We start from the raw sequence: 121896 nt of genomic DNA on the forward strand, positions 1-121896 counted from the left end.
GTTAGTGACGTCACGTCCGTCGCACAAAAAAAAATTTCTGCACATGATTAAAATGAGAGGATTTCGTAAACAAATACGTGTCATGTTTTTTTTTCTTTTTTGAAAAGTTACATTGATACGAAAAATTCCCTCTCCGTCTGCGACGCACCGAGTGCCGCCATTCTTTTCTGAAGACGCAATGCATTATGGTCTATCGGGACTCGGCGAATGACCATCGGGTTGCTCACTAGTTTGCTTTGTGGGAAAGTTTTCGTGCACTGAATTTGATGACTAAGCCTTCGGACGCCACTAGAAAATGGCGTAACCACTACATAGTGGTTAGTGGGTTATTTTGGACACAGCAGACAAAGGTTATATTATTTTTAAGCTTTTTGAAAAGGCAGCTAGCTAGCTCGATTGTATTTCTTCATGGGGTTTGTACAATCATTTACACATGTATTACAAAACAAATCAGTTAATTATCAACTGAGTGAAATGCTTCTCATTTGTCTAAGCTTTTATTGCCGGAAGTGACTTAAAATTAGGCAGAGGCAGCCACCTCCAAATATTCTATGCAGGAAAAACCCTGTAAGAAGAACAAAAACGGAATTAATGGTTGAAGTTAAGAATCATTACAAACTACTTGAATTGACAATCTGTTTTTATTAAGTTTCAGTGAACATCATGAATCCAAACTATTTACAAAACTACCCATCCATTTTCTATAGCGAGCATCCTCAGAGTCGCTCGTGAGCTCGGGCTTACCCCCGCTCACCGTGGGCCACGAGTTCCACCACTGGACCGGTTGCCGGCCTATCGCAGGTCACATACAGACAAACAGCACATTCATATCTATGGACAACTTAAGAGTCTTCAATAAACCCGACATGCATATTTTTTGAATGTAAGAAGGCAGAGTACCAAGTACGCAAGAACTCCAGAGGTGAGAGTCGAAATTTGAATCACTGAAGTGTGACGCAATGTGTTCCCAACGTCTTTGTTGACTTGACTTGCTGCCCGTCAGTAATTGTGGTCCAGCATCACTGTGAAAAACGGTCTAGTGGTTGTCTGAACTGGTGATTGCACACTTGTTAATTGACTTGAAGGTGATAAAAGTGATATTGCATATCAGTTGCTATCAGCATACACATTTTCCCAAATCAACAGATCACTTGGTCTGTCTGTGTTTAGTGCCACCACCGGACTTTTTTACAGTCTTTGTCTTTAAAGAGTTCTTATAAAGAAGGAGTCTCTCTGTGGTGTGAGGCGGGATGCGGTTCCGTTTAGCTCGTATGATACAGGCTGCTATCGGACAGAGCCTATCGAAGCCCCCCGAGGTGGCGGGTACTGCCAGCAGCTTCTTGGCGATGCCCTGCAGCTTTGGGAAGCGACTGGCAGATTTCCAGTAGAGCAAACCGGAGCCGTTTCCCCACAGCGGCTCTGACAGGTACACGTCCAGTTCTGACGTCACGGTCTTTGAGAGAAGCTGGGGGACGTTGTCATCTGCCTTGCGCTTGACGCCAACGCAACTGACGACGTCGCAGTTGTCGTCTGAGCTGCGCCCAGAGACCTCCGTCGGGTTAGCGGTCGGTGTTTCCTCTCCGCCATCCAGCGGCTGACTACTCTCCTGTTTTTTCTGGTGGTCCTCCTCCATCGCTGCTGGATTAGCCGAGCCTGCTTGGCTCCCCAGTGCTGCTTGCACAGCGGTGCGAGCCTCACACTTTGTGGGAGGTGTTAGGAAACCCGTCTGGTCTTCAAGGTGCCCATCAGAGAACATCTGATTGAAGTAAGAATTCAAATTGAGTGTACACTCAGAATAGGGCTCCGTTTCCACCAAGCACAACAGTTTGATTTAGTTTAGTACTATATGCAACCACATGTATTCTTTCATGATTCCACTGTCAAAGGTTCCTGTAAGGGCTGTTAACGCATTCATTTGTGAATAATCCTTCAAGTACAACGGGCAGAGTGGAGGAGGATAAAGTCTGTCAATAACACACAACAGTTTGAGCATCAGCGACTCCAGACGATGATCCAGATCGCCTCAGTTTACCTTTCATATTGTATTAGTAAGTACTATCACAAGAATTCACAAACTAGCCAAGGATTCTCCCTTTTGAGTGCGTTGCTGCAGGAGAGGGCATACTTTTGTGCTCAAGGACCAAATTAGATGGGGTTTTTTTCAAAAAGGCCAAGTCATTCGTAGATTAGCTTAAAAAAATAGTTCATGTATCCATGTAAAATATGCAGCTATTTATTTTATTATTGATCATTGGTTTAATTATAATTAACTAATAATTGAATAAAATGTTAAATGTAACATTGTTTAAAATGTACACATTTCAAAAAGGATTTAAAATAGCTCAATTAAAGAATTTAATTAACTAAGTGAATACCAACTTAATTTTAATTCAGCAATTTTAGGAAAATAACATCTTCATTTATGCAACAAATATCACAGGATTCCTGATAATGAAGATGCTCGGTGGGTTGGATTAAAGAATGCAGTGGGCTTTACTTTGCCCCACCCTAGGTAAACGCCATCCTCACAATTCCAGAAAAAGCAGCAGGTCCCAACCTTTTTTGTGCCATGGACGGGTTTCACATGAATCAATATTTTGGACGGACCAGCATAGACGCATATAAAAACAAATGATTAAAATTCACCAGTTGTTGGAATCAGTTGAGCATTGGGCTTGTTTGTCTTCAATGAACCAGTCCCATCTTGGAGTCATTTTTTTTTCTTGCAAAAACCTCCTTCCATGTGCCGAAGCAGTTTTGATGGCCTATTTATCTGCCCCGTTTGCGAGCCTGTCACCACATATTAGGCGGGTTTGGTGCTCCTCACACTTTTGTTTTTTATTCAGTTTTTTGCTAGCTTGTGAGCATTATTATTATTTTTTTTTAATCATAACACGTGACCGAGACGAGCGTTTTAAAAAGAGGCGCAGGTGGATGCGCCTGATTTAAAAAATTCAACGTCCTTTCGACTCAATGGACTAAATGGTGGTTGGGGACCCCCCTGCTATAAAGTACAAACCTTCAGTTTGTTCCTGGGGTCAAGCACGGCAGCCACAATCAGGTCCTTTTGGTGAATCAGGGACTGGAAGTGAGTACGGAGGCCCGTGCGTAGGGCTTTTTTGAAGTGAGTGTAACTGGTGCTACAGCCCTCCAACGTCTTATCGAGGCCAACGAGAGACGTTATAACGTACGAGATGGCCACTGCGTTTCCTAACAAGACCTACAGGTGACAGCAAGCAAAGAAGAGATACTCACACATTCCCTTCTACCAAATAGTTAACTGTTAAAAGACAACGAGGCGGGCCTTTTTCAATGACGTACCTGCAAGGCTTCCTGGAACGGTTCCAGGAGAGCCAGGATGTCGAGCACTTGCTCCCTCTTGACCATGATCAGAGGCGGGGCGCTGGCCGTGTCGCTGGCCTCGCTGCGAGCCTGCGACAGGACGGTGAGGACGCCGTTCCAAGCAGACTCCTGCACCATTCGGCGTAACGACACCATCATGGAGTTCCAGCGACAGTGGCTGGAGGGCGGACACAGAGACACGCCGCACTCCTTCGACAAAACCTTCACAAGGACACAGTAGACGGCACGATCAGGTTTGGACCTCTGAAACATGGGGAACTTAGGCAAATGACAATTAACGTCAAGTATGAGACCTATAGTAGTGTGTGTTTTGATTTTGGCTTTATCCATTGGATTTTATTTGTCCCACAATGAAGAATTTAGCAATTTTTGCAACTTTGCATTTTTTCTGGGGTTATTATGCCAACTCAGTTGGGTACTTGTGACTAAGACACAAAAATATTATATGAAGTATGAAAGCGGAATGTCTGTCCTTGCTTCTCAGCATAATATGGGTAAAGTAAGTAAGTCCATTAGTTATGCATTTACTTTGTGATATGTGTTATACAGCTTTTTTTCTACATTTGTGCCGTGGCCCAACGGTTAAGATCAGCCACCGTGGGGGACCTAGGTTCAAGACCCCGACCGGACCATCCGCCGACATCCCCCGGACTCACGGCTGCGGTGTCCTTGAGCGAGACACCGATCCCCCGAAATGCTCCCCGGGCGCTTCGGCTGCCCCCTGCTCCGGTGTGCTCCGCTAACATGTGTATGTGTTCACTGCAGAGAACAAATTTCGTGTGCATGTATGCATGTTCATGACAATAGAAAGGTGATTCTGTACAATTCTGATTCAAAACTGACATATTTCCAGGTCCAATTCCAAAACACGCGCCTACGTGGCGGGCATGTTACGATGGTTCTATCTATTGTCTATCATACCTAGAGCTCTGGCAGAGAGAGCGGCATGTCTCTGAGGAATACAAAACAGTCTTTGGAGTCTGGAATATACCATTTTTGGTACCGTAACAGTTTTTTTTTGTCAAGCTGTTCGCCTTCGGCAATGGATTTTGAACTAGGAAGCACGCCAATTCCCAGAGCTGCCAACCTATAAAAATTCACTTCCAGAACATTTTTCAAAATGTTGTCAAGAACATCGTGCGACAGTCAATCATAACTGTTAATAAATTATGGCTTCAATATTTGTCATTTTAATGTCTTTATGACATCAACCTTGTAACGGTGGACGCAGTTGCAGCCTGAATCAAAGTCCCACTGTATGAGATTTCAACGTTCCATCATCAAAAATATCTGTCTATGGATTAATTCACCTGGACTATGGACAACAGTTTTGGTTTGTATTTTGTACCATGTACTTCTTGTACACATACAAGTAAATGTAAGAAGAAGAAATGTAATTAGGTCTTCCCTGGCATACTTATTACATATTTATATTTCCTGTAACCAGAGTTGCTGTTGAAACGATGCAAATTTCCCCATTGTGGGACTAATAAAGGTCATCTTAGATTGCAAATATTTATTAATATAATAAGATACTTTTAACATGCAAAAATTCGGAAGTGATGTCTGTCAACAATGTCACCATGACCAAGCAAACCGGCGTGGTAAATTTTGATAAAATGTAAAATTTGTAAACATTTAAAAATTTTTTTTTTTTTTTTTTAAACAATAACTTTGTACTGTACTGGGCCTTTTAGCCCACGAAAAAAAATAAAAATAACATTTGTCCTGTACAGTAACATGGGTGTCTATGGCCTCCCCCCAAAAAAATACTAAAACTTTTTTCGTGAGTTTATTTGTTGTGGAGGAATTTAGAGGCATTTGAAGTGTTAGAAAATTCTACAAAGATGGCAGCCACTTGTCACTAGGCATGGGCCGGTATGAGATCCCGATTGCTTGATAACCTTAAGCAAAAAAGTATCGCAGTATCACGGTATTGCAATTACAGGCCTGGATGCAGCAATCCATCATAAAAAATTCAACACAGGTGTGTCCTACTTAGAACTTAAGTTTAAATAATATTTATAAAAATACAAACATATACATATATTTAAACTTAAACATACCGTCCTACTAGTAACCACGTTGCTAGTAAGCCTCAAGTGAAGCGCAATTCCACCATGACAAGACATACAGACGGAAGGCATAGAGTAGTAGCTGTAAGGGAATTGTTAGTAAAAACAGATAGCAATATGATTTCAGAGCATTTGCATGCATTTTCCGTACCTCGCTCCAATACGTACTGCCCCTGAAGAAAGCCACGACGTTGTGCACGTGCGAGAGGAGGTTTTCAACCACCCTGGAGTTCTTCAGTGCCTCGCTGATCACTAGCTGTAGTGTTTTTGCAACGCAAGCGATTCTGGTCCCGATCTTGAGCTCTGAAAACGGGGACTCGGATTCAGACATCTGGTCTGACAGAAAGGCCACTATCTCATCTCCGTCTGGCTCCCCTCTGTTCGACGGGCACATGATCTTGTAGTCACAGAACAGACTGTTCGCAACCAGGACTTCTTTGGCGTGGTTGACGAGGACATAGCCGATGCTCCGCGGGAAGATGCCGTAGCTGAGCAGCACGCCCTCCAACTCCTGCGCCACGGCGCCGCTCAGGTCTTTGTGGCTCACGTGACGGAAGGCCACGGTGGGCCTGCGAATCTGCCACGAATCACTGATAAAGTGGAGCTGCACAATGACGACGGCCTCCTCCACTGGATTGGACTGCCCACCCGCCCAGAGGTCAAAGGTTACATGAATTTCACCCTCTCCATCTTTGGATTTGCACAGGCAGAGCTTCAAGTCCCTGATGAGCTGAGGTTTGATGTTTCTCTCCACGTCGTCATAAAGCTGCAAGCTGACGGCACGCTGGGACAGCTTGTGGTATTCGGGACCGATGGCGCCCACGAAGGACCGGAAACCTGCTCCTTCGACAAAACTGTGTGGAAGAAGCAGGAAAATGCATTGACGCACATGTTCAAACACGTGATCGGAACTTGAAAACGACAACAGGTTTCGTGTTTCATGACGGAGGCCCATGGTCTGAGCAACCCAGGCAGCAAAACTCAGCTCTGAGCTAAACTTCGTCACATTCAAATACACCAGACAACTGAAGAAATAGACAAAATAAAAAAATGCAGGGTGTGATATAAAATACAATATACACTTCTTCACAACTTAGGCTTTGCAGTTTTTGTAAGCATATTATTCCCTTCCCACTCTAAGGCCACTAATTCATGTTGCGCGATACTGACCCAAACAGCAATCCTCCATTGTGTAGCGACTAAATCAATAGTGTCCAACCTTTTATGCACCAAGGACCAGTTCAATAACAAGCCATCTCGCGGGAGATGCCTTATGGTGCTCAGCGGTGAGCACCATTCCAAATTTACCTAAGTGGCAGCATGTCCTCAGCAATCATCCTCAATGCAGCGTCGAGGAACTTTTTCTGATCCACCGCCTCTGCTGCTGGTGCTGGGGCGGTGACAACACTAGAGCTGGGTTGACTAGGCAAGGGGGCATTGTTTGGAGTCAAGGTCCCTTTTGATGTCATGGTGTGTGGGGGTGTGGTGGCATTCTTCTGGACGATTTTGCACTGCTCTTTCTTAACTGTGACCTACAAGAGGGCAAAGAGGAGAAGTCATGCATGGCGGAAAAAGAATTATTCCCTTAAGTCACGCATTTAAAACCACCTTTTCGGAATCAAATACACTAAACTCAAAAAGAAGCTTACCACTTCAGGTGTTACTGCTGAGGTGTCTAATAAAATGTCACACTTGAAGTTCACCTGCAAAAAAATGATATAATGCGAGTCTATCATAATGTCCTAACATAGGAAATGGTCATGTTTGGTTGCGAAAGAATCCTGACTAACAACAAGATGCACACACTAGCATTTCAAAAAAGATGCATCTTTTAAGATGTGTTCGTACCCTTCCTTCCACAAACTGCTGAATGTCAACGGATATGTTGTCTGCATCATTTTTGAGCTGACCCAATTCAGCTTCAAATCTGAGCGTGGAGTTCCAGTGACTCCTCACTGCGTGCTCTGTCCTACAGATGGGAACCACACACAAACACCATACGCATCTTTGTAGGATCCAGGAAATTCCAGAGCAGATCTGAAAAATTTTAACTTCACCAGCAATTTTGCCTGGCACACAATACGGGATGAGAATCCTAGAGCAAATGTGCACGTGATAATCGATATTAGAAGAAACATATCTGTGACAAAAAAAAAAAAAAAAAAAAAAAAGATTTCATAAGCTGCACAAAAGAATACTGACGTCACCAACAACGTATTCGTGATGTTAAGTATTTTTATCTTTTGCTGTCGAACTCCCAAATGCAGGGGAAATTGTGTCGCAAAGTTTCATCGGAGAGGGCGGAGCACGGACGCCCAGAGACGGTCCCCTCAATAATGAGGAAAACACTTTAACATCCATAAAATCCAAAACATCAGAGCGATTGTTCTGCTATTTTCAGAGGTTAAAGTGGGCATTAGTAGAGATGGCAACATCAATTTTGCTGACGATTGAAAGCAGTTTTGTTTCGCAATGTTAACTTTGTTAGCTTCAATAACTCCACATTTAGTTTAACTTCAAAACGCACTTCTATTTTGCCATTGCCTCGTTTGCGAACACTTCAACAAGTCACTTCCAAGCCACAAAGACTCCACATGGGCATTTTAGGAGTAGCACTGCCCCCTAGCGGTGTGGCATGTAAAGGTTATTAGTTTCTTCATTCATTCATTCATTCATCTTCCGTTCCGCTTATCCTCACTAGGGTCGCGGGCCTATCCCAGCCATCTTCGGGCGACAGGCGTGGTACACCAACCGCGGGGCACATATAAACGAGCAACCAATCGCACTCACGTTCAGTTTTTTCAATATAATGAGCAGAGAGCGAGGACAAGGCTCAACGTCAAAATTGAAATTATTGGTGGGATCGTCGTAGATACAGTGGGTACGGAAAGTTTTCAGACCCCCTTAAACTTTTCACTCTTTGTTATATTGCAGCTATTTGTTAAAATCATTTTAGTTCATTTTTTTCCTCATTAATGTAAACACAGCACCCCATATTGACAGAAAAAAACGTGATTGTTGACATTTTTGCTGATTTATTAAAAAAGAAAAAGTGAAATATCACACAGCCACAAGTATTCAGACCCTTTGCTGTGACACTCAAATACTGAACATGGGTGCAGTTCATTTCTTCTGAGGACCATCCTTGAGATGGTTCTCCACCTTCATTGGAGTCCAGCTGTGTTTGAGGATACTGATGGGACTTGATTAGGAAAGCCACACCCCTGTCTATATAAGACCTTACAGCTCACAGTGCATGTCAGAGCAAATGAGAATCACGAAGGTCAAAGGAACTGCCTGAAGAGAATTGTGGCAAGGCACAGATCTGGCCAAGGTTACAAAAACATTTCTGCTGCACTTAAGGTCCCTAAGAGCACAGAGGTCTCCATAATCCTGAAATGGAAGACGTTTGGGACGACCATAACCCTTCGTAGAGCTGGCCATCTGGCCAAACTGAGCAATCAGGAGAAGAGCCTTGGTGAGAGAGGTCAAGAAGAACCCAAAGATCATTGCGGCTGAGCTCCAGAGAAGCAGTCGGGAGATGGGAGAAAGTTCTAGAAAGTCAACCATCACGGCAGCCCTCCACCAGTCGGGGCTTTATGGCAGAGTGGCCCGACGGAAGCCTCTCCTCGGTGCGAGACACATGAAAGCCCGCGTGGAGTTTGCTCAAAAACACCTGAAGGACTCCGAGATGGTGAGAAATAAGATTCTCGGGTCTGATGAGAGCATGATAGAACTTTTTAGCCTCAATTCTAAGCGGCATGTGTGGAGAAAACCGGTCACTGCTCATCACCTGTCCAACACAGTCCCAACAGTGAAGCACGGTGGTGGCAGCATCACGCTGCGGGGGTGTTTTTCAGCTGCAGGGACAGGACGACTGGATGCAATCGAAGAAAAGATGAATACGGCCAAGTACAGGGATATCCTGGACCAAAACCTTCTCCGGAGTGCTCAGAACCGAAGACTGGGCCGGAGGTTGACATTCAAAAAAGACAATGACCCTAAGCACACAGCTAAAATAACGAAGGAGTGGCTTCAGAACAACTCCGTGACTGTTCTTGAATGGCCCGGCCAGAGCCCTGACTTCAACCCAATTGAGCATCTCTGGAAAGACCTGAAAATGGCTGCCCACCAACATTCACCATCCAACCTGACAGAACTGGAGAGGATCTGCGAGGAGGAATGGCAGAGGATCCCCCAATCCAGGTGGGAAAAACGGCATCATTCCCAAAAAGACTCATGGCTGTATTAGCTCAAAAGGGTGCTTTGACTAAATACTGAGCAAAGGGTCTGAATACTCATGGCTGTGTGATTTTACAGTTTTTCTTTTTTAATAAATCTGAAAAAATGTCAACAATTCCGTTTTTTTCTGTCAAATTGGGGTGCTGTGTGTACATTAATGTGGAAAAAATGATTTTAGCAAATGGCTGCAATATTAAAAAAAAAAGAGTGAAAAATGTAAGGGGGTCTGAATACTTTCCGTACCCACTGTATGTCCACATTAATTTTGGTGACGACTGAATGCAGTTTTGTGACATCAAGATTTGTTCAGCATCTTCTCTACAGTGAGTGTATCTCCAAAGGGTCTCAGGTGAAATCGATTTCACCGCGACTCCTTGGCTATATGGCTAGTCTCCAGGAGAGGTCTGCGCAACCAGCCGAGACTTCAGTCGCCATTAGGTTGCCAACTTGTCTCCAGGCTAGTGAGATAGGCCCGTAAAGCATCCTACCTTCCAGGAAGCAGCTTGGCAATCTCAGACCAGCGGTTCCCAAAGACGCCTTGAGCTTTGTAAATGATGAGATCCTCCTCGTGGGTCCAGTTGGACTTCTTCAACAGGGGCTCCAAGTGGGTGAGCCAACGATCACGACACTGATTCTCCTCCCGCCCCTGCAGGTGCTTGCAAATCAAACTCCAGCGATTTTTGCCAAACCTACTGACCAACTCTATGATCTGCTCAAGGAAACAAAGAAACAAAAAAAGCACCAGCATTTCTTATGAAAAGCTTGTCTGAAATCCAATTAAACTGACATTCCACCAGAATCCTTAAGAGTTTCTAGTGTGTTAGGTTCAAATTCTTCACCTTTTGGTCTTCCTCTTTGGACCAGCAGTCTGTGACCACATTATCTTGCAAATGTTTCCAGCGGTGCATACACTGTAATTCTGTCTTTCCCTGTGACGTAACAGGACAAAACACTTTTTCAACCTAGTTCTCAGTGAATGTGTGTTTTGTCTCTTTGATTCTAAGACATGTCCCTATATTCTTTTAAAACTTTTGGGAGAGAAAATCATTGAAAAGTTCTGAACTCCAGTTTCAATACCAGTGTCATGTTGATCTTACTAATGCTGCCCCAGGGAGACGTGCAATAGTGGAAGTCTGTGTGGATGCAGGTAAACTTCCCATAGCGAAAGTCATGTTGTAACCTTATTCAGACAGCAAACTAGCTAAGACGGAACCCATGGCACCTCTGCTGTTTTTTTATATATATATTTTTTTTTGAACCAATTATTGAATTCTTATTCCCACCCCTACTAACGAGATGGAGGAGCTGTCGCATAAAATTGCTCACATCCTCAAAAACTATAGCACGGTGTTATTCATTCTAACAAATTCTTACCGGTAACAAAGTGGCGACAGTATTCCAGTTGCGTTCTCCAAAATTTTGGACGAGGATTTTCAGGTTTTCATCCTGCACAGAAGAGAAAATGAACATGAGGTGCAATGGTTTGTTCTTAAGGGCCAATCCCAATTCTACCCCCCAGCCCTTCCTCTTCGTCTTACCCCTTTCCCTTAGCCCGCTGCTTGTGTCAAATGAATGGTATTATTAGAAATTGTACATGAGCAAAGTTCTGTCGGAGGTGGGAGTCGAAACTACTTCTGACGGGGGATTCCGCCAGACGTTCCCAGCAGACCGTCACAACGTACGTTGTGACGGTCGCCTGTACGTTGGGGTGAACCCCAACGTACAGGCGCTGACCCGGGGGGGCAATAAGTACACCCACACCTGCTCGGCGCCTCTCACCGTGGGCAACTCCAGAGTGAAAGAGAGTCCAACCCCTCTCGAGAGGACTGGTACCAGAGCCCGAGCTGTGCGTGGAAGCGAGCCCGACTATATCTAGTCGGAACTTCTCCACCTCACACACCAGCTCGGGCTCTTTCCCTGCTAGAGACGTGACATTCCACGTACCCTAGAGCCAGCTCCTGTAGCCGGGGGTCGGATCGCCAAGGTCCCCGCCTTCGGCCACCGCCCAGCTCGCACTGCACCCGACCCCTATGGCGCCTCACAGGTAGTGAGCCCATGGGAAGGGGGACCCACGTTACCCTTTCGGGCCCCATGGGTGCAGGCCCGGCCACCAGCCCCTCGCCTTCGGGCCCCACTTCCAGGCCTGGCTCCAGAGGGGGGCCCCGGTGACCCGCGTCCGGTCAAGGGAAAACTGAGTCCGTAGTTTGTCGTCATCATAAGGGGGGGTCTTTGAGCCGTGCTTTGTCTGGTCCCTCACCTAAGATCTGTTTGTCATGGGTGAGCCTGCCAGGGGCATAAAGCCCCAAACAACTTGGCTCCTAGACAATATGAAAGTATTTTCCTTATACCCATGTATAATACCTTCTATCGACTTTTGACTAATTTTTCAGGGGGGGAAATGTGTATTATACAAGAGAAATTACGGTGAGTCATTAAATAAATAAATTTCTGTTTCCACTAACCTCTTCCAGAGTCCATCTTACTTTGGTATTATCCTTATCCACAGAGCCCGAGTCTGCGTCAATGCCGACAACAACAACAGCCTGTTCTGCCATACTGCAAACACACATCGACAATGAGATGACATATTGGGAATAAAATGCACATTTCAGCATCAACAATGCAAACAAATACCACATGCCAACTGCTTAGAAGGAGCGGGCGAAAGATGGTTTTTAGATTATCTCCATTCCATCTTTAAACTAGAACTACCTAGGGCAGGGTGATATCGCCTTAAAATAAAATCTCCCTTCTTTATTTTTTTTAAGTTCCAATTTTAAAATGTTACCCCTTCCCTTTTTCTGCTCTTTGTTTTTTTCCCCCCTTTTATTTATTTCTCCTGACATTCATTTATGAAATTTTATTTCCAGCAACGTTTTCCCCAATCATCAACTTGCACGATGACTTCCACAGATAAAATAGGAATAAACATTGAAATGATCAACAATTTATCAGTAAAACGAGCTGTCAAATTCATGACTCGGCTTGTCTCTGATATTTGTTCAGGTGAGGTAACCTGCCTCTGCAAAAACATTTGCAGAAACACATTGTGTTTTTGTAAATTGTTCTCTGTTTGCAGCCATGTTGTTAGTGAAAGCAGTGCATGTCAGCGTGGAGGCTCTTTTGACTACGGAAGCTGAACATTTTTTTTTTAGCGATGAATCACCCAGCCCGAGAACAAACGGGAACCTGTTCAATTCCACCGAACATCAACTTTATGCAACATTACAACAACTAATAAGATGGAAAAAGTAGAGCCCAGAATGACGAGCACGTGCATGGCATGCACTGTACTTGCATGTCTGCTGTATCTGTCACGTATTTGAGACAGAAGGTACAATAGACATTCATATCACATAGTTAGTCATGCCAGCTGTGTTCAATGAAACAGAGTAAATACATTTGTGAGTACATTGAAACGTGATCAGTATTTCAGTAGTCCTACTTTTTGAGACATTTTTGTTCAGTTGTGCGCTGTGAGATTATTTAATGTATGATAAGGGTCGTAAACTGGTCTCGGGTTCCAATTTTGGATAATTAGATCACATGTTGTAGCTCTATGACCAGGCAAGCACCATTGTTATTATTAATCAGTTTATTTGAAAGGGGACAATGCAATTTCATAAAACACATGAAATACACAGAAGTTGTTCGCACATTACCAGAAAGAATAGTACGAATTGTCCTACTATCCACCGATTAGGATACAAACTAAATAATTATTACTCTGTGATCAGAAAGAAAGAAGCTCAAAACATTTGAATGCAGTTTAATAAACAATCGTACCGCTAACGTTAGCTTACTGTCCGTGAGCTGAGATAGTAGCAAATAGCAGACGCATAGCAAACGAAGTACGTCAAATCAAACGAGGCGCATTAAACTAATGTAGACCATTCATATCTTGTGAGTGTGTGTGTGTGTGTGTGGGGGGGGGGGGGGGGGTCGCTCACGTTATTTGTCCAAATCTGTTCATAAAAATTTAAAATAAAACTCCACCTTGGTGCTAATTAGCGAGCTAGCATCGTCCCACGAGCACACTGACTCTGCGGCTAAATGCTAATTGTTAAATTCACGCGAAAGTATAGCGCCATCTGTGGCCGGAACCGCAAATGTAACACGCGCGGCCGCCATCGAGACACATGAGAAAGTTTCGGATCGTTTCGATTCGTGTTTAAGCGAAATCGCAACACGACCTGCTCGGAAGTACGTCAATAAGCAAAGAATACACGTTGAATTAACATCTCACCATTTCGAAACGTCACGTGGAGGCCGAACAGAACTCCTCGAAGTCTCTCGAACTTGTACAAAGTCGAGTTCTGGATCTATTGCAGCGAAGAGTTCGCGTTTCCGGTCGCCATTTTTCTTCTCTTGCGGTTGACAACAGTTGCTATGTGAAACGCAGTCGTGTGCGATACTGCAAAAGTCGATGTCGATCCGATACCAAGCAAATTCATCACTACTGCCAAGTATGGTTGATATTGATACCGATACTTTTTGAAAATCATTCAGGTTGATGCATCATGATCAAATTGCTAAAACTGAATGAATTTTGTCAATTTTTGCTTCTTTTTATTATTATTATTATTATTTTTACTATGGAATCTTAATTGGTTAAAAACCATGAGAAGATAAAGGCAATGTTTATAAGTAAAGACAACATACTTATTATCATAATACAAGTTTTGGTTCACTTGCAATAGTGTAAATATATATAATGTGTATATATAAACCTTCATGACGGGGCCTGCTTAATTTTGTGTTCAGATGAAATTAAAACTCCAACAAGGTTAAATTTGAATAGTAGCATGCTGTGCTCAGAGTCAAAGAAGTCAAACTAATCATGACAATAGCAACAACAATAATAATAATAATACAAATAATAATAATCATGACGATGATCATGGAAAATTTATTTGTTCCTCCCTGCTAACACGAAGCACCACTAATCATGACAAGTGACATGAATATTTTTTGACAGAAAGTAATTAGCACTACTGCAAAGCTGCCAAACATGCATTATTGCGCACATCACTAAGCTGGATCAATAAACGATATTCATAAACCTTCACAATACAGTATACCTTTTAACCCATTCACATGGCACAATACAGAAGCAAACAGTGAGACAGTACACAAATGACAAATGCTATATAAATGCGTTGTTTTGTTCATGTAATTGTTTTCAAGCCCCCTTAACAAATCCCAATGTTCTTCTCATTATGGCTTGAAAAATACATTTTAGGCACATTTTTATAGATCTGAGTCCACACTGCAAGCCAGTTCGCATAAGAACATCGCCGCGCAAGACATTCACCATATGGATTCAATCCAGTGTGAAAAATGGGACGTTACACAGAGCTGCTAAAAAAAAATAAAATAACAGTCTTTAAAGCCGGTAAGGAATATACAATACGGACGAACGCATTGAGACGTGCCTCTTCATTTCAAACACGAATTCATCGGAGGTTGGACTCAAACCATTCGTTGCCCCTGAATGTTGATTCATCATCTTTACAAGACAACTGTACGCTCGCAACAACTATAATCTTTGGGGAAGGCCTCTTTTTTTGTTGTTGTTGTTCACAGGTGCACAAACCCGGGCCAAAAGGGCACGCTCGGATGAGTTTGGTGCGGAAGAACCGGTCCATTAAACACGCATACCGTCGAACTTTCGGTTTTCATCCTTGCACTTGTTCGCTAAGCAGCAGACAAACAATAACAGAATGATCACATCGTTGACATTCGCCACCTCCTCCTCGCTGTACTTCAGAAGATAAAACTGGACCGGATAAAATGCGGCTCTTCCCGCCCCAGTCGTTCCGTTACCAGTCGGGCCGCGATATCGAAACCTCACATCGAGCAACTTCTCCCGGTGTCGTCGTCTACGTCAACGCACGAGACTAAGGGCCACATTTCATGTTCTCCGTTAGCCCTCCGCGCGTTGTGTTCGCTCACAAAAAGCTGTCCTCGCTGGCCGCGTAGGAGAAGCCGTTGAAGGCGCTGCCGGAGCTCGTGCTGGCGTTGAACTCCGGCGTCCGACTCACCGAATTCGGAACCATTTCTCGGGTGAACTCGGGGTCGATGTGCTGAGTGTCGGCCGGGCCCCTCTAAACAACGTGGGAAAGCGACGGATGAGGCAGGCGGGTGAGGCAGGAGGGTTGTTCTTCTGACTAATCATTCGAATTCATGGTCATCCGAGAGGGTCAAATGCTCGATCTTCTATTCATAAATATACAATGTCAATTCAAAGGAGTCATGAATTCCGGCTCCCACCCTGTACATCGTAACCATGACAAATGGGATTTGATGTTGAATTAAGATCGCTTCCAAACGTGTAATCTGGACTGGATGCAAAGACTGGAATCATTTCTTTGACAGTAAAGCTTCTGACCGTGCACAGACAGCACATTTCGTTGACTGTGGAATTTTTGAAGAGAAGGCGAATGAATATATTTTAAAGTCACCCGCACAAAAGCATATTGTAAAATAGGTCACTATTTGTTAACATGTAGCCAAATGTCAATGATGAGCAACCTGAAAAAAATGGATTCTGCTTGAAAATATAACAAGCCAATGTATGTAAGATTGCAAGCATCCATTTTCTCGAACGCTTGTCCTCTTGTGAACCCTAATGAGCGTACGCGCTACAGAAAGCGGATAGTATGTGAAATATACTCTCACGATACTTTGGTATGAAATTACACCGATACAATACTTTGAAATGCGGATAGTTTACTGTCACGATTCCCGCATAAACCTTCACCAATGAAAAACAGTGCATTCACTTCTTGGACGGCGCTAAGGCATCTGTGAGTATCGATGTCAAAGTCTTGACGATTCACATAAAATGAGTCAGCCTCGTCCGCAAGGCAAACGAACGCCAAAGCGATGTTGTTATTGTAGAGCGGACTCACAGCCGCTAAGTTCCCTTTTAAAAAGACATTAGCGGCCTGACTGACACTCACCACATTTGGGTTGTAGGGAGGAGTGATTCTCTTGTGGTAAATGTCATCCCAGTTGATCGGCGAGAAAAAGGTGTGGTTCTTGATTTCTAACTGGAGAACGCAACACGTAAATGTCACGGAATCGCGAGAACTATTTAAGTGTCGGGATATCGATTCCCCCTTACTAATTTCAAGGTACGTACAAAGTCGGCGATGGCCCCGAAGCGTCGGTGCCGGTCCTTCTGCAGGAGACCTTCCAGCAGGGAGCACACGGCCTCGGACTTCCCCGGTGGGAGGAGCAGAGGCTGATGGAGAATCCCGTCGTACATTTCTCCGACGTCACGGCTGTAGAAAGGAGGCTGCAATGAAGGGAGCGGGCGGACGTTATCACCTGCACGCACCCACGCACACGTATATACAAAGACAGAAAGCACACAACCAACACACACTGACCAGACTGTATATCATCTCATAGAGCACAGCTCCAAGACACCACCAGTCAACTGTCCTGTCATAAGGTTCCCTGCGAAGAACCTCTGGCGCTAAGTACTTCATTGGCAAACGTGCAAATCGAGAACCGAAAACAGACAAAAAAAAGAAGCACTTCAATTACTTTGCAAAATCAACTCTTTTAATCTTGTTATTTGGGTCACACATTCTGAACATAATCATATCATCATCATAATAATAATAATAATGTTGTAATCATGTTCATCCATGAATGCGTTTTCTATATCAGTTGTTGTCTTCTGTCAAATCTTGTAGCATCTAAAGGATCTCAATTTTTCGGTGCAATTGCTCTGTGGAGGCAAACCAAGTTTGACGTGGATCTGATCCAGACGGGACAATTGGAACCAGTTAGAATGTGAATTTTACATGGAAATCCAGAGTAACACGTTCAGATGGATTGATATCACTGTCAAAAAAAGGATCTTAGGACATGTTTGTTTCCAGTTCTTGGTCTGGACAACTCGTATGATCCACGTAATATCGATCACGAAGATTCTTCAACTCACTTCCGGTGTTCCACAGAAAGTCGAAGTGGTTCCCTCTGGCGCCACGCCTTCTTTGCACAAGCCAAAATCTGTCAGCACCACGTGGCCCTGCACACGGCAAACACAAGCGGGGGCTTGTATACGTCTACATAGCTAGCTGTACAAAAGCAACTATCGTTCGTGGACGCGAGGAGACCTCGTGCTGATTCGTGAATGATTCATGATTCACCTGAGAATCTAAGAGGATATTCTCTGGCTTCAGATCTCTGCGAGAAACACACACACACAGATGATCACATTTCAGATGGATGCGTGGAAGGATGGAGCTAGGTAGCGAGCAAGCTTGGTGGCTAGCAATCTTGTTAGCTGTAGACCAAGGTAGCTAGCCAGCTAGCAAGGTTTTTCCCAGATATGCACTGCTTGGTGTCCCACCGTTCACAAAACAAGTGTAAGTGTCGTCTGACCTGTAGACAATGTTGAGGGAGTGAAGGTAACCGATAGCGCTCGCGACCTCCGCGGTGTAGAATCTCGCTCTGGGCTCCGAGAAACACCTCTCACGCTGCAGGTGGAAGAAGAGCTGCGCAAATGGAGAACGGGCACAGAAGAACTAAGAAGGCACCGTTCAACTCTTGAATCCGAGCTCATTTGTTTGTTTCGATTCGTCACGCATACTTCTCCTCCGTTCACATAATCGAGGACGAAGTAAAGCTTCTCTGCGGTCTGGAAGGAGTAGTGTAGCCGAACCAGAAAGGGGTGTTTCAGGCTTTTTAGCAGCACGTTTCGCTCTGCCATGATGTTTTTTTGCTGCAAAATTAGACAGGGGGAGATCAAAAGTGGACAAAGAGTGCAACAACAAACACGTTGTCGTCGTTCGGGTGCACTGAACGCTGCATGAACACAAGCATTTACAAATGAGTCCAAATCACCAGTAGGACACTTCTCCATTTCACCCCCAAAAAAGTTTGGATCTTCCGTTGAATTTATATTCCTTGTATGAAGTAGAACTGTATAATTGGTAAGATCCCACCCTTTTTTTTTTTTTTTTTTTTTAAATACATTAACTGCAAGCAGACAACGCTCATGAAAAGCAGCAAAATATGCAAACTCGATGACAGGGTGGACATTTTTGGCTAACGTTAGCATTTCTCAATATGTTACTGAATTAGGATCACATCCAAATAAAACGTGACCGCTATTGTCCATCCATTTTCGACACCGCTTATCCTGGTTAGGGTCACGGGGCGCCGGAGCCTATCCCAGCCGACTTGGGGCGAAAGGCGGACGACACCCCGAACTGGTCGCCAGTCGGTCGCGGGGCACATATAGAAGCGGACAACAATTCGCACCCACATTCACAGCATCACTGAGTGGGAACTGAACCCACGCTACCTGCTCCAAAGTCAGGCGAGTGGACCGCTACACCATCGGTGACACTGTTATTTTATCCATCCATCCATCCATTTTCTGAGCCGCTCCTCCACGCTAGGGTGGCGGGCGTGCCGCAGCCCATCCCAGCTATCGTCGGGCAGGAGGCGGGGTACACCCTGAACCGGTCGCCAGCCAATCGCAGAGCACATACAAACAAACAACCATTCACACCTACGGGCAATTTAGAGTCTCCAATTCATGCATGTTTTTGGGACGCGGGAGGAAAGCGGAGTGCCCGGAGAAAAGCCACGCAGGCGCGGGGACAACGTGCGAACGCCACACAGGCGGGGCCCCGCGGGGATTGAACCCCGGTCCTCAGATCTGTGAGGCGGACGCCATAACCAGTCTAACCAGTGCCGCCACTGTTATTTTACAAAACAAATATAGTAAAACTACACACTGTGTGTGTGTGTGTGTGTGTGTGTGTGTGTGTGTGTGTGATGAAGTCTCAGTTTTGTGCGAGTCGTCAAAAGTGTCCTTTGTGGTATAAAAACAATTAGTGCATCTGACTTGAAATGTAGGGAGATGTAATGTATTTTCAGTCCCTTTTTGTGTCGAAAGTATTCCTATGAGGGTATACTGGGCCCAAATGTTGTATGTTCTCATTGTACCACATGCCACGTGTACAACTCTCACCTCCTTTTTCTTCAAGATGACTTTCTTCTGCAGCACTTTGACAGCGTAGAACTGCTTGGTGGCTTTGAGCTTGGCGAGCAGGACCTGCACGCGAGGTCGGTTTGTTAATGATTTGTTTAGTGAGCTCGGTCGTCCCCTGCGAACTGCGCAAACGCACGACACTGACAGAAATGGAGTCACGTTTAGCCAGGATGACAAGAAGACATGCTATCATCTTGACTTAGTTTATTGCTGACCAACGACCGAATGAGTTCGCTTTCGAGCGTGATTTTAAAACAGCCCGGTGGGCCTTATTGCGTAAACTTCAGCTCTACAGGTGCCAGCTCTGCTCGGAAATCAGTGTGTCTTGTGGTATTAGGTCCAGTTAACTTAATTTATTTATGAGCTAACATGCATGTGGGAGGCAGCCTGAGGCAGCCTAGAATGTTATTCTATAATGTTATTTAATGTTATAGAATAACATTAAAATGCCACACCGGAGGCCTGGAGCCACGGTTCGAACCGCAAACCGCAGAACAACAGACGGGCTAAGCGCTAGTGAATAAAGAAATCAATGAATGACTTCATGCTTGAGGGACCAGTGAAGGATACGTTATCTTTCAACACGTGTCTGCTAACGTTTCATGTTACTTTGCCGCCACTGATAATCAGACGACCTGAGGCGACGGCAGTGTTAATGATTCACGAAAACAATATGTGCACAATGTCAACCGTGACTCTCCTTCTCTCGTAGGTCACACCGAGGTACTGTACAACAACATGGCCCGATCGCTGCATCAGCGCAACCGTCTACAATGACTCATTGCAAAACAGAGACATGCTACCTGAAGCAACGGTAATTGCGAACTGAAAATGCGCTCGAACCGCGTGATTTGTCATGAACAGTCAGCGACAAAAGGTCATCATCATAAAACGACTTGATTAAAATGGGGGGAGACGGTCTGCTGGTTTCAGAATAGGACGAATTCGACGATAAAAGTGTGAAAAGTTACCGAACGCTCGATACAGTATAAAAGCAGAGGAAAAAAGAATGCTGTTTGTCCTAGGAGTTCATCGAATGGACTTGTAAAGTTTACAGTGGGTTCATTTGGACATGAGGCGAATAAGTGATTGTTTCACCTTTCCGAAGGTCCCTTTGCCAATGACAGCCAAGAAGTCAAAGTCAGTAGGCTTGGCGCTGCAACGGCAAAGACAGTTATCTATTAAAGGCGTTCAAAGCTGTGCAGTAACGGCGGGTTCCAAAATGAAATCAAGAGTCGATAGGCCATAAATATTCGATTGGGAATATTGGACCATCGCAAAATACTGAATTATAGCAGATCCTGTTTTTATGAGGATTAAGTAGCAATTTGTGCACAGTTCACGGCAAAACAGCTTTTATGTATTGGGGGACTTGTAAAAGCTGCGTTTATTTCCACAAACGAATGTTATGAAAAATGGTAGGAAATAAGAAAAGGCATGTTAGTGAAGGTTTGCGGGCTTGAAAGCACAACAAATGTCCAAAAGTTTCACCCAATGTGGGACTAAATGTTATTGGGTTAGGGGTTCTCAAACGTTTTAGGTCAAGGGACGAGGGGACAGATTTTTCACCAATTAAACAGAGCTACCACGTGAACCATTCAACAGAATTATAATTTCAATATTCATCGACTGTCACTGCACTGTTTCCGCTAACAATACGACTGCAAAAAAAGAGGAGCTGGTTTACAACAGCGTTCATTTTTGCCAACTTTGTGATTGGATCTATCTATTTAGGGAAGTTTTTAATTTTGGGGGGGACACGACATAATAATTCGTCGCAAACGATTTCGCCGACAACTTAAAGGAGAGGGACCACGTGATCCGTAGGAGCGGAGCCACTTACTGAGGGTTCGCTGAAGGGCCCAGGTTGACGTCATCGTGGGGCGAGGAGGCGGGCGAGCGTAGCTACAAGACAACAACAGGGGCAAAAATCCTAAAGAAATGCGCTTTTGGTTTTTCTGTACAAAATCCCGCGTGAAAGCAAGCAGCTTCTCTGTAAAATTCTGCGCGGGTGTATTTTGAAGTACCATATGCGTCATTTTAATTGAAGTGCAGGAGTAAGGCGGGGCGCAGCTTCCTATATTTTCATGGAATTCATATTTGATATTTTTATTAATTATGATATTTGTCATGTCCCAGCAAACGCCCTCGAGTGGAACTTAAGCAGCTCGTCGGACGGACGACTTGGAATTCGACTTGACATTTTCAAGGAGCTGAACAAGAACGCAGTACCCAAACGAATCCCATTGAAATTCTAATTGTATACGTCATCTCTGCCGCATTGAAACAATTCTTAACTTCATGCCATAACAACACCCGGGTCAGTGAAATAACTGCATCAAGTAAAAAAAAAAAAAAAAAAGTTGAAGTCGCCGAGTAAAACGCACACTCACATTACAGTGGGCCATGGTTCTGATCCATTCCACTCCCGGCGGGCACCCAGCATCCGTTCGATAGACCTGACACGAGAGACGACAAATGTTGACTTCAAACTCTAGCTCTAATTCAAGGACTTCTCATTAGGGGTAATTACCCAATTTCACTGCATTGGCCGAAAATGTACTACGGATAATGTATTTCTGTCATCTATCTACGCCAGCGACTTTTAGCGACATCCACAACAATTAAATGCGTTGCCACTAGGTGGCAGAAGGTACAATTAACCTGCGTTTGCACCTGCCAGCATTCATACAACAGAATCAAATTTGTGAGTAAGGAGCTCATTATTATTTCACTCCGCAAACTTTTTGTGCCATTTTTGTTGCGCGGCCAACCGTGAGATTGAAACACTGCGCTTATCTTCCAGTGTGTTGGCCAATGAAGCGCTGAGTGCAGATGTGCCCGGAGCAGGTCCATCTGGTTTGATGCTGGCCCAGCAGAAAAACAAACAAAAAAAAAAAAAACTCAAGGGCATTTCGCGTGTGTGTGTGTGTTGACATGCTAAATATTGAGTCATTCTTTGCGCTGCCACAACATTCTGGAACATAAGCATGCACGCACGCACACACACAAGACATACAATGTTAAGCCGCAATCATCTTCCCATGAGGAAAAGTCTTTGTGTACTTTAAGCATTGGATACATCATAATACAAAAATACACTTTGAGCTCATCTTACCATTAAAATAAGGTCTTGTCGAAAGCAAAGATGGTGGACGATTACTGTTTTTTGAAACAACTAAATATTACAAAGACACACACACACAAATTGGTGAATGGCAGATCAAATAAATCTAAGGACGTCTAGTTTTAACACATAAATAAAAACAATTAAGTTTGTTCAATCTCCATGAAGCATAAATATCAGCATGGACTATCGGAAAAGTTTAACTCGAGCCAGCTCCGTTTGAAAAACTACTGCATTAAAAAAATATAGATCCTTAAAAAAAAAAATCCCGCAATCATTATTAGGAAGAAGAAGAAGAAGAAGAAGAAAAAAAAGATCTCCACTCCTCATTCAACAGCTTGAAAACACCAGCAAACCCACTTGAATAACAACGTACTATGAATTAACAGCAAAGTGATGTTTCAAAGAAGACAGAAATAGGGGGAAAAAAAGCCCATATATCTACACACACAAAGGTATTTTGTAATCAGTATGTGTAGAGTGAATGCAGCATGCTCACCTGTGAGTGCAAGTAGACAACCAGGTTTTGACCAAACCGTGTGCAGCAGCAGCAGCCGCTTGCCCTCCGCTGACTGATCTCAGGTCAGTTGTGCACCTCAAGAGAGTGAATGATTGATGGAAGTTGTTCAACAACATTGGGCGAGGTGACTTGTGTGTGTCTGGTTTCGTGGAGGCGTTCCAGTATCTTGGTTGGACTGTTCTTGTTTTCCAAAGGACAGTATAGTGCTCGAGTGGGTTTTCTGCTGGTACCCCGGCTTCCTCCCTCATTGCAAACACATGCTAAGTTAGGCTCATTGAGGACTAAATTGTCCATAGGTGTGACTTTGAGTCTAAACGGTTGGTTTGGATCGGGTCCAGCTCACCAGCGACCCTAATAAGGGTCAGCGCTAAAGAAAATGGATGGATGGATTTTGATGGAATATCGAATCTGCTCTTGCACCGGCGGCGTAGTGTGGTATATTGCTTCAGCGATACCCAGCCGCGGTCAGTCCCAAGCTTGGACTTATAAAATTAAAATAAAAAAATGCGCGGGTTGCATCGGGAAGGTCATCCCGCATGAAAACTGTGCCTAACAAATCATGCGAGTCGAATACAAGCAGTAAAATAACACACATGCTGATGTTTTCCTCGTCCCGTGTCAGGTCTCTCACATGGAAACCACATTCACTGCCATTGACGGCTTTAGAAGTCAAATGTCCGTGTTAACCGGGAAGCCTGGCAGCGAATGAGTTTTTAAAAAATCGCTTAAGATGTCCAAAATCGGAATGTGTGTGCTGGCATAATATCACTCATGCCCACAAGAATACTGTACACTCGAGAAGCACGTTGCTCCCCTCTTATAACAGCATTAGGTGCGACCTCACTTTTCCTTGGCCAAAAAGAAGTGAGAAGATTTATGGTCAAGAGAAGAAAAAGCTGATACATAAAATCTATTTCGATTATTTCCGATTTGAAAACTTGCTCGAGAGTTCATACGGTCTCCCGTCGGCCGGTGTCCCAGAAAAGATCATGTTCGACCTAAGAAAGCGAAGACAACTAACTGTCTGTATATCGCATGCTTCCTTCCACGTGGCAGTGAAGGGCAAAATCGTGAGAAGAGAAGCACCACCACGTCCGTGTGTTGATGACAATATGGTCAATAGGGGGATATGCTCAAAGCAAAGTGCGTTTATAGTCAATAGTGCAACACACCGCGGTACATTTCACTCCATATGTGGGTGTACATAATTGTGAGGGCTCCCAAAAAAAAAACCAAAAAGTCAACTTCGCACATTTATTGAAATGACAATTTGTGATTCAACATTGTCTTAACACACGCTCACCAGAGAGACACAAAGCCGAGAGCCCTTAAGACATTCCAGTGACATAACACACAAAATCCAATAATGACATTGAAGTGTAAACTTGTTTATAGTGATTTCAACACTCTAATCCCATTTGGGGTTCACAGTTGTGCTCAAATGCCAATGCATCCACAAAAAAATGAATAAATAAATTGTATTGAAAAAATGCAATAAAAGTTCTGTCATTGAGATTCCCTGTATTGTTTTTTTTGTTTGTTTGTTTGTTTGTTTTTGAAGCGGGAACTCAAAGTGGGACACATTTTGAGGCAGAAAAGACAAACAAGAAGGCGAATACTAAAGAAATCCTGAAAATACATCAGTTACAAACTTAAAACTTAAATTCTTTTTTTTCCAATTCTCGTACAGAAATAGCTCTTTATTATTATTATTATTATTGCACCCAAAAAAAGCTTCAAAGAGCTTCACTGGCCGGCCTTGTCTACTGCATTACGTATTTTACTCACTGACCGCGCTCTTCATTTTTACACTGCATTTAAACTTTCCCGTGTTGTTTTCAACCAGAATTGCAACTCACGATTAAAATCGATCGCATTTACTTACCCTGGCGTGTTCATTTGGGTTGCAGCCGTATTCATTTTCCCAACAACTCCTTTGTACGGAGCCCCAGACATGACGTGTAAAAAAAAATAATAATAATAATAAATTCCCCCCTCATGTCATGTCTGGGGTTCCGTACCTTTGCACTGTTAATCAGCAGAAATGTCACGAACAACGTAAGTCAGTGGCGTCTCAAAGTGGCGTACAGGGACACCTGGGAAAATAAAACTGAACTCGGCGCCGTTTTGAAAAAGGGTCGCTCGAGCGGCCAGAAAAGTCGCTAAATACGTCGAGCAAATCGCTACGTTGGCAACACCGACTGTGCTTTTGTAAATGGGCGAACGCCCGACTTTTTGGGGGGTTGGCAAATGGGAATCCTCCAGCTGGAAATCACACAGGAAAGCGACCAAAAAAAAATAAACATAAGAATATGACAATTTCAATTTCCCCTTGAGGGATCATCATGAGTATGATAATAATAAAATCTGTTTTTAATTGCTATTTTCATCGTTTATTTTACATTTGGACAAAAAGGCACATGCAATGTTTTCAATGTTTAGTTGATTGGAATGCTCTTGTTATTTCAGCAGGAGGGTGTTTCTACACGTAACAAGGTAAAGCCAACAAATTCAATGTCAGCGAGTATAAGCGCTCGAGAAAAAGGATGGATGTGTATTTTCCATTTGGTCACACAACCTTTTATCGACTTTTGCCACTTCCAGCCAAAGGGTCACCAAATAAGACATTAGCGTTGGCAACAAGAACTCCATTTTTGGGAAAGTTGCCCGCAATGAGGCAACTGCTTCTTCGACTAAAATGCGATGATGTTCCCTCGCTCACCCCGGTATCCATTTTGTGTCTGTCACGCTCTTCCTTAAATTGTCCTTTACTTCTGCTGCTTCTACACCTCCCCATACCATCTGATGGGCACAGGACACGAAACACACGAAAAACGAAAAGGGCTCAGGCGAGGGGTCTCGGCCTCGCACGACCAATTTGGCACGAGACGACCGCGCCCACGCCCGAAGCCCGAGAGAGGAGACGGATTCATTTGAGCGCCTCGTCTGTGCTCTTGAACATGAGGATGGCGTTGGAGATCTTGAGGGCGGGGCCGAGCTTGATGCTCATGATCTTCACGATGTCGGCCTGAGTCAGCAGCAGGAAGGCCTCGCCGTCAATCATCTGCCGCGAAGCGTTCAACCGCAGGTGAGTGTAAACATCATCAGAATTTGGAAAATTGGATACTTTTCATTTATCTTGAGCACTGTGCACGATATTTATATGACACCAACTGTTGTTTTTCCACCTCTTCACCTATTCTTTGGTGGGAACATGTTGACGTTTTGGGAGTTCATAAACGTACATAAGCGCTCATCGCGGGGTTCTTTTGTTTTCGAACTGCAAGTTACTTTTAAAGCACTGCGGTCGGAAGCTTAAGTAGTCAAGGCAAATACCACGAAACACGAACGGAAGCTATCCGTGAAACCTTCCCTGATCATTTGAGTGTGTTTTTGAAAAGCACTGCGCACAACTCCGGTGGCCCGGCCGCTCCAGTAACATTACACACCGCTAAAGTCTCGAGACGCCCCGGCGACAATCTAGACACCGTATTACAGCGTCCAAACGATTTCACAGCCGTTACTTGACGCAAACATCTATCGCTACAGCTACAAGAGGTACTTCTTGAACTACTGCCCGCCACAAATATTTTTGCATCGTTTGTGAAATTCCAGGCAAACGTACCGCGGGGGACCCTCGAACGCGACCTGTTTTGAGACCCGAGTCGACTTCCAATTTCATCGGATTCGGAAACAATTCGCCTCTCGGGAATAACGTAAATGGTTCAGTTCGTACTTCTACGAACAGGCGACATTTTAAGATTCTTTACTGTTACGCAAGTGGAAACATTTGTTAGCCCCCCTCCCTGTTTATTTCAAAATGAATGAACAAAATATGCGTCTTAACTTTGATCACCGTGACTTTGGCCTTATGTGTTAGCATTAAGCTGGCGGACTTCTGTCGAAATGACATGGTTTGGCTGAACATTAATGATACAACGTTTCGGTTTGACAGTCAACTTCAACTGGGAGTGACAAATTAACAGTTCAAAGCAAGCCTGCTTTGCCTCTTTTTTGGAGAACGGCGCGGGTGAGCGTCAGAATGGATGCTATGGAATACTTTAAAAAAAGCAACCGACTTTTTTTTTTTGATAGGCTTTACATGAATTCTCGATAGGGCGGATTTCACACATTGCGGGTTGAGTCTGGAATGAATACGAGATGGGCGGCATTGCCGTTTCGAGGTTCCGCCGCATTGCGACGGGCATCCTACCTCTTCTTTAAAAAGACGAGCCTGATCCTCACAGCCGATTAGATCACGCACAAAGCTGAAGACCTGGGGTAGAAAAGACCGGAAATCGCCATAGTTAGCCGAAAGACTCAAAGACTTCCTCAAGACAAGAAATGAAAACTCACCTCGTCCACACTCCAAGCCGCCACTTGACTGGCGGGAATGCCCAGGACGCCGGGCAGCAGTTTACAGTGTTGCTCCCAGCACAGCGACAGAGCGCGGTCTGACTGAGCGCTCAGAGCCGACACGAACGACGGCGGATAGACGCGCTCTTGACGACCGCAACCCGGAATCACAATCATTCCGCAAATGGACAATACACACTGGCACATTACATAACTCGCGTACATTCGGATTTTAGGTGAATACCACTACGACTAATAATAAGGATGATCATGATTATTCTAGTAATAATTCAAATACATTTTAATGTGGGCGCCTTTCACTTCACTTCACGAAAAGTAAGAAGTACAAAAACGAAAAATAAAATAACGCACATGTATAAAACACAGGAACCAAAATAATACAAATAAAACAAGTAATACCAATTATAAGCTTGTTATGAAGTGTCAAAAATGATTCAGAAGACTTGGACTAATACACACTACTGTACATAAATTATGAGCTATAAACTCACTCTGATAGTCTCTCGGCTGGTTCTTCCTGTATTTAGGGGGACGTCCAATCCTGGGGAAAAAAGATGAAGAAAATTCAAAATCAAAATAAAAGTGAATGTTCGCACAGACTCTCTCTCTCTCTCTCACGCGCACGCACACGCACCTTTACCTGCCACGATAATGTGTCTTCTTGGTCCTCTGGCCAAAACACAGACTCCTCTTGCTCTCCGAGTCCGACAGCTCCACCTTGAGCCTGCCTTGGTTGCGCTCGGCTAACGGGCAGCCCGAAACACAGTGATGCGCCGTGAAGCGGCCGGTCACGTGGCCTGAACCGTCGCAACCCGGAGTCGGACACTTCCTGTTTCGAAGGACGACGTTCGTTTTGCGAAATGGGTTGCTTTGGACGCGGGAACCTGCACATTTCGAATGCCCGCATCTTTCAAAAGGACGGCAGAGGCCTAGCTCACCTGTTGTGGAAGCTGTACTTGCTGGTTCTGGTGTGGCCGATGGGCTTGCAGGGAACAGATGGCGGGTAAGTGGACTGGGCCAGAGTGGGAGGCTCCCTTGGACCTGAGCACAAAGATATGGATGACCGTATACAGACATACACAAGGAGGCCTTTCATCCCCACGTTAAATATTTCAGGTCACTAAAATCTGACGTTTTGAATAACTTTCCAAAACGTAGTTTTCATTTTTTGCGTCTCGTCTTTACACGTTTTGACACAATTGTGTCCCGTCGTCATGTTTTTAGAAGACTCCTTAAAAGAGAAAAACTAATGTCAGCGCTCAAATGTACGTGACAATTCTATTCCCATATTCCGATTCCTGCGAAGTATAAACAAGCACTATAAGCCTTTAATTCATTTCTTCCAACTACCGTGTGTCTGCTTCGTTTTGGTGTCCTGCGGGGGGGGTTTGAGCGGGTGACCCGTGGCCTCGCACCAGCCCGCCGGGTGGATGTCAGGATGATCCGAGTCCATCCACTCGTCATAGATGTGACTCCAGCCATCGTAGTGGATCTGCGGGAAGGACAAACACGGCGGGCTACTAGAAAACACACACGCGCGCGCGCGCACACAAAATACCTTGATGCGGTGAGTCTCGACTTCCTCCACCGTTGCCACTCGGATGAGACCGGGACTCCTCTTGTCCACAGCCTCCAGTTTCATCTGAGGCTGGAAGCTGCGGGCTGGACGCTACAAGTTTAAAGAAAGACAACACTGTCGAGCACCTGGTTCACTCTCAGAGTCGTTTCTGACTACACCAGGGGCCTCAATGTACAAGGACTTGCGTGGATTTCCTCCCGAAACATGGCGTACGCTGAAATCCAGAAAAATATCCAGATGTATCAACGCACGAATCCCAGCGCATTTCCGTCGTACATCCCGATCAACGCGGAAGCGAGCGCACATGCGGGAGTGACCGACTCCTCCCTGTCCACGGCCACATTTAAATATGCAAATCACATTTAAATGAACCCTGCACCTGAGATCCCGGACAATGAGCAAGGTAATGAAGAAAAATACATTTTCTCAATGAAGCGGAGGTGCGCGAGAAAATCCTCTTTGGCACGCTGTCCTCCGGCGCCAAAGAGGAGCGAATGGGACAACGCGTGTGCGGCTGTCAATGCTGTGAGGTCACGACAGTGCGCGCACTTTCAACTAAAAAAGAAGTGGTCAGACATTAAGGTGGATGTGAAGCGGAGGGCGGCTGCCCAGCGCCAAAGTGTGGCCAAAAAAAAGACGGAAGGACCGGCGCGGAGGGCGGAGGATCCCCTGAGAGGACGCTGCTCTCTCAGGGGATCACCCCACAAGGTTTAATACCATGTCTTTGTAGAACTCGCAACAAATGCGTTCATACAGTAACCCACACTCGGCCCCGTGAGATAAAGCTTCATGCGGAAATGTTCTATCTGCGGTATTTGTAATCAATCTTTTCGATTCAAATAGAAGCACATCAGCATATCAAAGAGGATATCCAAAAATGGAGTCCGTTTTTATGACTCCGTTTATTATTTTAATACACAGGAGAGGACACGGGCACTGAAATTATTATTATTTTTTTTTAATTTTCTTAGGGGTGATGTCATTTCAACACATTTGAATCACGTGCAACCGATGTACAAGTTCAAATGAAGGAAATTCAAAGGACTCTTTTATGTGCAGTCGCAGCCACGCGCCGCGCTACACGTTCGGGGATTCGTCCACCGTCCCCGTCGTCTCCTCCGGCATCCGACGCGATGACGCTCCAACAACCGGCTGCTGCTGCACCCGTGCAGACTGGTAAAGAGAGTCCTTTGAATGTACTTCATTTGAACGTACATCGGTCGCACGTGATTCAAATGTGTTCAAATGACATCATTTACTCCTCTTCCCCTTAAAAAAAAACTTCATTTGAATACATTTTAATCATGTGCAACCAATGTACATGTTCAAATGAAGTACATTCAAAGGACTCTTTTTTTGTGATTTTTTTTTCAGTGCCTGTGCTGCAGTCACGAAGCGATTGTGAGGGCAGTAGGCGGCATAAATGATCGCCTTGAACACTTAATAGGTGTCCTCGCAAATATCAGCGGTTCATTAAATACACTGGTTAGCAAATGAATTCTGAGTCCTTGCCTCAATTACATTGTTGAAATCAAGTGTTGCCGGGCATGAATTGTTCATGTGTCTCTGATGTGCAGAATTGAGGATACCAGTTTCCCAGCATCGCCTCGAAGTGTCGCCGAAGCACCAAAAGCTGGAGAAACGTGCGCACGCACGCCAGTCATGCAGTTGGCGCGAGGCACCTCGCATTTCCACGGTCCTTTCACTCTTGATACGTCGGACCGCCCCCGTGAAAAATAACCTACGCCACTTTTTGTACATGAGGCCCCAGGACATGGAAAAAAAACTCGAAAGCGAGCTGACTTTTCTTTTCTTTTCTGTGTGTATGTAAAAAAACATGAGGAGAGAGGGCATTCCACATTCAGAAAGTGAAAATTGAAGAAAATATGGACTTTTGACACCCTTTTGCAGCTACAAAGGCTTCCACTCTTCTCAGACGACGTTCTACTAGTGGACTGCGCCTGGGAGAACGTTCGAGAGATACTCTGTAGTCTCTGCTCCGATATCCTTTTTTATAAATTAACATTTTTGGATCTATGAAGACACCACATCTATAGTAAATACAGTTTAAAAAACAGAGCTTGTGTTGCGGGAGGACGAGGTAACCTATTACATTATCAAGACAACCAACTCTCTTACATACAATAATAATATATCCTTCTCTCCGTCCATTTTCTATACCGCTTGTTCTTTTCAGGGTCGCATGTGATTTTGTGCCTAGGACTGGTCACCCACCAGTCATTCATAGAGCAATATTAATACAACAAAATAAAATACAACCCCAATTCCAATGAAGTTGGGACGTTGTGTTAAACATAAATAAGAACAGAATACAATGATTTGCAAATCATGTTCAACCTATATTTCGTTGAATACCCCACAAAGACAAGATATTTCAGGTTCAAACTGATCAACTCGATTGTTTTTAGCAAATAATCATTGGCTCCAACACGTTCCCCAAAAGCTGGGACGGGGTCGTGTTTACCACTGTGTCACGTCACCTTTTCTTTGAACAACATTCAATAAACGTTTGGGAACTGAGGACACGAATCGTTGAAGCTTTGGAGGTGGAATTCTTTCCCATTCTTGCTCGATGTACAGCTTCAGCCGTTCCAACAGTCCGGGAGTCTCCGTTGTCGTATTTTACGCTTCATAACGCGCCGCACATTTTCAACGGGAGACGGGTCCGGACCGTAGGCGGGCCAGTCTAGTACCCGCACTCTTTTACTACAAAGCCACGCCGTTGTAACACATGCAGACTCTGGTTTGGCATTGTCTTGCTGAAACAAGCAGGGCGTTCGTGAAAAAGACGCTGCTTGGATGGCAGCATGTGTTTCTCCAAAACCTGTATGTACCTGTCAGCATGAACGGTGCCTTCACAGATGTGTAAGTGACCCATGCCATTGGCACCAACACAGCCCCATACCATCACAGATGCCGGCTTTTGAACTTTGCGTCCATAACGGTCCGGATGGTTCTTTTCCTCTTTGGCCCGTAGGACACGACGTCCACAATTTCCAAAAACAATTTCAAATGTGGACTCGTCGGCCCACAGAACACTTTTCCACTTTGCGTCAGTCTATCTTAGATGAGCTCGGGCCCAGAGAAGCCGGCGGCGTTTCTGGGTGTTGTTGATAAATGGCTTTTGCTTTGCATAGTAGAGTTTCAAGTCCCACTTACAGATGTAGCTGTAGAACTGTATTTACTGACATTGGTTTTCTGATGTTTTCCTGAGCCCATGTGGCGATATCCTTTACACATCAATGTCGGTTTTTGATGCAGCGCCGCCCGAGGGATCGAAGGTCACGGGCGTTCAATGTTGGTTTTCGGCCTTGCCGCTTACGTGCAAGTGATTTCTCCGGATTCCCTGAACCTTTTGACGATATTACAGGACCGGAAGATGATGAAATCCCTCAATTCCTTGCAATTGTGCGTTGAGGAACATTGTCCTTCAACTGTTGGACTATTTTCTCCCGCACTTGTTCGCAAAGAGGTGAACCTCGCCCCATCTTTGCTTGTGAATGACTGAGCAATTGAAGGAAGCTCCTTTTCTACCCAATCACGGCACCCACCTGTTCCCAATGAGCCTGTTCACCTGTGGGATGTTCCAAACACGGGTTTGATGAGCATTCCTCAATTTTCTCAGTCTTTTCTTCCACCTGTCCCAGCTTTTTTGGAATGTGTTGCAGCCATAAAATTCTAAGTTGGTGATTATTTGCTAAAACAATAAAGTTGATCAGTTCGAACCTGAAATATCTTGTCTTTGTATCATTGCATTCTGTTTTGAATGTGAGTGTGAATGGTTGTTTGTTTATGTGTGCCCTGCGATTGGCTGGCAACCGGTTCCGGGCGTACCCCGCCTCCTGCCCGACGACAGCTGGGATGGGCTCCGGCACGCCCGCGCCCCTTGTGAGGAGAAGCGGCTCGGAAAATGGATGGATGGATGTATTCTGCTTTTATTTATGTTTAACACAAGGTCCCAACTTCATTGGAATTGGGGTTGTAATACTAAAACGAAGAGGGGTGCGTAAAGCCAATAATCCGTGCGCGATCTGAAAGGTGAGTTTTGAGGGATATCACACGTTCTCACCATTTTAAATGAGTCAGCTGCCACTGCCTTGGAACAAGTCTCATGCAGGTAGTGGGACCAGGAGAACGCTCCCTGGTCAGGATAATCTGGAGCAAAACAAACAAACAAACAAACAAACAAACGTTCCCATTAATATCACAGAAAAAATCTCTTCAGTGCTGTGTGTGTGTGTGTGTGTGTGTGTCTACTTTAACTGCACGTCTCACTAGACAAGTGTAGTGCTAATGTAATATACTCAAGTGCATGTTGATTGTATTATGTAGATGTAAATTGCATGTCACATTGTTTGACTGCTTTCAGAAGAAAACATCATAGCACAGACACGGAATATGAAGGAAAGTATGACTTGTCGAACATGAATATTGACGTTTAAAAAACGTAAGAGCAGAAACAATGAAATTCTCACCTTGGGGTGGTGTTAAGGGCAGATTTCTCTCCTGGCACCAACCAATAGGATGGATGTAGGGACTGGTGGCATCACACCTGCATATGTAACAATATATTCAACAACCAGTGTGACAAAGTTTGCATTGAAAGGCAAACACGCAGTTTAATGCGATGAATGTCTGAGCCTCGGAGAGTTCCGCAGTCCCCGCGCGCTATTGTTAACGTCTCGCTTCAGTATCTACTCACGTCCTGCTGTGAATAAGCATCTCATCGCGGCTCACCAGTAGTCGTACGTGTCGTCCCAATTGTCAAAGTGCACCAGGAAGCGGTTGTCCACCACGTCGGTGATGGTCGCGACGCAGATGAGGGAGGGGTTCATGCGATCGACGGCCTCGAGTTTCATCGCAATCTCGAAGTCACACTTGGTGTCGATCTATTAAATGGCAGACACAACTGAATATCAAGAAACAACTTCTGAATGTGTTTTGTAATTCTTGTGCTGTAGACAAATTCCTACGTGAAGTTGAGGCAGAAGAGATTTGATCATTAAAGCACTTGTAAACATTTATTTGAGTAAAAAGTGATTTTGTATTACAATTGTACAAGATGTGTTCAAACAAGTTCAAATCATAATAACCTGGCAGGTTCTTTTAATGCAGCCTCCAGTGTCAGCAAGTGGAACGAAGTGAGTTTCCCTACTTCAGTAAAATTTGTGACACTACCCTCTTAGAGTCAGGTTAAGTTCTTCCACACCAAACTCATGCGAGCGCACCTTTACGTACGTTGCTTTATGCACAGGTACAGTCGTACTGGAACTTACAGTAAATGGGCCTTCTCCGAACTGCACCCACAAAGATGTAAGCATACAATTTAAAAAACCCAAATGATTGACAAATGAAGTGATTAAAAGTTGGATTCTGACAGTAAATCAATCAGTTTATCCACGTCACCATATGAGCATGTAATCATGTTATGAGTTGGTAGGCGTTACCCTTCCAGGACTGGCAAACAGTTCTTTGGGGGCCACTTGTGCTTTTGTCATTCTTAGGTAGTTGGTCCACGTAAACTCTTCTTCTTTACAACCTGGAGGGCAGCGGCGATGACGCGGACGTCAACGTTGGTTATCGAATAAAAGCGGGCGACATTCTGTTTTTCTCTGTGATCACCTCTGACCTTTGGGAGTGTGCAGTTTGTGTCCTGTGCTCTCACACCAGCCAACAGGGTGCACGTCAGGCGAGTTGGCGTTCACCCAGAAGTCGTGGCAGTCAGAATAGCCGTCAAAATGGAGGCGCAGACGATAGCCGCACACCTGCGTGACGACATGAGTCAAAAAGCCCCACCGCCACCGAGCGCGACGGTGCAGTTGGCCGGGGTTTCACAATGTACTCCGGTGAACCTGACTAAAATGCCGGCCGGAAAATGAGCGTCGGCCATGAACATCCGTGTCGATGTCAAAATTCACAGCGCGCGCGTCTTACCTCGGCCACAGTCAGAACAAAGTACATGGACGGGTGCTGCGGGTCGATACCCTCCAGCTTCATCCCCTGTTTGAAGCCGTTCTTCACTGCGGGCGCCCTCTGAGTCTGGACAAAAGAGAAGAGCTTTATGAGTCACATTTGCATTTATGGATGCATTTAATCCGTCTCGCGACCGGGGACCCAATCCAGATCTTGTGTCATTACACTGACTGTAAATGAACAGCAGGAAAGTGGAAACACCATACTGGCATAGGGAGAACATTCAGTCCCCCTCTGAAAGACGCCAACGTCAGGCATTAGGAGCTGTTCAATTATTGCCGGGAGGCAGAAACTCTAAAAACTACTCTTCCACCATGCCGCCAGCGATCCAGTCCTACTTCCGTCAGATTAGACCACAGAACAAGGACGTTTGCAAGAACGTTCTTCCTGCGTCATACTGATTTTGCAAAATTCCAATGTATTTTCCAAAGGCACTTGCTAGCAAACTTCACGATTGAAAAAAAAATCCTATCTTTCGAGCAGATGCGGCATCGTAGATCAACAGAATTGTTCGGATTCTTTTTCCAGCCAATATCACGTTCATTGGGCTCAATCACAGGAAAGCCGGAGTTGCAGCGGGTTCAGAACAGCCTTTTACAAACTGATTGCAATTGGACAGTCGAAAGCAGCTCTCCCCAAACTTAAGGTCAGGACCCAGATCCGTTTTTATTGGTTCGACGATCGAGTAATAGGTTGTGTTTTTGTATCATTAGTTGACAGTAAGTCACCGTGTCACTCATGTTTACAGTACCGGGATGTAATTGTCACGTTAATTGTCATACATTGGAGTAAGATTGGTCCTAATGAGGAACCACGTTGTGATCAGGGTCTTCAGTTAAAATTGAGGATGAGGCTAATAGAGACCTTCGAATGGATTAAGCAGCTATCAAGTTAAAGTCGAACGTTGTTTAAGGCCAGGTGTGAATATCAACGTGAAAAAGTACCTCTTGGAAAAGCTTGTCGGGAGCAGCGATAGTTTTGGATTCTTCCAGATACTGAGTCCACGTCCACAGCTCCGCCTTCGTGTCTCCACCTTCAACCCAAACGTGGCCAAATTATGGGATGTTCATTGCAACAGGACACCACGAGAACTAACGCTCCAATGAGTTATGTCGTCAAAGGGTTGAGTTAGCGCAATTTTGTGTTACGTGAACTCCAAATCTCATCGGATGTTCGGGCTAAATGCGGCATCCTTGCCAAGTGAATATTATGCAGCAATAAACGTGGTGACCTCAGTGCTAGTTTTGAAGCACAGTCTTTTTCTACTTTTAGCACAAGACCATGCCAGATGAAGACAGATGTCTAAATATGGTCGTCTTCTCTCTGCTCAGCACGCAATCCGGTCCGGGTACAGTCAGCTTCAGAAGTTGATGACGACCCCCCCCACCCCCCCCTCACCTCGCTGATCAGACCGCTCGCGTGAAGAATGATCATACGAATTCATATTCATTTCTGACATTCTGAACATGTTAAGTGGGATTTGAATTCATCGGAGCACATTTGTCAGCTATGTAATCGGTAATTCATTTTGAATATTATAAAAACAGAATCCATAACACAGAAGGGCCTGAGCTGAGACTCAAACCAGCAACCTCTCGGATGTGAGGCAGACGCTCTAACTACTACAGCTATAGCTCAATAAATTACAATATGGTACAAAAGTTCATTTATTTCAGTACTCATACATGATAAGGATTCAAACACTACATACTGTTGTTGTTTGTTATTTCATATTCTAGTTTCTAGATGGTGAATATGCGGTTTTCGTTTGCTGTAATGTATATTAAAAAACATGAAATATTTCACTCTCTGTGTGTGTAGCGCATCTCTAACACGAGTTTCACTTTCTGAATCGAACTATCTAACTTAATTAAGCTTTTCACACCATTCTAATTGATCGAGAGGCACCTGTACATCGCTGTGCTGCCCTATTGATGAACAGTTGCACACAAACTAATTAAAAAAAAAAGAGCAAAGCCAAAGAAACGAAACCTCTCTGGCGGAGGCAACGACGGCGTTGTTCTGATCCAGCGGGATCAAGTACAGTAAACAAAAAGCAAACAAATCACATAATAAAAAGCATAAAATGGTAAGCATCCCTACCTGCCCTGATGTATCTGCCATCTGCTTTCAGATCTTCCATTTTGTCGTCCTTAGAAAAAAGATGAGATACATTTGCAAAGCTGTTCCAACACTGTTCTGAAAATGAAAAATGTGTCTCCGCCCTTCAAGTTGCCAAAGGGCACGTTAACGCATGTGTGCAAATGTCAGCCATGTTTTTTTTTAGGTTTCGTCCTTTCTTCCTCATGTCAACTCCTTACCAATTTTACCAACGAGAGAAATAACAATGTTTGGTTTAAACATCGGCGGCACGGCGGGCAACTGGTTAGCACATTTGCCTCCCAGTTCTGAGGACCGGGGTTCAATCCCCGGCCCCGCCTTTGTGGAGTTCGCATGTTCTCCCCGCGCCTGCGTCGGTTTGCTGGGGGGCACTCCGGTTTCCTCCCGCATCCCAAAATCACGCATGCTTGAGGACTCTAAATTGCCCGTAGGTGTGAATGTGAGTGCGAATGGTTGTTTGTTTGTATGTGCCCCGCGATGGGCTGGCAACCGGTTCGGGGCGTACCCCGCCTCCTGCCCGATGACAGCTGGGATGGGCTCCGGCACGCCCGCGAGCCCGCGTGAGGAGAAGCGGCTCGGAAAATGGATGCATGGATGGAAAATGGGGTGGATGGTTTCAACATTCTTATATCTAGTCCAATTATATTAAGGAAAGGATAACATCCACGTACGATGAGTCTTTTCCTCATGCTCCATTATAAAAATACCGCACTGGTCTCAGTACCACGGATAATGTAACAAATGTGACACATTTATTTTCCTATATTTTCATTTATTTTATGTTTTATCTTCTTATTATAAGGTGTGCTTGAGTGTCTTGAAAGGCGGAAAATGTATTATCATCATTATGGTATTACGATTGGATGTCGCTTTTGCATGCATTTGGGGGCGGAGTGAGCAGCGGTTCAGTTGCGTGAGACGGGACCGCCCCGTCAAAAGAGACTAATTTCTGCAAGGTTAGAAAAAGAAGGTAAAAAGTACCTTAAGTACCGTACCGTAAAAAGTATGCTGTAATTATTGACGTACGCCACAGACATGCTTTTTGCAGAATATTGTATGTCTCTTTTAAGTTTGGCCAAAGAAGGGTTAAAGAGTGCCATAGTCATGCAGCACGAATCCAAGAATGGGAACAATCCCCAAAATGTTACACGTGAGTGATGTCAAAATAAAAAATCCCACCACGCCCTCCATGTCAGAGTCTTCGTCAGAGGGACCCAGGTATTCCTTCCTCTTCCTCTTCCTCATGGGCTTCAGCTGATCAGCATTCAAAGAGGTGACCCTTGCACCTGCTGGGACCTTCTCCACTCCAACAATCCTCCTGAGGGACCACGGAAGGAGTCGAACAGCATGTGCCTCCCAAAAGTGACTGAGTGAGTGAGGGAGGGAGTAGGAAGTGCATCAACGTACTTGTCCACCAGGGGCTCTCTGCGTAGTTCCTCTGTGTAAATCCTCTGAGCTCTGGGATCATAGGTGCGCTGGCCCGGTCCCATCTGGACCTCAGATTTGACCTGCAGTAACCTTTCTGGCTCCACACCTGCGCCGCTCACTGAGACCACAGGAGCCGACGCATCTGAATAATAACACAAATGAACAAAACCGGTGACAAACTGCAGACTTCGGGGGGGTGTTCAAAATATTTACATGCGTCACACTTTCCAAGTACCTCCAAATCTGAATGAAAAATGCAATAGCATCTGACTGACCGATATTCAAATTAATAAAAAAGAAAATCCTGACGCTCGCCTGGACAAAAATGATGGTATCCTTAACTTATTTTGTTGCACCTTTTGAGGCCATCACTTCAATTAAATGAGTTAAGTAACTCTCAATGAGACTTGCGCACCTGTCGACAGGTACAGTGTTTTGGCTTTCCATCATCCATCCATCCATTTTCTTCAACACTTCTCCTATCCCGGCTATCTTCAGGCAGGAGGCGGGGTACACCCTGAACTGGTCGCCAGCCAATCGCAGGGCACATAGAAACAAACAACCATTCGCGCTCACATTCACACCTACGGGCAATTTAGAGTCTCCAATTCATGCGTGTTTTTGGGATGCGGGAGGAAAGCGGAGTGCTCGGAGCGAACCCACGCGGGCACGGGGAGAACATGCAAACTCCACACAGGCGGGGCCGGGATTTGAACCCCCGGTCCGCAGAACTGTGAGGCAGATGTGCTAACCAGTCGTCCGCCGTGCCGTGCCGTGCCGGCGGCTTTAAATCAATCTATTGAAAATCAATTCATCTTTTTGTTCTCTCCATGTGTATAGGAACACAGCCTACAACAATTTTGACGCAGCGTTCCATGATGCAGGTGTACCTAATGAAGTGACTGGTGCGTGTTGCAGCTAGCACGCTGTCAGTGTCACATGAGAGACAGCAGCTCTGTCAATGTCAATATGTGCTGACATAATGGCAGGTTGCCACATATCGAGGAGAGCGTGGAACACAAAGACAACAAATGCTTTGGTCATAGTGTGAACTTGAAATCAAAAAGAAACTATTCATGAATTCGGTATACTGTAAATGCACTTGACCTTTTACTTCACTGTATGACGCACTTTATGCAGAAAGTCCTATAATGCGGTCAAGCCTGCCGGATGTATTTATTATGGTACTGTGAAGTACACTGGTTAAATGATCACGCAATCAATGACGTGAGCTAGTTTGCCAGCTCCCGGCGGCAAGATATGATCATTCCAATATTTTTCTGCTCTGACTGCTCAACACGAGTGTGTAGATTCTTAGTCATCCAGGACAACAGGACTGTTTTTGTCTGTTGCTTCTTTCTTCTTTGTAAAATGTGAAGTGCGGAGTCCTTCTATGCCCGAGTGGGTTTGTTCCGTGCATATTAATCAGCCGTTCACTCATCTCTTTCGGGCCGCTCTTCCTGTTGAATGAGGCGCTCTTTGGGGGGAGAGATGTCAGGACATAATTATAGGCAGACGATAGATGATGCCTCAAACCTTCTCCTTTGTTTTCTACTCCGACGCAGATGGCTTCTTTTATCGAGAATTTGGCCGTTGTTGCCCTCGAATGAATGTCAAAGGAACCGGTGATTCTGGACACAAAGAAGCCACCCGCCGACGTTGCGCCATGTGTCTGTGCAGTGGCTGCTTAGTCTATCCAATGTAGCGGCCCATTGCGCACGTAGCCAATATTGCCGAGTTAGCTTCTCGGGATTTTGTCCTTGGGGTCGACCAACTTTTGTCTGAGGAGGTTTGAGCCATCCCCTGTTGTCTGCCTAGAACAATTTCCTGATATCTCTCCCCCAAAAGAGCGCCTCATTCAACGGGATGAGTTTCCCTAGCGAGCCGTTTTGCCACAAGACAAGCGAACAACTGATCGGTATACGGGACGGTCGTTTGGCTAAACACACCGAACAACAACAACGTCGTTTTGTTGACCACTCCCGTCGGACACATAAATGGAGGGAGTCCACACCGAAAACGTGCAAGTGAAGAAGCTTTTTGCGTTTAAGATGAAACCTATTCAACCGACAAAAACCGTCCACTTCCCTTGATTCAAGCTTTGCGGAAGTTAAATCTACATTGCTCAACTTAGGGAAAAGACATACCGTACATGACTGCAAACAATTACAGATCGTGGCCTCTCACCATTTGTATTTCTTTTGAATACTGGCACATTGTATACTTAATACAGATCAATGCTTCAGTTAGAAAATTTGCATCAGAGCAATGTTGTTGCTCCGCCATGCTACTAATATCTGCTCAATAGCTAAAAATCTATTTCAGCTGTTGAATTTCATAATCGACTCACTGTATTTTGACTGTGGGGATGTATAAGGTGGTGGTCGGACACGAAATGAGAATGAATTGCCCCACCAATTAATCCTTTTTTTTTTTGTCGTCGCGGGTTAAGACTCCTAACATTTGATTTCTAGATATACTCAAAAGCGCAAAGAGCAAAACTGTTGTGTCTTTGTAATGGCTTGCCTGGCTTGTCCAGCGGGGAGCTTTCTGCATTGATCGATCTGGCAGAAGTCCCTGCTGCAGGTTCATTGGTGGTGCCGGGGGTCCCTGGAGTGATCAATGTACTCAAGGCTCCTACATCACTGACACAGAACTACACAATTGCAGAAACAAAGACACATGCGCACTATTATCCATGTTGTTTCGTTTTTTTGTAGTAGTTTAATTTGATGAGGAATAATCTTCGATCGACATTTATTCCTCGCGTAGTTGTTTGCTAATGCAATGTCCGGCACCTGACTGCTTTATTACGTCTGGTCTGTATTTATTTGTTATTTGTTATTTGTTGAATGAATGAAAATTGTTGCCGTTTGCTGGCATTTTAATGATGTTCAACTCGCTTAAACGAGGAGTCACTCCAGAGTTCTGCAACAACTCACATATATGAAGCTGTGACAAATGAAGAAGATGAGTTCTCGTAGTTCACCTTGAGGTTACTCCCGGGCAGGATGGCCATCCCTTCCTTCCATTCGAGGACATGGACGATGCTACAAGCCCCCGCCACCTGCGCCGTCAAAGTGGGTTTGACAGCTTTACTCGGGTCTGTCACTGCCACAGTCGGCGCCAGCTCCACTTTTTGATGGGCCGGGGCCGGAGCTGTAAAGGGGTACGAACGTGCATTAGGGGCAAGTAGGAAGCCCACCAGCTCCAGAAGATGCATTCATAGATACAAAAATATAGACTGTAAATCAATTGTGGATTTATGTCTCAAAATCCTCGCGGCACTATTTTAGGAGTCTGTGTCTGTCCTGCTCAAGCCGACTTTCCTTTTTCATTTCCTTGCGGTGCGGTGTATCGATCAAAGCCCTTTGGCCGTGTTGCTATGGAAACAGTAAGGTGAGCAAGTGGAGTCGTAACAATTTTTGTACTGCATAGTGGCACAAAATATACTGACCCACAAATTCTGCCAAGCAACAACTGGCCACTTCGAAAGATGCTTTCGGTTCAATTGGCTTGAAGTCCTCGAAGCGCTTTATTCAACCGATGCAACGTGAACATGTCCCTTTTCCACCGCACTACTCAGCTCTGTTAGTAAATATGAAAATGTTTTACTGTCTGTAGAACGTCGGCAGGTTTGGTTTTTGGTTTGGTATGTGGCGGTTGTCAGAAGCTAACTCTGAGAGGTTTATTAGCTAACGCTAATCTGCGTAACAGCACTGCGGCTCTCCGTGTCGTCCGGCTTTCACTTCTAAGCAAATGAAATGACAGATCTTTGCTTGGCCCGAACTGCCAAGTCATGAGTGGAGAAAGTCAGTGTGTGGGCACATTTATGCACATTTTTCTTAATTATTATAAACCGCTTTCTGGAAATAATCAGCTAACCAAAGACTTATATGCTCGTATAATTTCACATTTTGTAGGTAGGCAGGCATTCAATGCAGCCCTAAGGGGGGCACAAGCCAGTGCAAAGCGTAGGCCGGTCCCAAGCCCGGATAAACGCAGAGGGTTGCGTCAGGAAGGGCGTCCGCCTTCAAACTTTGCCAAACAAATATGAGCGTTCATCCAAAGAATTCCATACCGGATCGGTCGTGGCCCGGGTTAACGACTGACAGATGAAGTTAGACTGGAATCCCCGTGGACCATGATGTTCTGCAGTGAAAGCATGGAGCAGGTGGAGGAACAGGTAGAAAGATGGAGGCATGCACTGGAAAGCAGAGGAATGAAGATTAGCCGAAGTAAAACAGAATATATGTGCATTAGTGAGAGGGGTGGTGGGGGAAGAGTGAGGCTGCAGGGAGAAGAGATAGCGAGGGTGGAGGACTTTAGATACTTCAACCATCCAGAGCAATGGTGAGTGTGGTCAGGAAGTGAAGAAACGGGTCCGAGCGGGTCGGAACGGGCGGAGGGAGGCGTCGGGTGTGTTACGTGACAGAAGAGTGAGCTCATCGGAGGGACGGCCGAGGTTCGATGTTTTGGAGACAAAGTTCGAGAGAGCAGATTGGATGGTTTGGACAAGTCCAGAGGAGAAATAGTGAGTATGTCGGTAGAAGGATGATGAGGATGGAGTTGCCAGGCAAGAGAGCGAGAGGAAGACCAAAGAGAAGGTTGATGGATGTCGTGAGGGAAGACATGAGGGCAGTTGGTGTTGGAGAGGAGGATGCAGGAGATAGGCTGACATGGAAAAGGATGAGGCGCTGTGGCGACCCTTAACGGGACGAGCCCAAAGGAAAAGAAGAAAGACAGGCAGGCAGGCAGGCATTCAAGAGACCCAAACTATTTGTATACAAGCAACAAAAAAAAGTACATTTTCCATGGTACAGGATGTCTCTTTTGAGCCTTTTACGAGCCCAATTGCGAGTGGGGCTACTCATTTTTGAATCAGGGACAATTTGAAGTTTGGTCAGGTGTTGCCGGCTATTAACTGGTTTCGTGAGAGTTTGAATCGAACCTTGTATGCGGACTTTAGGTTGTGCAATGACGTTGTCACAGTGTCGTCACCTGGTAAGAGCAGAGCTGCGGTGGTGTGCGTCTGAGGCCGAGGTTTCTTAGCCACGCTCTCCGCCCCGCAGAGGAGGATGCCCTCGCCGGGCGAAGAGGCGGGCGGGGCCACGGGGCCACGGTCGGGCTCTTTGGGCGGACACTCCGTGTTGACTTTGGCACTCATTACGGCGGCCCTGTGCTTTACTTTGGAGTGCTGAAACCCAAAAAGCACAAGGACTTTACATTACCTTTCTTTGCGGATTAAGGGGGAACCAGCTCTCCTTGCGTATGAAGCATGTGACGTCCACTTTAACTCACGTTTAAATTGACCAAACACGCTTGCTTGCCCAATAAAGGACTACTTTACTAGTCTTCAAGGTTGCGCACGATATCTCACAGATCGAAATACAAGAGCTCAAAACAAAAATGTTCACTTTTGATGGATAACAGCTTTGACTTGCACCTGTCACAAAGCCAAATACAGTGAAACCTCCAACATCTTACTTTCCTAAAGCCATACAACTGTAAATTTTTCATTAAAAAATGAGCTGCAACATAACATAAACCCTTTCCTGTGGGGGGAAAAAGATTTTCTAAACATGAACAAATCTGAGGTTGACCAGCATTCAAGAACAGATTGTGTTGGACATTTGAGATTGTACGCCATTGAAAATTACCCAAGACCCAGAATGCATGAAATTGTTTGGGGGGGGGCGGGGGGTCCTCTTGAAAGGCTCACAGCCCTCTTCGAAGGTGAAACTGAAGCGCCACTACATTTTCAACTTCAGGTTATTTTTGGCTAAATCTGCAGATGATTACAGGTTACTTAGTTTTGATTGACACTGTAACCACTTTTGAATGACAAAAATGTGTGTTTGTCATCGGAATTACAGTTTGCAGGCATTCCTGTTATGAAATTAAGAGCGAGGATAATAATGAACTGAAGTCATTCATGCGTCATAATCAATGTCACTATATCAGTCAAAAAATAGCCGAAATTCAACTCTCCATATGTAAAGTCGCTACAGTATTGACGTGTTTTATTTAGTACGATGACGGGACACAATGTGAATGTCTGACTTTAAAACAGCCATTACTTACTTATTCAAATAAAAGACTTACAATAGTCACACATCACCGCATGTAGCAAGATGACAATTCTACAAATTTCATGTAAAATGGCGAATGTGAAAAGCTTAATGTTAAATACCAGTCCCGAATATCTCAAAATAAACGATGGGACCCATTATTCCGGTTATTAAAAATGATTTAACATCGTAATAACGTTAAGGGTTTGTGTGTACAGCGGAAACAAAGCGGTGTGCACTATTTCCAACTAATTAAATCAATTACGACAATTAAACCGGTGCCATTTTCTTCAATTTATGCTAAACGCTGAGTGGGTGATGGTGCCCTTAATGAAGCTAAAACGACTCACCGCTTCAGAAACGCACAAAACGGGAAATACGTTTATACGAGATCAAATGTTGTCACAATAGCACGTTACGCCTACACGGGACACCACTAAATGTTGAGCTAATTCGCGGCTGCGGGTCAATTTTGTGAGTGAAAATTTGGGCTTACCAGCTCTGCTCTCCTGCGGCCCCCGGGCTCTCACTGCGCATGCGCCGAGGCATCAACCAGTCGGCGCTCCAAGGGAGCCGCACCGCTTTGTGACGGTCTAGACCGGATTCGGTCGACTTCATCAACACTCGGCGATCGGGAGACTTTTTTTTTTTTAAACCCAGCATCCGCCATTTAATCGCAATCGCTTATCAAGCGCCACTAGTGAGAGCTCGCTTATATTAGGCACTTAACAGGATGTGGGTGATGGCGACACAGTATTAAACGCTTCACAGACCAATGCGTGAGTTTTAAGACCTTTAATTAAACACACAACCCTTTTATATTAAAAAAAATAATAATAATTTGAGTTGCTAGTATGAAAGGGAGAAAAAAAAAACACAAGGAGAATAAGTCAACAGGTATACATTCCCAACTCAGCTGTATTTAAGTTCAAAGGTAACAACATTCTGCCACCTTTGTGGTGAATTTATATAATAAAAAAAAAAAAAAAAAAAAAAAAAAAGCATTTCTCTTAACAGTTCTATGTGGAAAGGAAGTTAAGGAAAGAAAAATCACACACAAGCTCCTGAAATGTCTTAAGTACTGTTTTCTGGCGAGACCGCGATGTACATCAGCTTTGTCAACGGTGCATTAAAGTTCTAAGGAAACCTGACCCATTCTCCACAAGGATTAAAGATTGGATTTTGTTGGGGGTGGGGGGGGGGGGGGGGGGGGGCAATGCATACAACAAGCACAACCCTGGAAAAATCAAAATTACTTTATTTGAACATCTATTTGGAAACCAGTCGGCTGTGTAGCCTGTCTTACTGCAGCGAGAAGAAAGATTTAAAGACCGATGTGGACAATCCGGGAAGCAGAAACCAGCATGTCCACACTGCTCGCGTTGTACAGCCAAGGACTGGGACTCGATGTGAAGTTCTGTACTAATCCTGAGAAGCCGATCTAGACCGCGAACGAGATCTCGAACGGGAGGCCGAGCGCCTCTCTCCGGAAGGGGACCGGCGGTCGTCCTCGCGCGGGGAAGGGGAGCGCGATGCGGATTTGGGCTCGCGGTCGTCGTTACCATTCTCTACGGGGGAGGCCGAGCGACTGCGGGACTTCTCGTCAACCTTCTCCTTGGATCGGGAACGGGAATCCCGCTCAGACTTCACTTTGGAGCGGCTCTTCGAGCGGGACTTCGATTTGCGCTCGGGGGATCGGGATTTGGACTTCGATCTCGAATGGGATTTGCGGTTGCGAGAACGCGACTTGCTCTCGCCTGACTTGGAGCGAGACTTCCTCGCAGATCTCTTGTTGCTGCGCGAACCGGACCTGCAAGTGTCAAGAATCAACAGATGAACTTTCCAATATTCACTCTCTTTTCTTCAGTCCGTAAAATTTCAATGCGGTGGAACTTGAAAGCCACAAAAGTTGTACATCTGGAAATGTATGCATGTTAAAAATGACACGCGCCATCATGTCGACCTGGTGTGTCAGTAGTGCACTCCGTATATCTCTCGAGCTTATTTACGCTATACGTTTGCTTTTTCTGTAACACATTTTTACAAAGAACAATCAGTCTTAACCAGGCAGCGGTGCCAAGATAAGAAAACAAATCTCAAATGAAAGTTCCCAAAGTAACCAGAATTGCTTTCAAAGCAATAACGGCACAGTAGTTTAAATGTAATATTACAGTTTCTTGAACTACGACCGTACAACAGTACAGATGGTATTTTGGAATTATTCTCAGTGCATTATTTCATCTTGAAATTGTAACCAGGGATCAACATCAGAAGCGCCACGGTGGTGACAATCAAACAATGACTCTTCTCACCTAGATTTGGATCTGGAGCGACTCCTGGAGCTCTTGCTCCTACGGCTCCTGCTGCGGGAGCGACGGCGGCTTCGAGACCTGCCAAAGGCAAAAAAAAAAAAAAAAACACACACACACACACACACACGTATTACATCACTTCATTTTGGGGATCCACCAAAAACAAAGAGCGGTGGGAATGCAGTCCAACCTGGATCGGCTGCCAGAATAGGACCTGCGCCTGCGAGGCCGGTCCGGCACCAGGCGAATCTTTCTCCCATTAATGTCCGTCCCGTCCAACTTGTCAATAGCGCGCTTCAGATCCGACTGGCTGCGGAACTCGATCACTCCCTCGTTGGCGCACTCCTTGTGGGCGTCGGCGTAAGTGACCTCGCCCGCCTGACGCATAAAATCCTGGAGAAGACGGCAGAGTGAGGCCAGCGGCACTGACGAAAAGACGACAGCCGGCGGTTGACGTCATACCTTGAGGTCCTGCCAACTGCAGCGGCTTGACAGGTTTTCCACAATCAGACGATATTCGGTGCGGACCGGGGGCCCGTACTTGTCTCTGCCTGTGCGGCTCCGGCTGCCGTAACCGCTACCTTTAACAACAGCATGTGGACAGTCAGAAATACAATCGTGGCTTTAAACACAAGTTGGCCAAGGTTGTGATAGGGCCTTGCCTGATATGAGGATAAATTAAGTGTGCATTTAATGAAAAAGGGTCACGCTGGTGCCACAATTAAATCACAAGGCATCAGAGCCAGTGCGTGAGCGTTACAAAGTTCGGATCTTTGTGCATTTGGCGGTTGACCTCTGTCGCAAAGAACACTGCGGCTTTCCCCGACAATACAAAGCCTTTTTCTTACTCCGGTTTACGGCATTTTGATTTAGCTGCACAAAACAAAAAGGACGGATGCTCTTTCAATACCTCCAAACCCTGTAACACAGACAGACAGGAGGCATCCATACGGTTGGTTCTCGTCAAGGTCAAATTTGGATAAGAACGGGGCTAGTTGACAATGGTTTAGTTTTCTACTTTACTCACAATATGAACACGATTGCAAGTTGTTTACTAGAGGCGCTCCGCGTGTGTTTGCTGTCAACATAGAAACCAATGGCAATCCTCACCATCACCCCTGGTCTATTGGCAAAAGGCTGATGTCATCATGGCTTCCGGTTAGGTCAGCCAAGGATCAAGGGGGGGGCAAAGGTCACACACACATTGTAAAGGTGAAAGCCAAGGCCAAACGGGACAGGCAGTCATCTTAGCCAGTCATCTTTAGCCTCAATGGACTCTCAGCCTCAGCCCGCAACTGGACTCTTTCAAATTGAAACATCAAGGACTTTGTTAATGTCGAATAATAAAATATAGATGCCAAAGTAAGAAAAAAATTAAAATAAAAAAATAGATGTACACATCACATGAAAATATTCGTCTACTACAGATGACCCAACATAAATTACCCTGGTGTGGTTTCAGTGAGTGATTGTGAGGTACACAAAGCTGAAAAGCAAATCCACACAATTTGGAATTGTCAAATGGTGTAATGGAGAGGTTTGTACAAGCTCCGTTTCTAAGGCCACGATAGCTTTTAGTATCTAATCAAGAGTCTCCGTTCGTTCCCTGGTTCTAGGGTGTGTCTCGCAAATTGTTGTCCCTCCCAAACAAATGACACAAAACAAGTGTGACAAAGTGTGATAAAGGGCAGCGTGAACTTGACAGGGAGGCGCAACAACTCGCAAGTTCTGTCGTTGATGATCCAAAACAAACAAACCAGAAATATGATCAACTGCTCATATGGGTGAGCACCACATGGGGCGACAGACGAACGCTTGAAAGTAAACTGAAAAATGTAGGTCTGTATGGACATGCCAATACAGTGGAACCTCAAAAATCCAACACCCAAACTGTCCGATTGAGTAAAGCCTGCATTGCTTTCTCAGTGATGCAGTGCACAGGTGAAGTTTGCTTGCGCCAATGTCTCCGCGTGCAAGTTAAAATGCCTTCAGTCTAGCCTCTGAGCTCCGGTTCCAGGAGTCGACGCGAGCAGCCGGCCGTTACACGTACGCCGACAGCCAAACGCCGAAAGGAACGCGCAGGTGAGATGCAGATTCATTGTTGGCCCGGCAATGTGTGGCAGGATGAAGGCTGGCTCACTGCATGCAACCAATTTGCCCCAAACAATCATTGAATTTCACCATGGCAACTAATATGCTGTGAAATATGTCAAATTATTTTTAGCCTTGGAGTGTTTTGACATAAGCATTGTTAAGACACCTGGAAAATATATCCACGAAATTTTAACAGGCAAGCCAAATCCATTTCTCGGAATTACAAAATGTAACTCCGCTAAACATGCAAAACTACTGCAACTGTTTATTTTGATAATTGATTAATCATCGATTATTTTTGGATTAAAAATAATTTTGATCCCTGTATTCAAAAACAGTACATTATTTCAAATTGACAGTTAAGAAAACGCATAAAAAGAATGACGACGATTGAGTTAGTTGAGGTTTGGTCAGTAGCGTTTCAGGAAATAGGCAAAAGTGTTGATTCGTCTTTTCCAAAGTAAAAGCAGATGTTTGCAAATGTCTCATTTTTATTTTTCACAAAGGTAATCAGTCTGCTTTCATGAAAGCTGAAAATGTTTACTGTTGAGAGGCCTATATTGCAGAGGATTTAAACAATTTTAAGTTTAACAATATCTCTAAACGATTAATCCATTACAAAAATAGTTGATTGTTGTAGATGATCAATTGGTGGGTAATGACTAGATTAATTGCTGCACCTCTAAAATGAACCTAAATACTGAAGCAGCAGAGTGGCAAATTATCAATCACTGCCAAAACATTTGGTCACATGCGTTTAGCGGTGAATAATTGCCATTCCTATGGGAAAACGAGTTTGTAAAAATCAACATTTCAAAAAAACATCCCCGACAAAGCGACCTTTGAGGTTCCACTGTACCAATCAAACTCAAATGATAAATTATCTGAATCATCTTTATTTAAATTATTGTACGTACTGTGATACTGAAGTGCAATCCAACGAACTAAATATGTCACTCTCATTGCATTAAATAAGCAAGCTTGCTTAATACTTCAAATGAGAGAACGTTCGGGGTAGAACATTAGAATTTCATTTCAATAAAATGAACGAAGCGTTCTGTAAAATCTTGTAGTTTAGGGTTTGTTAGAAAGCACCAGAAAATGAACGACAAATACTGTGTGCGGTCCACATTCACAGTTCCGCCGAGGGGAGGGTATTGGAATGTAACAGATTGCACTTACTGCGCCCATCACCCCAGCTGCCCCCACTGTAGCTATCCCGGTCCCGCCGATGCCCGCGGGCATGCTCGACGATCACCCTCTCGCCGCACAGATCCTTCCCGTTCAGCTCGTACACGGCGTCGTCGGCATCCCGGTTGTCTTCGAACTCCACGAAACCGTATCTGTCGACGTGAAACGGCGTCAAAAAGGGGGGATAAGAAGGAAACTGTGACCCACGCCCCGCCCCCGAGGAGAAGGGGGGGGGGGGGGAAATCGAGGCGCCTTCGTCATAAACTAAGCTAAGCCAAGTTAGCATTGTAGCGAACACCATCCGCCATATTGGCCATGCGGCGTTTGCCTAAAACGTGACATTTCAAAGTTACGAAAACTCATTTATAGTTTTTTACACTATACACATAACACAAAACACGCACTTAAACATATCAATGTTTGTATTGAATATACATATTGCCAAAAGCGCGCTTGAGTCGAGAGTACCCGGAGGATGATTTAAAAAAAAAAAAAAAACAGCTCGCCTCCGACATTTTGGTTCACGTTGAACCAAGCAAGGGCCAAACTTCGTCTCACCCGTTTTTTAAATCGACTTCCAAGAGCTTGCCAAAGCTGCCGAAAAACCGCTGGATGTCCTTTTCGCGGACGTGGTAGCCAAGTCGTCCTATGTAAACGCGAGGCATGTTGAATCGCTCGACAGCCTTTTCGCGAACCTTCTTTACTGCTGCTCGTTAGCTAAGCTGGAAAAAAAATGGTGGTCGGTGACGGTGAAGGCGGTGACGTCAGAATATTCTCCGCGACCGCGGGCTTTGGCTCATGACGAGCCAATCAGAGCGTAGCAAACGACGGATCACTTCCGGCAGCCAATCTTCACATTAAAAGACAACCTAAAAGAAGCACGTCAAACGGCAGTTAAACACTTGACGACCCGTGGTTCTCAAACGTTTTGCACCAAGTACCACCTAAAAAATACTTCACTCTCCAAGTACCAACATTCATATAGTAGCGTACTAGAGTAGGCCAAGTGTTCCAAAAAAAAAGGTTTTATTCCTAAAAAGTTGTTAATATTATTGTAAGCCACTCCAACAGTTTGAACACACTGTGATTAAAAATATACGGGGGAAAAAAGACTTAGATGATGATTCAATTAAAATGTATTGCAGAAAAATATGTAAATAAAAATGTACTTAGACAAATGTTTAAAAACAAATATTTCTTAAAGATTTAATTCAAATATATTGAACAGAAAAGTTCGAGTTAATGCAGCCCTATGGGGGGCACAACCCAGTGCAAAGTGTAGGCCGGTCCCAAGCCCGGATAAATGCAGAGGGTTGCGTCAGGAAGGGCATCCGGCTTCAAACTTTGCCAATCAAATATGAGCGTTCATCCAAAGAATTCCATACCGGATCGGTCGTGGGCCGGGTTAATGACGTCCGCCACCGGCGCCGTCAACCTGCAGGGCGCCGTTGGAAATTCAGCTACTGTGGGTCGAAGGCGAAGAAGAAGAAGAAGAAGATGTGGAAAGCGGGTTCTTCGGCAAAAAGAGAAGAGGAAAGCACAGAGCCTAGAACTGAATGTGGGGACTATGACAGGAAACTCTCGGGAGTTGGTTGACATGATGATTAGGAGAAAGGTTGATATATTGTGGACAAAGGTAGAGGTGGCAAAGGCCAAACAAGAGGCATGTATGGAAGGTTGGACACTAAAGAAGGAGAAAAGGATCTGGGAAGGGATGGGAAGGATGTGCAGCAGGTCAGGGTGATTAAGGATAGAGATGGAAATATGTTGACTGGTGCCAGCAGTGTGCTAGCTAGATGGAAAGAATACTTCGAGGAGTTGATGAATGAGGAAAATGAGAGGGGAGGGAGAGTAGAAGAGGCAAGTGTGGTGGACCAGGAAGTGGCAATGGAAGAGTGAGGCTACAGGGAGAAGAGATAGCGAGGGTGGAGGACTTGAAATACTCGGGGTCAACCGTCCACAGCAATGGTGAGTGTGGTCAGGATGTGAAGAAACGGGTCCAAGCGGGTCGGAACGGGTGGAGGAAGGTGTCGGGTGTGTTATGTGACAGAAGAGTCTCTGCTAGGATGAAGGGCAAAGTTTATAAGACAGTGGTGAGTGAGGCCAGCCATGATGTACGGATTAGACACAGCGGCACTGAAGAGACGACAGGAAGCAGAAATGAAAATGAAGATGTTGAGGTTCGCTCTCGAAGTGACCGGGTTGGATGAAATTAGAAATGAGCTCATCAGAGGGACGGCCGAGGTTCGATGTTTTGGAGACAAAGTTCGAGAGAGCAGACGTCGATGGTTTGGACACGTCCAGAGGAGAAGTAGTGACTATATTGGTAGAAGGATGATGAGGATGGAGCTGCCAGGCAAGAGAGCGAGAGGAAGACCAAAGAGAAGGTTGATGGACGTCGTGAGGGAAGACATGAGAGCAGTTGGTGTTCGAGAGGAGGAGGCAGGAGATGGGCTTACGTGGAAAAGGAAGACGTGCTGTGGCGACCCCTAAAGGGACGACGAGCCCAAAGGAAAAGAAGAAGAAGAAGAACAGAAAACTGAACTGTACTCGGACTGTGATTCTTGCCCGCATACCACTAGCGCACGTGTCAAACTGGTTCCGGTCCGCCACATCACTTTATGTGGCCCGCGAAAGCAAATCATCTTGCAAAAATATCTAAAATTGCAAATTGGTTTCACTTGTAATAACGTTAAGATATGACAAGCATTTTTTGTTATCAATCCCCCTTTTAAGAGACATTTGACAATAGTTGAAAAATGTTCTTATAGGCTTCTGATTTCAATACTAGTTATACAAAAAATTGTGTACATGTAATTATCAGGTGATAATTAATTTATATGGGATGACGGTCCTCCAAAATGAGGAAGGGCGCTCAGTCGCTCATATTGAAAATAATAAATTCAAGTTGTTGTGTCCCAGTTAATTACTGGCAGTCCTCACAGTTTACAACAGTACCGACATACAACATTTCGACCTTACAGGTGGCATACAGGAGGCACACTCAGCACTGTATTTATTTTTGTTTTTCCTACAAATATTGATTTTAATTTCATAGACTTCAAACTACACATCTTTTCTCTCCAATGTATTTACAACGTATTCCCTTTTTGGTTCCACTGTTAACTCTTCAATCCAAGCACAACTACTCTTCCTAATAGGATGTGTTTGATTGGTGCGAATGTGAGCGTTTTGTCTGTGTGTAGTCTGTCTTTTGCTTAGTCACCGGGCTACAGCTCACCCACGATTCTGAGGAGAAGCGCTTTCGAAAATTAATGCACATATCCATACTGTAATTTAAAAGGCGTTTTAATAACCCTTAGTTTCCCCCCTTTTGTTTAACATCGTCTGGAGGCGAACTAGGGAGAACAAAGAAGATTCAACTTTTGATAAATCAGATTTTATTGCAGGAATCAACAATTACAGCAAAAAATGCAGAGGGTCAAAATAATCCAAATGCATCCGACGACGTAGACGGCAGACATCTGGCCTCCTGCCCGCTCGGGGCAGCACACCATTATCAAACCCAATCCACTTGCACTTCAATGCATTAAGTCCTTTTTTAAAAACAGAGGAAGCTTCCTGCCTGCCACAGCTTGGACCCTTCTGAGGAGAGAGGGGAAGCCAGGAGAACGGAGGAGGAGGCCAACCAACATGCGGTGGCCCTTCAGTTGGCTTTGGCACGGAGCTGCGCCCTTTTGCCCGTCACCGCCTGGAAGCCGGTCTTGATGCTAGCGACGGAGCAGCGCGAGTGGCACGTCTCGCACTGCAGGAAATAGAGGCGAGTGTCCTTCTGCAGGATGGTCTCAGGGGAGCGGCAGGTGTGGCACGTCACATACTCCTCTGCGGGGCGGGGGCAAACACGATTTAAGCACAGCGTATTTCACCGGACATCCTTTACATTGTGTTCCAGAACACTTGTTCAGCAGACGACCAGCTCCAATAATTAGTCATATTCATCATTTACCAACACCCAACATGCTCGGCAGATGCAAAGTGTGGGGGGGAAAAAAAAAAAACAGCAAAACTGCTTCTGAAGTGAGTTTCAATTAAAAATACCATATACACAGAGACCTACTGCAGCACTAATTACAGCAAACCCTTGTTTATCACAGGGGTCACATTCCAGAAACCCCCCGCAATAAATAAAATCTGCGACGTAGCTACCAATTCTTGTATTATTATATGAATTCATAAGTTTCATAGTGGTGTGAAAAAGTGTTTGCCCCCTTCCTGATTTCCTATTGGTTTGCATGTTTGTCACACTTAAATGTTTGCCATCATCAAACAAATGTAAATATTAGTCAAAGACAGCAAGGAAACACAAAATGCAGTTTTGAAAAGGTTTTCATTAAGGAAGAAAAAAAATCCAAACCTACATGGCCCTGTGTGAAAAATGGATTGCCCCCCCCCCCCCGTTAAAAGAGAATTTAATCGTGCCCGAGTTCAAGTTCTCTAGCCACACCCAGGCCTGATGCTGCCACACCTTTTCTCAAGTAGAAATAAAATCACTTCAATAGGACCTGCCTGGCGGAGTGAAGTAGAACAAAAGATCCTCAAAAGCTAGATATCGTGCCGAGATCTAAAGAAATTCAGGAACAAATGAGAAAGAAATTGTGGAAAAGTTATGAAGCCATTTCTAAAGCTTTGGAACTCTACCGAACCACAGTGAGAGCCATTAGCCATAAATGGCGAAAACAGAGAACAGTGGTGAAGCTTCCCAGGAGCAACCTCGTCAAAGTCCTGACCTGAATCCTGTTGAGATGGTGTGGCTTAAAAAGGCGGTTCAATGTGGCTGAATGACAACAATTCTACAAAGACGAGTGGGCTAAATTCCTCCACAGTGCTGAAAGAGACTCATTGCACGTTATCGCAAATGCTCGATTGCAGTTGTTGCTGCCAAGTGTGGTCCAACCAGTCATTACGTTTCATTTTTTTCACATGGGCCCAGATAGGTTTGGATTTTTTGTCCTCCCTTGATCATAAAAAAAATGTAAAACTGCATTGTGTGTTTACGTGTGTTGTCTTTGACTACTATTGAAATTTGTTTGATGATGGGAAACATTTAAGTGTGGCAAACATGGAAAAAACCAACCAGGAAGGGGGCGAACACTGCACACCACTGCTGCATATGCAATTCAATGCCAATGGGACACTTTGGAGACGTGTCGATGTTTTAGTCGTCCAATTGATGTCAGCATCCACACCCTCTACACAGGCGTCTCAAAGGTGGGTGTGCTCTACTTGAATGACGTGAACAACACCCCGCGCAGACATGGTGCGAACAGGCGATTTCTTGCCTTAAGCGCTGACGGTTGTGGCAACGTCATCAGTGAAACGCGTGAGGGAACCCAGAATTCATTGCGGTGATGTTTTTAACTACAGTAAGATGCCAGACTTCAGTCGCTGGTTAGTTTCTTCAGCAAGAATAAGCAATGAATTCCTCAAAATTAAAGAAGTACGGCAGATTGATTGGTTGGCCGATGTTAAGATCCCAAGTACAGATAAAAGTTGTAAACATGTTTCAAATCAAACCAATAGAAAAATACACATCAAAAACCTCCAATGCATTGCAGTGGGACGCAGTGATGTGATAACTTACTGATGTATCTTCTCAAGACATTTTCTATCTGTTTCTGTTGAAATCGTCCTTTGATCACGAGCTGGTTATTACCGTCAATGGAACCGCTGAAAGTACATCAAACAAATAAAAGCTTTTTAAAATGGACAACACAAAATCAAAAAAGGGTGCTTGTGTTGAACAATGACCGTTAGTTGAGATTGACGAGACGCGAAATAAAGACCGCAAACGTCGACACTGACCTTGTTCCGAGCTCAGCCAATAGGAAAGCGAGGAGATGTTTGGGCTGACGATGTAACCTGTGGTTCAATGCACACAAAAGTACATTTTGGACATTTGTAAAAGACGAAGGCTGAGCAGGTAAATGTCAGCGTTAGGATGGATGGATGGAAGCTCACAATTTGCAGATATCTGTGAAGTTGACAAAGGAGGTCTTTTTGGTTCCCACTCGCACCACCTGAGGGGGTTTCATCACAAATTTCCTCTTCTCTCCCGCCACCATGTCCGGGTTTTTTTCCCTCATGATGTTAAAAACTCTGTTCAGGAGCTGAAAGACAATTCACGCACAATTAGATAAAAAGTAAGATTGTTTCATCACTTGTGAACAAAGCGAGGGAAGAGTGGATACCTTCTTTTTATACTCGTTTGACAATTCCGGTGTGTAAATTCACATTATACAACACTTAATTCCAACCAAGCAATTTTACTGGACAAGTGTCACTGTATCGAATATTTGTATCATCGATAGGTCTACCGATTATCCCATCGATGAAACAAGTAATCGGATAAATATTGATTTCGCATGATGAAACAACCATACAAATACAAAATATGTGCGTGAGGTGCAGGTATTATTTTTTTGTCCACTTGGGGTCGCAATCCTGGCGTTGTATACTGTGCGCGCCTTTGAAAAGCAAAGGATGGCCTGGTGAGTGACGTGGGAGTCAGCTAATCAGATGTAGCTCAGGTTAGGCGGCGCGCGCGTCGAGTCCCTGGGCGTCAGTTGTGGCCGTCGCAGCAAGTGCAACACTGTTCTTATTAATCAATAAAGTGATTGGAAGTGCACCGGCAGTTGTGTCTATCCTTGACCACTTGGGGGACATTACAATCCATTTTATCGAGTGGTGGTTGGCTATATTATATCAGCTAACATCGATATCTTTGAATTGGCTATCGGGAACGTCCTGTTGTGTTACCTTCGTTAGTTCTGCTTTGTGGCAGACTCGTACTTTATTTTCTTTTTTAAGTGTGAAACGATCCCAAAATTCTCGTTGTCTTTTATGCACTCTTTCCTCCCGGCTTGACACCATTGCGCCAACTTTTTTTTACACGCAGTGGTCCACAGTAACATTGGTCCAAGTGGAAAAATGATCAGTGAAAAGCTTCGAGACGAGGATTTTGCTTTGACTTTTTTGTAATAGAATTATCGGACCTGTTTAAATCAACCTAGATTAAATGACACATTAAGTGCGCAAACAGGAGCGTAAACTCGGCCAACATGCTAACACAACTAACAAATGTAGCCCTCGCGTCATTTGGCTTCATTTTGCATTTCCAGACGACAGTGTTTACATTTTGCTGGTTGTAGCGCCCCCACTGAATGACGTGATAGCGCGACGTGACTCTGTATGACGTGGCCTAATCGGCCAACTCTCTCTGTAACATGCACCACTTGTCTTTTCGTTTTTGTCAATGTTGAGTAGGCTTTACATGATCAAGATTTTTGGGGCTGATCACCCATCAGCAAGTTTCAAAAAAACGATAACCGATCACAAGATGGAGCAATGTGTCTATTTACATGACTTGTTCATTTAAGGTATATACTTGTGTACTGTATTCATCCATCCATGCATTTTCTGTACAGTTTATCCTCACACACGGGTCGCGGGCGTGCCGGAGCCGTCCGTCCCGGCTCAAATGATTCTCGAGCATTTTAGACAGAAGATAAAACACCAATGACCTCTAGGGGGCACTCAAGGATTGGCCACCGACATAAGTTTAGGTCAAATCGACATAATGGGTGCTAACTTACTGTAATTAAATGACTTTATTGCAATTAAATTACTTTAATAAATACTGTTAATGACATGCTTACTGTAACTTTCTCACTGTCCCAGCTATGTGGACGGTGTTGTCCAGAGTTCGAGTCCGCTTGACTCCCCCCCCAACCCCCCACACTGCGTTGCTTGAACGCGGCACGCTCCTCCTCGTGTACATTCTTCAGGTGCCCGATCAAACTTGTTGCGTTGACGCATTTAGATGACGTTCCCCACGACGTACTTCAGTTGCGCACAGACTGCAAATAACTTTGACCGAGACAGCGCAAAATAGTCCCACACCGACAACGTGTTTTTTTTTTTTCACCGACAAGATTGAAAAAACTTTATTGGCCGTCAGATAGTTACAGTACTGCGCAACAAGACACGTGACAAGGCTAAAAATAAACTTGGTTTTGGATTCATACGCGACGAAGACACAGAGTTAAACGTCTTGCGCGGAGCGATTTATGACATGAAAGCCGATCAGCATAAAATGCTAATTATCGGCCGATATCGATAACGCCGATCAGATCGGTGTAAAGTCTAATGTTAAGGCTCACGCTTTGGCTAGTTAGCATGTTGCGTTAATGGCTAGCGCCACTGTTTGTGGAACTATTGGTGTTGGCGGAGTCGAATGAATGATTAAATATCAAACAACGAAAAAAATGTTTTGTCACTTATTGTTGTTAACTAATAATTGGCGCTTGTAGAACTGTTGTACGGAAGGAATTTCCCACTTGAGGTCATGACGTACTGTATGTTATCACCATATATAGTACAAGATCACTCCCTCTCGTGTCGATTACCACTTTGCCGTCGGGCATCCAAATTAAGACTTGAGTGATTTGTTTTTGCATCTTATTCTTAACACTGGGGCTATAACGATACACCAAGGTCACAATTCGATACGTATCACGATTTCTGACCCACGATACGATTTGATTTTGAGGGGGTTGAAAAAAATAACTTAAACGATTGTGATTTAAAAACAAAAACGGACTATTTATTTAGGACAAATAATTAAACATGATTGTGAAAAAAGTAAATAATTGTCTCCGGTCTGTGCTGTACACCAGAAATTAAATAACTACATTTGTAAAAACAAAGAAACTTTTATAATATAATACGAACTAAACGACACTGTGTAGTTTAGGAAACAAACTTGCTGAATGTGCCACAAACTGCAACAACGTAAACATTGAGTTAAAACCGTAACGGACTTCCTATCTGTGCTGCAAAGCAGAAATTAAATAAACTAGGTAAAAACAAAATACAACTTTTCTCTGAAAGAAGTTGTGACAGTCCAGCACTCTCTGTGCAGCCAGGTTAACAACAGTGTGCACGAAGTACACACAACGCGACACTACAGGTGTTACGGCGGTGGTGCACAATGTTATGGAATGCGCACCATAGTAGCGAGTTGGAATAAAGTACCGTTGGCACATTGTCGTCGTGCTCACGTTATTGGACACAACATCGGGGAAGACTTCGCGGCGCTCGCTGCCCTCGTTGCTCTCCCTCCCCGGTGAGCAGATCGGACTAGCTGAGGCTAACGATGCACGGCTAACTGTTATGTTAATCCACAACTTGGGCAGCGGGGCTCGCGCATTTTCCGTACTCTCGGACCCGCGTAGATGTACATGGACTGCGTAGCCTTGTTGGCTGGAAATTTGGCTGCTCCATAGACACACGGAAGTCGTCATAAGTCAAAGTAAACCGCCAGACGTATAGGCGGATTACTTTCAGCCAGCGAATGCAACACGGGGCAAAGTAGTCCCGAATGCACGGGCAAAGTGTGTATGTGTGTGTGTGTGTGTGTGTGTGTGTGTGTATATATATATATATATATATATATATATATATATATATATTATATAAATATATATATTATAATATATATATATATATATATATATATATATATATATATATTATATAAATATATATATATATTATATATATATATTATATAAATATATATATATATTATATATATAATAATAAGAATATATATTAATATATATATATAATATTACGTTTGGTGGCACTGTGAGCTCACATGGCTGTTTGTAGAATAGAGGACCACAGTTGAAAGGGTGTGATTGTGGCATTTCAGCGATGACACAGGTTCATGTATTTGAAGACCGCGATGATTGGTTTTGATACAGACTCGTTGCAGCCTTAATGAATAGTGCTTCTAACTTTTTTCCCCTCCATTGTATGACAGCTAAGAATGTTCAAATGATACTTGAAAAAACGTGTGTACACCTGATGGTTATGTGGTGGCAACAGTTTCATTCTGCAACGCATTTCCATCTTTTCTTATGGGGCAATTGTATTTTTTTAAATATGAACAAATATTGTGTTCGACCTTAGAGGTTCCACTGAAAATGTATTCGTGACAAGTGTCGAAATATCCATTGTCTCTACCACAATACTGTTCTTTCATTATGACAGTGAGCACGGTTTTCTGTGAAGAGTTAAACATCTGCGAAAGGCTTTGTTTTCACGTGTGTGTTTTTACCTCATCATATGTGTAGTCTCTTTCAGAGCCAGCCCACGCCGGTCCTGTGGTGGAGCTGAATGAAATGCCATCATTGTTTTTCCCCTCATCATCCTCCACTGCTGGATCATGCGAAAACAATTGCATCATTACATACTAATATGTCATGTATACAGGAAAATACTGGAATTAGTATACATTTGATTCAAACCGCACCTTTTAAGGTACTCTGGACATGGCATCAAATTGACAAAGGAGAGATATTTACTCATTTATAAACAACAATGTTTTGACCTTATTTACACATACAAAAATGGAGGTAAGTTCACTTTGTTTTCTTGACTGAATGTGTAAATAATTTACATATTTCAACCAGATATTTCCTACATCATTTTTGGTTATCATTATCTACCAGCTAGAACATTATGGGCGCTTGCACAAGTTAACAAGACTCAATACAAGAGCGACATCAAACATTGTCTTGGCAAAGATACGAATGTTTTTCATTCATACGGTCAGAGACATTACTATGTTCATTATTGCGGTGGTTGCTGTGTTGAGCTGTTCTTCTTCTTTCTGATTTTCATGCAAGCAAGATATTCGACACAGCTCTCTCTCAGTCTGGTACAGCGCAGAACTGCCGCCAGAAAACTCAACCAAATTGCAGCTCCAGCCCTTCTATCGGATGTCTTGCTATTGTGCAAGTGGCACAATCACGTGGCTTGTCAGTGTGAATTGTACAAACGAGCGCTTATTGTTTCGCTGTATGAATTTTTGTCTGACAAGCGTGTTCACTTTCATGACACGTGGAATACATTGAATGTATTTTTGGTAGTTTCCATCTCATGCATGTTGGTAATAAATTCAAACTGCTGATGTGTCCGATCAGACTTGTGTGCATTATCTTGATCTAAAATGAAATTACCGTCATCCTTCTCAAGAGGTTCGCCTTCATCAAAATCAACTTTTTTGGCCTTCTTCTTCTTGGCAGGAAGCATCAGGTCCAGGTTGTCCTCTTCAAGAACATCACTTTGTTCTCCCTCAATTTTAAGCTCCTGGTTTGAACAAACAAGAAAAAATGGTTTTAACTTGCTAAACAGATGGCCCTGGAACACTTAAGGAAAATAATCTGAAAGATGTTGCTTACTTTCATCCCCTCCTCAATTTCATTGTCAAACACCTTTTTGGGTTTCTTTTTCTTTTTCTTCTGGTTGAAGAAGTTCAGGTCATTCAAATCGTCAGACGTTTCTGGAAAATAAGAAAGCAACCCTGGTTATTCTGGAGCTTCAGGGGTAGCTGTGGTCGTACATTTTAGGAGTTCAAACACACACACGACCTCCTAACCTTTCTTTCTGCTGTCATCTTCATCCATGTCCAGGTCCTTGTCGTCGCCAGCCTCTGGTTCTGCCTCCTTCACCTCTACCTCTCTCACCTCTTCTCCTGCAATCCCATCTCCTCCTTCCTCGTCCAGCATGAAGGGCTTCTTCTTCTTCTTCTTTTTCTTGGTCATGTTGGGATCAAAAATCATCTGAAGACGACAAGTCAGAATCAGAGACCATGACGATCTTTGCTTAAATATTTGTTCCAATTTTATTCCAGTAAAATGGTACTATATTGCCATTTCCCCCCCACAATATTGCAACTTAATTGTCGTAAAATCCAAACTTTACTCATGGAGAAAATAACAACTGTCTCCCAAATACAAAGGCGTTCCTGTAACAATCTAACTTTATTATGGTAATATTACAACTTGATTCTCATTCAATTACACATTACAACTTGTTTCTCAGCATAGAAATGATCAGCAACTACAAAAAAAAAAAAAAAAAACCACACACAAAACATTCTTCTTATACCATTCCACATTCATAAAGCGATACTCCAATCTGGTAGAAGTGTAATTTAATCTCACAAAATGACCCTTTTCTTTCCACAAAACTACGACTTCTCGTCATGTTAGGTAGCTGTCCTCATGCGATTTCAATTTTATCCTCGTAATTACGATGATATTGTCGTGATTCAATAGATTTATTCCCGCACACGTTCCTTCTTTTCGGTGCGGCGATTCGTCACATCAGCCTCACATATTTCACCACCTATCGACGCATCTATAACTTTAACATAAGCACGTGCATTTATTTGCCAGCAACAGGGTCAGCAGTTCGACACAGGGGAAAATTACAGCATTTTGCTGTTTATCATGTGGAATATTACGGCTAACACTAAGCTAATGCTAGCTAACCTAGCCCATTGCTCATTTCCATTCGGTTTAAATTCTCCCGCAGCGGTGACAAGTCATGTAGACAAACCGTTATGAAGGGTGACTTTCCGCAAAACAATATGGCATGTGATATTCCCATAACGTCAATATTGCCGAGTTGTTTTTGCGTTATCGCGCCGTTGTTCGCGCGGCACCAGCCATGTGAGACCTACTACGGACGGGGAGGTGCCGAGGCCCAAAGTCATCCTCATCTCCTATCTCATCCTTCAACTCACACAGTTTGCCCCGTAAACGTCCACAAATAGAAAGCGTGTGGAAGACAAGGAAGCGGGATGACATACCTCATCTCCGGACATGTTTGCGAGTTGACCGGTGACTAGAACCTGGTTACTTTTTGTTTTTTGACGGCTTCTCCACGGCAGATATCTTGCGTCAGCGCCAGAGTCGGAGTGCGCATGTCAGTGTAACACGACGTCACTTGGATGCGACGTCAACGACGAATGTACATAAAGTACGAAAGAAATATTTGTGACTATTTTTTTCCCTTACCTAGTGCACCACAAAACAAGCATTTAAGTATTTGTTTATGTTACAATTCAATGTACCTGTATGACTCCAATAGATGCCCTTTCAATTACAGCTCAGTAGGTAAGGACTAGGGCTTTGGTTATGAAGGGCAAATGAAAATGAAGCCTTTGCAACGTATTGAACCATAGAGATACATAACCAATGTTATATCAAATATCTATGGAATCAACCACTAGGACCGACTGTTTCGAAAATGGGTTCATTTCTTGAAGCTTTAGTAACAGTGACCTCTCCTGGTGAAAATAAACACTGCAGTGATTTAAACCGCAGATATACACTATGACTGAATATCATGTTCTATTTACAAATAAACATTGATGTACGTGTGTATTGTGTTATTTCCGGGAGAGTTATGAGGGGGAAATGTCATAGTTTGGGTGTGCTTGTGTAATAATGGCCATTAGCCAATGTGGGATGGGGAACAGTCAAATGAGGATCATTATTTTTTAACACTTTTTGAATTGAGACGGTTTCTTTTTTTTGCTCACAACTTCTCCATATTTGGAAAATAGTCGCCCACAAGGAACAGATGATCTTTGCACACACACATGCAGAAAATGTGGTTCTATTCTCTCTTAATAGTATAGTAAGTCTTTGATTATGTATCCTGTATTATATTGTCTTGTAGATGTATTTTACTGCTTTTTTACATCAGGGGACCACAGATGAAAAGTAGCCTTCTGGCTAATTCTGGCTTTTTTAACCATGTGTACTTCATGTGTTTTATGAAATTGCATTGTCCCCTTTTAAATAAACTGATTAACGAATGTTTTGCTACTTGGAGCAGGTGAGAGTAAAGCAATGGAGTTATCCCATTAAGGGACAACTTTCAGTATAATAATAATAATAATGCTGTTGATTGATCCTAAGGCCCCAAACACTGATAAAAAAAAATTCACTGCAACTAATTTCTGACTAAGATGATGAAAAGATAATCAATACAACAGTTGGCATATGATGCGAGTTATACCGTTCAAATTATGTGCTTAGAAGACATGGTTCTCATCACAGACTATAATAAAACAATTACTTAGCCACAGTATGTATCCACAATCAAACTACAATAAAGTAAAAAAGAGGTCACACAAATACAAGAATTGTCTTCTTTTAATGAATTTGCAAATAATATTCTTATCTGGATAAATAAAAGTTTGAAATGCATACATGCTTGCCCATCTGAAATTCCACAGTTTTCCCACAATGTAAAAAATGTACATCATGAACTTGAAACTGTAAACCACTTTTGCACTCCGAAACAAAATGCAACCATTGTTGAAGATGCAATAGTAGTGTGACCGTCTTTCTTCAACCCCTTGTGGATGCAGTGGAAATGTGACCATCGTCGCTATTAGTATCATTCTAACATCCTAACATTTGAAACATAGACCTCGATTGTCAGAAATCAGGGTGAACAGTGTTGAAATGCTCAACTTCTTCCTCTTCTAGTCGTGCCCCGTGTTTGCTGACATCTCACTTTTTGCTGCATGCTTCCCAAAACTGAAACAGAGGCTCTCTGCGACGGCAGAAGTTTCATAGTAGAAAAACGGATACGTGGAATATTTACACCAAATAACCAACCACTGGGGAGCAGGTGTGTATTCTTTCTTTTAGGAGGGGGGCGGAGGTGTTTTAAGCCAAAGCACGCAGAATCCAGAAGGAACATGGGGTTTGAATTCAACAGAGAACTCCTCTCTTTTTGAGTGCACAAGCCATGAAAATGCAAAGTGTGCACACAGTTTATGGGAGTCCTGTCACAATGTCACACTGACATACATGAACTCTGAGGGCCAGGTGTAAAATATTAGTGACTTTGCTGTATGAGCCCCCGTTGGCAAGCCTCTATCTAACTGAGCAAATGGTGGAAAGTCTAAGACTTGGGTAAAGAAAGACGAGAACATTTTTGCTTTTTTGTTGGGGCGGGGGGGGGAGGAGTGTTAAATTGAGTTCAGGCGATTTCTTCCAAGACAAACAAACACACATCATCTTATCAGTCCATTCGTGCCTTCCTTCCTCAGCTCAGCTCAGCTCTGTTCTGTGATCCCGGTAAGCAAGATGCATCGTGTTATGTTTACATGGCTTCCATCCCCCAGCGTTTCAGGTCGCCCATGTCGTCTTCGTCGTCCTCTTTCTTTGCTGCTGTGGTACGAAAGAAATAGAAGGTTGCCAGATGAACGAGAAAAATATAGGTATAACAGAGTGCATGCTGCATTTTGCTTTGGGGGTCAGCAGTGGTGTCAGTAACGCATTACTCTAATATAACCACTTTTTTCAGTAACGAGTAATCTAAAGCATTACTATTTCCAAACTGATAATCAGACTAAAGTGACTTGTCCTAGTCACTGTGTGTTACAATTTTGGCGCGCTTGAGTCGTCCAACCAAAGTCAAGCCACTTCAGTTTGCTGAATCAGAATATTGAAATGAGCTCACTCAGTCGTTAAGTTGTTTGACAACACAATGGAAAAGCCCGTGAGCTCACTACTACGCCAAACACACCCGACAGTCAGAGGTAAAGAAAAATACACACACACATTAGAATACTACGGGCCAACACAAACAACAATAACGATTTACGTCATTTACTGTGTACAAAAGACTCGTTTGTTTATGTTTTTTAGGCAGGCGAATTTTACGGGTGCTATTTTCAGGGGTCTACCGTAGCTTGAATGACATCCTGGTAGAGTGAGTGGGGAGAGAGAAAGCGGTAAGTTACGATATTGACAGTGACATATTTAACTTACAGAGTTAGCAGGATTTTTTTTTTTTAAATCTTTTCCCGGAATGTGTGTCCGTGTACCTACCTGTACCTACCTGTTATGTGCTAAGTTAGCATGCTATGCTAAGTTTGGTGCTACGTTAACTTAGCGAGCGATATGACGCATGGTCTGTAAGTAGAGCTAATATTGTCTTCAAGGTGGACGTAAATTAAGGCCTGCCGCACACTGCACATTGGGGTCGAACCTGATTGCGCCATTGCAAAAAAAATGACAGTTGCTGACTCACCCCCGCACATTGAGCGATTAGATATACTATATGGACGCCCTGAGCAGCAAACCTGTAGAGGCGTTTGAGGCTGTACGTTCAGTATATTGTACTCTATCCCATTTATTAAACCATAAAAAGATTGCGGGTTGCTAAGGAGAGTGAAAGCTCATGTGTATTTTTGATTGGCTGTAATCTCCAATGTTGCGACAGCGTTCATCGTTGATTCAAATTTTGAATGGCAGCAAAACCAGTGGCGGACTAATTAGCCACTCATGAAAATAGTTGCGGAACCCCGCACACTGTGGGACATTTCAGTCGGCGCATATGTCGAAATTTTGTCTAATTCGTGTTTTATTTTGGCCAGGACAACTTGAAAAATATTGTTGACCTCAAAGAGTTTCTTTGTCAAAGTTAAACAAAAACAAGCTCATTTGAAAAGGTCTGACCAGGTCTGGAAGGTAATGAAGTAGAAGGCACGTTTGGAAGGGGGATGTTTTCTGGTCCGACGTCCAGCAGATTTTTATCCAGCTCTTCTTGCTCCAGTTCTTCCAGCTCAGCAAGAAGCTCATCCTTTCAAAGACAACGAGCGACACGAAATATCGGTATGCTTTAGCCAGGGTTTACATTGCGCGATTCAAGTAACACAATTTTGATTTTTTTACTCTATAGGCACAGTTGGCATATGCGCCATGGCAACGGAAATAGAAAAGAAATATGCCCAAACAACACAAATAAACAAAAACAGTCAAACCACATTTGCATATACTCATTAAATTGGAATTGGGTGCTTGGACCTGCAGGGTAAATCTAGCTTTGTTGCGTTAGTCCATTTAAAATACATTATGCGTGTCTGGACATAGTTGCTAGTTCGAGTCATCTGACAGGAACTTGTAGAAAAGAGTGCATTCACTGTTTCACTGAATGCAACCCATTGAAAGTGAAATGAAATGAAATCCAAAATCCCAGGCCCTCCGAGACATGGCGCTTCCCACCTCATCCAAATCTTCTCCAAAGCCAACAGGTTTCGAGATGGCGTCGGAGATTTCTTGGGCCAACTCCTGCTGCTCGGTTATGTCAGACATCAAGTCGTCCACCTTGTCAATGTCCCTGAAACAACAGCCAATGGAAATAATGTGAACTTGTGTTTTTTGGACATACTTGGCAAATAAAGATGATTCTGATTCTGATTGTGACGGACACGATCACATTTTGTATTGCGAATTGGCAATTAGGTTGGAGTTTCATCTCCAAGTATAAAGTATATTAAAGCAGATTTTAATACATTAGTAATGTGAGGCAAAAGGATGAGTCATATGAGTAATAATGATATACTTCATTGTACAGTGAATCTCAATGTCCTATTTTTAGGGGCTTGTGGGCTGTTGTATTCCGCTTTCCTCCCCTATTTGAAAAAGTTGCACGCTACGTTCGTTGAAGATACTAAAACGTACTGAGGTGTGACTGCTTTGTCTGCATGTGCCCCGCGATTGGCTGGCATTTGCTCTCTTCTATTGCACTGGCTGTCACTCGACTGTTTTCCCATGTTGACATGTTCATACAGAATCAGTAGGCTGGACTTTTTCAGTTGTTTAGAAGAACACAAAAACTTTCAATCCATCAAATGAGCAGCCGGCAGCTGTCGCTTACATGTTTTCGTGGGCCGACTTCATGGCCTTGGCAGCAAAGCCCAGGTTTTTCAGCACTTCAGTGTTGGTGTTGGCGTTCTCCAGAGCTTCTCTCTGGAACTCAATGGTGGACAACGTGCCATCGATCTGGCCCAGCTGCTTCTCGTAGCGCTTCTTTCTTTTCAGAGCCTGCAGAGCCGCTGCAGGAGGGAGAGCGGGTGAGAACGGATCAGCGCTACAACGGGACTACCGAAAAAGGATTAACCCTTCAAGGGTTCGTATTTTGCCAAACCAACTTTTTCTCGTATTTGGAATGTAATATTATCTCTCTGGTGCCTCACTAAACGTGTGAAATATGAATTGAAATCCTCCACGCATTCCTGAGTACCAGATGTTTTCCTGCCAGAAGGCCTGAAATCAGGTCATTTGAATTTCTCAAGCTTATTTATCACTAGCGAAGTAATCCGCCTTCCCTCTCCGCTCCGAGCCAGCGCTGTCAACATAACCAACACGTGTGCTCTCACAAGTGGGTCGTCTACACGGAGGCAACCAATCAGAGGAAAATGGGGCGTTCGTAATCAAATACGGACAAAGCGGATACAAAACCGGGTCGAACAGAAGTAGCTGTCAGAGGGGCCTTTTCTGGACACTCGTATGACAAACCCAGGGTGAAATGGACACTTTTATACTAAATCCATGTTAGCGAGTCACTTTACGGAGGTCTTAATTTCCAAAATAAAAGGACCTTTAAATAGAACCAGTTTGGCAAAATAAAGTTGGCCAAAAGATCTCAAAAAGCTGCAACAAAATGCCACGATCCAAACAAAATACAAGAACAGATGATAAATAAAGCAGTTGATCAGTCTGGAAAGGGTTACATGAGAGCCCATCCATCCATCCATCCATTCTCATTACTGCTCATCCTGTTCGGGGTCACGGGACGCTGAAGCCTATCCTAGCTGGCTTTGGGCAAAAGGCGGACTGCTTGCCAGTCAGTCACAGGGCACGTACAGACACGGAAAGCAATTCGCACTCACATTCACACTGTCACTGAGTGGGAACTGAAACCACGCTGCCGAAGTCAGGCCAATGTACCACTACACCATCAGTGACTACGGCGAGAGCTTTTGTCCACAAATGCAGAAAACAAAGAACAGTAGTGAACCTTCCCAGGAGCGGCCGGCCTACCAAATTGCCCCAAAAGTACAGCGACGATTCATGCAGGAGGTCATAAAGTAACCCAGGACAACATCTAAAGAACCTGCAGGCCTCCCTTGCCTCAGTTAAGGTCAGTGTTCATAACTCAACAATGAGGAAGAGACTGGGCGATAATTGCAACTATGAGCTCAAGGCAAAAAAACACTGTTGACCACATCCGCCACATCCCCTTGGAAGGTTATAGCTGGTGTAAATGTAACACAGCATTTCATAAAAAGAACATCATACCAACAGTCAAACGTGGTGGTAGTGTGATGGTCTGGGGTTGCTGCGTAAGTTCAGGACCTGGACAACTTGCTGTGATGGAACCATGAATTCTGCTCTTCACCGGAAAATCATAAAGTACAACATTCTGCCACCAGTTTGTGACCACAAACTGAAGCACACCTGGATTCTGCAGCAGGACAACGATCCAAAAGACACCACCAAGTCAACTTCTGAAAGGCTTCCAAAAAAATAATAATGAAGGTTTTGGAGTGGCCTTGTCAAAGTCCGGACTAGAATCCTATTGAAATGCTCTGGAAAGACCTTAAAAAAACCTGCAGGTGTTGCTGAATTAAAACCATTCTGCAAGGAAGAGTGGGTTTTCCCCTTCATAAATAAAATCATTTCAAAACTGCAATTCATGTTATTTTCCACCACTTCTTGCCGGTCACTAAGAGTGTGCCTGTCATGACTCATTCTGCTCGTCTGATAACTTGTGACCACATTTTACACTTACGAAGGCTTATCAGCGTTGAACTTTGTTTACTTTAATAGTCACGCCGTTTACTTTGGACACGCTTACCTAACACAAGTTAACCCTTGTTCTGGTTCTGACACAAATAATCTCTCTCGCTTGTCTACATGTTTGTTGGTTGAGACCGCGGGTGTCAAACTCAAGGCCCGCGGCCCAAATCTGGCCCACCAAGTCATTTCATGTGGCCCGTGAAAGGAAATCATCTGTGTCAACTTCCATGATTATAGCTCACATTCTCATAAAATAATCAATAGCAGCGTTGAGACATTGCAAGCATTTTGTGTTTATGGTAACTTGAACAATGGTCGAACGCTTATCCTTGACTTCTGAGTTCAAAACTAGGTATCCATCAATTTGTATGTACTAACGAGGTGACGGTTTCACAGTCAACGGCCCTCTGAGGAAAACCGCGACTCCGATGTGGCCCGCGACAAAAATGATGTTTGCCACAGCTGGTTTAGACGCTCGTCTGTTGTACTTCGACTGACATCGTCCCGAATGTTCAGGTCGCCAGGTGGGGCTGCCAACAACCACGACGGCGGCTATGTGACGTGAGCCAATTCGGCTAACATGCTAACTCCGAGCAACGATTCAAGGAAGGGCAATTGAGACACCGAGTAGGTATGCCCGTGGCCGAAACTCGAGCAGGTAGCTTACCCCTCTTGTTTTTCGTGCCGTTTTTCTTGGCAATTTTCAGCTCTTGTTCAATCTTTTTCTCCAGAAACTCCTGCTTCTTGGTTAGCATCTCCTCGGTTTCACGGAGTTTCTGGATCGCCTCCTGTGGGCTCGGTCCTTTACCCGCTTTGCCTCCCCCGCCAAATATCTTACCGAACAACGACATGGCTGTGATGCTACACGCTAATACAGTATTACAAATTATATATCTGAGGAAATATTCCGCTAACTCTTGGCTAGTCTTAACACCTCGCCCTGCCCGTAGGATTGTTGATGTTTCTCTATTTCCGGGACAAGGCCGGGTGACGTCGTGATCCACGATGACGACACGCAACGCTTGATGGAGATTTGTCTCCATCTGCTGGACAAATTACATATGGAAAATTCAATACAAATTGTGCACTGTATAAAAAGAGGACCTGAACGTTTTTTTCAGCAGCGAAGCTGGCTAAGTCTATTGGAAGAGCTCCTCTGCTGGTGCGGAGTCCATAACGGAAAGAAGTTAACTCAGTGATCTCTGGTCCCTCATAAGACTCAAACATCTCTATCTTAAGTCCCATGGTCTCACCCGCCTTTTTAAACGAGTTTATTTGACATATTTGACTCATCGTCCCCATTTGTGAACCCATTCAATCTACTCCAACTTCAAAATATTCTGCATGTAGCAGTCATCCCAGATCCAACTCCAGCCGCTTCCTGACGTATGCGGATGACACAACTACGTTGTGGTGGGCCTGGTCAAAGATGGTAACGACGCACTGTGCTCTTGCGGTCATCTTTCCGTGGTCGCCACTCCTCGGGAGAGAAGCGACAGTGCTGAACTTTCTGTATTTACAGACAATGTCTTACTGTGGATTGATGAACATTCAAGCTTTTAAAGATACTTTGCAAGAAGCTGGGAAAGGTTACCAAGTTAACTAATTTGAGGTCTTCTAAGAGCTTTTTTTGAGTTTTTTGAGCTTTTTTGATTCCCATTGCACAATGCTCCTTGAGAACTTGTTTTAAGGGCAGGGCAGCTATAACCAACACCACCAATGACATCACATCGATTGGACCCTAGGTTGGCCGACTACAGACTCTGATTAGCTATCGGAGAAGTCATTAGTCACGGGGTACATAGTGTTTTTCCCACCACGCACTCATTACATTTCCATGGTCTATCCAATAAAAATATGACAACAATCATTTGTGTGGTATTAGTTGAAGTAGACCGTCTATTTTTGTGATCAATAAATGTAAAAATCCAGGGAATCCCAAAGGGTTCACATACTCTTGAAATTGTGGATACACCAATATCTAGATACATAACATGCTATTTTTAATTTGTAATTAGTATAAAACTCTATAGTAATACAGATGGAGGCAAGCAAATATGAACCAGTGAGAGTTTTTACTATTGTTGCATACAAGTGTTTATTGAAAACGTCCACATTGGTTTTGCATGAAGTTCACGGCTCTTAATGAGTTAGCGGCTACGGTCTTTCCGCACACAAGTGGAGGGCCGTTGGTGGCAAAGTGCATTCTGGGAAAACCGAATACATCTTGGAATCACACGATGAGAGGAGATTCTCTTTATGGTTCCGATTACCGAGACTGGACAAAAAACCCCGATGACCTGTTACAGGAATCCGATGTGCTTTTATGCACGCATCCACCCTCTCACCCTCAACGCAAACACACATATACATAAAGTTGGAAGTCCAGAATATAAATGTTCACTTCACTAGTGTTCAATCTCTCTGTGGGTTATGAATAATAGGAGGATGTGTTTAAGTGACATCGGTCAGTAATCAATGGAAGCCTTGAGCCACATCACCGCTGTTACCTGTGCAAGCTCTTTAGGATCGAGAGCGATGGACGGAGCCACTGGATTGTAGGTGGTGATTATTTCACACGCACACACACAAAAAGAGAGAGAAAACTTAAGGTTTAACTTCGTTTTCGTAGAACACATTCAAACGTTTCTTTTTAGCCCTGCCACGACAAGCCCCAACAATATTGCCTTTAAGGTTAAAAAGAAGAACAAGAGAGAAAATGTAAAGCCAAGAAGACCTCCTCATGTTGCCGTCAACGAAACGTGTCCTTCCGGCCCACCGGCCATCCATCTGTCCGGCACGGCGCCGTCCGTCCGCGCATCTACAGGGCCAGCTTGCCGACAATGACGCCGATGACAAAGAAGAGGACGCAGAGCGCCACCGCCCGGGTGCTCAGGCCTTCGTTCCTCGTGGCCAAGGCCGCCACGACAGAGGAGGAAGGGTAGGAGTCGGCCGCGGCCACCGTCGCTATTCTCTTCCGCAGCCCGTCGTTCTCCTGCCGTGAAGAGGGAGTGCGCAAACGCATACGCGAACCAAATGAGCATGGAGAAAACAAAAAAAAAATGTCGTCGTGGAATAGTTTGCGCGTTAGAGAGCACCAACGAGAAAGTACGATACAGTCATCCCCGAGCCATCTACGACTGGACAGCTGAGCTGAGCGAGGAGAGTCAGCAAAGTGGCCCGGAGGAGATGAGGAGCGATGTGGAAGCGAGAGGAGACCGAAAACGCCGAGCGAAATGCTCTCTGTACGTCATGTTACTCAAAAACGGACGCGACAGTTGCTTGGCTCCTTTCAATTTGGCTTGCGGCGAACGGGAGTGACGGCACGCACGGTGCGGTCGCAACATCTTTGAGCAACCGGTGAAGGGAGACGCCACACCTCTTTTGTTTATAAGCGCTTCACGCGACAAACGGCATGGATGTTTTACGTCTATGTTTATGGTTTGCTTTTTGTGACAGTGGCCTCTTGGAAAAGTCCTTTTGGCCCTCTGTATGTTCCGCATATATTGAAGACCAACAATAAATGCTAGCGTACCATAAGTGAGGCATTACATAGCTATATATATATATATATATATACACCTGTATTATAAGGGTATTCCACAGCACCCAACTCAGACTCAATTCTATTCTCGCGACCTGTTGTGTTGAAAGCAATTGTTAAGGCCCTGCCGTTGAGATCGTCACATCTAATTAGCCAAAAGCGGAATGCCGCTTTACTGTGCGTCGGCAAACGCAGTTAGGGGAGTATCCCACTTTGCTGGGTTCTGCGTAAAAGGCAACGGTGGCTAAAAGAATGTGCTATTTTTTGGGTCACTGATGCACGGGTTTTGTGGGAGCTCCGTTTCAATGTCTCACCCGGATCTGTTTGTTTTCTTCCCGTAGCCTCTGCACGTCTGCCTGCTGCCGTTTGTGCTCGTCCATGATCTTCTTCACCTCTCCGTCATCCAGCGACGACGACTTTGGCAGTGCGACGTGCTCCGTCTTAACAGAAGAGGTAGAGGAATGCACAGTGCGGTAGCTTTCGGGCTCATGCTGCAGAGAGATGGCAGTGGAAGGCGGAGGAGACGTGTAAACAGGCGGCAGGGCAGGAAGGGGATTCCGTGACAAACAAACAAACAAAACCAAAAAACAAAGCTGGTAATGGATGATACCGTGACGAGTTGCAAATGGTGATGAAAGCTGAACTGCTGAAAGTGCTTGATGTAAATCAAAATGTTGATGATTTTGCAGCCAACGAGCACGTGACATTTACCACGCTGTCATTTTCCAGAGGCATCTCGAAGGCACATCTCAACTTTGTATCCATGAGTTCCTCCGGCTTGGCCTCCTTCCACTGCGGATGTCGTCGTCATCACGAAAGAAAGAGACAGGAGACGAGCACAAGCCATGACCGATGAGTGAGCAACTTTCACACCCTCACCTACATCATTTATTATGAATGTTACAGTGTTTTATCGTATGTAAGGGTTCATATTAACCAGTGGTTAAGTGGTTTGTCATTCAAATGGAGTTCGGTGCTTTTTTTGTTTCAACATCAACAGCGGTTAGTTTATTTTTATGTAAACATGTTACTTTAAAATGACCAATATGTCACGAGTACTACGAACAGATTCTTTTTCCATCATCTGTTATTTCCCGCGGGATACATTGTTTCCAAATCCAAACGAATCACACGCCAAAAACCAATCTCCAAGAAGGGATTGTCCTCGACCTCGGCGCTTCCACTCTATTGGTTGCGTTGCACGACGAAACCGGTCGATCACTGCAGCGTAGCGGACGGCATCAGGCTCGATGTGTGCAGATACTCACAACGCCCTCCGTGTCTGTCATGTCGTAGGGAGCCAGCATGGACAGCACCATGAATTTATGTTTACTCTTCTCATTGGGGTCGTAGTCGAAAGGTTGCAGCATGACTGTACAGAGGATAGAAATTTGATTTGCTCGTACAATTAAATAATCATACTTGAAGTAACATATACAGGGGCTCCTCTGTTGTTGTTGCGATGTAACCCTAATTTCTATGCAAGTTTGAATGTGCCGTACTCCGTGACTAAGCCACGCTAATGTAGCGAATCGCTACATTTGAGTTTGGGAATTGAACTACAGAAATGCACGGTTTTGGAATTCCATTTTTGTTTAGATGCACCTGTAGAAACAAGCAGCCATTCGCACTTCCATGACACCTATGGCCAATTTAGTCCATTAACATGAATGTTTTGGAAATGTGGAAGGAAGCCAGAGTACCGTACTTGGAGAAAACCCACACAAACACAGGGAGTACATGGAGACGCCACACAGCGAGACCGGAGCCCCGATTGAAAGCCCGAACCTGAGAACGGCGAGGCAGACACGCTAACCACGTTCCCGTGCTGCCCGATATTGGATATTAGATATACGGCGGTACCTACTATACATCAAATGCCTTCAAGTTGATTACATTTGAAGCTCAGCCCAGTTTGAGGGGGGGGGGGAATGTCTTCAAGTGTCCCGATAACGAATGTCAGCATGGCTGGCGAGCCATCAGCACTCATCACGAGGCCTCACTTGAGCCAGCATCGAGGGCTAAACTGTGTCTTACTTTTTCCGTTGGCGGAACGCGAGACTTTGGCTGAAAGAGTGACTGCGGCAGGAGAAGAAGAAGAGTTACAATCCCGTCGGCTGACTTGTGTGTCCGAGTACAGGTTCATCTCAATAAATGGGAATATGGTGGCAACGTTTCCATGTATTTCAGTAATTCTGTTCAAAGTGAAAATCTGAGATGCACCTGTACTTTTGTCCAGTGTGACCAAGAGTTTCAGCACCGTGCCAGTCAGAGCTGTGATGTGCATGACCAACGGTCGGTCCTGTTAACTGATGTTTAGCGCTTAGCGGTTTTAGTTTGGTAGGCTTCTACTTCCTGTTTTGTTCCCATTTCCGTCGGCTCGATAGCACCCTCAACCGGTTGATAAACGCGCCCGTGACGCCGACGCTTTTGTCGAATTTGTTTCCGTTAGCGTTAACCGAACGGATCAATGGCTCCCTTCCTCTTTCGACGCATAGCCTATTACAAAAGAAAGCGAAAACCGTCAGCATATCCCGCATGACTGCGAATGCTAACCAGAGACATTGACGGAGGTTCCGGAGTCGATGACGCCGCTGTTCGGGCGAACGCAGTAACGGCGAGGCGCGGTCGTCTTGACTTTGAAACACACATTTCGATCTGTGGGGTTGGTGAGCTTCAGAGCGGCGGTGACGACGTCCGTGAACGGTCCTGAAGATGAAAACACACAGAGAAATTCAGCCCAATCATTAGATTAAGAAAACCTGTGATGTCAAGGGTTTTTTTTTTTTTTTTTTTTTTTCAACATCGGTATTACAACCACATAAACCCTCCCCATTAACATTCAATCGTCTCAACCGCCTTCGTCTTGCGTTTTTTTTTTTTTTTTTTGAAATGAACAAATCTCACAACAACGTGGATGCGACTAAAAGATTAAAAGCTCTGCGAGGTAGAAAGCACTGGAGAGGCATGCTTGGGACTGCAGAGTAGTTACAAAAACAAACGTACTTCAAAAGAGGGCAAGCACATAGTTTAAAAAGCAGAACGGCTGAGGCCAGCGAGTCAGCGGACGTTGCGGCCGGCGGGCCGGCGGGCCTGCTCTGACGCCGCAATGACCGCTAAGCTAGCAGTTTGGAGGCTAAGCTGCTAGCCTGGAAAAACGCCATTTCACCTCCAACGGACGCCGTACGACAACGAGGACCGCGGCGTGAGCACACGGGAAAGCAACGCCGGGTGGGGGTGGGGGTGGGGGCTGCGTTGTACGACTTGCTCGAGTGTGGAGCCACCGAGGCGTCACCGGCCCTGCCCCGGTGGCCTTACCTCTGAATTTCAGCTCGTGTTGAGGCTCCAGCACCAGGACTTGTTCTGGTCTGGCCATGTCCCACAGCTTCTTCCTTGTCGGGGCGGCGACGACGACGACGACAATTTGGATCGCAGGAAGCCCGGAGAGGCGACGCAGCGGCCGGTCGGCTTCGGAAGCGGAAGAAACGTCCGCTGCTCCGTTCGAGGAGGGGGGCGGACACGGGCTACGATGGCGGATATAATATGAAAGAAGCACCCGGTTGAAGTGACTGCCACCGACAGCTGCTCGAAGCTAATTTGCTAACTTTGCGTGTGGCAGCGAAGGGAGGGACGGTGAGGACGGAAGAAGGATTGGCGAGGGGGCATATAGATTTAGATATGTAGACATATATATCTCGACAACAAGATTCAAACAACTGGTTTTGCCATTTCCAACTTCTGTTCTTAAATGATATCAATAACATGCTGTTTACATCTTACTGTACCTTTTTTGGGGCCAATTGAAACCCCTGAAAACGACATTTTTCAATTCCTCATATAATTTGCGTAAAATAGATTTTTTTGAAATTTTGTATCATTTTTGGGAAAATTGAGTAATTTCATGTACTATTGTTAGTTTCCAAACAAGGTGATTAATGGCTTACGACACACTAATGGACCAAATGAATGATGCATCTATGAAATTATGAGAAGAATTGTTTTAAGAAGTGAAACTTGCTGGCTCTCCGCTGGCTGTAAAAGCAAAATAAAACAAATGGTACTGAGAATGTATTTCATTTCATTTTCTGGGTTGTTTTACAACCTGTGCATTGTTCAAACAAATTGGAATTCGAAGGGTTCAAAATAAAAACTGTTTATTATTGTGCTAACAAGAACTGGTATTAAAAACAAACAATAATAGAACCAAAAGATCTACAAAAAATATATATAAAAAAACCCCCAACAATGCAAGGTTAGTTAATTCAATCAAGGCCCGACGGTTAAACAAACCATTTAATGTTTGAGAACACTCTCGGAATACAATTTCTTCTCAGAATAAAATGTTTTGTTGAAAAACAAACATTTTGTAATATAACACTGTGTAAGCGTGTTTCTCTTGACTTTGAAAGCTCTCTTTCTCTCCACGTGTCTGTTGCGCTTCAGTGCGGCAATGACATCCGTGCGTGGTCCTCAGGATGAAACTCGGCGGTCGCTTTCTCGAGTTGGACAGCCGAGAGAGACTCAGTGATTCCCAAACGGGATGGCTGTGGCGCACTTGTGCCGTGGGAAATGATCCAATTTCACTTCATTTGTCTGAAATTGAATTACAAACATATCCTTTTTCATCTATGCTAGCAACACAGGGACAGGCGGAACAATGAAATGCTCTTCCGTTAGACGGCAGAAAGTCCAATAAACCTGTTGCCATTCATTCGACAGAATCAATTCCTGGCTTCACATGTCAGTTTTGTGTTCAGTTCAACAGGCCCAGAATCCACGCTAAGTCAATTTGTGAGCACATTAAGACAAGAGCATCATTATTACAGTATTAATACTATTTGCGACGTTTCTGTCTGTTGATGTGCCGCGTCAAATGTGCGCCTTCGGTGGTGAATAAAGGCTGGGAAACGCTGCTCTTCAGTGGCGTCCTACTTTCAGACTGTGATTGCGGCGGCAACATCACGCGTTCTATCTGGAAAACCGAGTCCATCCACCGATGCATTGTCTCGAGCACTTGCCCTTTATTCTGGCAGCAGGTATTACAGTACCCGCAGCTGACTGCGGGCCAGAGGCGGGGTACACCCTGCACAGGTCGCCAGCCGATCGAAGGCTGGAAAACCGAGTACGCTTAAGACGACAAGCTACCGCGGAACCTCTCCAGCCGTCCATTTTGGAGTTTGACCAGAATGTTCGGGAAGTGTGCACAAAAACCTCAAGTTGGAAAAGCCATCGTGCGCGATTGCAAAAATGTGACCACGGACATAGAACCGGAAATGGAACTGACTGCAACGTAGGAAACGGTACGTGTCCATCCTGACTTCCAGCTAGGATTTGTCAATGACGACAAAAGCAAGTAACAGAATGTACAGCACAAATTGAGCACAGTTCCGCCTTATAAGCGATAAGACTAACAAGCCGTAAACCTTCCCTCTGCACACCTGCACTGCGTACAACACAGTCATGTTCAACATTTTATAATTTCTTCATACAGTTAGGCGATGCCAAAATGCTACTTCAAACATGGTTGACAGGCCATCAGTGCTTTTCTACCTTCAAGGCACTCAAAAGCGCTTTAACACCGTCTCCTGTGAGGACACAGCATCGGGAGCAACTGCATTTTGCTTTCCAGTTAGGTTTAATGAGTGACAGTTTGACTGCAATGTATTCATTCAATTAGCATTATTTGCCAAGGGAGAAAAAAAACACAAAAAAAAAACATTCTAAATGCAAACTAAGGCCGACAATCAACCCGAAACATGTTCGACCTTTGAGGTTCCAGACTATTATTAAGATGTCCATTGTTAGCAGTACATACTGTACTTGTTTAGATCATTTTAATCTTCAGTGCCCACACTATGAGCTTCAGACAATAGTCCACATATCAGTCATTTGAGGACCTTTACGCTCAAACCTTTGCATAGCTAATGTCTATCAGATGGGGAAAGACGACAGGAAATTCCACTTTAAGGGAGTGCCAACATGCAGCTTGTGGATGTAAAGTGTTGTTGCACATGTACAAGGAAGGACCTGGCGTTCTCTTCACCCCCCCCAAAAAACAATCTTTATTTCTCAAGAGCTCCGGTTCAGAAGACTCATAAATGACGCATACATAAAATGAGAGATGACTCTGATGTGCAGGTTAAGAAGAAGGACCCACTGCCCCCCCTCCTTCTTCTTCTCCACAAATAAAGTGAAATAATTTTTGGTCTTTTTTTGTGAGATATTTTGGTAGCAAAAACAATGACTTGTTTTTAAAAAAACAAAAAAAAAAAAAAACAAGGCAATGTTTTGCATTGGTTCATTTTCCCTTTGAAACCTTCCAAAATGTATGCGAGAACAACCATTTCTTCGAAGCAACACTGTCGAGTGTGCAATTTGTGATTCGATTCCTAATAAAATACCTTTTTGTGTTTTTAAAATCCATATACATTTCATATATTCATCCTTTCAGGGATATATGGATCCAAAAATAGACATTTAAATCGTAAGGGGCAAATATGAGGAAGAGAAATGAACCTACAAAAAGCTACAAATGTGTGTCCCCCCGGGTCCTAAAGAGAGTCAGGTAGGCTGCCTGGGGGATGAAGATGAAAAGGAAGGAAGTGGTGAAGCGAAGGGGGCGGTATTAATTGGCCAAGCTATACAGCCCAGTATGACACCCACTTTAGCTCATTACACACGTACAGTCGTGATCAAGGCACAGGGATCTTCTAAAAGTTATTTTTTCCTCAATAAAGTTGTACAAAATAATACATTTTACAGTCTGTACAAGAATAATAGTTCAGCAGGAAAGTAAACTAAAACAGACAAAGGATGAGGGAGGGAGGAAAAAAGTGTCCCGTTTATTTTGGCCATTTTCTTCCTCCCTTTAAATTTTAGAATTATTATTCTTTTTTTCCCTCTTTAGTGCAGACGCAGGTCAGAGGAGGAAAAGGGATGGTTTGGGGGAAGGAGAAGGAGAGAAACGGAGAGAGAAAGCACGCAGGGCACAATGGCACACAAGTCCACTCAGACCCCCCCCCCCCAAAAGTAAGAAGGAAAAAAAAAAAAGACGTGTTGAAAAAAGACATTTCTCTTGAACTCAGATACTGTACTGGATGCTTTTTGCCCCGTTCGCTAAGTCCCGTAGAAGTCTTCAACTCAAATGTACAACGTTATCTCTGTGGTCAACTCCCGTCCTTTTTTTCCCCACATGTTGATTTCAAATTCCAGCAGGGGGCCCACCCGCGGTCCCATTTGCGGACAAGACGGACAAAGAGAACACACCACCTCCTTTGCTTTTTTAAACGTCTGTTGACACTGTCGCTGGGCCCCGATGTGTTTAATCTCAAAGCAAAAAGCAAACAAAAACAAAACTGGCTCTTTGATGAAAAGGCCACTCTGCAGAGCAGTTTCTGGATTTCGTTTGCAATTCACTAAATGCAGATTTGCTCCATCTGTGTGTGAGAGGAAATGTCACTTTTGAATATCACGATATGCATATGTGATAGGAAAGACTGCAACGTGTGTGTGTGTGTGTGTGTGTGTCCTCATGCTCGCAAGCAGTTTTGATTCAAATCCTGAGCACGACACCTGTATTTCTGTCCAGTAGATATGAGATCTGTTATCATGTATGCGCGACAGTTCTCTCGTTCCACCAAGGTAGCAGCGCTCCAAGCGGCTCCAAATGTAAAGTCAATTCCATTCCAGACTGTGTGGCTAAGGGGGGAAAGTGGCCAAAGTGATCAGAATGGAGTTAGCAGCGAGGGAAAGTTGGCATCGTGTACTGTGTGAAGTGTCTTTTTGGCATGTCTGTGGAAGAGTTCAAAGACTCGGGGGGTGTTCCCCAAGAATCTGTTTTTGTTTTGCTTTTTCCTCTCTTTTTTTTGGGCCAGAACCCCTTTGCCGTTCCATCACAAGAGCTCGTACTGCCGCAGGTGCATCCTCTGGATGATGTCTCGACAGTCATTGAAGACGCGGCGGATGTTTTCCGTGTCGACGGCGCAAGTGAAGTGGGGGTAGCAGTAGTGCCTCCCATCTCCACTCGCCGTGCTGATCCTCTAGAGAAGGAACAAAATCACATCATCTCAGTATTTAGATGTCCTTTAAACAGATTGCAGATTGTTGCTCATGTGTCGAAATGTGTGCGTGTGTTTGTCCAACTGTACAGACAAATCGTATCTAGTAGATAAATAGTTCATTTATCTCAGTAATGCAGGTCAAAAAGTGAAACACAATGATTCATTAAAAAAAGAAAATACTTTTCAGAAGGCCCATTTGTCGCTCATTTTTGTATTGAAAACCATTGTTTCTTATGTAATGTTAAAATTTGTGACACACAGCACTGACTTCCCACTTGGCCTCACGCATTCTTTGTAGCAAAAACAACGTATGCTCTATGTACATTACTTTTCAAGGATACTAAGTAAGTTGTCTTAGCGCAACAACCAACAAAAGAAAAATCAACAATGTAGGCTCCGTATTTCGAGCGATGCATGTCAGTCAAAACAATGTTTAAACATTTTTTTTGCATTAAAAAAAACGGTGTTGCGTTTGTCCGATTGTATGCTAGCCTCACTGAGTGTAACACAAATGATACATTTTAGCTTATTGCTCAGGATATTTAAAAAAAAAAAATGTTTTAATATTTTCTCTGGCTCACGTAGATTAAAGCATGCCTTCACTGACGTGCGCCGCTTGCACTAACAACAATGCTGTGAACAGAGGAGCTCATACATTAAGGCCTCTTTATACTCCCGCGGCCGACAACGGCCGCATTGCATCACTTGACCGACGAATTGGCCCGCGCGGCCCCTTTGCGTAGCTTGACGTGCACACGGCAAAAATTGTTGTTGCGCGTAGAACGCCGCGGAGATCATCTCCCGTCATCGGTCCGTTTTAGTCTCATGCTGTGATGACCTACTCGGCGTGCCCCCCGGTTCTACGTACCGTCTACGCCGCCACATTCTCGATCGATTTTGCAGCATAAATAAACGTATCATCTGGTCATTTAGGTCCATTTGTTCTAGCGGACACTGTTCCACGGTCGCCATTGTTGTTGCTTTGTTCCTCGTTACGGAAAGGAAAGTAAAAACCAGAAATGGCTCCAATAATGCAGAGGAAACTCCACCCTGTGGTGTCCTAGCCAATAGCAGCCGTCGCGACACCCCCGACTTGGAGGTGAACTGCAGCACACTTTCAAGACTGCGCGCGTGGGTTGCGCTCGAGTATAAAGGCAAACTACGCGCGGAACAGCCGCAGTGACGTCAGCGCGGTCGCCCTCCGCGCGAGTATAAAGAAGCCTTTAGTGTTGCCGTTGCCAAGTTAGCGACTTTTCCAACTGACTGCCCCCCACCCCAAATTTTTGTAATTAAATCCCCACTATGAAAACAAAAGACATGAGCTAAATCTTTTTCATTGTCCATATGTCAAGAAAGAAGCCCAGAAGAATGCAATCACACTCAACATTGGCGACAGGGTGCCTATTCATACGGAGCAAAAGCAGTGATTTATCCACCCGTTAAGAGGTTTATATATACACCTTATATGTACTTGAGGTATGTGCTTCCAAGCTGTTAAGATTTTACAGAGGTCACCTTGCCATACTTGTACAACTCGATGTGAAAAAAAAAACAGTTGCAAAGCTTGTCCAGGAGAAATAAAGCAAACCCCAGAAGGAAACATACTGTAGATACATAAATAATTCACTAAACAAATAAATCATTTTGAAAATGTCTGTCATTTTCTTTTTCTACAACAAAATGAAAAAACAAGAGGTTCAAATCAGGATTTTTTTTTTCAAGGCCACATCGCTCAACCTTCGCTATAATAATCGAAATCATAAAAAAAAACATGAATTTCACAGTAGTGAATATTTGATTTTATTTTTTTGAACCGAACTATAGAAATACATTAAGTTTTACATGACATTCCAATGTATTGAGATCAACCTATATTTATGTTTGCACCGCCTTCTTACTCATGTAGTGCATAAAGTCACAGCAGTTTTTGTTGTTTGGTTGTACTTAATAGGAAATTGACATTTTTATGACCAAAGATGGGGAAAATTAAGTCTGTTAACCAGCTAACATTTATGCAATTTGATTTTAAATATAGTAGGGAGAAAATCCCCCACAGATAATCTTTATTTCAACGATAAAGCTCACTAACAGAGGCTAATTTAACAGCGCCCTCTGCTGGTTGCTGCTAAGCACAGTATTTTGCCTCAGATTGCGTCACCTGTGAAATTGGCAATGCAACCCTAAAATCTCAAAATGTAAATTGAAGTCGACACAATCTACATATTCCTTGAGAAGAATCGAAACGACTAATCGATTTACAGCGGATCCTCCGACGTCGAACGCCTCCGAGATGATATGGATCGGAACAAAAACACTGACCAAAAAAGGTTTTCTGATGCTGACAGTTTGACCCCTTATTTTTTTTAAAGCTCCCTTATTTAGATTTAGGTTAGATTTTTGGGGGGAAACTGGAAAAGGGAGGTAGAGGAGTGTCCCAGAATGGATTTTGTTAGAGGTTTCACTGTATTTTCAAAAGATGCATGTGAGTTTACAAAAAATGTGTCTTTGAGCACCTGTGTTTAATGAGGCCAGGCCACCAGGAATCAGTTGCTCATTAAATGTCAAACAACTAAGAAACATTTGTGCTCACCAGGAATTCATCTCTTATGAAGTATTTTGCCCTTGTAACACGGGGATCTTCTCCAGCCTCTGGTGTCGCTGCAAAGAGTATGAAACACCTCAGTATAGGATCACAAAGACATCAACATATCAGGAGAACTGGCGAGGGGGAAACCGCTTGATTGCCTTCCATATTGCTCATCCAAAGAACGCTAAACTATCAAACTATCTGTCGTGTACGTTAACATTTTACGTGAAGCGAGCTTGGGTCAAGATCTGTAGAAGGACCGCTCACCATCGTCCGGTGTAGTGTAGCGGGCGAATTCCGGAAAGTATTCCTCAATTTTGGACTTCCCTGCCAGCACTTTCTCTGCAAGGAGGTCCTGTTTATTTAGGAACAAGATGACAGAAATGGTTCGCAGCCACCTGAAGAGAACACAACACTTTGGATTACACCCCGAGTCATCAAATCAGGCCTACGCACTTCCTGAGGAAAACTTTGTTTTAAGAGTTTGCTAGTTCCCAAGTATTTGGTGCATCTTCAATGGTCGCCGGATGTTGTAAGTAACTGACGTGCTGCCCATTTGTTGCTAGGGAAAACTCACATACGGTTATGTAACCATTGCAGAGAAAAATCAGGACAGTTCACAAACAAGACAGGAAAGTGGCTTTTGAAAGGTAAAATGCATTCAAAAATAATTCCTTTTATATACAGTTAAGGTAAACACTTATTAGCCACTTCATGAAATCAAAACATGCCCTTATTCTCTCCAATGGCATAACCATAACCCAAAGAGTTTAAAAATGGTTGGCATTCACAAGACCAAAGGCACCATCTGCATGAGGCCAAATTAACATGACTGGGAAAAACAAAATGCTGTGGCTAAAATGACCCATGCACCCAAAACTGACAACAACCGATTCCTGTTGTTTTTCACAATTCTGCTGAGGGATGTTAGCCTATTCTTACATAGCAAATTGTTCAAGACCATGCAAATTATGTTAACCTTGAGCGCACTCCAGACTCTCGAGAGGCTTGAGGTCTGGGCTCCGAGAACGCTACGCCTCGACTTTGGCGTCTTTCAACAGGTTTTGGCGGTACCGGTTTTGATGTATGTATGCTTTGGGATTTGGGGACCAGACTTGACCAGTGTCTTAAATGGCTATCAACAGTTCTCGCGTGACCGTGTGTGAACACCGGCAACTTTCACAACAACAATGGCGGATTGTCGTGTGAAGTTTGTGCTGCCGAAGCTCCTCCGGCCCGGGCGGTGACGGCGCGAGGTTCGACGCGAGCCGTCTGGCAACCATCGTGTTTCTCATGTGACGCAAGCTCGCGGCTGAGCTCAAATGAATTGACAAAGGAATGAATCAGTTCATCAAGGGATTCCATTCAGTACGTTTTGTACAAAACCCCTCTCCCGCTGTGCAAGTACAATGTTCTGCCTATTGAGGGATCCCAAAAAGTTATTTTACTCAATATATCATTTTCTGATTCATCAGTTATCTGAAATGTTTTCCGTCAAACATTGCAATCGAATAATCCATAACGGTCGGGCCCTAACTTTACTATACTGCCTGCATGTGCGGCACGGTGGACGACTAGTTGGCACACCCGCCTCACAGTTGTAAGGATCTGGCGTTCAAATCCGGCCTCGCCCGTGTGGAGTTTGCATGTTCTCCCCGGCCTGCGTGGGTTTTCTCCAGGTACTCCGGTTTCCTCCCACATCCCCAAAACATGCACGGTAGGTTAATTGAAGACTCTAAATAGGAGGTAGGTATGAATGTGTGTGCGAATGGTCAATTGTTAATATGATTGGCTGGCAATCAGCTCAGGGTGCACCACGCCTCCTGCCCGTAGTTAGCCGTGATCGGCTCCAGCATATGCGCGACCCTCGTGACGATAAGCGATGTAGAAAAATGGATGGATGGATGGATGTGCTGAAATCCTTCACAACACTGGATTTTCATTTTGTGACTTTTGACAGTTCCTCTCTCCCTTCACCTGTTGTTCCAGATGTTCTTGAAGAGGTTGAGAGCCTCCTGTAAACGGTTGGTCTGATTGTCCTCTCTGATCACCATGTTGTAACTGCTACTGGCCACCACGAAGATTATGGCCGTCACGTCTGCCAAGATGAAGGCACGAAAAACAGACAAGTCACAAACACGGCGAAGACTTTGCGTTGAGCCAATCAAGTAAGGTAAACTACGTCACCGGTTACCGTTAAAGCACTGGATCCACTTTCGGCGTTCATCCCGTTGACCGCCAACGTCAAACATGCTGTCAATCAAATGACATACACGAGGGTTCAGAAGTGAAATACTGACACTGTCTGAGCTGGTCATACAATGTTGAAAATTGATTGAATTGAGTAAGCTGTGATCAAATCGAACTACAAATGACCATGAAAAAGCTCAGTAAATATGAAATTGCTTATTCCTGTTCAAAATGACAAAACTCCCGGATCTCCCTGAAACGAAACGTTCTTTCAAGCACTTCATACTGCTGGATGGTCTCTGGGCAAAATCGGTGGTGGTTGTAGCATGCTAAATTATATCCCATAAACATTTTACAGTACTTTATGCTGTGTTGTATAAAAAAATTGACAGCTTCATACTGGCGAGGAAGCCAAATTACCTCTTTCAATAATGATGGGTGGGATAAAATACAGCTCTCTTTCCATTCCTTTCCTGATATGTAAAAAAATAGTCTTTTATTTTTATGATTCATTTGTAATCATATTTTCATGTCCACCCACTACAATATTAACTATTTATGACTCCCCCTTTTTTTTTTTTAACTTGAAATAGGCTATTACTACCAAAACTAATCCCATTCAAAAGAAATGCGCATTGATCTTGTTTTTGGGTTCTATTTTGTATTTGGCGTGCTCGTTTGAAAACAATACAAATTAAATGACAAAAAAAAAAAAAATGCTCATTCAGTAATCAGCAGCGGTCAAAGTTCCATCCGGATGCGATCTAAATTGAGCATTTCAGAAACATTTACAATTTTGCATAGGTTCCCATTTAAGGAGTAAGGCGCTTAGATCCCTGCCAAATTTCAACAGATCAGATTGTAATTTCTTGCAATTGAGTAGGATGAAATGTTGGCTTCGATAGAAAATTTGGATGGAAGATTCTTTTTTTGTAATCTATTAAGTTCCTCGGTAATTGTTGTTTGCGAGCTGATTTCACAGGTGACAAACGCTTAAGCCTTGGCAGGATTGATGTGTTTGACTTACTGGAAATTTACTTTGTCCACTTGGAACCTTGTCTCAAATATCCCTGAAGTCAGTACTCTGCACCGCAGCAAATCCTGGTTAAAGAGAAAAAAAAAAACCCACAACTATCAAATTGAACTGAATAACCAACACCTTGTTTTTGTAGAAACGATGCTAAAAGGTCAGACAGAGAAAGTGTGAAATTTGCACCATGCATCTTTGGCAAGACGAACGGTGAGTGCAGACCTCACCTGATCTGTTGGAGTGTAGTCGCTCTGCTTCACAATGTCAATCTTGTCTAGGAAGCTGAGAAGAGAGAACAAAAGGACAACTATTAGAGAACTGTAATTTTATCTCTCATCTCACCTGTAAGGACGCATTATTGAAGATTTAATTTGTAAGATGTCCGATGCCACATCTACCAACGCTTTTAATGCACTTCTCAATGACACTAATCATCAATTTCCAAACTCATCCATTATGTTTGGAAGTAACTTTTTTTCTACAGTCACTTGACAGTTAATGTTAAAATGTAACTTATTTTCAATAATAATTTCAAGTACTTTTTTGCACTGTCGCCAAAGATCCAGAGCTTGAAAAACAACATTCAAATTCAAGCATTTCAACAACTGTTTCAGCAGTGGGAGCACAACATTGGCCTGGCAGTGAACTGAACTGAACTGTACTGCTTAATGGGACCGAGAGTGAAACCTTATTTGGAGTTCCTGTGTGTGGAAGAAGTTGTTACAAGACAATGTGGGGCGATGACATGGTGCAAAAGAGAGGGAGAGAAGCATAGTGGCGTCTGTCTGACATTACTGAGCACATTTCAAAAATAGCTCCCCGGCGCCGCAGCCTCCGGCTCCGTTACCATGGAGACCCGACCACAGGTGCTATTAATAGTCTATCAGCTCCCAATCTGGTGAGGCTGGAGTGGCTCCAGGAAAGACAGACAGACAGACAGACAGAGGAGGAAGAGGAGGATAAGCTCTGGCTTTTGTGCTGGACCTGACAGCAAAGAGGAAGGGAGGAAGCAAGAGACCGGACTGTACCATCAAAAGCACCAGAGGGAGGAACAGCTGAGTTACCATCTCCTTGTCTACATGTAATTAACACAACCAAGTCTTGAAGAGTTCAATCATATGCCGCAAAGGAATTTTCAAATGATAGCGAACTGCTGAAAAGCATTTAAGACTTCAAAGTTTCAGGGCTTCAAATATCAGCCCTCCTCCTCCTCCTCTTTTCAGCATCCTCTGGCCCACAGATGACTCAGCCTCGGCCATGTTTGCTCCCGGACGCGGCTGTTACGTAAAGCTACGTTGCGCTAGAATATTCCAATCTTCGTACAGTCTTAAAACTCAAATATATGCTACTTTCAGGAAGCGACCCCGTCAGCTCATGACGTCCTCGTATCATCGCAAAGAGAAGTACTGATGATCACGATATGATGATGATGTAGACAGAAAAAGTGAACACAAACTGTATTGAACAGGAATAAATCAAGGTAAGCTTGGTCAAACTTTGGACACAGCAGCTAGAGTTGGTCCATGCTTCATCACCAATAACAGCACCTCCAGCTGCTTACTTTCGGACACTGATAGGATAAATTGCTAGCTGCACATGCCGACTCATAATGCCAACTTTGGAGAGGAAACTAATCTTCAGTATGTCACTAGGTGTCAGCAAAGTGTCAACGCTCAAGAACTTTTTGTGATTTCGAGCAGCACAAAAAAAAAGCTGCTTGGGGTCGAATTGGCCGTTATGTTTTTAAATGTACTCCATGGGGTTTTAGGCAAATCACGCTAGAATCATATTTTTAAATACACCAGCCAACAGTAAATAACTGTTCTGAGTTGTATTGTTTGTGCACACTAAAAAACATAATGCACATCTGATGCTTATTGCACACCATGTTCTATCTTCGTAGTCCATTTGTATCTATTTTTTTTTTGTATCTTTACTTTGATGATTACCATCTGCGTTTCATGTTGCACCAACCGACTGGGAAGAATTCCCATTTGTGAATCTACCTTTCACTGACAATGGCAATACTGACAAGGTTCAGTTACTGTTTATGAAGTCAATTCAAAGATAGATTGCCTTGATTATTTTAGCTTCCACTCACAAGTTTAGCACTGTGAACCCCTGCTATTCGCAGGGGATAGGGACCAAGCCCTACCGTGATGGACGTGCCTTCCCTAAAAATGTTTACAACTAACGATACTAATAGCTTAAAACATAAATGTACTAAAGGCTATGACACCAACACTTTTATATAATTTCAAGATCAATTTAAAACATTACTCTTAAAAATAAATAGCTTACAGATTATATGACTGAAAAAAAAAAAAAAAAAAAAATGACCAGGAAGTGCAAAGTGAGAGTAAAAATTATGTGAACCGTTTGGACTTTAAATTTCTGCATCAATTGCAGTCTGATCATGAATTTTGGGCCATTCCACTTTACAAAACTGTTGCAGTTCAGAAAGATTGCTGGCATGTCTGTTGCGAATTTCCCTCTCGAGGCCAATCCGCAGGATCGCAATCGGCTTGAGGTCAGGACTTTGGGTCGCTCCAGAAAACGGATTTCCTTCGTCTGAAGCCATTCTGTTGTTTCTTAGCTTCTGTGTTTGGGAGGGAAAATGGACTGCAATTATCTCCACCATCCCAGTACCCAAAGTGCTTTACAAAGCCTCACATTCACCCACTCGCTCGCTCACACGCACATTCATACACCAATGGGCAACTGCTGCCATGCAAGGCGCTGCCAAGCCCACTGGGACTGTTCAGTGTCTTGCCCAAGGACACTTTGACATGTGGACAGTCGTAGCCAGGATTCGAACCAGTGACCCTTCGGTCACTGGACAACCCGCTCTGCCCACTGAGACACAGCCACCCGATGACTCCACTGGTGCAACACCCATCTTTTGAGCTTTAACTGTTGGACAGATGGCCTCAAGTTCTTCTGCAAAATGTTTTGATAAGATCGTGAATTCATTTTTCCCATTGATGATAGCAAGCTGTAGCCATACCATGATGCTCCCTCCACCATACGTCACAGTTGGGATAAGGTTTTGATGTTCGTCTGCTGTTCCGCTCTTCCTCCACAAATTGCGTTGCGTCTTCCACCCAAACAATTCAACTTTGGTTTCATTTGTCCACAGGATATTTTTTGCCAGTGATTTCTGCAATTCTTCAAACCGTAGCCTAGAGGTTCACTTAGTTTTCCCTCAGTCCTGTGAAGGTTTACATTATTTTTGATAAAAATATAAAACAATTGTTTGTATAGCATCAATGGAAGCAGACTGTTTATTCTTGTGATTTACATGAAGATTAGACCACATGATGACTAATTTCTGCAGACATTTGAGAAATTCCAAAGGTTTCACATACTTTCTCCTCCCATTGTTTGTCACCCCTTCACAACCTGTAAGAATATCAATTGTCAAGCAATAACGAGACCTCCGTCGACAGCCGCTCATTAGAGCAAAAACATACGCACGGGCAAAGATTCGGTTACGTCCGCTAACTTAACCCCGACAGACAAACAGTCCAGCTGTAATCACTACAACACACCTCCATGACACCAATTACTACTTTCCTTTTAGCCAGGGCTTTGGTGCCATCTTGTGGCATCACAACATTACAGAAAGTACGATATGCGAGTTTTCCTGAAAATAGTTGAGGATAGGTTCCATAGAAAAACTAATAGATCAATTTGTGAACAGCAAACCGCAAATAGGTGGTGGTTCATTTTATTTATTTACGCCACAGTGTTTTAAAAGTCAATTACACGTAAGCGTGTAAGGGAGGCATGCAGCATGAACCAACTGCTTAATAATGTAACTGTAATATGTTGTCAAGGATTCGATTGCAGGTCATAAAGGTCGACATAGTAAGTGCGTGTGTTGCAATTAAAATGTTGGGTTACTCACTATTGTGCACAGTCGATGAGTTGGTACTCGTTGGATCTCTCAAAGCACACCTTGACGCCCTCGTCCTGCCACAGTGTTTTTGCATGGTCGTAAAACTCCTGCAGGAGTAGAGCAAAAAGAAGCATACATTTGTGGTATAGGAGGAACTTTCATTGTTTGCATAATGGGAAAATTGTGGCTTGTTTTAAAGGGCAAAAATGGATGGGGAACCAATCACCCAACAAGTACCCTCTGACTTCTGATGTTTTTTTTTCTCCCCAGCGTACTGAAGAACAAAAACAACAAATCCACATGACACAACATTTCTCATTCTTTTTCTATTAAGTTGAAACATTGAACATGCAGACCAGGAATTGAAATCGAAAAACAATGACATTAAAAAACAAAAACAACAAAAAACATGAAATGAAAAATATCTAAATCAATTATGTTTAGATTTTATTTTTCAATTCAATCGTTTTCAGCAACCATACTTGTTTCAGTGTCGATACATCTCTGTCTACAATGCCAACATTTATTTTCAATGTCCAAACTTAACAGCAGTGTTCTGCCTACATAGAAAAAAGGTTTCCATAACGTGAACAAATGTTGGACCGTAGGGAACAAACTGCATATTTTACAAAAAAGCCACACATTCAAAATGGAAAGAAATTCAATGAATCTCTTCCAACTACACACCAGAATTAGTGCCGTTTACTTGATTCAAACCAATCAATTCCATTTGCTACTCAAAGACTGAGGCATCCGCTGCTCAAACTGAAGCGAAAGAAAGGCGGAGCAGCTTGGCAACGACACACTCGACTAGCTTGTTGACACCACCAGCGTGTGCGTTGTGCCTGGGCGATGCCTGTGTACACGTCTGTCAAATGTAAATAGAGGTAGAGGAGGGTAAAGAAAAGTAAAACAAAGAACAACAACACTGTACACAGACTGACACAGCGCTGACTTCTCACATTCTTTGTTGAGAGAACAACATACTATCTCCATTCAATACTTTCAAAAGATATATCCATATTTTGTGCGCAGTATGCATTAACCTCAGCCAAAATAATGTTACGTTTTAATAGATATTTGGTTCAAAAAGATTTTGAGTTTGTCCAATTTAATGTTAGAAGACCATTTCCTGGTTGACAGGGGATGACTCGTCGATTTTAGCGTTCAATTCATGTTTATTGCTCGTGGTGTTCTGCGTTTTCTTTTTTGGCAAGCTTCCTTAGTTCTGAGCACTGTGCACTGCTTCCACTAACAACATGGCTGAGAACAAACAGATGGGAGCTGATTTACAAATGCAGTCAGTGTGTTGCCAAGTTAGCGAATTTCCCAACCCCTCAGGCAACTTTTTTTCCCAAAAAGGTGACTAGCAACATTCATTCCTGCTAAGAATTTTTTTTTTTATTGTTGTTCACCAACACAACCTTTTGTGAATGGGTAAACAGGAATATACCACTTGATTCTTTAGCGCTTCCATCGCAATCAAAGGGGATATAGAGGAGTACCTCTGACAAAAAAATGATTAAAAGCTATTCGTCTATCCCAATGTTACTACATAGGGCACTTCCTTGTGCAAGGAGAACAAGATGCAAGATGTTTGGATTAAACACACAGGAGGTACTCTTCTCCTTCCTTTGCAGTTTTGTTTGATGACGGTCATAAATAAATTGGTCCCAATTAATGTTATGGTTATGCTGTTTCTTGTTGCTGTGTGTGTAATGTGTTGATATTTACTGAAGCTGACTCAACACTGCAGGTGTTCTGTCAGCCTCGAAGTTATTTGGGAAGTGTGCTGTTGATCGGTGAATACAGTAGATCGACCAATGATTTAAGAGAGAGGCCAAGAAAGAATCGATGCAATTTTGGTACTTGAGGATCAAGTCGTGGCTCCACGATTTTTTTCCCCCCCATTCTGTTTTGTAACCATTACAAGAGACATTGTTTGAGGTCACATTTATTTATTTACTTTTGTGAGTAACGCATGACTCTTAAAGAAGTCATATCATGGAAAATGCACTTAATTGCTTGTATACAAATAGTTGGGTCTCTGGAGTGCCTGATCACCCATCAAGCTTGAAATTAAACAAGTCAGAAAATATTCTTCTTGTCTCTTTTCATGAGACAGGACTGCCCCCTCAAAGCAGGTATGACATGATAATGGATGAAAAGTGCGCTCCGATTCTTGATCCTTGGGTTATATTAACAAAAGAATGTTCAGACATAATGAGAAACCTGGAAACTGTTTTAAATTCTGAATATTTAAATCTCAATTCAATTAATGACCCAAAAAAAAAAAAAAAAAAAAAAAAATCTAAATTTTTGTGTGGCAGAATTTCTTTTGTTTTTACAAAATAGTGTCTACAGCATGTATGGTATTTCTTGTATTGCAGCATCTCTTTGAAACAACGATTGCCATTGGCCATAAGCACACCAAAAATTCATCAAACTACTTGCCCGCTCAACCAAACGTCAGCGGCAGAAGGCAGAAAAGTGGAAGTTCCACACACACACACACACACACACACACACACACACGCACTCCGTTCCTAGCCCCCGACTCGCTCATCCAATCACAAATTAAACACTGTATTCTACAGTCTCTTTAATTAAGACAACGTATGATTACTTGCGGTCGCAAACACACCCAGTTGTCCCACACCCAAATCTCCACTCCCTAATCTAACGGCAGCCATGTCGGATTTGTGATTGACGGTCAGCCGGTACAGCTGGATAGGATGGCGGCGCCCATGTTTGCTGCGACTGCTTTGGCTCACGCCAGCTCCGCCAAACTACGACTTAACATGGCATCAAAACCAATACCCGACGCGCTAGCCATTAGTACACAACATCAGCCTATGAAGCAACAGCGTTTTCTCACAGCACAAGCCACCCTCCAGTGTCGGCACCATAGATGAAATGCCGACGCTTTGCGGTATAAAGTTCGTTGTTTTACACCAGACTGTACCAATACAGTAATTCTTCATTATTGTCATCATCGTAATTGTTGTCGTGCACATACAGGTACTGTACAATGTGAATCTGCATGCTTGAATAAGTTGTTTCATGCACAGTGAGACCAAGTTCCGTGACCACGTTTGTAACCTGAAACATTTGGAAACTGAGGTAATGTTTCCCTTTTAAACGAATAGAAATGCCATTAATCCATTCCACCCCCAAAAATAACGTATTTTTTTCAGTGTGTGGTTGAAAATAAAATGCAGTATGGAAATAGGTGAAAACAACACTAACAATATGAAATAACATAACAAACATGATTGCTCACTAACTAACTTTGGAGGGGAGTGTTTAAATTGCCATAAGTGTTTTGGGATCATAGTTTGTAGTATATTTATGGTTTATATTGTTCATACAATTATAATCACTTTTTAGGGGGCCATCAATTATTCGCTGAAATTCGCTATTTGCGGTCAGGCTTGGTCCCTGTACTGTGTTTTGATGACTTTGTCTGTCTTTCTTTATTTGTAACGATGAGCGATCATCATCACACGCATGGGCCAAAAAACCTTTATTTATTTATTTATTTATTTTTTAAAGAACAATTCTTCATGACGGCAGACTCATCATGAACACAGAAATTATTTTATAATCATGTCATGTGCTTGCAGCAACAACAAAAATATGCTCACGCTACTCCCTATCCATTCTAAGTGTGGCATCCTTTTTCCTCTCTTGAATTACAACTATACGCCGGCATCAAACCTGACCAGCTCACATGAAATATCCTATGATATGGTGCTAATTAGACATTTACACAGATTCATATAATAATTAGCAGGGGGGGGGGATCCCACCACATGGATGCTTTTGATGAGCATGTTTTCCCCCAACATCAATGTGTGATATAAAAGATGAAACTGAAAAAGGAAGAAAAACTGCATTGCGGTCATAAAGTCATAAAAGCCAGTGTGAATTTTATAAGTCAAAATGGAGCAGTGCTCCACCAGATGACGCTGTAGTGGAAAAAAAACAAATTAGTTTTTGTTTCAATTGGCCCTACTAATTCATCGTAGCAACAAGTGGAAATGCAAACATGATTAGCAGCAAAAGGAATCTGAGCAACTGTGTTGTGCAAAAATAGCAGTTGCAGTTAACTGCAAGGTTTTACAATTAAATCACAGACTTTGTTAAATATGGGGTTTAGTGAGAAACTGAAATAAATGTGGTCTGTTTGTCTGCCATTTAATAAGTACTGGTGTCCCATCAAATTTGCTCAAACATAAAAACCAAATTGGTAAGTACTGGCTCATATAACGTTGAAAACCCTGAGCTGAAATTGTTCTCTTTTAAAAAAACAAAAAACAACTCGATCAGGAGCAAGGGGATCCCATAAGTGGTGCCTAATTAATAGTCTCCTGGCTTGGACAATTCACTGAAGAGAAAATCCCACTGAGGCAATGAGGTCCACACAGGCATTACCCAATGATCATTAGTCCATCTCAGTGTTTGCTACTACTTGTCAAGGGATTATCGCCTGGGATTTGGTGACACTTACCTATGGTGAGCTGCTTACACTCATGCACATACGTACGAGCTCGTTTCCGCTTGACACTGATCAATTACGATGCTGACAAAGACCATGTTTCAATCCAATTTTACAATACTAATTAAATTGTAATTTAACAATAAAACAAGAAACGTACCACCATGTATCACCATTGGGGATGGCACCAGTGTCAAATCAAATATCATTATATTTAGTCCACCTTGACCTCTCAAGTGCTGTTATTTATGCGAAACTTGAATGTGATCCTAATAAAAACTGACCCGTCTTCTCCTCACTCACAAAAAAAAAGGGGGGAAAACCTGTAGCAGTGGCCAATGACTATGAATCTAAGACCTTCATGGTGATGCAACACTGGTTTGAAAAAATAATCTATCTCAGATTAGAAGACTTCAGTGGTTTACTGCAATGATTCTCAGACGGTGGATTGGTTTGTGCCAAGTGGTCTAATCTATCATGTTTGTATGAACTGTATTATGTATTTGTTGAAAAAGACATTCACGACCCATACCAAGGCTATTTTTGAAAAATACATTTGCTTGGGGCAGCACTGTGCTTAATAATGGTTAGGAAGTTTCCTCATAGACAGGAGATCTCGGTTTGAATCTCTGCATGAAGTTTCCATGTTCTACCTGTGCTTGTGTGGGTTTCCTCCTGGCACACCGGTTTCCTCCCACACCCCACCTACACGCCGCTTAGGTTCATTGAAGACTAAATTACCCGTCGGGTAATGTGCGTGATTGACTGGCAGCTAGTCCATGATATACTCTGCCACTTGCCACAAGTCAGCTGGGAACCGCGACTCTAATGAGGACAAGTGGTATGGAAAATGGATGAATGGACATTTGCTTGGTTTGACTTGTGTAAAAGGAGGTTGTGACTTGATAACCATGGTAAAATATGAGTTTCTGGGTGAGACCTGTTGCTAACCACTGGCCTAAAATATCGCTGGAGCAGCATGGACACCTCTCCTGTTATGTGAGCTCTAGTGCAATAATCAAACAGCTACATTTTTATTTTTAAAAGGAAGTTACCCTTAACATATGTCAGGGGATTCCTACAGTTAAATCAAATAGCTTCACTTCTTGTTAGTGAGGAAATGGATTGCAGCCCTGCTGCGGACGTGCGAAAAAAGTAACTGATGCACACCCAAAAAGGTTTAATTGCCTATAGATGCCACAATTTAGCAGCATAGCACTTCTTTCCATTGGAAAACGCTTGGCCTGACAAAATGACGCTCCTCCCCTCACTTCAACATAGGCCACAGCAGTATTTTTACATTCGAGATGGCTTTATCCTGAGCACAAAAACCACAAATAAGTGAGTCTGTCAACAAATAACAACCCCCCCCCAAAAACAAATATGCAAATTGGCGAACATGACAATGCTGAGCTGCAAATATGCGTGGGTCCACTGTACTCCGTTAGAATAAATGTCACTAAGCATTTACTCAAGTCTACAAAACCAATTATTAAATGTAATCTTTTTGTGATTGTGAGTATATTATTAGATAATACGCACAGCTGGAAACTCAAAATCCTTCTGGTTGACAAGGTTGAGGATGTATTCAATGCGGTGCTGGTTGTCCGGACAGGCCAACTGCACTGGTGGCGTCAGAGTGCTCATTGCCGTCACTATGGTCTATCATAAAAAACACACAAGAAGCCAACCAACGTTACAATTGAATGTGTAAGAGCAGTACAAGTCATCCCAGCTGAATGAATATCTGAAGCACACTCAGTGTTTTTAAAACTACCTTTACTGCCTGATGAGCACTCACCTCAATGGCCTCTTTGATATTATTCTTGATGTCCTGAATTTTTTGCTTCTTCTCTCTGAAACACACAAGTGTGAAAGTTTATGGATGATTATGCGTAACAGAGGCAATGGCAACAAGGAAAACACATTCAACACCCAATGTTTCCATCCTTCATTCGTATTCACTTTAATAATGAATTTAGCCTTCTCACCAAGCTGTAATTAGAAGACCAAATGAAAAAAATATTATGCACAAAATACTACATGCACAATTTTAGATAATGACAAAGAACACAATAATTCAAATCTGTCAGTTTACTATGCCTAAAAACTGGAATGGATTTGAATAGACAATCTACAACCCCAATTCCAATGAAGTTGGGACGTTGTGGTAAACATAAATAAAAACAGAATACATCCATCCATGCATCCATTTTCTGAGCCGCTTCTCCTCTCGCGGGCCGCGGGCGTGCCGGAGCCTATCCCAGCTGTCATCGGGCAGGAGGCGGGGTACACTCTGAACTGGTTGCCAGCCAATCACAGGGCACATACAAACAAACAACCATTCCCACTCACATTCACACCTACGGGCAATTTAGAGTCTCCAATTAATGCATGTTTTTGGGATGTGGGAGGAAACCGGATTGCCCGGAGAAAACCCACACAGGCACGGGGAGAACATGCAAACTCCACACAGGCGGGACCGGGGATTGAACCCGGGTCCTCAGAACTGTGAGGCTGACGCTCTAACCAGTCGGCCACCGTGCCGCCTCAAAACAGAATACAATGATTTGAAAATCATGTTCAACCTATATTTAATTGAATACACAAAAAAGACAAGATATTTAATGTTCAAACTGATAAAGTTGATTGTGTTTAGTAAATAATCATTATGTTTTTAGCAAATAATCATTAACTTAGAATTTCATGGCTGCAACACATTCCAAAGAAGCTTGGACAGGTGGCAAAAAGTTGAGGAATGCTCATCAAACCCGTGTTTGGAACATCCCACAGGTGAACAGGCTCATTGGGAACAGGTGGGTGCCGTGATTGGGTAGAAAAGGAGCTTCCCTGAATCAGTCATTCACAAGCAAAGATGGGGCGACGTTCACCTCTTTGCGAACAAGTGCGTGAGAAAATAGTCCAACAGTTTAAGGACAATGTTCCTCAATGTACAATTGTAAGGAATTTAGGGAATTCATCATCTACGGTCCATAATATCATCAAAATGTTCAGAGAATCTGGAGAAATCACTGCACGTAAGCGGCAAGGCCGAAAAGCAACATTGAATGCCCGTGACCTTCGATCCCTCGGGCGGCGCTGCATCAAAAACCGACATCAATGTGTAAAGGATATCAACACACGGGCTCAGGAACACTTCATAAAGCCAATGTCAGTAAATACAGTTCGGCGCTACACCCGTAAGTGCAACTTAAAACTCTACTGTGCAAAGCAAAAGCCATTTATCAACAACACCCAGAAACGCCGCCGGCTTCTCTGGGCCCGAGCTCATCTAAGATGGACTGACGCAAAATGGAAAAGTGTTCTGTGGGCCGACGAGTCCACATTTCAAATTGTTTATGGAAATTGTGGTCGTCTTGTCCTCCGGGCCAAAGAGGAAAAGAACCATCTGGACTGTTATGGACGCAAAGTTCAAAAGCCAGCATCTGTGATGGTATGGGGCTGTGTTAGTGCCAATGGCATGGGTCACTTACACATCTGTGAAGGCACCATTCATGCTGACAGGTACATACAGGTTTTGGAGAAACAAGCAACGTCTTTTTCACGGACGCCCTTGGTTATTTCAGCAAGACAATGCCAAACCAAATTCTGCACGTGTTACAACAGCGTGGCTTCGTAGTAAAAGAGTGCGGGTACCAGACTGGCATGCCTGCAGTCCAGACTTGTCTCCCATTGAAATTGTGTGGCGCATTATAAAGCGTAAAATACGACAACAGAGACCCCGGACTGTTGAACAGCTGAAGCTGTACATCAAGCAAGAATGGGAAAGAATTCCACCTACAAAGCTTCAACAATGAGTCTCCTCAGTTCCCAAACGTGTATTGAATGTTGTTAAAAGAAAAGGTGATGTAACACAGTGGTAAACATGACCCTGTCCCAGCTTTTTTGGAACGTGTTGCAGCCAATGATTATTTGCTAAAAACAATCAAGTTTATCAGTTTGAACATTAAATATCTTGTCTTAGTGGTGTCTTCTACTTCTTTTCCTTTGGGCTTGTCCCTCTAGGGGTCGCCACAGCGCGTCATCCTTTTCCATGTAAGGCTATCTTCTGCATCCTCCTCTCGAACACCAACTGCCCTCATGTCTTCCCTCACGACGTCCATCAACCTTCTCTTTGGTGTTCCTCTCCCTCTCTTGCCTGGCAGCTCCATCTTCATCACCCTTTACCAATATACTCAACATTTCTCCTCTGGAGGAGACCAAACCATCCACGTCTGCTCTCTCTAACTTTGTCTCCAAAACATCGAACCTCGGCCGTCCCTCTGATGAGCTCATTTCTAATTTGATCCAACCCGGTCACTCCAAGAGCGAACCTCAACATCTTCATTTCCGCCACCTCCAGCTCTGCTTCCTGTGTCAGTGTCAGTGCCACTGTCTCTAACCCGTACATCATGTCTGGCCTCACCACTGTTTTATAACCTTTGCCCTTCATCTTAGCAGAGACTCTTCTGTCACATAACACACCTGACACCTTCCTCCACCCGTTCCGACCCGCTTGGATCCGTTTCTTCACTTCCTGACCACACTCACCATTGCTCTGGATGGTTGAAGTATCTAAAGTCCTCCACCCTTGCTAGCTCTTCTCCCCGTAGCCTCACTCTTCCCCCACCACCTCTCTCATTCATGCACATATATATTCTGTCTTACTTCGGCTAATCTTCATTCCTCTGCTTTCCAGTGCATGCTTCCATCTTTCTAACTGTTCCTCCACCTGCTCCCTGCTTTCACTGCAAATCACAATGTCATTTGCAAACATCATGGTCCAGGGGGATTCCAGTCTAACCTCATCTGTCAGCCTATCCACCACCACTGCAAACAGGAAGGGGCTCAGGGCTGATACCGGGATGCAGTCCCACCTCCACCTTAAATTCGTCTGTCACACCAAAAGCACACTTCACCGCTGTTGTGCTGCCCTCGTACATTTTTATTTATTATTCTAACATACTTCTCTGCCACTCCAGACTTCCGCATGCAGTACCACAGTTCCTCTCTGGGTACTCTGTCAGAGGCTTTCTCGAGATCACAAAGACACAATGCAGCGCCGTCTGACCTTCTCTGTACTTTTCCATCCACATCCTCAAGGCAAATAATGCATCTGTGGTACTCTTTCTAGGTATGAAACCATACTGTTGCTCGCAAATACTCACTTCTGATCTGAGTCTAGCCTCCACTACTTGTTCCCATAACTTCATCGTGTGGCTCCTCAACTTTATTCCTCTATAGCTCCCACAGCCCTGCACATCACCCTTGTTCTTAAAAATGGGCACCCGCACACTTTTCCTCCATTCCTCAGGCATCTTCTCACGCGCTAGAATTCTATTGAACAAGCTGGTCAAAAGCTCCACAGCCACCTCTCCTAGATGCTTCCATACCTCCACAGGAATGTCATCAGGACCAACTGCCTTTCGATTTTTCATCCTCTTTACTGCCTTCCTAATTTCCCCCTTACTAATCATCTCCACTTCCTAGTCCACCACACTTGGCTCTTCTACTCTCCCTTCTCTCTCATTTTCCTCATTCATCAACTCCTCGAAGTATTCTTTCCATCTAGCTAGCACACTGCTGGCACCAGTCAATATATTTCCATCTCTATCCTTAATCACCCTAACCTGCTGCACAGCCTTTCCATTTCTATCCCTCTGTCTGGCCAGCATTTATAGATCTTTTTCTCCTTCTTTAGTGTCCAACCTGCCATACATGTCATCATATGCCTCTTGTTTGGCCTTTGCCACCTCTACCTTTGCCCTCTGTCGCATCTCAAATGTATTCCTTTTGCCTCTCCTGGTCCTCTCAGTGTCCCGCTTCTTCTTAGCTAACCTTTTTCCTTGTATGATTTCCTGTACTGTGAGGTTCCACCACCAAGTCTCCTTCTCTCCTTTCCTGCCAGAACATACACCAAGTACTCTCCTGCCTGCCTCTCTGATCACCTTGGCTGCAGCGGTCCAGTCTTCTGGAAGCTCCTTCCGTCCACCGAGAGCCTGTCTCACTTCTTCCCGAAAAGCTGCACAACACTCGTCCTGTCTCAGCTTCCACCACATGGTTCTCTTCTCTGCCTTTGTCTTCCTAATCTTCCTCCCCACCACCAGAGTCATCTTACATACCACCATCCCATGCTGTCTAGCCACCCTCTCCCTTACCACTACCTTACAGTCGGTAACCTCCTTCAGATGACATCGTCTGCACAAGATGTAATCCACCTGCGTGCTTCTACCTCCGCTCTTGTAGGTCACCCTATGTTCCTGCCTCTTCTGGAAAAAACTGTTCACTACAGCCATTTGCATCCTTTTTGTAAAGTCTACCACCATCTGTCCCTCCAAGTTCATTTCCTGGATGCCGTACTTACCCATCACTTCTTCATCACCCCTATTTCCTTCACCAACACGTCCATTACAATCTGCACCAATCACGACTCTCTCTCTGTCTGGGATGCTCAGAACAACTTCGTCTCGCTCCTTCCAGAATTTCTCTTTCACCTCAAGGTCACACCCTACCTGTGGGGCATAGCCACTAATCACATTATACATAACACTCTCAATTTTACGTTTCAGCCTCATCACTCGATCTGATACTCTTTTCACCTCCAAGATATTCTTAGCCAACTCTTCTTTTAAAATAACCCCGACTCCATTTCTCTTCCCATCTACACCATGGTCAAATCATTTAAACCCTGCCCCTAAACTTCTCGCCTTACTGCCTTTCCACCTGGTCTCCTCAACACACAATATATCAACCTTTCTCCTAATCATCATGTCAACCAACTCCCAAGATTTTCCTGTCATAGTCCCAACATTCAGTTTCTAGGCTCTGTGCTTTCCTCTTCTCTTTGTGCCGAAGAACCCGCTTTCCAACTCTTCTTCTTCTTCGACTTCGACTCACAGTAGCTGAATTTTCAACGGCGCCCTGCAGGTTGACGGCGCCGGTAGCGGACGTCGTTAACCCGGGCCACGACCGATCCGGTATGGAATTCTTTGGATGAATGCTCATATTTGTTTGGCAAAGTTTTAAGCCGGATGCCCTTCCTGACGCAACCCTCTGCATTTATCCGGGCTTGGGACCGGCCTACGGTTTGCACTGACTTGTTCCCCCACTTTGTAGTGTATTCAATTAAATATAGGTTGAACATGATTTGCAAATCATTGTATTCTGTTTTTATTTATGTTTAACACAAGGTACCAACTTCATTGGAATTGGGGTTGTAATTGAAAACCTTCTGTGATTAACTTAGGAGCAGGTATTTGTAAATATCAATATAATTGAATAACCAACACAGCTTTCATCAGAATAATTACATTGTTACGACTCGGGAGGACAAAATTTATATATTGAGAACGTAAAAACAAGGATGGCAAAACACAACAGATATTGTATAGATACGTGTGAACATGTTAAATGACATTTCCTGTTAAATTTTAGAAGACATAATACAAAACTGACTATTAAATTGTTTGTTTACAATTATTTGGGCCTCGAGAGTGCCCGGCCACCTATCAACTATGAAATTAGACCACAAGTATTTTATATTGTGAGCTGGATGTCAGAAAATGTGTCTGTAGGTGTGTGTGGGGTTTAGGGCTGCACAATCGAATTTTAATCGTGATCACGATTTTGGCTGCACCGATTAAATGAGCCTGATTGTCAGCGTTTTTTTTACAATTAAAATGCAGGCACTATTGCATATCAAAAGTGCTTATTTGCAGCAGTGCCTGGAATCTAGTCAGCCAGCCACCAGGGGGCGAACACATGGTTAAGGGTTAATTGAGCTCTGGCACTTCACTCCGGTGCCAACTTCAAAATAAAAGCCTAAAATTGCATTGATGTCCAACGTAGAAATATATGAAGCTTTTATATTGAAGTTGGCCCTCTCAGCACGTTGGCGGAGAGGTGGCATGTCACGGTAAGACACTATATTCAATCGTTGTAGCGGTTGCCTCGACTTCAACTTTTCGGCTGTCCTGAGTGTAATGAAAAGCCCCCGGGAGTAAATAGAGAGGGAAATCACAACTGTTAATTGCAATTTGTGACCGTGCACGACGGACCAATGGTCAAGTAGAACGGCGGCGACGTACCGTCCTTGACATTTCACCATATTGACAACGGGGATTTGTAAATGAAAAGTTGGTTCTTGCAGTCTGTTACTGCCTTGTATGCATAAACTGTATTTGCTTCCATTAAGTTGCAATTTGTGAACATTTATTCAGTTAGCTCTTACTCAAGTAGAATTCTTTGGGATACTTTTTTTAAAAATGGTCATTTATTCTTATTTCAAGATTCATTTTGAACTGAAGACTTACATAGTTTGTTAAAAAGTAGTGCAATAAAAATAAAAATATTTCCCTAACATAAGGAATAATAGTGACTAATTGTGATTATAACATCGATCAATTATAATCGGGATTATTATTTTGGCCACAATCGTGCAGCCTTTGTGGGGTTTTTATTGTGTTTAGCAATTTGTCCGCTGCATGCACCACAGGCACGGAACCTCACACTGAGAAATGTCGAGAGAGCTTCTCACTCGCTCTTTTTCTTTCTTCTGTGCTGGGTCTTGAGCACAATTAGCCAATAGCCGCAACCTAGCTCCGACTGACCCTGGTTGTCATGTTGACGAACGATGTAACGTCAATAGCGGCTCATTTGCATGAGACACGCATGCCAAACAGCCCGATTTAAAATAAGGTTGTAAAAGACCAATGCATGCCACGGACGTGTTATTAAGACATCTGGGGACTGTTTTAATGTGTGGGAAAGAATAAGTCCCCTTTAAATTCCTGCAAAATCCTGGGTTCATCTGGATTCATCATGGATTGACATTACAGGGTCAGCATACCAAAATACAGTTAATTAAATTGTAGAGGATTTGACAGATGTATGTACTTTGTAAAAAAGAATTTATTATTATTATTTTTTTTAATCAGCCACTTTAGGACATCATTTTAACACAAGGGACACAGGGCTGGGCCAAAGGTTTCGGTTTCCTTCCACAGAGTGTAGGCTGTGCACTAATGTCCAACTCTTGGGGTATCAAAACAAAGGATGCACAATTTTACCATCACTTCTCCCTGACAGGTCAAATTTACTACGTCGTTGCTCTTCTCGCCATCCTGCCTTAAGCTGAACGATATGTCAACCGTTAACAAGTAAAGGACCAAAAATGTTCACTTAAATCTACCCAAGTACAGTCTTGGGAGAAGTCTACCACCATGCATGCGAGGTCAAATGTCAGTCAGTGTGCATGCGAGGGAGAGCGAGTTAGAGCTAAGAGCAAACAAGCCTAAATGTAAAGTACTGTATAATAAATATTACAGCAAAAACAATCGGTTGTGTGAATGGTAACTAAGAAACAAACTAGACAAATATGTGTACCAGGAGCTGGGGTAAGGGAGGCACACTTGAAGCTTGTTGAAGTGAGATCTCATTAGGTAAGGTGGCGTGTGTCTTGTGTGACATAATACTTGAGAGTTCAAACTCAACTTCAATATTCCAAAAACTAAAAACTAAAATAAAAATAATACTTATCGTTCTTCTAAACTCTTGTTAAATGGTACATAGCACACACCTGTCAAATATTAAGGTGACACTAGTGCATTAGTGACAAGTACCACAACTCACAGGTCCAAAAATGAACTAGTTCATAGTTCTATTTTATTCCCAATATTGTATGTTTTTTTGTTTTTGTTTTCATCAACTTAAGAATTTCAAGAATCAGCCATGAGAACCATGAAACCAAGAAATCAAGCAGCTAATACGAGCAACGTCACACATCTGTCCGGAAGTGATGATTCGCTAAGCGTCTGTGTTTGGTTAATAAAAACAGTCACATAGTCTCATATATTCATGCCCAATGTGCACACACCGCTCACAGTGTTGAGGAGTCATGCGCTGGGTCATAAGCTCAACTGCCTCAGGTGCAGATTTCCAACTACAAACTTGCAAAAGATGCCTACGTCCTTGCTGAAGCCGCCACAGTTTATTCAGAAGCGCCTTTTGTGCAAATTACTCAATGCTGCACTAAAAGGGACGCTAAAGGCAGCCCTTTTTATTGAGCCGCAATTTATCAACAGCAGCATGTTACCACACCATCATGATGCTAGATCGAGTTTCAGCGTTCCATAACAGAGGCCTTGTGTGTACCACAGAAGTATAAATTGTGCGACACTTGTCGCATTATAAAATGCGAAGTATAAAATGTGCGACACTTGTCGCATTGGTTTCAGTCGACCAACTAGCGTGTGAATCGAAGACAATTTCAAGTCTCGTTGGATTTGTTCATTGTGCAGTGTTGGCCACCAAACATTATGAAGGGATGGGAATAAGTCAAGAAAGTAACCTTCAAATTTATTTAACCTTTCCCGCTTGTGTAAACACTTTTCCACACAAATTATCACGACATATCGTCTATTCAGCAATGCAATTTTGGAGCTTCTGAATGATATTGGAACAAGTCACGCCATGTCGCCCATGAAAAAAATAACTGCATCAACTCTCTGTATTTCCTTGCATCTGGATCATTTCAGTGCACTGTGACAATTGGTGCTGGCCTCTCCTAGAGAAGTCTTCGGGTGTGCCAGTCTTCACTACTTTTACGCTATTGACGACAGCACGTGCAATCTGTCAGATTGAGTGAACACCTAATTTAGCACCCGCTATTTAGGACCTTAGCAAAAGATTGGAATCTTAGTAGATCATGTGCAACACACCCACCATGAGCCCGTGCAATCTGTTAAGAGTGAACACAATTTACCGCCCGCTATTTTGGGATCTTAGTAAATCAGGCCCTTTGTGAGCTGACTTTCAAAATAAAACAACCAGTGCTAAGATCAGCCACTGTGCCCAGTTCGCCTACATCAACCTGGGGTGGCATGTGACACCTTGTTCTAAGAAATCTCTTCAACTGAAAAGGCACTGTTCTTCTTTTATTGGTTTATAATGTCGTCCTGCTGAGCACCAACACCGGTTGTGCACTAGGACAGGTTAGTAATAAGTCTTGTGTGTGTGGTATTAAAAAAAGAGTGGTAAAACCTTGGTAAGCACGATTCAAGGTCTGGCAGTGGGATGAAAGGACAAAAACCCCACCACAAGTAACAAATAGGATGCTTGGCAGCTTCTACCCTTGTACACTTGTACGTAACATACTCACTCTGCATTGAAGCCGTTGACATGGAGGATCCTCATCTGTTTCACAATTGTACTCTTTCCTGACTCGCCAGCTCCTAAAAGACAGACAATTAAACATTAAGGGGCTAACTTGACATGGCGACACAAGAAAGACTACCCAATGTCAACAAATTTGACTGCGGTGTACTTATGAACAGTAGAAAAGAACATTTCATATGCTATTGATGTTGTTTTGTTGGAACAACTACATGCAAGGACAGAGCTGCACGGTCACGGCTGAGATAATAAACAGGATTTTTCTCCAGGAGGATGCAGAAAAATCAATGATGACTTTATACTCTGCTTGAAAAAGTATTCCATTTTATTACAAAATTTAGAGTTATGACAGATCCAAACCATTCCCAAAATTAGATTGTGCTTAAAAGCAACTAAAAAGCGCTGTTTTTAAGCATTTTCACTTTTTATTTACTTTTTATGTAAAGTAAACATTTAATTACTGCAATTTCTCATGTATAATGCGCACCCATGTATAATGACCACCCCCAAAGTTGACCTCAAAATTCTGGAAAACCCTTCAACCTATGTATAATGCATTTCTACATTGCATGATTTTGCTTCTACCCGTGTGATCAAAATGAAGTATCATCTGTATTTTGTTAGTTTTTTCAAAGAATTATTCTGAAGTTAAGCACTTTATTTGAACACAATACCTTTCTTTTTATTTACTTCTTATTTTTAAATTCACAGCCCTACTTTTATTTAGTAAATGAGAAAACACACAGTTGTGCTCATGTTTGATTAGCCAGGCAGAATTTGTAAGATGTGTACTTTTTTTTTTAAGACAACATGAAGGACCAAGCGAAATATTTAATAGGATTCAAATTAAACTGTCAAGCATTTCAGAAAAGCATTATCATTAAACAAAACATAACCATAAAGAAATTAATGATGGTTGTTGTTCAGTCGTATTTAAAAAAATAATAATTCACAAATTCTGCCTGGGTATGTAAATTTCTGAGCACAATTGTACATATATGTCGTATGTACCCCTGTCCTATTGGAATGAAAGTGTAGGCTACACCTTTTTCATAACCACTAGGTGGCATACTAGAATGAAACTGTACAACTTTTTCATAACCTCTAGGGGGCGGCATACATTTATAAAATGCGGAAGTCTTTTTCATTTTCTCCTATACCCATGTATAATGCGCACTATTGACTTTTGACAATTTTTTGGGGGAGAAAATGTGCATTATACATGAGAAATTACGGTACGTGTCATAATTTAGAACAGGTGTCACAATTAATTGACAACTAATTGAACATCAAATTAATCGACAACTATTTTGATAATCGATAAATTGCTTACAGTAGTCATTCTCAGACCTTTTACACCAAGTACCGCCTAAAAAAAAAACCACACAGTAGCGTAGTAGGTCTAGTCTAACCCAATGTGACCGGACTATCGCAAAAACATGACAGTTGGCGACACACAACCACACAGAGTGACATGATATATGGACTAGACTTTACACCAATCTGATCAGGCTGATCGTGTGGGCCGATATTTGGCATTTTATGCTGATCGGCTGATCGACTTGAATGTCATAATTCGCCGATTCGATCAATGATTCTGCAAAAGACATTTACTCCGTGTCGCCATCGTGCACAGTATATTTGAATCCAAAACCTAGTTGATTTTTTTCCCTTGTCGCGTGTCTTTTGACGTAGTACTGTAAATATCTGACGGCCAATAAAGTGGGTGGTGTGGGACAAACAACACGTCTGAGACAGACAACACGTAATGCCCGGCGGATCAGACTACAAGACAAATTTGCTCTTTCACGATTGCACTGTGTGAGACTACTGCAATAAAATCTTGTATTCTGATATCACCGCATCCCGTTGTTTTACGATCATTGGGCCTCATCTTGTGTCAACTGAAATGGAACCGGATACACTCGTTACCGTGGCGACGACAACAAGTGTGGATCGCGCCGACTGTATAAGACGAAAATGGGGAAAAACGTGTGTTGGTGGTCACCGGTGCTCAGGAGAGGATGTTCGTTTAATGCTTTCTTGAGGTATGTTTCCGTACTTTTAATACGATACAGCTCGCAATCAGGCAACAAAAGTTACGTAGCTTAGCAAGCTATTGCTTGCACTAGCGGTTGTGCGTAAACATGCTACCGTTCTGTCGAAGCATGCTCTAAAGTTTCGGTGTGGGTGAAGTAATTTAATTACAATAAAGTAATTTAATTACAATAAGTTAGCACCCATTATTTCTGTCAAGTTGCAATGTTGGTTTGACCTGACAGATTAGAATACATGACTTGACTAGAACAGTGATTTCCAACCTTAATGGAGCCATGGAACATATTTTACAATTGAAAAATCTCACGGCACACCAACGAACAAAAATGTCACAAAAAGTGGATACATTAATTACTGCATGTACTTCCTGCCATCTAATAGAAGACCATTAATTGGTTCTGTCTGTCACTATGCCTCACTGGCATAAATAGATGAACAAAGATACATTATTTATAATAAATATAATTTTTTGAGCAATTCAGTACACAAGTATAGACAGTAAATGAACAGTTCATTTAAATAGCTCCATCTTGTGATCGGATCGGTGATCGTTTTTTTAAACTCGCTGATCGGCCCCAAAAATCCTGATCGTGTAAAGCCTAATATGGACGCCCTGAACGGGGTGAGTCTTTAACGTTTTTTTCATAAAAATATAGAGTAATAGTTAAGGAAGAAGCGAGATACTACAGCGAGAGGACGTGGCTGGGAATAAAGACAACAGTAGAGTTAAAAAGAAAGGTTCAGCTTGCTCTCATTCACTTGAATGTACATACCGCTCGCATAAATTTTGGCCGCAAGCTTCGCTATTTCATCCACAGGTACATATGAAAAAAATATATTGTTAATTATTGTAAAACAATATATGTATACTTTTATATACGCTATTCGTATGGCTTGGCGGCAGCACAATAGCCAACTGTGTCTCGCTTACATAAAACCCAGAAATAAATTTTTTTGCATGTGAAACCCCGCACACTGCGTGAGAGTTCAGTCGTGTTCAGTCACATCGCTCAGTGTGCAGCAGCATTTAGTGTGCATGAAAATGATATAATTTTCAAAGTCACTAACATTTTGAACATTAACAGTGCACACTAAATATAGGAAAGCTGTAGTAAAAAGTTAAATACTGTACGACTGGACCATACTTGGGCAGTGATTCTTTCGCGTACCACTAGCGTGAGCCCGTGTACCACACTTTGAGAGTCTCTGGCTTAAGAGCCATTTGCTTTTAGTTTGGAAAACAAAAATCTTCCTGATTTTCTGACGTTTTTAATTTTAAATCAGCCCTAATTTAGAACAATCTAGGGAAAAATCTTAAATTCTGTACTAGCGATGTGGTTAGTTGTTTGATGTCTCCATCACATTTCTGCTAACGTTGCTTTACATTCTGTATATTCAACACCTGTAACAGCTTTTTAAGTGTTAGGGTGTGACTACCGTATTTTCACGACCATAAGGCGCACTTAAAAGTTTTAAATTTTCTCCAAAATGGACAGGGCACCTTATGTGTCCACTGAGTTCCAAAATCTGTAAATGTTGCTGTGTGACTTTGATGAGCGCTCCGCTTGACTGACTGGGAGCATCTCCTGCCGAGCGGCTGCTTATATAGAGGTAAGGCGGACTTGACTGAGGACGGCATGCGGACGTTGAAGGGGGAAGAGCGCGTGTGAAGGAGGACGCTAAAGGCACGGCCCCAGTAGGTATATAGTATGTGCATTGTGCAAAACAACATCGGTTCGGCTAAGGACCCCCGAAAATGGCACCTGCGAAGAGACACGCTTACGAAGCACAGTCTAAACTGCAAGCTATCAGTTACGCGGAGGAACATGGGAATCGAGCAGTCCGCGAGAGAATTCAAGATCGACAAATCCATGCTTTTGACAAGTGGAGGACGCAGGAAAACGAGCTTCGCCGAGTCAAGAAGACGAAGCGGAGTTTCCGCGGAAACAAGGCGATGTGGCCCGAGTTGGAAGACCAATTCGAGCAATGGATTAATGGGCAAAGAACAGCCGGGAGAAGCGTCTCTACAGTCACCATTCCACTAGTGCAATAACTCGGAGCTTGCCATCATTCCGGGAGGTTCGACGAAGGAACGCCAACCGCTGGACATCGGTGTAAACGGGGTGTTCAAAGTGAAGTTGCGAGCGGCGTGGGAGCGACGGATGACAGATGGCGAACACAGCTTTACTAAGACTAGGAGGCAGCGCCGGGCGAGTTACGCCACCATATGTGAATGGATTGTGGACGCTTGGGCTAGCGTGTCTGCTTGCACTGTTGTTCGAGCTTTCGTAAAAGCCGGCTTCATTTCTGAGGAGCCGCACGGCGACGAGACGGACTTTGACGAAAGGGAACCTGGCGTGTTTGTTGGAGAACTTGCCCAGCTGTTCATTTCGGATACAGAAGATGAGGACTTTGATGATTTGTGGATGAGGATTGATCCAAAAATAACGTGAGTACATTGTTAAATAAGTCAATAAAAGTACAAGCGAACTCAGTTTTGCTCCCGCTGCCTTTTTAAAAACATTGTTTTAGCGTGCATGCATGCTAGCGTATGTTTTAAGCTAGCGTATGTTTTACCATGCCTGCGCCCAATAATACGGTGCACCTTATGTATGTGTTAAATACAGAAATAGACCCCGTAACTGAGACTGCGCCTTTTAAAACGCTGCGCCTTATGGTCGTGAAAATACGCTACAACCAATGTTTGGAGGGACGTTGCAGCTTCTCACAACATTAGGACGCATTAAGGTCATGTCGGAAAAAATAATAATAAAATCAGTCCACAAAACATGCAATGAGCAGATTCTTAGCCTATGTGAATGAAAAAAGAAGACATAAAAACAACATGAACTTTATGATACAGACAATAATTGTTGAATGCATTGAGGCTTGACTATGCAAAAACTTGGTAGAGGTTTGGTGCGTGGGCCGAGGAAGGACCCGTAACACTGAATTTTGACTTCTTCTTCTTAGTATCAAACTGCAGAGCAACAACTGAACTCGGTTGTTCGGTGGATTGAAACATTCACCTTAGCTAACTGACATATACTAGGTATCCAACGGTGTTGGCCATGCAGTCATGACTACTGGTATGCGGGGTTGCAGACTTAACCAAATGCTATTTCTTTGTCCAGTATAACAGTATATAGTCATGAAACATTTTAGAGAAATTTGAAAAAACTGCAGCTCTTTCTCCTTGATTATTGGAAAGATGTTTTTTTATTTTTTGAGTGGCTTCAAACAAAGAGTTTACATCGTTCCTGTCTGTATGACCTGTTCTTCATATTTGAATGGTATTTTTAAGAAGACTCATCTAACGACGATCACAATACTTAGCAATAATTTTGCATTCTGCTTTTTCCACCAGAGATTAATTTGTGGTGACCGAGCACATGATAACACCATGGAAGCGTTTGTTGCTCGGGCATTTTAGCGACCCAACAAGTTGCCATGCATTCTGACTCAATTCACAACATCCTGCTCTGAAATATGACTGATGACCTCATGTCACAATGTCAGCCCTCCTGTGTATCTCCCATCTTCCTGTTCATTCCCGTGCTACAGCGACAGAAGAAGAAACATCTCCATGAGGACCTCTGTCAACCGTGCAATGTTCATCATGGAATATGTTTGCAGTCCATCTGCCAACAACAGAAGCTTTACAAAAACCCTGAGAGCATCAGTGAGGCAGCAAATATAAGACCATGAGATCCGTAAACATGCAAAACCACTCCATTGTAATTTCATTATAGGCCACGTCACCTCCGATGGTTACATATGTAAACCACAACTGGGTCCACAATGCACTGTCTATTGAGTGCTATTTGAAGATATCTGTGGATTGGGTTAAGATTAAACATTAGCTCGATCATCCGTTTTTGATGTAACATGTACAGCAGAAATTTTGATTAGTTTCATGTAGAGATGACAATGGATACAGTTGGGCAAAAAAGTATTCAGTCAGCCACCAATTGTGCAAGTTCTCCCACTTAAAAAGATGAGCGAGGCCTGTAATTTTCATCATAGTCATACCTCACCTATGAGAGACAAAATGAGAACAACAAAAAATCCGGAAAAAATGTATTAGCAAATTAGCAATTGGTGAGTGATTAAATACTTGTTGCCCCACTATTTTTAACTGAAACTTGTCAGCCAATCTGAGGTGGTGTTCTCCGAGTAAAAGACAAAACAAAAATGGTGGCTTTCAAACAAAGCTGGTCTGCGATAGAGAGCTTGTTTTTAAACTACTTGTAACTTGTTTTTAATCAAGCTGTTGCTTTAATAAAAGTGTAAAAACAACTACTTTGCTAAATAGACAACTGGCCTCTATCTTGATTAATCACATGATGTTTACATTGATCTGTGCGTGTGTCACACATCTGTAAAATGGCTGTTCTGATTAAATGTAGTGGCCCGTGTAGGGCTACACAATCGAATTTGAATGGTGATCCAAATTTTGGCTGCCAAGATTAAATAAGCCTGATCGTCGGCAATTTTTTACATTTAAAATGTGGGTACTGCTGCATATGGAAAAGTGCTTCATTTTTCAGGTATATGTATACTTTACTTGAGTATTCATTTTTCTGGTGACTTTTTACTTTTACTCCTTACATTTCAAACAACCATCGGTACTTGCTACTCCTTAGAATTTAAAAGTGAACTTGTTACTCTTAAAACCTTCTAAACTTTGTGACGATACGATACCAAAAGCAGAACTAAAAAAAAAAAAAAAAAAAAAAAAAAAAAAAAAACGGAAGCTGGAAGTATGCTAGCCAAGCAGCAGTGCCCGCAACCTAGTCAGCCAGCCACCAGGGGGCGAACGTATGGTTAAGGCTTCATTAAGGGCCGGCACCGCACTCCGTGGCCAACTTCAAAATAAAAACATTGGATGACATTGGTGTGCGATGTAGTAATATATGAAGCTTTTATTTTGAAGTTGGCCCTCTCAGCACGTTGGTGGAAAGGCTGCATGTCACGGTAAGACACTATTAACAATCCTTGTAGCGTCTGACCCGACTTCAACTTTTCGGCTGACCTGACCGCAGTAAAACAAACGGCAGAAGTAAATAGAAGGAAATCACAACTGTCGCGTTCTTTGCAGTTTGTGGCTAGTCAAGCAGAACAACGGAGATGTACACTTCCATGACAATTCACTATATTGATGGGGATGTTCTAATAAAAAGTTGGTGCTTACAGCCCAATGTTATTGCATTTTATGCTGTAACTGTATTTGCTCCCATTAAGTTGCAACTCGTGATTGCACTTTGTAATAGCATATTTATTGAGTTAACCCTTGGGAAAGTATAATTTTTCGGGCTACATGTATTTATTTCTTTACTTTTTTTAATCTATCATTTATCCATCCATATTCGAGCCGCTTCTCCTCACAAGGTTCGCGGGAGTGCTGGAGCCTATCCCAGCTATCATCGGACAGAAGGCGGGCTACACCCTGAACCGGTTGCCAGCCAATCGCAGGGCACATAGAAACAAACAACCATTCGCACACACATTCACACCTACGGGTAATTTAGAGTCTTCAACAACCGAGCATGCATGTTTTTGGGATGTGGAAGGAAACCGGAGCGCCCGGAGAAAACCCACGCAGGCACGGGGAGAACATGCAAACTCCACACAGGCGGGGCCGGGCATTGAAACCCGGTCCTCAGAACTGGGAGACTGACACTCTAACCAGTCAACCACCGTGCCGCCATCTATCATTTATTCTTGTCTAAAGATTCATTTGACTGAAAACTGTTAGATATTGTTTGTTGAAAAGTAGTGCAATAAAAATAAAGATTTTCCCTAACAAAGAATAATTGTGACTGATTACTGATAACAATATTGATAAAAATAAACGTGATTATTAATTTGGCCATAATCATGCAGCCCTAGGCCCATGTAAACACCAGATCGGAATAGATGACACCACATGTAAACAGTTGACCTGAGATCTTCAATCGGAATGAAAAAAAAGTCTGCATGTAAACCTAGCTCTAGGGGAGGTCTGCCTTGATGTAGTTCAACTTGCGATGGCTGCTTATGTTATTCTTCAGACAACAAGTTACTGGCAGTTAAAAACGAATCAACAGAGCCTCTGCCGGTTTCTGCCAAGTTAGTGCACTCCCTTTTGCCAAGAGCTTCAAGTTGCGCTTCGTCAACTCTAAGTCCACAAACCCTATTGATTTTTAACCATTAATTCATGCAGTGATTCTCAATGGGTGGGTCGGGACCCAAAAGTGGGTAATGGAACCATTTTGGGTGGGTCATGGACAGCTAGTAAAAAAAATTTTTGTTTTGTTTTCTTAAGAAGACGTTTTCATGTTCTGATTTTTCCGCTGCAGTACGAAGGCATACCAAGTTCCCACACGGAACAATTTGAGTATTTCTGTGTATTAGGATGAATTTAGATTGAGCAACATAAGCACACTCGTGAAACAACCTTTAGCCTAACAACAAAACGCGCTGTCAGTGTTGTATGTTTATTGATTATATAGCTGTTAAACGGACCGGTGTCTCCAACAATCAATACATTCAAAACATGTCATTAATTAGATATTTAAATAAAATGTGAGCTTTAGTCTCATTTGCCCATATCTCAATGTCAGTTTGCCATTTCACTGTAGTTTGACTGTCACTTTGTCATCGTATCGTGTCTTTGCCACTGCACCCAAAGTTTATCTAGTCTGTCAACGCTTTAGCACATCGAATTAGACTCTTACATTGAGAACGTATCTGATAGTAACAGACAACAAACCCAAATTAGTCTCCGACTCTTTCCGTTTCAAGATCTGCCTATTTTATCCACCCTATCTAAAATGGCGGACAAGCAAATGCCGATCACATGATCTAAAACTATCTATAGTGATCAGATCAGAACAAGCTGATTGGACACGAGTGAATGCTTTGCGGTGATGCCGTGGCATCATTGTCACATCATTGCCTGTCTGTCTATAATCTGGCCTTTCATCAGGTACAAAATGTACAGTATTTAAGAACAGAAACTTCAGGTATAACTCACCAGTTCAGAACAAGATGTCAGTTTTGTTCTTTGTATGACTTTGAATCCGTTTACTACGGTGGCCGATACAGGTCACAACAAATGAAAACGCCACAACACGACGACATTAATCCACAACATAGCCACATAAGGGACACCGAAAGTGAGCTCCCGCTTCCTCCGACTGTATAATTCGTCCATGTTACCGGGGACTCATATCGCAAATGACCAACGGGCTTCCCTTTATCTATAATAAGGACAAATCTATTTAAAAGATGATCCTAATGAAATTAAAGTGGGGATTAGAACTAAATACCTCACTCTACCCATATCAGCAAAAGCTAAAGAAACACATTTCAAAACAAACGATACATAGCCTTGTATCCTGTGATAAATAAAGTTGAGGGAAAAACAGTGACTGAGGCGAAAAGTTGCACAAGTTTTAATTAACCAAGTTCGAAAAGTAAGTGAATGTAAGATATTTCTGAGCCATTTCCGAAAGTGCATACGTTGTAATAAACCATCAACATTCTAGCCAGAGGTGGGAAGTCGTTACTGTACTTAAGTACATTTTTCAGGTATCTGTACTTTACTTGAGTATTCATTTTTCTGGTGACTTTTTACTTTTACTCCTTACATTTTAAACAACCATCTGTACTTGCTACTCCTTACATTTTAAAAGTGAGCTTGTTACTTTTAAAACCTTCTAAACTTTGTGATGATGTGAAATCAAAAGCAAAATTCGAAAAAACGAAGCTGGAAGTAAGCGAGGCAAGCGCATTGTAGACATCATAGATTCAACACTCCCCTTTGAGCTGTGTGCCTACGGCAACACTAAGCTGATGGGGGCAAAGTATCAGCGCATTCCATGTATCTAAGCTAGTGGGGGCAAAGTGACGGTGCACTCCATGTTTGTGGAAACCAAAATAAGGATGCCTGCACACGCTGCTGCGTACGGTTGCACACACGTCGAACAATCACAACATGGGAAGTCCAAACTGGGAATAAGTTTTCATAGGTAAGAATATTTTATGCACCCCCCCACAAAAAATAAAAAATAAGTGCCTGCAATGAATGAACCACATTAGTTTTTGGGAAAGCTAGCTTGTTGAAGTCTGGCTCGCTGGCAGTAAATTATGTCACATTTGAGCATTAGTTCAAACATTTATTTGGCTTTGTCCATGGTTGCCCCTAGAGAAAGCATGCCAATCATGTGGAGAGATACAAAAATCTCACTGAACGTATATTTTACTTTTGGGTTGAAAAATGTCTATTGACTTTTTTTTTTGTACTCAAGTACATTTATAAGTGTACACTTTTTTACTTTTACTTGAGTGGTTTCAGTACTTTCGATTCTACCAGAGTTGTTTTTTTGCACAATTATCAGTACTTTTACTCAAGTAATGAATACCTGTACTTTAGACATCGCTGATTCCAAATTCATTCATTAAAACTTGTGCAACTTTCCAATTTAGTCAGTTATACAGTCGGAGGGAGCGGGAGCTCACTTCCAGTCTGCCTGATGTGGATTAATGTCCTTACAAATATGCTATAATACATGATATGATATATACGATATGATCTATGTAAACACAAACAAAGCCTAAACATCGGACATTGTCATCTTTGGTAGCTCTTGAGGATATCTTGTGTAAAACAAAATACATTGTCGACTTTTTAAAGTTGCTACGGGCGCTCTGTTCCGATCTCCTGCTACGGGATTCCACAATCTACCCATGCGAACTAAAGAAGCTGGTTGCACATACACCCTATTAGGTGCAATCAAACCAAATGGAAAAAAAGGTCAGTTAACTTATGTTTGACAGCCAGGCACATTTGTTTTCATGCGGATCCTGCCCTTCTGCTTTGTTGAAGTCGCCACAACTTCCTCCGCAACATAAATATGGGTGTGTCTGTGGTACTGTATGCACCTTCCATGGTATGTTCTGTCATTAAATATTTTGACTTTTAACAAAAGCAGACCAAAACTTGGAATTGAAAGCCTTACTCCTACATGGGAGGAGGAGTTAAATAGAGGGGAGACAGTCAAGAAACTCTTCTTGCCTCTTATGTAACGTGGAGACCCAGCACACCTCCCCGACACACCAACCACATGTTGAGTCTGTTCACTTCCACATTTGTGTTGGTTACGGTCAAATGACACGAGAACTACTGTCTACTGATAACAGTAACATCTTGCGTGTTAAGACACCACAGTTGCTTTCAGTGCAAAAACGATTGGATTTAATTGCCAATCAACTTCCGGATAATAGTTCTGTTTTCCAATGAAAGAATTTGCTCTGCTTGTAAGATGTGAATGCACTTACCTAAAAGCAATAGTCTGTGAGTTGCTCGGTAGATTTGTTTGTCCTTTTGGAGCTGCTTCTCTATCTTTTTGTTTGCTTCTCTCTGGGCCTTCTCCTCATTTCTCTGGTCTTCAGTCTTACTGTTGCCCAAACAACCCATCTTCCCGCAGGGAAAAGCCCCCCCCAAAAAAACAAATAATAAAAAAAAGTGAGTCCAAGGGGAGGAAGAAATGGAATGGCGGTAAGTAAGAAGTATACAAGTGGGGGTAAATGTAGGAAATAGCTATGACGTCTATAACGTGGACCGGTCTAGAGCCCACGTTTGACCCGAGGGTTCGGCAGGACAGCAACAAACGTGGAGAAAGATCCTCCAGCAGCCTGGTCAACAATCGGTAACGGGGGTGTAGCCTCTCCGCCCAGGTCCAGATGATTTGGGATTTATGTCAGTGGAGGGAGTTTTGCTGTCCGAAAATGGGGGCAATTGCTGTTGCTAACGCCACCGACAAGGCCGGATCCCTTTTCGCTTTTTTTTCTCCTCCCTTTCAGTTGCACGTTACTTCTGTCTCGACAAGTGACAACGCGACTTGAACATTCGACAGCAACTGCGAAGAACGAGGAGGTGGTGAAGAAGAGGAGCCCCGGTGCTCATGAGCCAAAGCCCGGGTCTTGCATCTCACTGCTGCCCGTGACAGGGAGCGCAAATCGGCGTGAGGGTGGTGCTCACCCGCGAGGTGGCGCGGCTCGGTCCCAAGCCTCCTTTCAAAACACGCATTTTTTCCCCCGCACAGGTCCAGCTTGTCCTGTTCGGTGGTGTTCTTGTTGTTAGGGGGCCCACCAGCAGGAAGTGAACTAAGCACACCCAACGACAGCTACATGTGTGATATGTCCATTGCTTCCGGACCACTTCTCTGCAGCGGGCCGAGCCGGAGAGCAACAGCTTTTGGTTTGGGCCGGTTCCGAACACAGATCCCCGATTTCTCCTCCTTATTCACGTCCGTCGCTGTGTTATCGCCGCCAAAAGAAGGGGGGCCTCCTCCTCCGGGAGGGGGGGTGGGGTCGCGAGCGTGTGTCCCTGGCTTGTGTTATCAGCCCGTCGCGTCATAAACGAGCCCGCACCCGAGACACTTTTCTTCTAGCAAGATTCGGATCCAAATCCAACACGTGAATAATCCCGACGAGTCGCAATTAAAGCAGGAAAATGGAGTCGTGGTGTGTGTGGAGTGGAGGGGAGGGGAGGGGAGGGGAAGGGAAGGGAAGGGAAGGGAGGGGAGGGGGGCAGCCTCAAAATGTCTCCAGGTTTGTTGTTAGGGTTGAAAAGCAGCTGGCTGTCAGACTGGGCTTAGGGGAGCCTCATGAGGCCTGTACGTGCACGCACACGCACGCGCCTACACGTACATGCGTATTCCTCCTCCATGGTTCGGTAGAAATAAGATGGCTTGTGCGCCGCATGTTCATTTACATTCACCAGAAAGCGGAGAGAGAAAAAGAAAAAAAAAAAAGCACACAAGCTAGCTAGCAAGCTAGCACATTCGCGCCGCCTAGGCCGCCCTGCGCCGCCACCGCCGTCGTCGCTCCGCTGTCGGCCGAGGCTTGTGGAAGTCGAAAAGCACGACAGGAAGTCTTGCTTCTTGGAGCTTATTCTCTTTTTTTCTTCTTCTCTTCCTCGCCCCTTTTCTCTCGCTCTCTCTTCTCCGAGAACAGGAGCCTACATTAAGGCAGGGCTGGGCGAGAGCCTGGCAGGGACGGGGTGGGGCCACGCCGCGCTCATTGAACCCTGGGAAACAGAGAGAGAGAGAGAGAGAGAGAGAGAGCGAGAGAGAGAGAGAGAGAGAGAGAGAGAGAGAGAGAGAGAGAGCAGGGAGGCGGTGGCACACATGTGAATAGGAAGATAAGACACGCTCCTTTTGAGCTAAAAGTCATCAACGCATTCAATGTGTCTGAATGGAAAAATCGAAATACCAGTACATATATGCTTGTGCTGCAACGTCGTATACAATTACGACAAGGGAGCTGGGCGTAACCTTTCACAGGTAAAAGTATTTTGGACTCCCCCCCCCCCCACCCATTGTTATGTGTTGATAGCACACACTTTGGTGTTGACAAAAAAGTAAAACTCATGGAAATCGGTTGAGAAATGAGCAAGTTACGCCTTAACTTGGGCACGTCGACCTCCCCAACATGGCCGCCATGTCGGTACGTCGGTTAGCCGGGTTGGTACAGCGCGCTCGCGGATCTAGTCTTCTTATCTATGGGCGGTGAAGGCGTAGTCGTGGAACAAGAAGCCGCTGGTTTTATCATAGGTATGTAGACGAGATACGTCAGCGCGGCGTATTGTATTAGTATTCCCACCTAGTTTCTGGGCAGGACACGCCTCACTGCAACATGATTGGCTCCTGCGTCCCGGGAAGGGCAGGCTGCGCAGATTTAACGAGATGACCAGCTAAAAAATGATCACATTTGTACGAACTAAACACAAGGAAGTTTGTTATTGTTAGGTTTAGAGCTAGGGTTGAGGTTTAAGGTGGTTTAGGATATGTTCAGTTTAGGATTAGGGTGGGTTAGGGTTAGTGGGAAAGATATTAACGCCGCCACACTTAAAGTCACTTTTCCCATCTGGAAGCAGTAGGGCGTGTTCTACAGAGATACAACAGCCAATCATAGTGCCGCGACGCGTGTCCTGGAGCCAGTAATATTGGAGCAGTGTCCTGCCTAGAAACTACGCGAGAATACTAATAATGCGCCAGCGCGCAGTGGCACCCCGGTTAACTGACATGTCTACGTAGCGGCCATGTTAGGGAGGTCGACGTTCCCATCAGGGGCAATGCACGGACATTGAAATTAAGTCGTAACTTTCTTATTTCTCAATCGATGTTCACGAGGTTTACTTTTTGGCAACAATTGTGCAAAAAGATGCAGAGTCCTCTAGCACTTAGAGCAGTTCGAATGACTCATATTGCAATAGTCCGGTGCAATGACCATTGTGCAAAGGGCGCCGAGACTTCAAGGAGTGTATGCGGTTTAAAGTGACGAGTAGTGCGATCATCTGGGACAATGTCGGTTGTGCAAATGTTACAGATACTCCTCGATCCGTGTGCAAATGGAGCAGATGCTACCCTGGCACGAGTGGCCGGTATATGCAAATAGTGCAGCGTGGCGAGACCACTACAGCGAGTGCACGAGTCATACATCATTGGCCCCACACAAATGTGACAACGAACTCAAGTAAAAAAATTGCCAGCATGTTGGATTAATACAGATTAAAAAAACTAAACACCAAGACAAAAAAGCATTTGCACTCACATTCACTCCTACCCACACCAAGCTAAAGTATTCAGTGAACTTAAAATGCATGTTTTTAAAATTCACCTGAAAAATAAAAATACACACACGAAAGCACAGGGAGAACATGGAAACTCCACACAGGTAAGGAGCAGCCGACATTCGAACCCTGATCCACAGAAATGTGAGGCAGACGTACTTCACTTGTACACTGTATTGACCTAATGCAAACATCAACCACATAAATGTTAAAATAATATAATTGA

At 43.6% G+C, this 121896-nt stretch overlaps 8 protein-coding genes across 22 annotated transcripts; all 8 read right to left on the minus strand.

Moving 5' to 3' along the window:
- Positions 1–628: 628 nt before the first annotated feature.
- mybl2a (v-myb avian myeloblastosis viral oncogene homolog-like 2a) lies at positions 629–14035 on the minus strand. The gene is made up of 12 exons (XM_061671120.1): positions 13927–14035; positions 12143–12236; positions 11055–11126; positions 10520–10609; positions 10169–10389; positions 7287–7407; positions 7088–7141; positions 6747–6970; positions 5590–6292; positions 3322–3564; positions 3020–3220; positions 629–1756 (listed from the first exon to the last, which is right to left on the minus strand). Exons 2-12 carry the CDS (start codon positions 12233–12235, stop codon positions 1148–1150), a joined length of 2631 nt encoding a protein of 876 aa, XP_061527104.1. The 5' UTR covers position 12236; positions 13927–14035; the 3' UTR covers positions 629–1147.
- Positions 14036–14578: 543 nt separating this feature from the next.
- Positions 14579–23062, minus strand: sgk2a (serum/glucocorticoid regulated kinase 2a). The gene is made up of 13 exons (XM_061671216.1): positions 22823–23062; positions 22098–22163; positions 21548–21609; positions 20803–20860; positions 19684–19767; positions 18292–18423; positions 18084–18196; positions 17849–17885; positions 17641–17727; positions 17078–17173; positions 16828–16983; positions 16646–16735; positions 14579–15787 (listed from the first exon to the last, which is right to left on the minus strand). Exons 1-13 carry the CDS (start codon positions 22823–22825, stop codon positions 15632–15634), a joined length of 1140 nt encoding a protein of 379 aa, XP_061527200.1. The 5' UTR covers positions 22826–23062; the 3' UTR covers positions 14579–15631.
- A 272-nt stretch (positions 23063–23334) lies between these two features.
- Positions 23335–45471, minus strand: l3mbtl1 (L3MBTL histone methyl-lysine binding protein 1). Of its 11 annotated transcripts, none has more exons than XM_061671150.1 (22): positions 45418–45471; positions 43852–44047; positions 41840–42009; positions 41377–41506; positions 38830–38992; positions 38602–38740; positions 37405–37453; positions 36246–36334; positions 35263–35367; positions 34958–35093; positions 34776–34867; positions 34066–34217; positions 33804–33880; positions 33398–33483; positions 29287–29397; positions 29079–29220; positions 28667–28769; positions 28369–28557; positions 28220–28269; positions 27708–27853; positions 27565–27627; positions 23335–23426 (listed from the first exon to the last, which is right to left on the minus strand). In XM_061671150.1, the coding sequence occupies exons 2-22, from the start codon at positions 44015–44017 to the stop codon at positions 23415–23417; spliced, it is 2370 nt and encodes a 789-aa protein (XP_061527134.1). In that variant the 5' UTR covers positions 44018–44047; positions 45418–45471; the 3' UTR covers positions 23335–23414. The 11 variants fall into 11 exon arrangements, 9 of the variants coding, with proteins under 9 accessions (XP_061527134.1, XP_061527173.1, XP_061527128.1 ...); XM_061671144.1 differs by lacking the exon at positions 23335–23426 and adding an exon at positions 24592–26415; XM_061671189.1 differs by lacking the exon at positions 27708–27853 and having other exon boundaries at positions 23342–23426.
- Positions 45472–45701: 230 nt separating this feature from the next.
- LOC133399610 (serine/arginine-rich splicing factor 6-like) lies at positions 45702–51256 on the minus strand. Its single transcript, XM_061671230.1, has 6 exons — positions 51077–51256; positions 50510–50670; positions 47696–47814; positions 47424–47626; positions 47234–47311; positions 45702–46731 (listed from the first exon to the last, which is right to left on the minus strand). The coding sequence occupies exons 1-6, from the start codon at positions 51181–51183 to the stop codon at positions 46344–46346; spliced, it is 1056 nt and encodes a 351-aa protein (XP_061527214.1). The 5' UTR covers positions 51184–51256; the 3' UTR covers positions 45702–46343.
- A 2646-nt stretch (positions 51257–53902) lies between these two features.
- eif2s2 (eukaryotic translation initiation factor 2, subunit 2 beta) lies at positions 53903–63312 on the minus strand. 2 transcript variants are annotated; one of them, XM_061679740.1, is made up of 9 exons: positions 63204–63312; positions 61986–62169; positions 61789–61889; positions 61567–61696; positions 60663–60760; positions 56498–56646; positions 56342–56398; positions 56121–56206; positions 53903–54361 (listed from the first exon to the last, which is right to left on the minus strand). In XM_061679740.1, the coding sequence occupies exons 1-9, from the start codon at positions 63216–63218 to the stop codon at positions 54186–54188; spliced, it is 996 nt and encodes a 331-aa protein (XP_061535724.1). In that variant the 5' UTR covers positions 63219–63312; the 3' UTR covers positions 53903–54185. The 2 variants fall into 2 exon arrangements, with proteins under 2 accessions (XP_061535724.1, XP_061534860.1); XM_061678876.1 differs by having other exon boundaries at positions 60663–60763.
- Positions 63313–64539: 1227 nt separating this feature from the next.
- Positions 64540–71010, minus strand: LOC133399627 (charged multivesicular body protein 4b-like). 2 transcript variants are annotated; one of them, XM_061671302.1, is made up of 5 exons: positions 70673–71010; positions 68081–68258; positions 67426–67540; positions 66880–67003; positions 64540–65583 (listed from the first exon to the last, which is right to left on the minus strand). In XM_061671302.1, exons 1-5 carry the CDS (start codon positions 70854–70856, stop codon positions 65519–65521), a joined length of 666 nt encoding a protein of 221 aa, XP_061527286.1. In that variant the 5' UTR covers positions 70857–71010; the 3' UTR covers positions 64540–65518. The 2 variants fall into 2 exon arrangements, with proteins under 2 accessions (XP_061527286.1, XP_061527277.1); XM_061671293.1 differs by having other exon boundaries at positions 64540–65586.
- An 865-nt stretch (positions 71011–71875) lies between these two features.
- On the minus strand, positions 71876–77170 carry LOC133399621 (vesicle-associated membrane protein-associated protein B-like). 2 transcript variants are annotated; one of them, XM_061671279.1, is made up of 6 exons: positions 76868–77170; positions 76106–76258; positions 74818–74921; positions 74261–74341; positions 73864–73989; positions 71876–73000 (listed from the first exon to the last, which is right to left on the minus strand). In XM_061671279.1, the coding sequence occupies exons 1-6, from the start codon at positions 76923–76925 to the stop codon at positions 72827–72829; spliced, it is 696 nt and encodes a 231-aa protein (XP_061527263.1). In that variant the 5' UTR covers positions 76926–77170; the 3' UTR covers positions 71876–72826. The 2 variants fall into 2 exon arrangements, with proteins under 2 accessions (XP_061527263.1, XP_061527253.1); XM_061671269.1 differs by having other exon boundaries at positions 73864–74040; positions 76868–77169.
- A 516-nt stretch (positions 77171–77686) lies between these two features.
- Positions 77687–120099, minus strand: gnas (GNAS complex locus). Of its 2 annotated transcripts, XM_061671245.1 has the most exons (12): positions 118373–120099; positions 106977–107049; positions 97620–97674; positions 97361–97480; positions 91327–91424; positions 87644–87698; positions 87414–87487; positions 86391–86449; positions 86174–86294; positions 84464–84594; positions 84200–84267; positions 77687–81588 (listed from the first exon to the last, which is right to left on the minus strand). In XM_061671245.1, the coding sequence occupies exons 1-12, from the start codon at positions 118509–118511 to the stop codon at positions 81442–81444; spliced, it is 1140 nt and encodes a 379-aa protein (XP_061527229.1). In that variant the 5' UTR covers positions 118512–120099; the 3' UTR covers positions 77687–81441. The 2 variants fall into 2 exon arrangements, with proteins under 2 accessions (XP_061527229.1, XP_061527238.1); XM_061671254.1 differs by lacking the exons at positions 91327–91424; positions 97361–97480; positions 97620–97674; positions 106977–107049; positions 118373–120099 and adding an exon at positions 90424–90627.
- Between the last annotated feature and the right edge of the window lie 1797 nt (positions 120100–121896).

Source organism: Phycodurus eques, chromosome 1 (assembly GCF_024500275.1).
Source record: "Phycodurus eques isolate BA_2022a chromosome 1, UOR_Pequ_1.1, whole genome shotgun sequence".
Taxonomy (NCBI): domain Eukaryota; kingdom Metazoa; phylum Chordata; class Actinopteri; order Syngnathiformes; family Syngnathidae; genus Phycodurus; species Phycodurus eques.

Coding starts and splice junctions, on each gene's coding strand:
- mybl2a (XM_061671120.1), bottom strand. CDS start 12,235: ATGGCAGAACAGGCTGTTGTTGTTGTCGGCATTGACGCAGACTCGGGC. Junction 11,127..12,142: donor TAAGATGGACTCTGGAAGAG/GTTAGTGGAAAC, acceptor TCTTCTGTGCAG/GATGAAAACCTGAAAATCCT. Junction 3,565..5,589: donor GCAGTACGTATTGGAGCGAG/GTACGGAAAATG, acceptor GTCCTTGTGAAG/GTTTTGTCGAAGGAGTGCGG.
- sgk2a (XM_061671216.1), bottom strand. Junction 20,861..21,547: donor GGCCCTTCAGCGAACCCTCA/GTAAGTGGCTCC, acceptor TTGCCGTTGCAG/CGCCAAGCCTACTGACTTTG. Junction 18,197..18,291: donor ATTATGTGAACGGAGGAGAA/GTATGCGTGACG, acceptor CCATTTGCGCAG/CTCTTCTTCCACCTGCAGCG.
- l3mbtl1 (XM_061671130.1), bottom strand. CDS start 44,017: ATGAGTGCCAAAGTCAACACGGAGTGTCCGCCCAAAGAGCCCGACCGT. Junction 38,993..41,376: donor CTCCCCGCTGGACAAGCCAG/GCAAGCCATTAC, acceptor GTTATTATTCAG/ATGCGTCGGCTCCTGTGGTC. Junction 28,558..28,666: donor AAGTACAGCTTCCACAACAG/GTGAGCTAGGCC, acceptor CCTTCGAAACAG/GAAGTGTCCGACTCCGGGTT.
- LOC133399610 (XM_061671230.1), bottom strand. CDS start 51,183: ATGCCTCGCGTTTACATAGGACGACTTGGCTACCACGTCCGCGAAAAG. Junction 47,627..47,695: donor GCAGTTGGCAGGACCTCAAG/GTATGACGTCAA, acceptor CGTCTTCTCCAG/GATTTTATGCGTCAGGCGGG. Junction 47,312..47,423: donor TATTCTGGCAGCCGATCCAG/GTTGGACTGCAT, acceptor TGCCTTTGGCAG/GTCTCGAAGCCGCCGTCGCT.
- eif2s2 (XM_061678876.1), bottom strand. Junction 56,207..56,341: donor TTGGCTGAGCTCGGAACAAG/GTCAGTGTCGAC, acceptor ATGTACTTTCAG/CGGTTCCATTGACGGTAATA. Junction 54,362..56,120: donor TGTCTTGAGAAGATACATCA/GTAAGTTATCAC, acceptor CCCGCCCCGCAG/AGGAGTATGTGACGTGCCAC.
- LOC133399627 (XM_061671293.1), bottom strand. CDS start 70,856: ATGTCGTTGTTCGGTAAGATATTTGGCGGGGGAGGCAAAGCGGGTAAA. Junction 68,259..70,672: donor CGGCACGAAAAACAAGAGGG/GTAAGCTACCTG, acceptor TCCCTCCTGCAG/CGGCTCTGCAGGCTCTGAAA. Junction 67,541..68,080: donor AAGTCGGCCCACGAAAACAT/GTAAGCGACAGC, acceptor CTGTTGTTTCAG/GGACATTGACAAGGTGGACG.
- LOC133399621 (XM_061671269.1), bottom strand. CDS start 76,925: ATGGCCAGACCAGAACAAGTCCTGGTGCTGGAGCCTCAACACGAGCTG. Junction 74,922..76,105: donor AACCTCCGTCAATGTCTCTG/GTTAGCATTCGC, acceptor TCCTCTGTACAG/TCATGCTGCAACCTTTCGAC. Junction 74,041..74,260: donor CTCTGGAAAATGACAGCGTG/GTAAATGTCACG, acceptor ATCTCTCTGCAG/CATGAGCCCGAAAGCTACCG.
- gnas (XM_061671245.1), bottom strand. CDS start 118,511: ATGGGTTGTTTGGGCAACAGTAAGACTGAAGACCAGAGAAATGAGGAG. Junction 87,699..91,326: donor CTCATCGACTGTGCACAATA/GTGAGTAACCCA, acceptor CTCTCTTCTCAG/CTTCCTAGACAAGATTGACA. Junction 84,595..86,173: donor AAGAACATCTGGAACAACAG/GTGAAGGGAGAG, acceptor TGTTCTCTTCAG/GTGGCTGCGAACCATTTCTG.